At 44.7% G+C, this 142,049-nt stretch overlaps 4 protein-coding genes, 2 long non-coding RNA genes and 2 pseudogenes across 13 annotated transcripts in view; 7 read left to right on the forward strand and 1 right to left on the reverse strand.

Annotated features, from left to right (window-relative positions):
* The window catches only part of LOC125519487 (uncharacterized), a 14,095-nt gene extending 9,584 nt beyond the window's left edge, over positions 1 to 4,511 (forward strand). The window contains exon 3 of the mRNA XM_087537013.1: positions 3,485 to 4,511. Within this exon, the coding sequence (XP_087393139.1) occupies positions 3,485 to 4,511 (1,027 nt within the window). The remainder of the gene's footprint in view (positions 1 to 3,484) is intronic.
* Positions 4,512 to 12,816: 8,305 nt separating this feature from the next.
* On the forward strand, positions 12,817 to 19,380 carry LOC147962395 (uncharacterized; annotated as a pseudogene).
* Positions 19,381 to 43,672: 24,292 nt separating this feature from the next.
* Positions 43,673 to 44,385, forward strand: LOC147962396 (uncharacterized). Its single transcript, XM_087536427.1, has one exon. The coding sequence runs from the start codon at positions 43,759 to 43,761 to the stop codon at positions 44,365 to 44,367; it is 609 nt and encodes a 202-aa protein (XP_087392553.1). The 5' UTR covers positions 43,673 to 43,758; the 3' UTR covers positions 44,368 to 44,385.
* A 1,179-nt stretch (positions 44,386 to 45,564) lies between these two features.
* LOC147962397 (thiosulfate sulfurtransferase 16, chloroplastic-like) lies at positions 45,565 to 47,512 on the forward strand. Of its 7 annotated transcripts, none has more exons than XM_087535066.1 (7): positions 45,565 to 45,907; positions 45,998 to 46,099; positions 46,197 to 46,319; positions 46,501 to 46,689; positions 46,928 to 46,998; positions 47,103 to 47,156; positions 47,280 to 47,512. In XM_087535066.1, the coding sequence occupies exons 1-7, from the start codon at positions 45,580 to 45,582 to the stop codon at positions 47,355 to 47,357; spliced, it is 945 nt and encodes a 314-aa protein (XP_087391192.1). In that variant the 5' UTR covers positions 45,565 to 45,579; the 3' UTR covers positions 47,358 to 47,512. The 7 variants fall into 7 exon arrangements, with proteins under 7 accessions (XP_087391192.1, XP_087391194.1, XP_087391193.1 ...); XM_087535068.1 differs by having other exon boundaries at positions 46,501 to 46,644; XM_087535067.1 differs by having other exon boundaries at positions 46,531 to 46,689.
* A 10,242-nt stretch (positions 47,513 to 57,754) lies between these two features.
* Positions 57,755 to 75,372, reverse strand: LOC125519503 (uncharacterized). The gene is made up of 3 exons (XR_015611593.1): positions 75,096 to 75,372; positions 74,722 to 75,004; positions 57,755 to 57,828 (listed from the first exon to the last, which is right to left on the reverse strand). It is a non-coding gene; the product is annotated as an uncharacterized LOC125519503 (long non-coding RNA).
* Positions 75,373 to 77,467: 2,095 nt separating this feature from the next.
* Positions 77,468 to 84,389, forward strand: LOC125524435 (uncharacterized). 2 transcript variants are annotated; one of them, XM_087536117.1, is made up of 4 exons: positions 77,468 to 77,559; positions 77,671 to 77,789; positions 83,220 to 83,444; positions 83,534 to 84,389. In XM_087536117.1, the coding sequence occupies exon 4, from the start codon at positions 83,536 to 83,538 to the stop codon at positions 84,028 to 84,030; it is 495 nt and encodes a 164-aa protein (XP_087392243.1). In that variant the 5' UTR covers positions 77,468 to 77,559; positions 77,671 to 77,789; positions 83,220 to 83,444; positions 83,534 to 83,535; the 3' UTR covers positions 84,031 to 84,389. The 2 variants fall into 2 exon arrangements, with proteins under 2 accessions (XP_087392243.1, XP_048545447.1); XM_048689490.2 differs by lacking the exon at positions 83,220 to 83,444.
* Positions 84,390 to 89,546: 5,157 nt separating this feature from the next.
* Positions 89,547 to 95,270, forward strand: LOC125519504 (cytochrome P450 90A4-like; annotated as a pseudogene).
* An 18,736-nt stretch (positions 95,271 to 114,006) lies between these two features.
* Positions 114,007 to 117,190, forward strand: LOC147962398 (uncharacterized). The gene is made up of 3 exons (XR_015612190.1): positions 114,007 to 114,064; positions 114,180 to 114,298; positions 116,182 to 117,190. It is a non-coding gene; the product is annotated as an uncharacterized LOC147962398 (long non-coding RNA).
* The last annotated feature ends 24,859 nt before the right edge of the window (positions 117,191 to 142,049 follow it).

Here is a 142,049-nt window from a genome sequence, read left to right on the forward strand (position 1 = left end):
CTTCCTCCTAAAAAATAAAGCATTTGACTTGGTTAGATACTAGAACAAGTAGCAAAATCAAACACTTGCAAAAACAGTAACATGAACATACTTTGGCCTCTGAGGAGTGTAGATGCACTTGGATGAACCAATTCTGTGCCCAAGTACCTCACACAACTTGCACCTATTTTTGTTACCTTTTTGAGCCCTTTTGGGCTTATCATTCTTTTCCTTTTCCTTTTCCCCCTTCTTACTACAACCACCTTTCTCAAACCAAGCTTTGAATCTGCTCTGTTTAGGCCTCCCAGCCTTTCTTCTAGTGACAGGGGGACACAAGGTAAATTCTATTTCCACCTCAGGCCACTGAGATTGGTCAGTCAGTGCAGGAATTGGACTTGCATATGCAGCTTTGAATTTTTGTACTGAATAATACTCATGCAAATATGGGTGCATATTTAACCTGGGTTTAGATGCCAAAAAAAGTATGGCATGCTCACATGGTTTTTCAGTGTGTTGCCACTCTTGGCAAGTGCACTCATGCAACTTGGTATTTACCACATGCCTCTTGCCACTCTTTGTATCTCTAACTTCAGCACCCCACAAGGAAGATTTCTCAACAGATAGATGTGAAAGATTTCTACTCCTGTTGACCACCTATTGTACCACTGCTGGAAGCTTGTCCCCTTCCAAAATATTAGCAATTTTTCCTCTCAACTCCCACAAACGCATGATCATGATCCTTATTTGGTCCACCATGTCATGCACAGGCAAGTCTTTCAAATCCTTCACTTTGTTGTTAAAACTTTCTGCCAAGTTGTTATTGATATGATCACATTTTATGGCAGTATTAAAACCTGATCTATACCACAACAGAGAATGGTGGGTGTTCAACCATGAAGCAAATTCATTATCACTACATGATGCCAATTCCTTACCAAGGTGTTAGGAATGTGTCTGTCTGGTGTAGGATCTTGCTGCTGGCTACATGCGCCCAAATTCATCTCCTCTGAATTTTTTTATCAGATTCATCCACATATGTCCAAAGCACTCCCTCTGCTCAGCATGGGGGAAAATATTTTTTACTGTATTTTCCAACCCTTTACATGCATCTGTGTGGATGGCCAAAGGAGAAACTGGCCCTATGCATCTTTTCAGTTGCATCATGAACCATATCCATGATGCCTCTGTCTCTGATTGAAACATTCCTATTGCAATTGGGAACATCCAGTTGTGTCCATCTAGAGCATTGCATGCAGCCAACTGACCATTCCACTTTCCAGTCAAAAAAGATGAATCTATGCTCACATATGGACGACAACCTGCTTTGAATCCATCTATGCAAGGCTTCAAACACATAAAAAACTTGCTGAATAAAACCTTGCCATCCTCTGTTACCTCTGTATCTATCTCCACCACACTCCCAGGTGACCTCTTCTCCACCTCTGCTTTAAAACTATACAACATCCTAAATGTATTTGCCCAGTCACCATACAATGATTTCATGGCCCTTTGTTTTGCTTTCCACACTGTGGTATATTGCAGCTGGATGGGGTACAGCTTCTCCAAGTCAACTTTAAGCCTCTTTGCAGTAGTGTTTGGAGTCTTGGCTAAAATAGGAGTAATCTTCTCTGTAACCCAAAGCTGTGATGTCATCTTTGAAACTCTCTGTGAAGTGGTCATACATGTATGCTGGTGTGGGATTTGATTTACCCTTACTGTACTTCCATCAGGTTGTAGTCTGGCAGACAAGTACCATTTGCAAGGATTGCCACCACCATCATAACCTTTGCACTGAGCATAAAATTTCTTTCGATAAGTCCACATAGTCTTGGCATCAAACTCTTTTTTCACTGCATAGGTCCTGAAAGACATCCTAAACTCCTTCATGCTTGGCCACAACTTTCCCACCTCAATAACTGGGTTCTCTTTGTCATACAAACAAACCAGCTCATTATCATCTGCATCATCCACATCATCTGCAGCCTCTCTCATCAGCTGGTCTTCATCCTCATTTGCATTTCTAGGGCCTGTGTTACCTTCAGCAGGCAAAGAACTGTCATCCTTCTCCTTATCTTTGTCATCAACTTGAATAACAAACATTTCGGCCATATCAATGTCAGATATTGGTGTAATGACCAAATCTGTTTTTTCATTCAACTCTACTACATTCCAGTCAACAAAAATCTTCCTAGCACCATGGGTTCCCTCCTCTCCATCTGCATCAATCCCTGTATCTTCAGCTACTACAGTCGGTTCAGTCAACAATGCCAACATCTTCTTTTGTGAAATCCACTCATCATCTTCCATCTGTGCAGCCCTCTTTGATGGCACATAACCAACTCTGGAATGAGTTTGCAGATCAATTAGCTCTGCATAAAATGTTACTTGTTTGCTTGCCCACCCTTCTTGCTAATCAATTTCAGCAACCATGGATTCTCCATCTTCAATTCTCACATATTCACCATTATAGTTATCGAAACGTTGCAGAGATACCTCTTGTTCTGGACCCCAAACAATACTCTCCCCAATTCTCTCCACCAAATTTCCCACGGCCTTCTCCTTCATACTCTCCAATTCCTGGGGATCAACATCTGCAAATTCGACATCCAACCTCACGGTGGTATCTCTATCAATGTCTTGGACACTGCCATCACTGAGCTTGGCTTTACAGGGAAAAAATTCCACTATAATTGCGAATGTGGTGGCAGAACCTGAACCTCCCCTGTTTTGTCAATGGCAGGCAGCGGCGGCAGTCACTACCAAATCGAGTTGGATTCTAAATCGCCAAGAAAAGAGGGTGGCATTACCGATTTGAAGCACTGTCTCCTCGCTCCATCTCATCCAGCCGTCGCTCCATCTCCTATCCAATCGAGATTCTAAAACGCCAAGAAACAGGGGCAACATGAGGCCACAAATTTATCCAAAATTCAGTGGAATGGGAGTAGTGTTTGGAAAATACTCACTCGCAATAGCCGCTGCAGAGATAGGCGCTCCACCACCGGGCCGCGGAGAAGAAACAACCCCCGGATCCAATGGAGCCCGATTCAAAATCGCCAAGAAACAGGGGGCAGCATGAGGCCACAGATCCCCCAAAATTCTGGGGAGTGGGACTAGGGTTTCGGGCTCACCTGGCAATAGCTCTGCCGCTGCGAGAAATGCGCTCCACCACCGCGGAGAAGAAACCGCTGCCGGAGAAGATGCTTACGGCGGCGCTGCTCGCCCAGTCCAGCACGGGCGAGTCGAGCACGGTCACACAGTCATCGGTCGAGTCGTGGACGGTTGACTCTTGACTACGTGGCCATAGGTGGACCCCACCAGTCAGAGCACATAACCCCCAGTGTCCTAACCAAACCTCAGCCTAACTAACAGCCAACTAGCCGCGTAAATGGTGTGTCGCATGGGAGCTATTTTTTCCAACGCGGATGTCGCATGAGAGCTATTACAGCCAACGACGTCGCATGAGAGACAGTTCACACCAACGACGTCGCATGGGAGCTACTTGCCCGTCATTTTTCCTGCTAGATGGCGCCATCAACTACAACGGCCGCCACCACCCGCTCCTCGCCGTGCAGGTCACCGACCTCACCGACGGCGTCTTCGTTGGCTTCTCCTACAACCACGCGCTCTCTGACGGCACCGCCTTCTGGGGCTTCATCAATGCCTGGGCCGAGATCGCGCGCGCCAGGCTCCTCGGGTCTCTGCGGGAGCTGCCCTTCCGGCGGCCATTGCTCGACCGCTGGTCACCCGATGGCGGCGCCGCGGTGCCGGTCGTGCTGCCGTGTGCGGAAGTGTCCGACCTCATCGAGCGTACCCCACAGACTCCGCTGCGCGAGCGGATGCTCCACTTCTCGTCGGAGTCGCTGGCGGCGCTCAAGGAGCGTGCACGCCAGGAGCTCCTGGCCTCCGGTGATGCGCAGGGCGCCGCATCGCTTACCAGGTTTCAGGCGCTGACCTCCCTCCTGTGGCGTTGCATCACGCGCGCACGGCGTCTGTCGCCGGAAAAGGAGACCACGTGCCGCGCGGCGATCAACAACCGCGGGCGGCTCCGGCCACAGCTGCTGGCTGCGTACTTCGGCAACGCCATCAGCACCATCGGCACGGAGGTGGTGCTCGCACCGGAGCTGCTGGAGCGCGGGCACGGCTGGGCAGCGGCGGCAGTCGGGCGCGCGGTGGCGGCGCACACAGACGCGGCCATCAGGGAGCGGGTGGCGGCCTTGACGGCGAAACTGCCGGCGAGAAACCCGCCGGTCTACATGATGAGCTGGCACGATCCATGTGGGACGCTAATGGGGAGCTCGCCGCGGTTCGACATGTTCGGGTGCGACTTCGGGTGGGGGAACTCGGTGGCGGCGCGGAGCGGCAAGGCGAACAAGGTCGACGGGGGCACGTCGTTGTACCCATGTCCTGATGGGGGAGGCGGCATGGACGCGGAGCTCACGCTCACGCCGGAGCACATGGCCGCGCTCGAGGAGGACGAGGAGTTCTGGGCCGCCGTCTCGCCGGACGCGCCGGTGCCGGAGGGGAAAGTTTGAACGGGGGTGGGGGTGGAGATGACGACGCTCTGTTCCGCAGCGATGCCGGCGCCATGCTGTTGGCCGCCGTCTATTACGCGCCGGCATCGGTCTGTAGTACTCAGTGTGTACTCATGATCTATTCCGACGTTTTTCTTCTATTTCTATTATCTGCCCTCTCGCTAAACCCAAATAATAAGTGCCATATGCCACACGTGCACATACTTTTTACAACTAAAGTTGTCATCTAAAAATAAAAACAAAACAAAAGGAAACTGAAACTCGCCATCGGAACACAACTAAAATTGCCATCCTCGCGTCACTAAACTTGCCATAAAAAACGTTCGAAGTTATCATGTGTTTATACCACACGTGTGATACTTATCAGGGTTGCTAAAATGTCAATGAATGATGGAGTGAACGATTGTGTTATTTTCCCTCGTTCGCTACAGCCCATGTTCCAGCGAACCATCATCTGTTTCGTCCTCCAGCCAAAGAAGCACATTTGAAAACATGATAGGCCTAATTAGATCAAATTTTGGAGAACAAATTGTCATTAACTGAAAAAATGTACATGAAACACGGAAAAACATGAACAGAAACAAAAATTATCATGCCGTAATTCGTAAAACAAACAGAATTGGTCCGATGGCAACTTCAAACAGAAAAAATGTTTTATGTACATAAGTTCAATTAATTTGCCATGGTCTAAACATGTTTTTTTATTTTAGAAAAATACCATTATCATGATAATAAAAATATCATGTTATTAATAATAAAATATATTATCCTCTTAGTAATAAAAATGCTAGATTATTAAAAATGAAACAGCCATAAACAAAAACAAACTTTATCCACAAATAAAAACTTGACTTGTGAACATTAGATTAAAAATGTCATCCTCTTATATAATAATAAAAGTGACATGTTATTAATAATAAAAAATATTTTTTGAATTGCGAACATTAGAAAAAAGTTTAAATTTGCCATGTGACAAACTTCAACAAATTATAAAACTGCCTTGTTATTTCTTTAGAAAAAATTTCATGTACCTAGGAAAAAAAACATATTTTTCCATCTAGTAAAAAAAGGATGGACCAGGATTCGATACCACATGGGGGCTTACGTCGCTAGTCAATGCGGTGTATGGGTAGTACAGGCAACCACGGGAGCTCAGGGGAGCTCTATTCTGAGTAGTAAAGGCCCTTTTTGCGAAATCACTAATTGAGGAGTACTCATTACAAAGATCACTTCCGCCTTTTCAGGTTGCGACAAGTCGCGTGCTGCGTGTGCGCCACTTGTCATAACCTAGGAGTTTTTCCTATTTTCGTAGATCCGTTTATTCAAAATGTTTTATCTCTTAAACATGCGTCCAAATCTCGAACTATTTTTATCGTTGGATTCCTCGCGTCGAGATCTTCAAAACTAGATCCCATGTTGATAGATTTTGACGGATTTTTTTCACGAAAAAACCCGGAGAAAAAACCGAACTAGGAGCACGGGTTTTTTTTCTTTCCGAAAGAGGCACACATGTGCCTCTCACGAAATCACAACCGTGCCTCTCGCGAAAAAAGAAGAGAAAACGCGTTTTTTTCATTTCCGAGGAGGCACGACCTCGCCTCTCGTGAAAGCACAATCAGCCTCTCGCGGAAGCAAAACCGTGCCTCTTGTGAAAGAAAAAAAATAACCGAAAAGGCGTTTTTCTTCCATTTCCGAGAGTCACGGCCGTGGCTCTCTCGCGAAAGCACAACCGTGCCTCTCGCGGAAGCAAAACCATGCCTCTCTCGGAAGGAAAAAAACAGAAAACACGTTTTTCTTTCATTTCCGAAAGGCACGGCCGTGACTCGCGAAAGCACAACCGTGCCTCTCACAGAAGCAAAACCATGCCTCTCGCAGAAGGAAAAAACAGAAAACGCGTTATTTTTCTCTTTCGAGAGGCACGGCCATGACTAGGGCTGGACCAAAAGCTCGTAGCTCATGAGCTTAATGAGCGCTCGATAGTTCGGCTCGTTAAGCTCATAGCTCGCTTCTTAATGAACAGAGCCAATCATTGATTATAGCTCGTTAGGCTTAACGAGCTTAACGAGTGAGCTAACGAGTTTCACGAGTAGCTCGTTAAGCTCGTTAGCAACAACACAACACATATTTTTATCTTATGTGACAAACTTTTTGTAGCATCTCAGCCCATCTATTTAATCTAATCGACATATAAGGCAACAAACTACTTCATTTCTTTTTGTAGTCACCATATTTCATCTTGAAAACCATACCTACACATTCATCATGTATATCATAACATATTATAATCTGTTAACGAGCGCTCACGAGCTTAACGAGCTTCAAACGAGTCGAGCCGAGCAGGGTTTTCTGCTCGTTAATCTTAACGAGCTTAACGAGCCGAGCCTTAACGAGCACGAGCTTAACGAGTACGAGCTTAACGAGCCGAGCTGCTCATTAGTCCACCCCTAGCCATGACTCTCGCGAAAGCAAAACCGTGACTCTCGCGAAAGGAAAAAAAAGAAAACATGCTTTTTGTGCAAAAAAGTGCTTTTTCAAAAAAAAGTTGATCCAAAAGCTAAGGAAGTCCGGTGGAAAAACGAAACGTCGAAAAAACCTGGAGAAAACCGTTTAAAAAGTCAAAAATGCGTGCGAAAAAAATAAAAATAAATAAAATCCGGAAGGAGCGCCCAGAGCGCAACACGTGGCGGGTGGTTGAGAGCGTGCCAAGTGGCGCTGATCGTTGTGAGGCTCCCGAAGGAGCGCTCGTTAACTAGTTGTTCCCCCCCCTTTTGACATTAGCCTTCATTGAGTTTCAATTCATGTGCAAGCCTCGTAAGTTTTCCTCAAAAAAAAAAAAGAGTCTCGTAAGTGTAACAAGTCGGCACATGTTTTGGCAGGTTTAGGTGCATCTATTTCATATTTGGGTGGATGAGATCCCAAATATTTGGGTGAACTTGTAAACTCTGCCGAGCAAATATTTCATCAAATGAATCAACCCCTTCAGTGTATGCTGAGTGTGCCTGTGCATGAAATCATAGCCATTGGAGCTTGGTACTTATGGTGGCTCCGCAGACAATCTGCGCACAATGAATCAGTTCCACCCATGATCAGATGGCCTTTGTCAGTTTTGGGGATTGCTGGCCATGCGATTGCCGTCAGTGCCCATACGATGACTCGAAATGCTCAAGTGAAATGGTCTAAGCCTAACCCGGGTTTCATTAAATTAAATATATATAGATGCTTCTTTTATGCAGACGAAGGTGCAGGAGCTACAGTGGGAGTCATCTAAGACTTCTCTAGCAAATTCTTAGCAGGTAGATGCTACTTCCACCCACATGCGGCAGATGTAGTATCGATGGAGGCGATGGCTATGAAAGAGGGGCTGATCCTTGCAAACAACTTGGTGTTTCAAAGAGTAATGGCCGAATCAGATTCCATGGAAGTTGTGAACTTTTGCACCGTGCAAACTAATGGTGGAATCCTCACTAGTGCAGAACAGGGCAATAGCACCGGTTCGTAAGGCCCTTTAGTACCGGTTCGGTAACCGGCACTAAAGTGTGGGCACTAAAGCCCTTCCCCCCCTTTAGTAGCGGTTCAGTACGAACCGGTGCTAAAGGGCAACCACGTGGCACGAGCCAGCTCCGGGGCAGGGAGCCCTTTAGTACCGGTTAGTGACACCAACCGGTATTAAAAGGTTTGTGGGTTTTGATTTTATTTTTTATTTTTCCTTTAAATTTGTGTTATCAATTTAATTTAGGATTGTTTTACGTTATAATGAGTTGTTATACTTGATATGGATATGGATATGGCATATCGCGTAAGATACATACTGGGAGTAACCCAGCCTCCTTGGAGTTTAGCGCTTCCTGGCCGTCGGATCCCGTCCTTGATGCATTTTTGTCCGTTCAATCGCGAGATGGAGAGGTACGAGCCGTCGGATCGAGTCGAGCTACTGTGGATCGAAACAGTGTCGCTCGAGCGGTAAATATCTTCTGCCACCGCGTGTTATTCCTGTGCCCCGCCGAGGGCATTTTTGGTATTTCGCCTTGTTGGAAAAGGGTCCACTAGCGCTAGCGCTAGGGCGTGAGATGTGAGAGCGAGGAAGTGAGCGCTGGAACTCTCGTCCCCCTCCTGCCCGCTCCTCTCTTCCCCGCCCGCTCCTCTCTTCCCACGAAACCCTAGCCGCCCCGCTCGCGCCGCGGTCCCCATCCGCTTCTTCTGCTCGCGCCGGGGTCGCCATCGAGGGCCTGCCACTCGCACCGCCGCTTCCCGTCCTGCTCGCGCATCACGCCTCGGGAGGAGACGAAGCCCACGCTGCTGTTCCCGACAGAGCGCGCGCCGTCGCGCAGGAGGAGGCCAGGCGGAGCGCGCCGTCGTTGGATCTTCCTCGGCGGCGATCCAGTGCCGAGGAAGGTCACGGGGGAAGCGGCTCATCCTCAGGGGCGCTACGTCGGCCGGTCGGAGGCCGAGTTCGCCTCGGCCACTAAGTTGCTGTCGGGGAGGACAAAGTGCCTCCTTTGAGCACCCGTTGCAGAGACGAGGAGGACCTCAAGGTGAGCCCCGTCAAATTTTGCTTGCTTGCTGTTCACTTTTTTTTATTGTAAACTGACGTATTGCAGTTACTCGATACAGTTCCTTTGAGATCAACTGATTGATAGTTCATAGTTCTAACATACCTGGGCTAGGATCGAGGTTAATGCATGTCTTCTGATGGCGTCCCTCTTACAAACAGCATACAGTTATCTAGCCCAGTCTACAGATCCATAGTTGATGTGCCTCTTGTGTCCTGTAACTTCTGAAACAGCAGAAACATATTAATTTTGAATAAAAGCCTCTAAGGAATACAAGTTAGGAATAAGAGATTGTTGCATCAAAGAGCAGTAGCACCTCCTTGTGATTGTCAATACCTGTTCATATTGTGTAGTCTATCATGATCAACTACACTGCAAACATTTGCAAATATTACTCTTGGGTTAATCACTGTATAATTTACTCTAATTAGTCATACATCTTCCATTTATTTGTTTACACATGTTTGACAATTATCAATCTCCATGATATCAAGATCTGCACCTCTTCCTGATTTAGATTCAGTTTAGCTATTTACCATGGTTCAACATATTCATCTTATGGATCAAAAAATTCTATTTTGTGGTGAGAGGTAGAGGTTCAAGATGAAGGATGAGATTTCTGTTTGATGTCTGGATATGGCAGGACAATCCATTGCATAGTTATTTGCTTACAACAATTTTTCTTTTGGAAGAACAATGTGCTTATTGACGCTGTTTAGTCTGTACTAATTTTTTCTGCATGGTATTATGAAGGAGTAGTATATTGAACCATAATTAGCACCACCGGATAATTCTCATGAGTCCTTACCAGTTAACATTTCTATGTTATACTCATCCTGCTGCTTGTTTATATATGTGACGATTTAACTCGGTCTTTTTGCTTCTGTATTCTTATCATACTTTCCATTTCACATTTTTAATTGTTTACTGTTTCCAAAGTTTCCGGAAATGGCAGCTACTAATTACTAAGTGACTGTATATGATGTGCTCTTTAGTGTGTGTCATCAGAACAGTTAAATTTTCATCTGTGAACTATTTTCTTTATTATTATTTTCTACTTGCTCTAAACAATGCATTGACGTCCAGTTTCTTTCCCAGTTCTATCCATTCGTCGCTGATACGTGGATTATTTTGTGCGTTGTATACTCTGTAAAAGTTTGGTATTTGCAGCACCATATGGTGGATCATAGCAGGTAAAGGCTGTGTAGTTTTACACTCTACATTAGTTTATCTAGCTATTTACAGCTCACTCTGATCTAAGTAGGTAAATCTTGAACATAAGCCATCTACTGTTGATGTCCTGTTGGACAAGGCATGATCTAATCAGATAAATCTTGAACATAAGCCTCCTACTGTTGATGTCCTATTGGACAAGGCAGATATCTCCTCCTTCCATCTTATATTTATTTGCAAATGCCCCCCACCCCTTGGTAATGGACATCAGTTCGCTCAACCGCTGAACCTTTAACCTGACATCAAAGTCAAACGTCTTTGCTTCGCCCTCTAGCTGAAGGCAGATGGGTCTTTTTCTTTCTTTTGCGTGCGGGAAACTACACACCTTAGTATATTCCTTGCACAAGACCTACTCATAAATTCACAGATCCAGATCAATGGATGGTTCAAAGAAAATAGTCCATATACTTCTAATAGGTCGTGCAATTTTTTAGATGAGCAATCAGCGCTGCGCCGCAATGCAATGTAAAAGTCGGTCTTGAAATTTCATTGCAAAATCCACCACAAATAATATTTCTCTATAAATTATCTATCCAGGTCAGGCACATCTTATAACTAGGTCACTTCCACTGGATCTTTCTGTTAACAAGCAGCTAGACCCAAGGTACTAATGTCCAATCGCTCGATCATTTTGATATTTAGTCTCTCAAGAGTTCTTTTCATAGTTTATTATTCTTCAAGTTCCACTTTCATTTTACTCAGTCATGTCCAAATGCTTTTTCTATAAATCATTCTAAAACAAGGTGTGTCGCTGCTATGCTCTGATGTATACTTACGTGGTTCTTGCTTCTTATTTGTCCAGCGTGTGTGTATGATGCTGTTGGGTTGTTGACATGGCGCGTTGTCCGGTTGCGGCTCATGCTCAAGCCACAGTTGAGCCTAGTGGTCGTGGCCGTGGCCGTGGGCGGTCTGCTGGTCGTCGTGGACGAGCCACTGGCCGTGGAGGTTCTAATAGAGGGCGTGCCCCTGTTTCTGATCATGTTGCTGCTTGCCGGGTTCCTGCCGCTGGAGGTGAGCCTCTTGACAGGCGTAGGGGTGTGAGTCGGCGGGTGCCTGCTGCTGGAGCTGAGCCCATACCCAGGCGTGGGCGTGGCGCTCGGCAGATGCCTGCTGCTGGGCGTGGCGCCATACCTCGGTCAAGTGGTAGGGGTGTTCGTGGCCGTGTCCCTGGTCGTGGTGCTGATTCTGGGCATGCAGCCGCTGCTATACATGTGTCTGCCCCTGGTCGTTCAGCTGGTCCTGGGTACGCCACCGCTCCTAGGCGTGTGTTGGTCCCTGGGATTGCTAGACGTTACGTGCCACGCCAGCCTGTTGGGGGTCCTCCTCAAAGCCGTACAAGTACGTGTGTATCCATTGTTCTTTTGTATTTTGTCTCCTAGGGTATTCTCTTGGGGTTGATGATAATTATTTCTTATTTTGTTGTTTGCGACGTGGTTGGGTGATGGCTGGTTTCCTTTTCTGAGCTCGACCGTGGCTGCGGTAAATCGCAGAAAACGGAAAATGTGCGTTGAGTTTCGGCGCGCTAGATACGAAGGTGGGTGAAAGTTCTTAGTTTGTTGTTGGTTGTTGTTGTTGGCTGTGTGTTGTCTTACTTGGTTCTGCATGTCTTGTTAAGAACATGTTGTTGATCGGCCTTTGCCGAAGGATTGGCATGGTTTCTCGGTTTATGTCAGTGCGGAGGTGATCGGGGTAGACCGCAACAGACGGAAAAAACGGAAAGTGTCCATTAAATTGCGGCGTCCTGGATGCGAAGGTGTGAGATTTCTTGGTTTGTTGTTAGTTGTTGCTTTTTGCTGTATGGTCTCTTAGTTGGTTTTACGTGCATTTTCAGAGATTGTTGTTCAAGGGCCTTTGCCAAAGGATTGGCAAGGTTTCTCAGTCAAGTTTGCCGAGTCCCTTAAAGGTACTTATTAACCAGGCCTTTGTTGTTTTAGCTATGTGATTATTGTCTTCCTTTTATCCTTGGTTTGTGGCTGATAGTTTTCTATTTTTTGTGCCCGTTTAGCTTGCTATGTAGATAGGTCATACTACGGCCCTCCGGATTTCTTGTGCCAATACTGTGGTGCCTCCTTTTGGTTTGCTGAGTGTTCAAAGTCCAGGTCATCCTGGACACAGCGTAAGATGGTTTATAATCGCTGTTGTAAAGGCGCTAAGGTATATATCCCTCCCTTTAAGGATCCCCCGGCCTATCTCCGGGAGCTCCTTCGATTCGATGGTACTTCTCGTGCTAAAAAATTCATCCGGACTATACGTGAGTACAACTGTATGTTCGCTTTCACTTCGATGGGTGCTACCATTGAACGCTCGTTTGGTGGCAGCCGTGGACCTAAGATTTTTAAGATCAGTTGTCAAGTGTCTCATCGTATTGGTTCGTTGGTGCCTAGCGGTGATGATACCCCTAAGTTTGCTGAGTTGTATATACATGACCCAGCTAATGAGATTAGACATAGGATGAATGCCTTAAATCCAGAGGATAAGCCTACTGGGGTGTGGATGAGAGTATTGTGGTTGGTCTTAGAGACATGCTTAATGAGTTTAACCCATTGGTACAGACCTTTAGGGAGGCAAGTAAGATGATAGAGGATCGTGGTGATGAACCCATCGAGGATATCTCGATTCGTATTATCGGACCTTCGGAGGGCGATAGTCCACAATTTAGTTTGCCTACAACCACTGGGCTTGCTGCTTTAGTTGTCGGTGGTGGCTTCACGTTAGAGGCATCTTCTCGGGATATTGTTGTTTGCAGTTGTTCTGACGGTTTGCAGCAGATATCTTCTCTGAACACTGCATTCATGCCTCTGCAATACCCATTGCTTTTCCCTTATGGAGAGAGAGGGTTCCAGGTGGATGTTCCTCACTTGATTGTTCCTGAAGAAGAAGATGATGATGGACCTATAGATCCTAATCTTGCACCTGGAAGTCCGACCGTTGAGGCGTCCTCTTCATACCCTTCTGGGGGTGGTGATGCTTCCACAAATAGTCGGAATAGGACGACCATGCAGGATTACTATCGTTTTATGTGCCATTACAAGGGTGATCAGCCCAATCCATATATATGTTATGGTCTCCTCTCCTCTCAGTCGGTTGTCGATGCACGTGCGTGCATCGATGAAAGTAGACTTTGGTATATCATAAGAAATCAGGACATGCTTAGATCAGAGCACATGCAGGGTATTACTGATGCGGTAGGTGATGGGTGTGTTGATGGTGATGCTCTTGGGAAGAGGACCATTGTACCTTCCAGTCACATAGGCGGTCGTCGTTACTTCCATGAAAATTTCCATGATGGCCTTGCCGTTTGTCGGGTGCACGGTGCCCCTGACATATTTACCACTTTCACTTGCAATCCCAAGTGGCCTGAGATCACCGGTGCATTGGAACCAGGTCAGACACCTTTTGATAGGGCGGATATTGTTGTTAGGGTCTATCACATGAAGCTCACCGAGTACTTGGACGAGATTAAGTCAGGCCTGGCTTTTGGCCCCATTACGGCTGGTATTGTGACTGCTGTGCTGTGTGTGTGGTCGTTGTTTTTAATGATGTTTTACTTCTTCTGTTGGCTGGGCTGTCTAATTGAGCTTTTATGTCCTTTTTCAGTGTTGTATACCGTTGAGTTCCAGAAGCGGGGACTGCCTCACGCGCATATACTTGTCTGGCGGAGAGGGCGTAACGGTGAGATTGGTGTTGAAAATATTAATTCATTAATATCTGCTGAAATACCTGATGCATTGCTTGATCCTCTAGGATATGCTTTAGTTTCTGAGTTTATGATGCACAGTCCGTGTGGTGAAATGAACGATAAATGTGTCTGCATGAAAAAGGATGCTTGTTCTAAATATTTCCCAAAAGATTTTAGAGATACCACTGTCATTGATGATAATGGGTTTGCCTTATATCGACGTCGTGACGACGGTCGGAAGGTCTATAAAAATGGTCATTACCTTGACAATAGGCATGTTGTTCCTTATAATATGGCAATGCTCAAGAAATTTCAGGGACATATAAATGTAGAGTGGTGTAATAAGACACAGGTGATGAAATATCTCTTTAAGTATGTGACCAAAGGTGCTGACCACTCTAAGGTCATGTTAGAAATGCTAAAAAAATTGACTAAATCTGGTTGTCGTACGGTAGATGAGGTTCAGGAGTATCTGATATGTCGGTATATATGTGAGTATGATGCATTGTGGCGCATATTTGGGTTTGAAATACACTTTAAAATGCCGCCGGTTCAAAGGCTGACCGTTCATATGCCTGGCATGAATACTGTCTACTATCGTGCTGGTGCTGACCTCACGAAAATTGTTGATTCTGACTTCTTGCGAAAGACTATGCTTACCGAATGGTTTGTTGCGAATGAGATGTTCAAAGAGGCCCGATCATTAACTTATTGCGATTTTCCAATTGCTTGGACCTGGGACGCTAAAAGTAGGTCATGGCATCCAAGGGGTAGGGGTGAAAAGATTGGCCGCGTATATTATGTACATCCTTTGAGTGGTGAGTTGTATTACTTGCGCATGCTTTTGATGATTGTTAAGGGGGCTAGGTCATTTGAAGATCTCCGAACATATGCTGGTCGTCTTTATCACACCTTTAAAGAAGCTTGTGCCGCACGTGGTTTGTTAGGAGACGATAACAAGTGGTACATAGCGTTTGATGAAGCGGTTGTCTGGGGGTTTGGGCATCGACTTAGACAACTATTTGTGACTATGCTCATGCATTGTTCTATCAAGGATGAGATGGGTTTCTTTGAACGTTACTGCGCTAGCATGTACGATGATATCCAGCATTGGTTGCATCGTGCCCTGGGTAATCCAAACTGTGATGTTCCTCCTGAAAGATTGAGAAATATGCTTCTTGACGAGTTGGCCGACGTTTTCTTGAAACATGGTTCTGATATAAGAAGTTTTAACTTGCCGTCTCGCTCTAGCGAAGGTGAGCAGTCTGATGATAATCGTCTAATTCGTGAGGAACTGTCTTATGATGCATGTGCTCTGTCTAAACAGTCCTTGGTTATGTTTGACAGTTTAAATGAGGACCAATTGGTTGCTTATAAGACAATTGTAGAGTGTGTGCAGGCGGGGAAACCGGGCTTTTTTTTGTCTCTGGGTACGGCGGTACTGGGAAGACTTACCTGTGGAGTGCAATATGTGCTTTCCTTAGGGGCGAGAGGAAGATAGTGCTTACTATTGCGTCGTCGGGCATTGCGTCGCTGTTGTTGCCTGGTGGGAGGACTGCTCATTCTCGCTTTAAGATACCTATCCTTCTTGAAGATAATGCACAGTGTGATATTAAAAGAGGCTCTAAGCTTTGTAAGTTGTTGATGGTATCTTAACTTGTTATTTGGGACGAGGCGCTGATGACACACAGGAAATGCTTTGAGGCTGTAGATAGAACTTTGCGTGATGTCCTCTCTGTGGCTAATCCAGATCTTGCGGATATTCCGTTCGGTGGAGTAGTGATGGTCTTGGGTGGTGACCTTAGACAAATCTTACCAGTTGTTGAGGGAGGTACTAGGCCTCAAATCATTGATGCGGCAATCACGAATTCTCCATTGTGGCATTCTGTTCAAAAATTGTCGCTTTCCATTAACATGCGCTTGGGTGTGCATGGTGCGGATACCCAGGCACAGAAGGATGTTGCCTTATTTAGCAGATGGGTGCTAGATCTTGGGGAAGGGAAGTTGCCTGTCACAAGGCGAGGCGATGAGGTCGAGGCTTCTTGGATACAGATACCGGACGACCTCTTGGTTTGTACGTCTGGTGATCCAATAGCTGCTATTGTTTCTTCTGTCTATGGTGATTTTTTGCATAACTATTTGAACTCTGGTTATTTACAAGAGAGAGCCATTTTAGCCCCTACCAACGACCATGCTGAGGATATTAATGAACATATTCTTGCATTGGTTCCTACTGATAGCAGACACTATTTGAGTGCTGATTCTGTTGACGATTCTACGGATTCTGTTAGAGACAAAGATGTTTACTATCCAATCGAGTACCTGAATGCAACTAAAATTATAAATTTCCCAAATCATAGGCTGACTCTTAAGGTTGGTGTTCCGATTATGCTTCTTAGAAACCTGAGCCAGGCAAATGGTTTGTGTAACGGTACACGACTGATTGTAAAGAATTAGGTGATCGGCTTATCGAAGCTGTCATTATGACTGGCTCACATGTGGGTGATATCGTTTATATCCCCAGGATTGAATTATTGGCAAAGAAGGGAAATGCACCCTTTGTGCTTAGACGTCGCCAGTTTCCTGTTCGTGTGTGCTATGCCATGACAATTAATAAGAGCCAGGGACAGACCCTGTCTGCTGTTGGTATATATCTTAAGGGTCCTGTTTTTACGCACGGGCAGCTATATGTGGCAGTGTCTCGTGTTACGTCGAGGGCTTCTTTGAAAATCCTTATATTAGATGCTGATGGCAAATGCGGCTCTGAGACCAAGAACATTGTTTTCCCTGAGGTCTTCCGAGCCGCGGGGATGACCTAGGTCTATGTATGATGGTAGTCTTCATTTTGGTAGGTTTGGGCATGCTTTTGTGAGTTGGATGACATTTTGGGTGGCGACATATAGTGCTGGCTATATAAATATGTGCTCATGCGATGGGGGTGATATTTTGAATGTCCGTGTGTACTGGGATTTGCTTTATTCCGCGGTTTGGTTTATGTCATAGAGATTTACTGAGTTTAACGGTGGTGCTGTATTTTGGTGCTGGTCCTTTTGTTGTAGATGGTGATGGCTGATCTGCAGGCTCTTGTCGTGGGGAGCAGGAACCTAACCATCTGTGTGTATGTTTCGCGTATCTGGCAGCATTGTGGATCCACTCATAACGGTCCTATGAAAGACACCGACATGGTCCTTTTGGATGCCCAAGGTATATGGCTTCTCTAGCCCCCGTGCCCTATGTTTGTAATTTTCTCCTGCCTTTTCTGCTTGGTAACTGATGCATGTTGTTTCTTGGTAGGGCAACCACGTCTATGTTGAGATTGGTGAGAAGCTTTTTCCTAAGTTTATGGGTGAACTGAGGGAAGGATGTGCATATGAAACTTCTCTGTTCTTTGGTGTTCCTAAACAGACGCTATTTCAAGCCTATCGATGTGATACACATTAGGTTCACTAGGTTGACTACGGCCAGTCCTAATACTGGTCTAGAAGTTCAGTTTCCATTTTGCACTTGCCCACGGTGCCTGGTCCAGCGCATTGGCAGGAGGAGCACGAGTCAAGGCGTGCCGCCCCCGATTCTGCAGTGTGCCCGACGGCTGCCTCTACAGCAGCAGCAGCAGCGGCAAGCCTGGCTCGTGGCACCAGAAGCGGGCGACAAAGGCCATTGCCAGGTGTGTCCCTCTCTCCTCTCTCTCTGTCTCTCTGTGTATGTGTGTGTGGCTGATTTTGTTCGCCACATTGCAGCTGGTCCATGATCTGAGCGCTCCTGCCACGTCCGTAGTTTGTCGTCCACTTGGCCGCAGCCATCCACAAGAAGAGGGGATTGCAAGGCACTTGTGTCCTCATCTGTCTCCACTCCCTAACCACCAGGTTACCTTGGTAAGGGTGGATTGGATTTCAATTCTTTAGCATCCGCTCTTGAGGAAGTTCCACCAACCTCTGCATCTTGTGTGAAATTCATGTTCTTGCTCCTTGCCTGTCAGGAGCTGTCCCTGCTGGTGCTTCTGCTGGGTCAAGTCTTGGTGTTCTTCTGTCGAATTGGCTTCGAGTGAGGGAGGGGATTTTTCTGGAGGTTGTTGTCCTCATGAGGACGGATGTGAGGAGGGGCGTGGCAGCGACGGGGAGGGACCAGTTCCCCGTCGGCATTCGAGTCCTTGCCGTGGACGACGACCCGGTCTGCCTCAAGGTGTGCTCGTGACCCTCCTGCGGCGTTGTCAGTATCACGGTGAGAATTTTGTTGTTGTTGTTTTGCAGTTCTGGTTTGTAATTGTCTAGGAGCCACCTACTGGGTCAGGCATAGTCAATTTTAGTTGCTCTGTTCCGTGTCGAGGACAACCACTATAAAATTGCTGTTGGTAGTTGTCACAGCTCACAAGTAGATTTGGTGTACTGCGCATCATATATAAATGATGCCTGTATGGATAGATTCATTATATTGCATGACCTGAATTTATGATTCCGTTTTTATAACATAGATGCACGCGGCATCGGGTTTTTATCATGGAAAATGCATAGGACCATTTCCCTTTTGTTGCATTGTTACCCAGTTTGGAAGAATAACCTGTTGTGTTTCCAGTGACGGCGACGAATCAGGCTGTTATCTCGCTGAGGATGCCGCGGGAAAACAGGGACATGCTTGATCTGGTTATCAGTGGTGTCCACACGCCAGACATGGATGGCTTTAAGCTTCTTGAGCTTGTAGGGCTTGAAGTGGACCTCCCCGTCATCAGTATGTTGCAAAATTTTATCCATCTCATAGCCGCACGATTTTCTTACTGGTCTTGGTAATAGGAGCCTAGGGGGTATACTTATATAAAGTTGCTGGATGTATATTCTTTTATATGCAAAATGTCAATTCAGCACAGCGAATCTTATGGTTTGTACTTCTGATTGAGGAGGCAAAAATGTGAGTGCTAACCAATTATTTTCCATGTAGTGTTATCTGTGAATGGAGAGACAAAAACTGTAATGAAGGAGATAACTCATCGTGCCTGCAACTATCTCCTAAAACATATTCGCATCGAGGAGCTTAGGAATATCTGGCAGCATGTTGTTTGGTCCACTGAATTATATAGAAAATTCATCTCTGCTGTCAACCATCTTGGAATTGACAGTAAGAACTTACCAGTACCTTCCTTCTTTGTAACTACTTTTTTCTGGAGCAACTTTGTTGCTCACTATTCTTTCATGTTTATGCAGAAGGTGTGCCGAAAAGGATACTTGAGCTCATGAATGTTGAGAAACTCACTAGGGAAAATATTGCAAGTCGTCTACAGGCAAGCCACTTACTTAACTTCCTTGTAGTTATCAGCAGATCAGTACCATGTGCATTCCATACTTGTTGAGCTTTATCTGTACTGCAGCCAACAGCTAGGCATTCAGAGATAATAGTGCTTAGAAAAAGTTGTAACTAAGAGATAAATTTTGCTGTGTGTGGCTCTACGCATTATATATTCTGCAACTTCTATTTTTGATCCAGACAGTGTGATGATTTAAACTCTGTTTTTTATATGACCTTCATATAGTTAGTTGCTTTGTTGTCACTATTGCTGCTGCATGATTTTTTCAGAGAGAGTTGCCAACTGAGCTTATATTTTTGTTAACTTACTGAATGATAACCAGACTCACCTTTGCATCTGTGTTTGTTGAAAGAACTTGAATCGTTTTCTGAACTTGCACTAAATATGTTCATGTTTGTGTTCCAATTGGATGCATTTTTTTTGGTTACTGATATTCGATTCCAGATTATCTGTTTTTTAAGTAGTACATGTTCATGTTTACATATCAGTACGACGCCAAAAATATTTCTGTTAAAGTACTGCAAGATAACCAGACTCACCTTTGCATATACATTTTGTTCAAAAAAAATGAATCATGCACTGGACTTGCACTAATTATGTTCATATTTGTGTTTCCGTGGGAAGCAAAATTCATTCTGTTAAATTAATGCAAGGTAACCAGACTCACCTTTGCATATATATATTTTAGTTGAAAGAGAATTGAACCATATATGCTGGGTACCGATAAAGTTATATTTTGGTTCCTTCTATTGCTTTATTTAGCTTTTATTGGTTGTGTTTCTCACGAAAACTAACTTATGTTGAGTTTCTATTGGTTGTGTCTCTGTCCAGGTTGAGTTCAGCACATGTATACCTACCTCAGTCGGTGAGGTTTCTCTACCTTCGCTCTGTGATTCAGATTGGTTTCTTTTCTATGCTTTTACTGTATCATGTGTCTGTACCATTGTTGCATGTCTCTAATTGTTTATGTTGCTGAAAGGACAACCACTGATACTATGTCGTTGATAGATAGAAGATTTTAGAAGCGCATTGTTTCAGAATTAAGAAATTTATGTCTCTGATATGGAAATATGTATTATGTTGTTGTTGCCAAGATCAAGTATTCTAGTTGTTGATCCTTTTCTAGAAAATAAGATCCCGTGGTTATTTATGTTGTCACTTCGCAAGCGAAAATAATTATGTGTGGTTTCATGGACTCTTACCTTATTGATGGGCACCACGCAGAGTTTGAGGAGATGTAGGCCAGCGTGCCACCTCTCTCACTTTTCAAGTCACCGCTGAGCCGCCTTCTTTGCTTCAGAGGCTTCTTGTGTCACCATAGGTTTGTGATTCTTATCTGTTGCCCATTGTAGGCCATGTAGAATACTAAGATAAAATAATTTTAATTTTATCTTTTATATTCTTTTATGTTAAAGAGGCTACACTGTATCCAGATCATTGTATATTATCCAGAGTGATTCTCCTTCATATAGACCAAATTATTTTCTCCCTGTCCATGAGATGCACTGTTTAAATAGTTTGCCTAACACGATATGTCCTTTAGCAGATCCGTGTGTCACAACATGCAAGCAAATCAAATGAAGGAGTGTCGACAAAGTTATATATCGAGCAAATCGGATGAAGGCGTGTGGACAAAGTTATATGATACCAACCCTTGCTTAGGTATTTCATGTCACATTGCATAACAAATGCGCTCTTTGAGTAATATCAGATATATTTCCATCTTGGGGTATATTGAGTAATATCAGATGTTAATCGAAAAAGAGCTATATCAGGGGTTTGATCATTGAGCTTTTTTTGATTAATTCCTTGATATACTCTCGGCATTTCCATCTTTAATAAACACACACATGTGGGAGTTGGGTTTCGGCAAGTAGCACCTCCTTGATTAAGTTGTCCTGTTACATGTGCTAAACTTGCTATCCTACGAATGCATCATGCGGCTTGATCTCCACTGCTTGGTCATATCGGTTGGACCGGCACCCTCGCGCCAAGGTGCGATACCGATCTAGTATATATATATATATATATATATATATATATATATATATATATATATATATATATATATATATATATATATATATATATACTTAATCACTTAGCTAGCTAGGATCCATCTAGTTCAAACTAATTTGCGGTTTCTTTCATAAATGATATATATAATAACTAATCATCATCATCATCATATATTAATATAGAAATAAACTCTTGCATCATATCATCACCAACAACAGTATATATACTAGCTAGCTAAAAATCATCATAGTCGTCATTACCACTATTTATCATCATAGTCATTACCGCTATATATCTAATCACCACCAACAGTAGCTTAAAGAAGAAACATCCACTTGTAACAGAAGCAAAGATATCATCGAGTTCAACATGGTCATAATATTATAAGCGTTCACAAACAAATCACTATTTGAGATTAATTAAGTGCAGGACGAGAATACGAACATGAGAGGACAAGTACTAAGAGCATGAACTAGCTAAATCACTCCTGCTGCTCCCTCTCAAGTAAAATAGCATAGAACATGTATAGCTTTCCTGATTCATCATACTGGAGCATGCAGATGAATCTGTCTCCTAATCGTGGGTTGCGCTTGTCCTTGCTGCCCCCTAGTACTTCTTTGTGATAGTTAACAATTTTGCTCCAATCTTTCACTATTAAGCATTCATCGTTTTCAGAAATCCTGAATGCACTCATGTGCAATGTAGGATATCTTGGTCGTAAGCTAACCATTGACATGCGACCTTTTGTCTCGATCCACTAAGAATTATATATATTTAGGATTGTTTTATCAATTTAATTTAGGATTGTTTTACGTTATAATGAGTTGTAGTCGTCATCATCATCATCATCATCGCATATTAATAAATAAATAAACTCTAGCTAGCTAAAAATCATCGTAGTCGTCTAATTAATTACCACTATTTAATCATCATAGTCATTCCCGCTATAGCTATCTAATCATCACCAACACTGGCTAGCTTAAAGAGGAAACATTCAGTTTGTAACAGAAGCAAAGATATCATCGAGTTCAACATAATCATCACCAACATTGAAGTTCAGGACACGGACATGAGACAAGTACTAATTAAGAGCGTGAACTAGCTACTCCTGCTGCTCCCTCTCAGGTAGAATAGCATAGAACATGTATAGCTCTCCTGATTCATCATACTGGAGCATGCAGATGAATCTGTCTCCTAATCTTGGGTTGCGCTTCTCCTTGCTGCCCCCTAGTACTTCTCTGCGATCGTTAACAATTTTGCTCCAATCTTTCACTATTAAGCATTCTTCGCTTTCAGAAATCCTGAATGCACTCATGTGCAATGTAGGATATCTTGGCCGTAAGCTAACCATTGACATGTCACCTTTAGTCTTGATCCACTAAGGCACAACTGTCATCGGAAGTCCCTGTTGAAGAACATCGTATAGTAATTAATATACTAATTAGCAATGAAAGTTTAGCTTCAAAAATAATGTATGCAAAAGATGCACTAATTAAGGACAAATAGTTAAAATCTTACCATCTTTCGATTATAGATGTGACCGTAGTTCAATACGATCACCATTGGTCGCACGTTTTGAGTACTAACATTTCTAAGTTCAGGAAAAAAAATTGTCTTGACAGTATTAAGATCCTCAAGCCATGAAACATAATGACTTATCTCCTCACAGTTTAGTTGAGCCCCGGGGCAGTAGTAGGTCCTGTCTACCAAGGCCGGACATATTTGCTTGAACCGAAATAAGCTGACAATACAAATTAGTTGTGAGCTTATTTTGAATAAACTGTATCAAAGACATAAACATATGCATGCATGGTTGAGAAAAACTCACATAATGGTAGAACTGTAGGCGTTTGCACATCGACCCAGATGTCTATATAACCTTCAATAACATCTTCCGGACGAATATCAAAGGTGATAACCATATCAGGCTCAAATGCATAAGCCTTGCATAGTGCTTGCCAAGTTTTGCATTTAAAATGGGTGTATGTGTCTCCATTATATAATTTGACGCTGAAAGTATACCCATGCTCCGTCTTCAAGTAAACTCTCTTTACCTCCATATCATCTATAGCACTAAAACCTATCTTATCCAAGACAAAAATTCTTGCATGGCAGGGGATGCGCTAGTAGAATAGTGAAAATTTAAAATTATAAGTTGAAGCAAATGAAGCATAAGTTTTGCATTCAAATAATAATTGCCAAAGTGACTTACTGTATCAACTTTGAATGTCTCATCCAGCTTGATGCTGAAGCACCTACCATCAACAAGGAAATTTCTGTCGCACAGGCCGCGCTGGTCTTCACAGTGTTCGCACATAATGTAATCTTTTTCGTCGTCAGATGACATTTCCTATGTTCATATAGGTGAAACATTAAACACCTATTACTGTCTAACATTAATTAATATCTAGCCAAATATATATTCATCTAACATTTGACATTAATATATCTAACGATATTCATCTCTAACAATTGACATTACTATATATTTAACTTTTCTATCTAATTCATCTAACATTCGACATTAATCTAACATTTATATAAACTCAAAATATATAAAAAAAATTAAATAATTAAACGGAAAAACGCATTAACAAATAATACTTTACTTAGATCATCAAATCTCAAATACCTAAATTTTCTTACTAAAAATAAACTAGTTATATTAATTATTGAACTAGTTCAAATCTCATATACCTAAATAAACTAGTTCGACAATTTCTTACTAAAAATAAACTAGTTATATTAATTATTCAACTAGTTCAAATCTCTAATTCGACAATTTTCTATCTATATCTAGCTAATTCATCTAACATTCGACATTAATCTAACATTCGATCATCTAATTAACTTTTCTAAAAAATAGAAAATAAGTAAAAAAAATGTGTGTGTGTGTGTGTGTGTACGTATATATATGTGTGTACGTATGTGTGTGTGTATGTGTGTGTGGTATGTGTGTGTGCGGCCCCGTACGCCGCCGCCCCGTACGTACGAGCGGGGGCACCGGCGTACGGGGCGGGGGCGGCGGCGTACGGGGCGGGGGCGCCGGCGTACGGCCCGGCCGGGTGCGACGAGACGATGGACGGCGGCGCGGCTGGTACGCGAGGAGAGCGAGATACGTACGGCCGGGTGCGACGAGACGACGGACGGCGGCGCGCGGCGTTCGGGGCGGCGCCGGGGACGACGATGACGACGACGGGCGACAGGCGGCGACGACGGGAGCGGCGCGCGAGAGGTTGAGACGAATCGAAAGAAGTGGGGAGATCTAACTGAATTTTCCTAAGTGTTGTATATATAGGAGAGGCCTTTAGTACCGGTTGGTGGCTCCAGCCGGTACTAAAGGCTTATTTTCGCCAGGCCAAGTGGCGGGAAACGAAGCCCTTTAGTACCGGTTGGTGGCTCCAACCGGTACTAAAGGGCGGTCTTTAGTACCGGTTGGAGTCACGAACCGGTACTAAAGGCCTCGCGCTGCCACCCCAAAGTTTAGTCCCACCTCACCGGACGAAGGGCAGCCGCACTGGTTTATAAACCCAGCCGCGGCTACCTCTTCGAACTCCTCTACATAGCAGGCTTGTGGGCCTAAATTCTGCGTGCTGCCCTGTGAGTCTGCTGGGCCTTTAAGGCCTGTAACTGCACGCCTGTGGCCTAGCAGGCCCACAGGGCAGCGCCCCAATTTTTTTATAGTTTTTTTCTTTTCTGCTATTTTTTCTTCTATTTATTTCTGCGTAGTTTTTTGTATAGTTTTTTCTTTTCTGTTATATTTATTTTCTTCTATTTATTTGTGAGTAGTTTTTCATCTAGTTTGCCAAAATTCAACATTTTCAGAGTTCATTTTGTAGTGATTTTCAATTTCACGGTCATTTTGTAAACGATTGAAAAATAGCAAATATAATTTTTTTTTTTTTCTGCTTTATTTTTTCTTCTATTTATTTCTGAGCAGTTTTTTCTTTTCTACTATATTTATTTTGTTTTATTTATTTCTGAGTAGTTTTTTATATAGTTTTTCTTTTCAGCTACAGTTTTTTTCTTTTCTGCTATTTTTTCTTTTCTGCAAAACATGATGGTCAAAGTCTGGAGTTATAACCAAAGTTAAAAAAAAGAAATGCCGACGTGCAATTAGTTTTTGCCATAACAGAAGAAGTCTGGAGTTGTAATAAGTTATTAAAAATAAAAAAGAGGTGCAATGCTCGTTAATTTGCTTCAAACCTTTCGGAATAGTGTAAACTGCACTGCGCATAGCTCCGTGCAATCTACCATATTCCTGAAGGCTTGAAGCTAAGCAACGTGAGCATTGAGCCTCTTCTTCATTTTCTCTGCACTCAAGGCTTATAAACCGCTCCTAGTCCCTCTCTCTTGGCGAGGTGGGACTAAAAAACAGCTTCCTAAGAAACTGTAGTACTGGTCACCCTTTAGTACCGGTTGGAGCCACCAACCGGTACTAAAGGTGGTGCGCTTAAAACAGTTATGGCAAAAACAGCTTAAAACAAATCATTAAATGCATGAAAAATATCAAATGAAGGCAAAAATGGTTGAAAGTTGATGGCGTCGCTTTGAATGGTGCATACTGAATGCACAAAAAGTCTGGAGTTTAAAAAAATGAAATGCCTTTGTAACAGATGAGTTTAATTTCGTCAGAAACCTGAATACTTCGAAAGAGATTGTCCAGTTTGTGAACGAAGTGCATCCAGTTTTTGCCGTAACCCTCTCTACTTTTTTGAACAATCTATGTGGGTGAAATGATGATACCATGCCAAGTTTCAACTTTTTCAGAGTTCATTTGTAGTGCTTTTCAATTTCCAGGTCATTTAGTTCTCAAAACAAATCATTGAATGCATGAAAAATAGCAAATGAAGGTAGAAATGGTTGAAAGTTGACGGCGTCGCTTTGAATGGTGCATACTGAATGCAAAAAATATAAGAGCATTTAGATCATGATCTTATATTTCTTTACAGTCTAAATTGTCAATATGATCTGTTGGGGAACGTTGCAGAAAACAAAAAATTTCCTACTCGTTTCACCAAGATCATCTAGGAGTTCATCTAGCAACGAGTCATCTAATGCATCTACATACCTTTGTAGATTGCGCACGGAAGCGTTCAAAAGAACGGTGATGATGTAGTCGTACTCGACGTGATCCAAATCACCGATGACCAGCGCCGAACGGACGGCACCTCCGCGTTCAACACACGTACGGGACGGGAGACGTATCCTCCTTCTTGATCCAGCAAGGGGGAAGGAGAGGTTGATGAAGATCCAGCAGCACGATGGCGTGGTGGTGGATGCAGGGCGTCACAGAAGCAGGGCTTCGCCAAGACTACGAGGGAGAGAGGTAACGGGGAGAGAGGGAGGCGCCAGGGGCTGGTGTGAAATCCCTCCTCTCCCCCCCACTATATATAGGGGTGCCAGGGGGGTTGGTGCGCAGCCTAGGAGATCTTATCTCCTAGGTGCGGCGGCCAGGGGAGGGTTTCCCTCCCCCCCAAGGCACCTCGGGGTGCCTTCCACCACTTGGACTCCTCCTTGGTGGAAACCCTAGGCGCATGGGCCTAGTAGGGCTGGTGCCCTTGGCCCATGTAGGCCAAGACGCACCCCCTACATCCCATGTGGCCCCCCGGGACAGGTGGCCCCACCCGGTGGGCCCACGGGACCCCTCCTGTGGTCCCGGTACAATACCGATAACCCCGAAACTTGTCCCGATGGCCGAAACAGCACTTCCTATATATAATTCTTTACCTCCGGACCATTCCGGAACTCCTCGTGATGTCCGGGATCTCATCCGGGACTCCAGACAACATTCGGGTTACTGCATATACATATCTTCACAACCCTAGCGTCACCGAACCTTAAGTGTGTAGACCCTACGGGTTCGGGAGACAAGCAGACATGACCGAGACGACTCTCCGGTCAATAACCAACAGCGGGATCTGGATACCCATGTTGGCTCCCACATGCTCCACGATGATTTCATCGGATGAACCACGATGTCGAGGATTCAATCAACCCCGTATGCAATTCCCTTTGTCAATCGATATGTTACTTGCCCGAGATTCGATCGTCGGTATCCCAATACCTCGTTCAATCTCGTTACCGGCAAGTCACTTTACTCGTACCGTAATGCATGATCCCGTGACCAGACACTTGGTCACTTTGAGCTCATTATGATGATGCATTACCGAGTGGGCCCAGCGATACCTCTCCGTCATACGGAGTGACAAATCCCAGTCTTGATCCATGTCAACCCAACAGACACTTTCGGAGATACCCGTAGTCTACCTTTATAGTCACCCAGTTACGTTGTGACGTTTGGCATACCCAAAGCACTCCTATGGTATTCGGGAGTTACACGATCTCATGGTCTAAGGAAAAGATACTTTGACATTGGAAAACTCTAGCAAACGAACTATACGATCTTGTGCTATGTTTAGGATTGGGTCTTGTCCATCACATCATTCTCCTAATGATGTGATCTCGTTATCAATGACATCCAATGTCCATAGTCAGGAAACCATGACTATCTGTTGATCAACGAGCTAGTCAACTAGAGGCTTACTAGGGACATGTTGGTGTCTGTTATTCACACATGTATTACGATTTCCGGATAACACCATTATAGCATGAATAAAGACAATTATCATGAACAAGGAAATATAATAATAATGCTTTTATTATTGCCTCTAGGGCATATTTCCAACAGTCTCCCACTTGCACTAGAGTCAATAATCTAGTTACATTGTGATGAATCGAACACCCATGGAATTCTGGTGTTGATCATGTTTTGCTCTAGGGAGAGGTTTAGTCAACGGATCTGCTACATTCAGGTCCGTGTGCACTTTACAAATTTCTATGTCTCCATCTTGAACATTTTCACGAATGGAGTTGAAGCGACGCTTGATGTGCCTTGTCTTCTTGTGAAACCTGGGCTCCTTGGCAAGAGCGATGGCTCCAGTGTTGTCACAGAAGAGTTTGATTGGCCCCGACGCATTGGGTATGACTCCTAGGTCGGTGATGAACTCCTTCACCCATGTTGCTTCATGTGCTGCCTCCGAGGCTGCCATGTACTCCGCTTCACATGTAGATCCCGCCACGACGCTTTTCTTGCAACTGCACCAGCTTACTGCCCCACCATTCAAAATATACACGTATCCGGTTTGTGACTTAGAGTCATCCAGATTTGTGTCGAAGCTAGCGTCGACGTAACCCTTTACGACGAGCTCTTCGTCACCTCCATAAACGAGAAACATTTCCTTAGTCCTTTTCAGGTACTTCAGGATATTCTTGACCGCTGTCCAGTGTTCCTTGCCGGGATTACTTTGGTACCTTCCTACCAAACTTACGGCAAGGTTTACATCAGGTCTGGTACACAGCATGGCATACATAATAGAACCTATGGCTGAGGCATAGGGGATGACACTCATCTCTTCTATTTCTTCTGCCGTGGTTGGACATTGAGCTAAGCTCAATTTCATACCTTGCAACACAGGCAAGAACCCCTTCTTAGACTGATCCATATTGAACTTCTTCAATATCTTATCAAGGTATGTGCTTTGTGAAAGACCTATGAGGCGTCTCGATCTATCTCTATAGATTTTGATGCCTAATATATAAGCAGCTTCTCCAAGGTCCTTCATTGAAAAACTTTTATTCAAGTAGGCCTTGATGCTGTCCAAGAGTCCTATATCATTTCCCATCAAAAGTATGTCATCTACATATAATATAAGAAATGCTACAGAGCTCCCACTCACTTTCTTGTAAACACAGGCTTCTCCATAAGTCTGCGTGAACCCAAACGCTTTGATCATCTCATCAAAGCGAATGTTCCAACTCCGAGATGCTTGCACCAGCCCATAAATCGTGCGTTGGAGCTTGCACACCTTGTCAGCATTCTCAGGATCGACAAAACCTTCCGGCTGCATCATATACAATTCCTCCTTAAGGAAACCATTAAGGAATGCCGTTTTGACGTCCATTTGCCATATCTCATAATCATAGAATGCGGCAATCGCTAACATGATTCGGACGGACTTCAGCTTCACTACCGCTGAGAAAGTCTCATCGTAGTCAACCCCTTGAACTTGTCGATAACCTTTAGCGACAAGCCGAGCTTTATAGACGGTTACATTACCATCTACGTCTGTCTTCTTCTTAAAGATCCATTTATTTTCTATGGCTCGCCGTTCAACGGGCAAGTCAGTCAAAGTCTATACTTCGTTTTCATACATGGATCCTATCTCGGATTTCATGGCTTCTAGCCATTTGTCGGAATCCGGGCCCGCCATCGCTTCTTCGTAGTTCGAAGGTTCACCGTTGTCTAACAACATGATTTCCAAGACAGGGTTGCCGTACCACTCTGGTGCGGAACGTGTCCTTGTGGACCTTCGAATTTCAGTAGGAGCTTGATCAGAAGTATCTTGATCATTATCATTAACTTCCTCTCTAGTCGGTGCTGGCACCTCAGGAACATTTTCTTGAGTTGCGCCATTTTCCGGTTCAAGAGGTAATACTTCATCAAGCTCTACTTTCCTCCCACTTACTTCTTTCGAGAGAAACTCTTTCTCTAGAAAGGACCCATTCTTGGCAACAAAGATCTTGCCTTCGGATCTGAGGTAGAAGGTGTACCCAATAGTTTCTTTTGGGTATCCTATGAAGACGCATTTTTCCGACTTGGGTTCGAGCTTTTCAGGTTGAAGTTTCTTGACATAAGCATCGCATCCCCAAACTTTTAGAAACGACAGCTTAGGTTTCTTCCCAAACCATAATTCATACGGTGTCGTCTCAACGGATTTCGACGGAGCCCTATTTAAAGTGAATGCGGCAGTCTCTAAAGCATAGCCCCAAAAAGATAGCGGTAAATCGGTAAGAGACATCATAGATCGCACGATATCTAATAGAGTGCGATTACGACGTTCAGACACACCGTTACGCTGAGGTGTTCTAGGTGGCGTGAGTTGTGAAACTATTCCACATTTTCTTAAGTGCGTGCTAAATTCGTGACTCAAGTATTCTCCTCCACGATCTGAACGTAGAAACTTGATTTTCCTGTCACGTTGATTTTCAACCTCACTCTGAAATTCCTAGAACTTTTCAAAGGTTTCAGACTTGTGTTTCATTAAGTAGATATACCCATACCTACTTAAATCATCAGTTAGGGTGAGAACATAACGATAGCCACCGCGAGCCTCAACACTCATTGGACCGCACACATCAGTATGTATGATTTCCAATAAGTCGGTTGCTCGCTCCATTGTTCCTGAGAACGGAGTCTTGGTCATTTTACCCATAAGGCATGGTTCGCACGTGTCAAATGATTCATAATCAAGAGACTCTAAAAGTCCATCAGCATGGAGCTTCTTTATGCGTTTGACACCTATGTGACCAAGGCGGCAGTGCCACAAGTATGTGGGACTATCATTATCAACCTTACTTCTTTTGGTACTCACATTATGAACATGTGTAGCATCACGTTCGAGATTCATAAAGAATAAACCATTCACCATAGGAGCATGACCATAAAACATATCTCTCATAAAAATGGAACAACCATTATTCTCAGATTTAAAAGAGTAGCCATCTCGAATTAAACGAGATCCTGATACAATGTTCATGCTCAAAGCTGGCACTAAATAACAATTATTAAGGTTTAAAACTAATCCCGAAGGGAGATGCAGAGGCAGCGTGCCGACGGCGATCACATTGACCTTGGAACCATTCCCGACGTGCATCGTCACCTCGTCCTTTGCAAGTTTCCGCTTATTCCGTAGCCCCTGCTTTGAGTTACAAATGTGAGCAACTGCACCGGTATCAAATACCCAGGTGCTACTACGGGCACTAGTAAGGTACACATCAATTACATGTATATCACATATACCTTTTGTTTTGCCGGCCTTCTTATCCGCTAAGTACTTAGGGCAGTTCCGCTTCCAGTGACCGCTTCCCTTGCAATAAAAGCACTCAGTCTCGGGCTTGGGTCCATTCTTTGGCTTCTTCCCGGCAGCTTGCTTGCCAGGCGCGGCAACCTCCTTGCCGTCCTTCTTGAAGTTCTTTTTACCCTTGCCTTTCTTGAACTTAGTGGTTTTATTGACCATCAACACTTGATGCTCCTTCTTGACTTCTACCTCCGCTGATTTCAGCATTGAGAACAACTCAGGAATGGTCTTTTGCATCCCCTGCATGTTGAAGTTCATCACAAAGCTCTTGTAGCTTGGTGGAAGCGACTGGAGGATTCTGTCAATGACCGCATCATCCGGGAGATTAACTCCCAGCTGAGACAAGCGGTTATGCAACCCAGACATAGTGAGTATGTGCTCACTGACAGAACTATTTTCCTCCATCTTACAGCTGAAGAACTTATCGGAGACTTCATATCTCTCGATCCGAGCATGAGCTTGAAAAACCATTTTCAGCTCTTCGAACATCTCGTATGCTCCATGTCTCTCAAAACGTTTTTGGAGCCCCGGCTCTAAGCTGTAAAGCATGCCGCACTGAACGAGGGAGTAGTCGTCAACACATGTCTGCCAAGCGTTCATAACGTCTTGGTTCTGTGGGACGGGAGCTTCACCTAGCGGTGCTTGTAGGACATAATCTTTCTTGGCAGCTATGAGGATGATCCTCAGGTTCCGGACCCAGTCCGTATAGTTGCTGCCATCGTCTTTCAGCTTGGTTTTCTCTAGGAACGCGTTGAAGTTGAGGACTACGTTGGCCATTTGATCTACAAGACATATTGCAAAGATTTTAGACTAAGTTCATGATAATTAAGTTCATCTAATCAAATTATTAATGAACTCCCACTTAGATTAGACATCCCTCTAGTCATCTAAGTATTACATGATCCGAGTTAACTAGACCGTGTCCGATCATCACGTGAGACGGACTAGTCAACGTCGGTGAACATCTTCATGTTGATCGTATCTTCTATACGACTCATGCTCGACCTTTCGGTCTTCTGTGTTCCGAGGCCATGTCTGTACATGCTAGGCTCGTCAAGTCAACCTAAGTGTTTGCATGTGTAAATCTGTCTTACACCCGTTGTATGCGAACGTCTGAATAAAACACCCGATCATCACGTGGTGTTTTGAAACAGCGAACTGTCGCAACGGTGCACAGTTAGGGGGAACACTTCTTGAAATTATTATGAGGGATCATCTTATTTACTACCGTCGTTCTAAGTAAACAAGATGCAAAACATGATAAACATCTCATGCAATCAATTAATAAACGTGACATGATATGGCCAATATCACATAGCTCCTTTGATCTCCATCTTGGGGCTCCATGATCATCTTGTCACCGGCTTGACACCATGATCTCCATCATCATGATCTCCATCATCGTGTCTCCATGAAGTTGCTCGCCAACTATTACTTCTACTACTATGGCTAACGCGTTTAGCAATAAAGTAAAGTAATTTACATGGCGTTCCTCGATGACACGCAGGTCATATAAAAGAATAAAGACAACTCCTATGGCTCCTGCCGGTTGTCATACTCATCAACATGCAAGTCGTGATTCCTATTACAATAGCATGAACATCTCATACATCACATATAGATCATTCATCATTCATCACAACTTTGGCCATATCATATCACAACCCACTTGCTGCAAAAACAAGTTAGACGTCCTCTAATTGTTGTTGCATGTTTTACGTGGCTGAATTAGGGTTCTAGCAAGAACGTCTTCTTACCTACGTTAAAGCCACAACGTGATTTGTCAACTTCTATTTACCCTACATAAGGACCCTGTTCATCGAATCCGCTCCAACTAAAGTAGGAGAGACAGACACCCGCCAGCCACCTTATGCAACTAGTGCATGTTAGTCGGTGGAACCGGTCTCACGTAAGCGTACGTGTAAGGTTGGTCCGGGCCGCTTCATCCCACAATACCGCTGAAGCAAGAAAAGACTAGTAACGGCAAGAAAGTTGACAAATCTACGCCCACAACTAATTGTGTTCTACTCGTGCAAGAAGAACAACGCATAGACCTAGCTCATGATGCCACTGTTGGGGAACGTTGCAAAAAACAAAAATTTTCCTACTCGTTTCACCAAGATCATATAGGAGTTCATCTAGCAACGAGTCATCTAATGCATCTACATACCTTTGTAGATTGCGCACGGAAGCGTTCAAAAGAACGGTGATGATGTAGTCGTACTCGACGTGATCCAAATCACCGATGACCAGCGCCGAACGGACGGCACCTCCGCGTTCAACACACGTACGGGACGGGAGACGTCTCCTCCTTCTTGATCCAGCAAGGGGGAAGGAGAGGTTGATGAAGATCCAGCAGCACGACGGCGTGGTGGTGGATGCAGGGCGTCACAGAAGCAGGGCTTCGCCAAGACTACGAGGGAGAGACGTAACGGGGAGAGAGGGAGGCGCCAGGGGCTGGTGCGAAATCCCTCCTCTCCCCCCCACTATATATAGGGGTGCCAGGGGGGGTTGGTGCGCAGCCTAGGAGATCTGATCTCCTAGGTGCGGCGGCCAGGGGAGGGTTTCCCTCCCCCCCAAGGCACCTCGGGGTGCCTTCCACCACTTGGACTCCTCCTTGGTGGAAACCCTAGGCGCATGGGCCTAGTAGGGCTGGTGCCCTTGGCCCATGTAGGCCAAGACGCACCCCCTACAGCCCATGTGGCCCCCCGGGACAGGTGGCCCCAGCCGGTGGGCCCACGGGACCCCTCCGGTGGTCCCGGTACAATACCGATAACCCCAAAACTTGTCCCGATGGCCGAAACAGCACTTCCTATATATAATTCTTTACCTACGGACCATTCCGGAACTCCTCGTGACGTCCGGGATCTCATCCGGGACTCCGAACAACATTCGGGTTACTGCATATACATATCTTCACAACCCTAGCGTCACCAAACCTTAAGTGTGTAGACCCTACGGGTTCGGGAGACAAGCAGACATGACCGAGACGACTCTCCGGTCAATAACCAACAGCGGGATCTGGATACCCATGTTGGCTCCCACATGCTCCACGATGATTTCATCGGATGAACCACGATGTCGAGGATTCAATCAACCCCGTATGCAATTCCCTTTGTCAATCGATATGTTACTTGCCCGAGATTCGATCGTCGGTATCCCAATACCTCGTTCAATCTCGTTACCGGCAAGTCACTTTACTCGTACCGTAATGCATGATCCCGTGACCAGACACTTGGTCACTTTGAGCTCATTATGATGATGCATTACCGAGTGGGCCCAGCGATACCTCTCCGTCATACGGAGTGACAAATCCCAGTCTTGATCCATGTCAACCCAACAGACACTTTCGGAGATACCCGTAGTCTACCTTTATAGTCACCCAGTTACGTTGTGACGTTTGGCATACCCAAAGCACTCCTACGGTATCCGGGAGTTACACGATCTCATGGTCTAAGGAAAAGATACTTTGACATTGGAAAACTCTAGCAAACGAACTATACGATCTTGTGCTATGTTTAGGATTGGGTCTTGTCCATCACATCATTCTCCTAATGATGTGATCTCGTTATCAATGACATCCAATGTCCATAGTCAGGAAACCATGACTATCTGTTGATCAACGAGCTAGTCAACTAGAGGCTTACTAGGGACATGTTGGTGTCTGTTATTCACACATGTATTACGATTTCCGGATAACACAATTATAGCATGAATAAAGACAATTATCATGAACAAGGAAATATAATAATAATGCTTTTATTATTGCCTCTAGGGCATATTTCCAACATGATCTTATAACATCAAAAAAATACTTTGATCATCAATGATCTTTGTGTGTACAATCTGAATTGTCAATATGAGTCATCAACAATTTTTAAACCGATGAAGACTCATATTGCGGCCACAAATTCTACACATAGAGTTCAATGAAGACCAAGTGCTTATGATAGTTTGAGAAATAACATATTTAAGGTGGTAAAAGGATTGTTAGGGGAGCGAGGTGGGACTAAAAATAGCCTGCCATAACCTCATTAGTACCGCTTCGTGGTACGAACCGGCACTAAATGGTGATGGTGGGGCCATAGCCTGACCGTAGGCTGACACAGCCTCTTTAGTGCCGGTTCGTGGCACGAACCGGTACTAAAGGTTCGCCACGAACCGGTGCTATTGATCGCCGCCACGAACCGGCACTAGTGTACACATTAGTGCCGGCTGAAATTCAAACCGGCACTATTGTGCTTCACAAAAGACCCTTTTTCTACTAGCGTAAGTCTTCACTAGTGCAGAACCGGGCAATAACACCGGTTCGTAAGGCCCTTTATTGCCGGTTCCGTAACCGGCACTAAAGTGTGGGCACTAAAGCCCCCCCCCCTTTAGTACCGGTTCAGCATGAACCGGTGCTAAAGGGCAACCACGTGGCACGAGCCAGCTCCGGGGGCCGGGAGCCCTTTAGTACCGGTTGGTAACACCAACCGGTACTAAATGTTTGTGGGTTTTTGTTTTATTTTTTATTTTTCATTTAAATTTGTGTTATCAATTTAATTTAGGATTGTTTTACGTTATAATGAGTTGTTATACTTGATATGGATATGGATATGGCATATATATATATACTTGATCACTTAGTTAGGATCCATCCAGTTCAAACTAATTTGCGGTTTCTTTCATAAATGATATATATAATAACTCATCATCATCATCACATATTAATAAATAAATAAACTCTTTCATCATATCATCACCAACAACAGTATATATATATAATAGCTAGCTAAAAATCATCGTAGTCGTCATTAATTACCACTATTTAATCATCATAGTCATTACCGCTATCTAATCATCACCAACACTAGCTAGCTTAAAGAAGAAACATTCACTTGTAAGAGAACCAAAGATATCATCGAGTTCAACATGGTCATGATATTATAAGCGTTCACAAGCAAATCACTATTTGAGATTAATTAAGTTCAGGACAATACGGACATGAGAGAGGACAAGTACTAAGAGCATGAACTAGCTAAATCACTCCTGCTGCTCCCTCTCAGGTAGAATAGCATAGAACATGTATAGCTCTCCTGATTCATCATACTGAAGCATGCAGATGAATCTGTCTCCTAATCTTGGGTTGCGCTTCTCCTTGCTGCCCCTAGTACTTCTCTGCGATCGTTAACGATTTTGCTCCATTCTTTCACTATTAAGCATTCTTTGCTTTTAGAAATCCTGAATGCACTCATGTGCAATGTAGGAAATCTTGGTCGTAAGCTAACCATTGACATGCGACCTTTTGTCTCGATCCACTGAGGCACAACTATCATCGGGAGTCCCTGTTGAAGAACATCATATAGTAATTAATATACTTAGCAATGAAAGTTTAGCTTCAAAAATAATGTATGCAAAAGATGCACCAAGGACAAATAGTAAAAATCTTACCATCTTTCGATTATAGATGTGACCGTAGTTCAATACGATCACTATTAGTCGCACGTTTTGAGTACTAACATTTCTAAGTTCAGGAAGAAAATTTGTCTTGACAGTATGAAGATCCTCAAGCCATGAAACATAATGACTTATCTCCTCGTAGTTTAGTTCAGCCCTAGGGCAGTAGTAGGTCCCGTATACCAAGCGCCGGACATGTTTGCTTGAACCGAAATAAGCTGACAATACAAATTAGTTGTCAACTATTTTTGAATAAACTGTATCAAAGACATAAACATATGCATGCATGGTTGAGAAAAACTCACATAATGGTAGAACTGGAGGCGTTTGACATCGACCCAGATGTCTATATTACCTTCAATATCATCTTCCAGACGAATATCAAAGGTGATAACCATATCAGGCTCAAATGCATAAACCTTGCATAGTGCTTGCCAAGTTTTGCATTCAAAATGGGTGTATGTGTCTCCATTATATAATTTGACGTTGAAAGTATACCCATGCTCGGTCTTCAAGTAAACTCTCTTTACCTCCATATCATCTATAGCACTAAAACCTATCTTATCCAAGACAAAAATTCTTGCATGGCAGGGGATGCGCTAGTAGAATAGTGAAAATTTAAAATTATAAGTTGAAGCAAATGAAGCATAAGTCATGCTTTAAAATTATAAGTTGAAACAAATGAAGCATAAGTTTTGCATTCAAATAATAATTGCCATTGTGACTTACTGTATCCAGTTCGAATGTCTCATCCAGCTTGATGCTGAAGCGCCTACCATCAACAAGGACATTTCTGTCACACAGGCCGCGCTGGTCTTCACAGTGTTCGCACATAATGAAATCTTTTTCGTCGTCAGATGACATTTCCTATGTTCATATAGGTGAAACATTAAACACTTAACTATCTAACATTAATTAATATTTAGCTAATTCAAATATATATTCATCTAACATTTGACATTAATATATCTAACTATATTCATCTCTAACAATTGAAATTACTATATATTTAAATTTTCTATCTAATTCATCTAACATTCGACATTAATCTAACATTTATATAAACTAAGAATATATAAAAAATTAAATAAACAGAAAAACTCATTAACAAATAATATTTTAATTAGATCATCAAATCTCAGATACCTAAATTTTCTTACTAAAAATAAACTAGTTATATTAATTATTCAACTAGTTCAAATCTCATATACCTAAATAAACTAGTTCGATTATTTTCTTACTAAAAATAAACTAGTTGTATTAATTATTCAACTAGTTCAAATCTCATATATATACCTAAATAAAGTAGTTCGATTATTTTCTTACTAAAAATAAACTAGTTCTATTAATTATTCAACTAGAAAAAAAAATTGTATGTGTATTTGTGTGTGTGTATGTGTTTGTGTACTGCGTGTATACGTATACGTGTGTGTACGTATGTGCATGCACAGTACGCCGCAGGGGCGCTGGCGCGTACGGCGCGGGGGCAGCGCGCGGCGTACGGGGCGGGGGCGGCGGCGTACGGGGCGGGGGCGGGGGCGCCGGCGTATGGGGCGGGGGCGCCGGCGTATGGGGCGGCCGGGAGAGACGTACCGGGCGCGGCGCCGCGGCGACGATGACAGACGGCGGCGGGCGACGGGTGACGACGACAGACGGCGGGCGACAGGCGACGGGCGGCGACACGACGACGACGGGATCGAGCGGCGCGCGCGGTTGGAGACGAAGTGGGGGATGAAAACTGAAATTTTTGTAAGTGCTATATATATAGGATGGGCCTTTAGTACCGGTTTGTGGCTCCAACCGGTACTAAAGGCCTATTTTCGCCAGGCTCAAGCGGCGGGAAACGAAGCCTTTAGTACCGGTTGGAGCCACCAACTGGTACTAAAGGCCGGAGCGCTGCCACCCCGCGGTGCACAAAGTTTAGTCCCACCTCGCCGGGCGAAGGGCAGCCGCACTGGTTTATAAACTCAGCCGCGGCTGCCTCTTCGAACTCCTCTATATAGCAGGCTTGTGGGCCTAACTTCTGCGCGCTGCCCTGTGAGTCTCCTGGGCTTTTAGGGCATGTAATTGCACGCCCGTGGCCTAGCAGGCCCATAGGGCAGCGCCCCATTTTTTTTATAGTTTTTTTCTTTTCTGCTTTATTTTCTTCTATTTATTTCTGCGTAGTTTTTTGTATAGTTTTTCTTTTCTGTTATATTTATTTTCTTCGATTTATTTCTTCTATGAAAAATAGCAATATTTTTTCTTTTCTGCTTTATTTTTTCTTATATTTATTTCTGAGTAGTTTTTTTCTTTTATGCTATATTTATTTTCTTCTATTTATTTCTGAGTAGTTTTTTATATAGTTTTTTTCTTTTCTGCTATAGTTTTTTTTTCTGCTATTTTTTCTTTTCTGCTTTATTTATTTTTTCTATTCATTTATTTTTATATACCATGCCAAGTTGATGGTTAAAACTTGATGGTCAAAGTCTGGAGTTATAACCAAAGTTTAAAAAAATGAAATGCCGAAGTGCAACTAGTTTTTGCCATAACAGAAGAAGTGCGGAGTTGTAATAAGTTATTAAAAATAAAAAAGAGGTGCAATACTCGTTAATTAGCTTCAAGCCTTTCGGAATAGTGTCGCTTTGAATGGTGCATACTGAACGCAAAAATATAAGAGCATTTAGATCATGATCTTATATTTTTTTTACAGTCTGAATTGTCAATATGATCTTATACATCAAAAATACTTTGATCATCAATGATCTTTGTGTGTACAATCTGAATTGTCAATATGAGTCCTCAACGATTTATAAACCGATGAAGACTCATATTGCGGCCACAAATTCTACACATAGAGTTCAATGAAGACCAAGTGCTTGTGATAGTTTGAGAAGTAACATATTTAAGGTGGTAAAAGGCTTGTTAGGGGAGCGAGGTGGGACTAAAAACAGTTTGCCATAACCTCATTAGTACCGGTTCGTGGTACGAACCGGCACTAAATGGTGATGGTGGGGCCATAGCCTGACCGCAGACTGACACATCCTCTTTAGTAACGGTTCGTGGTATGAACCGGTACTAAAGGTTCGCCACGAACCGGTACTATTGATCGCCGCCACGAACCGGCACTAATGTGCACATTAGTGCCGACTCAAATTCAAACCGGCACTATTGTGCTTCACATTTGACCCCTTTTCTACTAGTGCTTGCATAGTGCTTGCCAAGTTTTGCATTCAAAATGGGTGTATGTGTCTGCATTGTATAATTTGACGTTGGAAGTATAACCATGCTCGGTCTTCAGGTAAACTCTCTTTACCTCCATAGTTCCATAGCACTGAAACCTATCTTATCAAAGACAAAAATTCTTGCATGGCAGGGGATGCGCTAGTAGAACAATGAAAATTTAAAATTGCAAGTTGAAGCAAATGAAGCATAAGTATAATGCTTATATTACGAAAAAATAATTCCCGTCGTGACTTACTGTATCCATTTTGAATGTCTCATCCAGCTTGATGCTGAAGCGCCTATTATCAATAAGGAAATTTCTGTCGCACAGGCCGCGTTGGTCTTCACAGTATTCGCACATAATGAAATATTTTTCATCGTCAGACGACATTTCCTATGTTCATATAGGTGAAACATTAAACACTTACTATCTAACATTAATTAATATCTAACTAATTCTAATATTCATCTAACATTTGACATTAATATCTAACATATATTTCTATCTAATTCATCTAACATTTGACATTACTAGTTTTATTATTTCAACTAATTCAACTAGTTCTATTAATTCAACAAGTTCTATTAATTAATTCAACTAAGCATTACTAAAAATAAACTAACATTCAACATTAATCTAACATTTATATAAACTAAAAATATATAAAAAAATAAATAAACAAATAATATTTTAATTAGATCATCAAATCTCAGATACCTAAATTTTCTTACTAAAAATAAACTAGTTCGATTATTTTCTTACTAAAAATAAACTAGTTATATTAATTATTCAACTAGTTCAAATCTCATATACCTAATTAATATCTAGCTATATTCATCTCTAACAATTGACATTAATCTAACATTCGATCATCTAATTAACTTTTCTAAAAAACAGATAACAGAAAATATAAGTAAAAAATGTGTATGTGTGTGTATGTGTGTGTGTACTGCGTGTATACGTACGTGTGTGTATGTGCAGTACGCCGCGCCCCGTACGCCGCCGCCCCGTACGTACGAGCGGGGTCGCCGGGGAACGGGGCGGGGCGGCGGCGTACGTACGGGCCGGCCGGGGCGCGCGGGTGCGAGAGGAGAGAGACGTACGGGCGGCGCCGCGGCGACGACGACAGACGGCGGCGTCGTTTGGGGCAGCGGCGCGAGACGACGACGACGACGGGCGGCGGCGGGGGACAGCGACGACGACGACGGACGACGGGCGACGGGCGGCGACACGACGGGATCGAGCGGCGCGGTTGGAGACGAAGTGAGGGATGAAACTGAAATTTTCGTAAGTGCTATATATATATATAGGATGGGCCTTTAGTGCCGGTTGGTGGCCCCAACCGGTACTAAAGGCCTATTTTCGCCAGGCGAAGCGGCGGGAAACGAAGGCCTTTAGTACCGGTTGGAGCCACCAACCGGTACTAAAGACCACCCTTTAGTACCGGTTGGAGCCACCAACCGGTACTAATGGTGATGCGCTGCCTACACAAAGTTTAGTCCCACCTCGCCGGGCGAAGGGCAGCCGCACTGGTTTATAAACCCAGCCGCGGCTGCCCTTTCGAACTCCTCTATAAGCAGGCTTCTGGGCCTAACTACGGCGCGCTGCCCTGTGAGTCTGCTGGACTTTGTGGGCCTGAAATTGCACGCCCGTGGTCTAGCAGGCCCACAGGGCAGCGCCCCAAATTTTTTGATATAGTATTTTTCTTTTCTGCTTTATTTTTTCTTCTATTTATTTCTCAGTAGTTTTTTCTTTTCTACTATATTTATTTTCTTCTATTTATTTCTGAGTAGTTTTTTATATAGTTTTTTCTTTTTTACTATAGTTTTTTTCTTTTCTACTATTTCTTTCTTTTCTGCTTTATTTATTTTCTTCTATTCATTTATTTTTATATACCATGCCTTTCGGTGTAACAGATGAGTTTTCGTCTGAAACCGACCTTGATACTTTGAAAGAGATTGTTCAGTTTGTACACGAATTGCATCTAGTTTTTGCCATAACAGAAGAAGTCCGGAGTTGTAATAAGTTATTAAAAATAAAAAAGAGGTGCAATGCTCGTTAATTAGCTTCAAGCCTTTTGGAATAGTGTAAACTGCACTGCACATAGCTCCGTGCAGTCTACCATATTCCTCAAGGCTTGAAGCTAAGCAACGTGAGCATTGAGCCTCTTCTTCATCGTCTCTGCACTCAGGGCTTATAAACCGCTCCTAGTCCCTCTCTCTTGGCGAGGTGGGACTAAAAAACAGCTTACTAAGAAACTGTAGTACTGGTCACCCTTTAGTACCGGTTGGAGCCACCAACCGGTACTAAAGGTGGTGCGCTGCCTGCACAAAGTTTAGTGTCATTTAGCTCAAAACAAATCATTAAATGCATGAAAAATATCAAATGAAGGCAGAAATGGTTGAAAGATGATGACGTCGCTTTGAATGGTGCATACTGAATCACAAAAAGTCTGGAGTTGTAATAAGTTTAAAAAAATGAAATGCCTTTGTAACAGATGAGTTTAATTTCGTCAGAAACCCGAATACTTCGAAAGAGATTGTCTAGTTTGTAAACGAAGTGTATCCAGTTTTTGCCGTAACCCTCTCTACTTTTTTGAACAATCTATGTGGGTGAAATGATGATACCATGCCAAGTTTCAACTTTTTCAGAGTTCATTTGTAGTGCTTTTCAATTTCCAGGTCATTTAGTTCTCAAAACAAATCATTAAATGCATGAAAAAAAGCAAATGAAGGCATAAATGGTTGAAAGTTGATGGTGCATACTGAACGCAAAAAATATAAGAGCATTTAGATCATGATCTTATATTTTTTATAGTCTGAATTGTCAATATGATCATATACATCAAAAATACTTTGATCATCAATGATCTTTTTGTGTACAATCTGAATTGTCAATATAAGTCCTCAACGATTTATAAACCGGTGAAGACCCATATTGCGGCCACAAATTCTGCACATAGAGTTCAATGAAGACCAAGTGCTTGTGATAGTTTGAAAATAAACATATTTAAGGTGGTAAAAGCCTTGTTAGGGGAGCGAGGCGGGATTAAAAACAGCTTGCCATAACCTCATTAGTACCGGTTCGTGGTACGAACCGGCACTAAATGGTGATGGTGGGGCCACAGCCTGACTGCAGGCTGCCACAGCCTCTTTAGTACCGGTTTGTGGCATGAACCGGTACTAAAGGTTCGCCAGGAATCGGTACTATTGATCGCCGCCACGAACCGGTACTATTGATCACATTAGTGCCGGTTTTTTTACAAACCGGCACTAATGTGCTTCACGTTTGACCTTTTTTTACTAGTGCCTGCAGCAGTAATCTATGCACAATGTGTGGATGCGGTTACTATGATCGGGAAGGTCGACTTTCTACATTGTTCCGGAGAAGCTAATGGCGCGGCTCATGAGATAGCTAAATATAGTTTTTTGAATAAATTTTCCTGCACTCGGGATGATGATCCCCCTAATTAGCTATATTCAAAACTTACCGATGATGTAATGTTGCTTAACAATCAATAAAGCTAGTCATGAAGGCCTTTTAAAAAAAAAGAAATATCAGTGTTCCATGTAAAAAAATATTATTATTGGCACTAACCCAAAGTTCATTATATACTCCTTATAGACGGTAGAGCCAAGTGGGGTGCTCCCGTGGTTGTTATGGCCGAGATCGATTCCAATAAAAAGATCGTGATCGATTTGTCTTGGGCCTGCACAAATCCATCCATCGTGGGTGGTTCGGACACTGCATGAGATTCGTGTAGGTCTCGTCTCTTGTAGCTACGTACGTCCCTTCGCGAGCCTTTAAATATACAGCACACAATCCAAACTTAGATTAATCACCGCGCGTGAGCGTTTCGACTAGAGTTCGATCAACCGAGACCGTCCCCCACCCAAATTTCCCGTCGTGATGAAGACCATGGCGGCGGCGGCGCTGCTGCTGCTGGTATCGCTGCTGGTGGCGGCGGCAGCCACGAGCAACCCATCTGACAGCATGCACAAGGAGAGGAGCGAGGAGGAGACGCGGCGGATCTTCGTGGAGTGGAAGGCTGAGCTCGGCAAGACCTATAGCTCCGTCACCGAGGAGGAGCGCGCGTACGACATGTTCAAGCACCGCCTCCGCGACATCGACCAGTGGTGGCACAAGAGCGGCTACTCCGCCTGGTCCTGGGACAGGGAGAGGAGCGAGGAGGAGACCCGGCGGATCTTCGCGGAGTGGAAGGCCATGAACGACAAGACCTACAGCTCCATCGACCACGAGGAGCACCGGTACACCATATTCAAGGACACCCTCCGTCAAGTCGATCGGAACAATGCCGGCTACGCCATAGGGGTCGACACTAACCACCAGGGCATCAACGGGTTCACCGACCTCACCGATGAGGAGTTTAGCGTCGTTTGCTGTGGGTTCATCCCGAAGGGCTTTGAGCCATCGCCGGCCGAGTTAAGGAGGGTGGCTGAGATCCAGGAGCGGTTGCGGCTTGTATATGCCCCTCCATCCCTTTGGGCGGCTTATTGACATCACATATTTCATTTATCAGTTTTGCTAAGTCTTAGTCAACTAAGACTTCATGTCTTAGTCGATACTATATCTCTTAGATCTTGCATGGAGATTCATACAATTTTTTTCTTCAGTTTTTTCTTTTTCCTTCTTATATGTATATCACTTGACTGAGACTTGATTAAAGTCTCAGAGACCTAGCCACACCCATCATTTATAGTCTATCTGTTTCTATATATCGAAGATCAATATGTTGGTTTTTTTATATAGCTTACCACATATGCCATGTGGTTATAGATCGAACGTCAATAAATTTTCATGGAAACAACATGAAATTTTTGCATACAGAAAACTCTATAGAAATAAATAAGACCCGTGACAAGATTTTTTTTACTTGATGTAATCTTGGTTGATGGAAATTTACTAGATTGGTTTCTTGTTGGTCCCGTGCAATGTTTTCACTAAATACAACAGAGAGTAGAAAATTAACATAAATCATGCTTGTTATCATAAATAAAAATTTAGAAACATGCATAAAGAAATCACTAGCGACATTTACCTTATCACGTTTAATAGGATATGTGTTGCCTGATTGTAAAATATTTAACTACAGTTAAAAGCAACATCGGGAATATATGATTAGATTTTCCTTTGTCTGTGTGCACTGGCGCCCAGGTGCCATGGATGACAATGAAGCAAGGCAGTGCCCCGCAAAACAAATAAAAAATTAACCAAGGCAGTGGAAGGGGCTCACATGGATATCAATGTAATTCAACGCTCCCTTTCGGCATAGAAGGTACTCGCATTTTCTAGATCTATTTCAACCCTTTCGGCGATATGCATTTAATGGGGGGCGACGTTTTTATTAACGACGAAGGCGTCTGTAATGACTTCGTCAATCTTAGCATGATGTGTCAGCTCAGTCTTTCGAAGATGCTTACAGTAATATGATGTACGTTAGCGTTTATAAGGATGAGTGTATGCATACCCTTAGCTCGCGACCGAGAAACAGCGAGACAACACGCGCGTCACCTTCGAGTGCATGAAAGAGCTCAAACAAACTAGTACGTGATGGTGGCCCCATACGTGTGATGAGATGAGGAGTGAGACGTGGCGAGAAAATCTTCACCTTATCCGAAACCAATCGTAGCAGACAACCAATCCTGTAATGGATATGTCTAAGTGGATGGTGTCGGTCATAGTCATCCGTACGTGGGATCCTACCCTACGATGCGGAGGAGGCGAGGACAGGTGCGGCGTCCCAGCTGCCAACCGTCGTCACGAACCAAGCATAAATATGCCTCCCCATGCCATGTGTTTGTGCAAGGTTACCACGATTTCAACAAGAAATCAGCTCTCAATCTGCACCGCAGCTATATATTAGCTCCAACTCAGCGTCCGGCCGGGCTCCGGAGTCCCCGAGAACGAACAGGAGCGAGGAGGACCGGATCGGAGATCCAAACCAACGTCCACCGCGAGCCATGGCATCGGAGTGCTCCTTCGCCCACGGCGTCTCCCTCCCCACGCACCGCCCTCCCCTCGCCATCACCTCCTGCAGGTAAGTGACCAATCCGGCCTGCTTTTCCATTACGGTATCTTTCTCCTTCAGTCTCGATAGTGTGCTCTGCGCGCTCTGTTTTGGCTGCAGGCTGCGGCACAGTGCCGTGCGCACGAGGGCGAATCGGCGGGTCGTGGTGGCGGCGAGGCCGGTCTCGGTGGGCGCCTCCAGGAGGATGCTCGGCTCACCCAGGTACGGTCCAAGAACGTGCACAGCACGAGTGATCGATCCTGTCCGATCATCGAGTGTCCACAGACAAAATCTTACACGCTTGTTCCTTCTTTTCCAGATACGGCAGCGCCGGGGCGGCGGCGTTGCGGGCGGATGAGGCGGAGGTGGCCGTGCCGCCGTCAGTGCCGGTGCGCGTCGCCTATGAACTGCAGCTGGCCGGCCACCGCTACCTCGACGTCAGGTAGCGTACATAACCAACACACAAACCACATAATGATCAGCACCTCACCTGTATGCTCTACCACAACTGTGTAGTACTCTGTTCTTCTGTCAACTTAACTGACGGAAAGACTGTACACATATAAACTTTACTGACGGAAAAATTCCCTCCACAAAACATAAAAACTAACGTATAAATTCAGCTCACAGTGAACTGCACATCGTAATTCCAGAACTGTTCTCTGCATCGGAGTTTTGCTGCTGCTTGTGTAGAACGGAGGGTGAGTTCGCCGGCGGGCATCCGGCAGGAGCGGTGAACGTCCCCTACATGTACAGCACCGGCTCTGGTACTTCATCAAGCCCACTTCACCCGTTAACTGCTCTTCACCTTCGTCAGTATTTTCTAGCACTCCCTTCATCCTAAAATAAGTATCTCAACTTTGTATTAACGTTTGTATTAAGCTTGAGGCACTTATTTGGAGACGGAGGGAGTAATATATAATGTCGCTTGCATTTCTAAAATGGCGAAGAACTGTGCACTTTGTCGAGCAACTGTTACTTCTCCGCTTCCCTGACACACTTCTCATATACTGTATGTAAATTTTAATTTGTTTTTCTTTCAATCGGCAGGAATGGCGAAGAACCCGCACTTTGTCGAGCAAGTGTCGACGATCTTCGGCAGGGACGACGAGATCATCATCGTACGTCTGACACTTACCCAACACTTACCCTGAACGTTCTCGTATCTTTCTTCCTTCAGTTAAGTGTTTCTTATGAAGATGAGAACTCCACTTGTCGATTTCAGGGATGCCAAAGTGGCAAGAGATCTCTCCTGGCAGCAGCCCAACTCTGTTCCGCTGTAAGCATAAATCCTAGCACCACTATCTCTATCTACTCCTATGTATCTATCTGTCTCATCATCGGTAGTTATGGTTTCACCTTCCGGCTTGTGGCACGTGATGGTAAATCTATCTTCTTTCAGGGCTTCACTGCCGTGACCGACATCGCCGGAGGGTCCTCAACCTGGAGGGAGAACGGACTGCCGGTCATTGGACGGTGACATCGCAGGCTCTTGACTTGAATGTTGTTGAAACATCATAATCTGTCTTATTATGCTCCAAGACAGCACGTCAGTGCACTGAATAAGCAAATAGAGCTTGATATATGATGTGTAGTATATATGTGCAATATTAATGTTAGAATTTCCGTTCTTCACCTGACCTCTTGTAAAGTGGCCCCATTACAGAATAACACGTGTATGGTATGGTGTCTGCAAAACGGAACACTAAAATCGAACAGCTCTGCACAATAACAAAACATGTTTGATCATTCGGGTTATCTCCCAACTGCCTGACGTTAGCGTGTCTCCATTCCTGTCCTGGCAATGTGCAGGGACACACAAGAACAGGGCATGCACTGAATCTGGGCTTCTATAAATGTGGTTGAAACATCATAACTTGTCTTACCATGCTCCGAGACACCACATCAGTGCACTGAATAAGCAAAATGGAGTTTGATATGATCTTGAGTTATATATGATCTACTCTCCACAATACTTGCAGCTGGGGAAACTAATACAAGTTCCTCCAACTACAAGTATTTCACTACAGAGGTAGTATAGGATGTATGTGCTATATTAATGTTAGAATTTCCGTATTTCACCTGACCTCCTGTAAACTGGCCCCATTACAGAATAACACGTGTATGTTACGGTATCTGCAAAACGAAACCCCAAAATTACATAATAACATGTTTATTCATCATTCGGCTTATCTCCAAACTGCCTGACGTTAGCGTGTCTCCATTTCTATCGTGGCAACGTGCTGGGACACACAAGACCAGGGCATACACTGAATCTGAAGAATGTTACTAATAAAGTAGTGTGGAGTTACAGAGAAGGCGGCTAGTTCATGAACGACTCTTACGGAAAGCAAGATCACACTTTTCCATCAGAAATATGGAACGGAATGTGTGCTTAAGCAGAGAGCACTGCTCTATATTAACATTTATTTCATTCAAGTTATTTGTCCATAGTGATGGTTTCATGGCACAACTACAGATTTGTATTGCGATACGAAGGGTTTTCTAATCATGTGTGTTCTACGTAAAATTGCTTTGAACAATTTGTATTGCTCATCAAATACTATTAATCCAAAAGGGACTTCGAGTTTTCACATTTGAACATACAACTACAATGGAATATAACATGGTTACAAATATACGAGATACTTTTGGGATAAGATAGCAAGTAAAGCAAATGACCATTTAATGTTACTTTCGATCTTCCGTGAGCGCCAAACTGATATGTCCACAACAAGTAGTAAGACTATGATTTGAACAATCAGATAAGCTAGGTCAATCCTATGTAAGAATTTTAACAACCAGGACATGAACAAATCCACCAGAGAGCTAGCATTCAACCTCTGTGCTGCATGCAAGCTAGCGATTGAGGTAAGCATACCCTGATGCTCACATTTCAAGCAACCGGGACATGGATGCCGGGGCGGCGGCCTCGGATGGTGGTCGGTATGGTGGCTTTCCGGCAGGCTCCATGGCGGCAGTGGTAGCTACGCTTCTTGGTCGTCTGGATGGTGCGGGTGTGGCGGTGGGTGGTTCGGGCACACTTTCTGTCCTAAGGAGTGGTGTTGCCTAGATCCGGATGTAGAGGCCTGCTCTCGCCACGGCTGGTATGGGTGCCTCAAGGTATCATGGTGAGCTGCCGAGCGAAAACTCCGTGCTTTGCCTCTGGCGGCGAGGACATCTGCAGGTACCGTCATCTTCTTGAAGACGTCATCGTGGTACTCCTCCCCGTGGCGAGTCTCCGGTGAAAACTCTTGCCCTATTTGGGCTCGGCAGCTGCGGTGCTTGCATTCCCTTTCTGAGTACATTGTCATGGAGGCTAGGTGTCATAGGTCGTGTCATACATTGTAATCTGGATGTTCTGTGCTTAGGTGTTTGTTAACGTAGTCGTGTTCGGTTATGTTGCCCAGTTATTTAGGGATTTGCTGTGTGATAGGGCTACCTCATCATATTGTATCGTTATGCCATATAACCTTGTGTTGTTGCTTTATATGTGAAATGGGGCGAGAGCCTGTTTTCAGAATTTCTTAATACGTTCAGCTCTTGCATATTGTTTTCCCGTTATCCATGATCTACTTTTAGATACTCAAAAAATTCTCTTCCATGTGTTGCAGCTACCAAACTTTGCTCTAGAAACTGAAAGATTTGCATATTTTGTTAATAAAAGGAAGACCATTGTCTATCTTATGCATTTCAAAACATGCGAAAGTCTTATGACCACAGGTCAATTAGATGAACAAATTTGCATGCCATTCAAGTGCCTTTGGAAGTGCTCTGCTTACAAAGTAGTTTTCTAGCAACTCTACTCTCGTGAATCGAGATATTTATTTATGTTTAAAAGTTAACTACTCCCTCAGATCCATATTACTTGTCACTCAAACAGATGTATTTAGCACTGAAATTCGTTTAGATACATCAATTTCTGTGAGAAGCAATATAGTTCAGAGGGAATAATAGAAATGCATTTTTAATTAAAGTGGTCCTCGCCCTGTACCATCGGGCCGGGAGCCTTCATGATGGGAGGCTCTAAACAGGGACATCAACTGTACCCCCTGAATCAGTCCACATGCTTGGCTGCACCTCGGGTCCTCCTAACCGCGCATCTTCTTTGGTCGCTAAGCTTGAAGCTATTTCCACAAAGTGTACCCCATACAGTGTCTTCATGCAGCCGGCCTCCATCTGACGAGCTGCCTTCGAGGTGAAGTAGACCACCTCGTTCTTGGAAATGTTGAAGGAGATGGCCGACCTACGCATAGGAAAGCTGTTTGGCGCAAGAACTTCACGCGTTATGACTCAAAAGTCATCTTGGTTGGTTCTCACAAGCCATACCGGTCTTATACACGGGCCCACTAAACCGCGTGTCGTCCTTTGACTTGACTATCTAGGTAACGTGCAAGAGTGAGCAAGGGGCCCACGCAGGTCACGTCCCATCGCAAGTGGACGTGCGCCTCGATTCCCGTATGAGGGATAACCGCGACCCCTCGATCTCCCCACATGATTAACACCATAATGAGAGGGTAGGACCGGAATTGATGCAACACCGCAGCTTTAACCTATCGCCGCTTCACTCTCCTCTTCCCCTATATGAGGGAATAGTAGATACGAAGGAGGTTTTACGCTCCCATTCCCTCTCATTACAGGAAACAACTATTTTGCCTTCAGGGACGTACAAACAACAAAGCAGAATTACCAATGGCAAAGACTTTGCTGTCAGCCAGCAGACGATAAAGATAGACGGCAAAGCCGAAGCGGCAAAGAGGTAATCTGTCGTCAGCTTTTCGTTGGGATGACGACAAAGGTATCGCCGTCAGCAAAAATATGTCTTTTCCGTCAACCAAAAGGTGTAACAGATGGCAAACAAAAGCATACTTTGCCGTCCACGTTTTATATTACAGACATAATAGATTTTTGCCATCAGCCAGAAACATCACTTTGCCGTCATCCTCGTAGTGCACAGACGGCAAAGAGTTTTCAGTTAATTTAAAAAAAATTCACGATCCTTTCATTCACGAGGCAGAGGAGAGAGATGGCCGTCGGCGGTCTGGCGGTGAGCACGTCTAGTGGTAGAGTAGCAAGCTGGCGGCCAGCGGCGTTGGTTGTGGCTGCTCGAAGGTGACGGGGACGGGCCGGCTGCCCCGGGATGGACGGTTGACGGGGCTGGCGGCGCCGAGCGCAATGGTGGACGACGGATGGGGCAGGCGGCGCCGGGCGCGACAGTGAAGGGGGCAGGCGGCTCCAGGCGCGACAGTGGACGGGGTAGGCGGCGCCGGGTGTGGCTGCTCGGAGGACGTGGACGGGTGGCTGCGGCTGCTCGAGGGTGGCAGGAACAGGGCCAACGGCGCCGGGCACGATGGTGGACGGGGCAGATGGCGCCGGCCACGACGGTGGTGGAGGCGTGGAGGGTGGGGGCCGTGGAAGCAGAGGGCGCGGATGGCCGCCCCGACGGGCAGGTGGTGGCGGGAGGACGCGGGAGGCCATGGCCGGCGGGGGGAGGTGGCGGTGAGAGAGATGGTGATGCAGAGGGATTGAGCGAGAGAGATCGGGATGCAGGCGAGGTGGGGATAGGGGCGTGGTGGTGGAAGTGGTGGGTTGCCTCGGGGAGAGAAAGAGAGAGAGTGGGTGGGGCTGGCCGGGGCGTGTGTGATTGGGGCTGCGTGTGTGTGGACCAGATCATGCCATGTCATCGATCCATGGGATTGATCCGCGTGGTGTATTTCTTCTTTGCCGTCTATGAAAAAACCAAATGGCAAAGAGCTTACTTTGCGTCTGTAAAAAAAGAACACACATCATTGCGCCCGTGCAACATGATCATGAAGATCTTTCTGACTGCCGCCTAGAGCCTTTGGAAGGAGCACAACAATAACTATTTAAGACACGTGTCACCCTTCATTGCTTCATGGTTCAACAGGTTCAAAGAAGACTTTGACAACATTAGATATAGATTACCTGATAACAAGAGACATGTTGTCTCTTCTTTCTTACAAAGTCTACCACAGCAAACCTAGGGTTGTTCTTAGGGTCTGACCCCCCCCCCCCCCCTCCCCCCACCTTTGTAAATACCACCATGTAACTGTTACTTTGTTCTAATACATATGTAGTACGAGCTTTCCCTACTGTCTTAATACTAAAAAAACACACACGGTAAAGATTCTTTGCAGTCTTTCAAAATAAGCCCAGACAGCAATTCTTTGCCATATGTGTTTTTATAGTGAGCTCTTTGACGTCTATGTTTTTTTTCAGACGGCAAAGTTTATTTTGCGTCAGTTTTTCTTTGCCGTCTGCTGATGACTGCGAACCATTTCTTTGCTGTCTGCCCGATGATGGCAAAGACGTCCCCTGATGGCGAATTTGTTGTTTCCGGTAGTGTCTCGTTCCTCTTCTTCTTCTTTGCACCCAAACTCTGACATGCCCAAACGCTCCACTATCGCTACCAAGCTCCACCGCAGTGACGCCGCTTCGTCATGCGCAGCCAACGCCACCCGAGGAGGGACGGCCAGCTCTCGCGAACTACGGCAAGGACCCTGGCGCGGAGCAGCCCCAGCAGAACGACGGACGACACCATAACTGCCATGAATCGGATCCCGCACAAGAAACCGTGAAACGAATTCTGCACGAGCTGAGTCGCAAATGGCCACACCACTTCGGTGATCAACTCTCTGGGGACTACGGTGTGATGTCTTTAGCGCTACCAAACATCCTACATGGGTACCGAAAAGTATGAGTTTGTCGCTACTCACCATTCCCAGGCTAAGCTAAACGTGTAGTCATGTCTTCAAAGCCCTTTGTTATTTTATGTAAATGGCACAACCAAATTGATGCTTCTACGAGCAAGTTCAACACGTCGACCTAAACGGATGCCGATTTTGTCCGTTTTTTATTCATTTGCATCGGCCCAGCGGACGCCCATGTCGGCTTTCGCGTTTGGGTCGGCGAATGCGCCCAACGCTGGCCCGACCCATTTTGACGACGCGCGGGAAAAAAAGACCACAAATATTTTGAAAATAGAAACAAACATTAATTAAACATTAAAGCCGGCACGAAGGCCGGCGAGAGTCCACGTGTCCACATTACATTAATTAAACATTTAAAAAATAAACTACGAGGGCGGCAAGCTGCCTTAGGCGTCCTCATCGTCCACGTCGGGGTCGGTGAGGTCGATTAGCGTCGGCGCAGGGCCGGCCCAGGGGAAGTTGTGTTCTAGACGATAGCAACGTCGGCCGCCGCGGGCTGTGCCCCACGGCCTGTGCCTGGCGCGCCTCCTCCTCCGCCTCGTGTTGCTCCTCCTCGGCGCCGCGCTCCAGCTGCTCGAGGTACTCGCACTTGCGGCACTCCTCGGCCTGCGGGCGTCCTTGCCCTTGGCTTTGCCGTTGCCGGAGAAGAAGCCCATCGTGCCGGTGGCTAGGTTTGCTGCCGAAGGGGGAGCAGAGGGTGGCGAGATGGGGACGGGGAGCTTCTGGAAGCGGAAGAGGACGCCCCCCTCTCGCCCCCCCCCCCCCCCCCGCCCCGCACGGTCGGCTTATTCGCTGACACGTGGGTCCGAGGTCACACATTAAGCTGTCAAAAGTGACCGCGGGTAGTTGGACGGCCGTCAAGTGGGGACGCGGTAGACAACAGGAAGGCGCGCGACGCGTAGGCTTCGCGTCCACGCCGATGCATTTGCGGCCCAAATTTGGGCCGTAAATGCGCCTGCGCGGACATGTTTTCGGTTTGGATCGGCGTGTTGGGCCTCCTCTTTTGTCCGTACCGACCCAAGTGGACGCAAATGGACGATTTTGATAGCTGCGTTGGAGTTGCTCTAAGTCTGATGATTGTGATTTATTTGACGAGGGACAACTGAAATCTGGATAAATTCTTGTGTTATGTCATCATGAGTTACTATTTATTTTCTCTGATGAAATCTTGAAAGCTGTTCACAGTAATGATTTTTTCTTGGTAAAATCTCTAAGGAACTTTTACCAGCGAGCATATGATGTTAAGATGTGCACATTACTGAAGGAGTTGCCGCATACGAGCACCACGCCTACATGAAATTATTTATTCTTGGCAGTTGGCACTGCCACAATGAACCAACGCAGTCTGATCGACCTTTTCCCTTCATTTCCGACTACATATCTTTAACAAAATTAACACCAAATATTTACGCGGGCAATGTCAGGGCACGGCGGCGACCGTTTTAATATAACCTCAAGCATGTATGACCATCTCTTCGGGTTATCTCCCAACTGCCTGACGTGCATCAGTGCATGCATGTCACACTCACTGGATCACGGTTTCTTATCATGTCAGCAATGTGTTCGCGCACTCAGGGACAATGTGGGCACCGGATCTGAAATATAGTACTACTGTAATGCAAAATTGCAGATAAAACGGCAAATTCATCAATGGCCCTTAGCAAAAGCAAAGAACACCGCTCCTTCCAAGAAAGAGGATGGAAGTGTAATTACGTAAAGCACAAGCCTCTTTTTGATCTATGCCTTGTTGTTTTTTCTGAAAAGAAGAACTGTAAAGGCATCTGGTCAATCCTCTAAAATCGATTAAAGAAGTAAAAAAATGTGATTTACTCCGGGACCTATCCAAAGTCCTATAACCGTCAGAGGAGTAAAAGAAATTAATTCTTGGCACTTTTTTTCATAAAAGGAGGATATATCCCTTGCCTCTACATCTGGACGGTGTATTCAATTAGTTTATTAATTATTTCCAAAGACCATACGAAGTACTTTCTCTGTCTGAAAAAGTTTATCCCTCAATTAGATGTATCTAACACCAAATTAGTGCTAGATATATCCATTTAAGAGATAAGTTTGGGACAATTTTTTTCGGACAGAGGGAGTAATACATCAGTAAGCCTGAAGTCATCATCTAGGTAACATCTGCGAAAGTGCTGAATTGAGCTCGAGCACATTTGCCCCCGATATCCAATGCGTTGGTTCGCCCCGAGATCGCCAACCACTAGCATACAAGCCCACGTATTTTTATTCCTATTCTGTTGGTATTGGGCGTCTCTGGCCCACATCATGGCACTATTCTCATTCCGACGCCGTTTCCCTCAGTTAGCCCGGCCCAGAGAGATACGTTCACGACGTGAGCCGTCCTCCGTAAGATTCTGTTCCAGCGGCCTCTGTTCAGACGTCACCATTAATTGCAGCTCATGAGATCAGTCAAGATCTGATTCAGATCTTACCTCCTGCGATCAGTAAAAAAACGTTTGAATCGTTGCCGCCAACAAACACTTGTTATCCGATGACACGGAAGCAAGACAACTCAAAACCTACAACTACCATACTCACCCGTAAGTGATCTCATATCGGAACCTCTGCCTACATCCTGATTCAGACGCTACCGCTTCCATGTGTAAACGCCCTTATCTGTGCTCACTCGAGATGATATTGCCTACGCACTCACCTCAGACCGAGCATCATGATCGCTGAATTTGGCCACACCTCTAGTGACTGCAGAGGAGGCACCGGACAATACTGATGGAACCATCAAGCAATTTCTCAAATGGAACTACAGTTGTGTGAATGTCTGAACCTTTCCACTGCTGAACGTGGAACTGTACTTGATGTTTGCCCACGCAGCTCAAAATTTGGATCTATGCAAATGACCAAACCACATATAAACAGACTACGGATGACACATGTACTGAAGCAAGCATTCATGCAGCAAACAATAATTTTCCTAAGTACAGCAAGCAATCTATCATAGGTGTAGCCATTTTTGAACTGAACTCTCAACTTCTTCCATAGGTGGTAACTCAAGAATTTTGAGCTCATTTTCAAATATGTATCAAGCAAGTTCTGTTTCAGACGACAGCACCACACTCTTTTCCAGTACCTCAATGATACACATAATACAGCTCCATCTAAAGCTCACATAGGATAATTATCATACCAGCTGGCAGTACAGCACAGGTAAAAGCAATCACACATAAGAAGGTTTACTGAACAAGTCAGTACATAACCAGTGCACACATCACAGGAAAACAGTTGTCCAACCCTTATCCTCTTACCAGCGACCTCAATCAGACTTCTGGGTGTCTTAATTCGGGAGGTTCAGTGCAGTTGTTTCGACGGTGACACTCGACACCACAGTTCTTGCACCGGTTCCGCACTAGTTGTCAGAAGCAGGGCCACAAGAAAATAAGGCCAATTTGCTCAAACATTGCCGCGTGTATCAGCGGCCGACCCTGCAGTGGCAAGGTTAACCAACCATAAGAACATTCAGCAGTAGCCACAGGTCAACAGAACTATGACATTTTCACCAGGATTCATTGCATGACCATGGAAAGCCTTCTCCAAGGCACTTCTGCGGTTCGGACATGGTGTTCGCCCCGGTGCGGCAGCTCCCACTCTAACCCCTGCACCGAGCACACACAACCTGCTGTCACTACAGTGTCCCACAACTTGATGCACACAAAAGAAAATTCAGATGTTGTTATCCCTTAGACCTCTTCCCGGTCAATTTATCCTTTTTTATCTCCGCAAGTTTACTGCTGAACACCACAGCCTTGCATATTAGCAATTTGCAACCAATACAACAAATTTAGTACTTATTGGTTCCATTTCTCACTCTGCGTTTTGGATTTTCAGTTTCGGAAACATAATATGCCCCCCAGCCACACAAAGTACTCATCTGACAGTCAGCACCATAATTGCCGAAAAACTCGTTTCCTTCTTTTTATTTCCAGTTTTGCAATTGTCTGGGTGAAGTTTGTCTATATTGTAATAAAAAAACATAAGTTGAAATTTTCTGTTTTTCCAGGTTCCTACTTTTCAGCAGAGAAACTTTCAGCCCCGATGATATTCTATCTACTACATTTCTCTTCTAAATGCTCAGGTTGCATTTTTTTTCTAGATTGCAAAACAAAACAAGTTACACCCTCATATTGGATGTAATAAGATCTTATATTATGAGACGGAGGGAGTAGTTTGTATTTTTCAGTTTTCCAGTATTCTACTGTCACCCCCGGCTGCTATTTCTAGCAGCGCTATTTTCCATGCTAACTTAAATCAACGCCATACATACTTCACTCCCTTGATCACAAGGAGCCCTCCTAATTGCTAGGTTGGATATCTTCATTCCCCACCTGTATGACCACCCTAAAGCTGTTGGATCCAGCTTCCCTACCAACTGTGCTTGCCTGCGGCGAACCCTCCCTCTGCTCTGCTATGCTGCTTCCTCCACCCAAATCTGCCCGTTGAAGCTCTCCGGCGGGGCCTGATTCTGCCCCATCCCCGCTGGCGGCACAGACAAAGGATAACGTAGGGGTTGCATAGGATGTCACTAGCATTAACATCCTCGATCAGCGTAGCTCTGCAAGGAAGCGGTTCAAACTTCAGATCGGCATCATGATCATGGAATCTACAAGGAACCAAAAAAGGAGGTGGGTCGGTGGTGGGAGTGGGGTTGTTTGTACCTTCTTATCGGCTGCATCAGAAACTATAGTTATATAAGACCCTAAACTAGGATAATCGCATATTTCCTCTAATAGTTATATGAAAGACCATATCAAAGTCCATAAGCAACTCCAATGGTAGATACCCAAATCAGGCTCTTATTGACTTCTGATACATCAACCCTATCTGTGTTCAATTCTGCAATATTCAGATGTTCACCTGGCGCACTCCTAACATAAAACGTACTTGAACTATTCACCACATGAAATTAACCACTAGTTTATATGATGAAGATATAACATAGTAAATTACTAAATTTTCTTTTAGCTCACCATCAATGTCAACTATATTAAGCATTCATGTATCTATGCACTTCCCACTAGAGTAGCCGTATTTTCTATCTCTGTACCAGGAAATAAACATCGTACATCAATCTAGCATATAAGATAGCTGGGTTCACAAAACAATAAATCTAAAAGGCACACCTCAGGTAACAGGGACTGTGTATGTGATCGGCACGCACGTCGCCACATCGATGAAAAAGATGTCGCACTCCTGAAGATCGCATTACAATTTTGTAAGCAACTCGCTTGAAAGACTGGTGAAATGCATACGATTTGCCAGTGAATTTTACAATGTTGTAAGCAACTCCTGAAGATCGCATTTTATACATCCATCACATACCCATTGTATTATGGAGTACCAAAATTTGGCCAATAAAACTCCTTCTTCAATGGGACTACTTCTACCTCTAGCCATGGATGAATTTTATCCCCTATATACACTAGTAAGCATGTGTAACGCCCTCGATGCGGCTATAGCTCCCACGTGTCGAGGCACGACTTAGAGACATAACCGCATTGAAAGCAATGTCGCAAGTTAGGAAATCATCACAAACATCACATGTAATACATAATAAAGGGGAGATACATAGTTGGCTTACACTCGCCACTTCACATCAAAGTACATAAATAACATCCATCATACAAATCACTCATGGCCCGACTACGGCGCCAAAATAGAAAAGACCCCCAACATGCGACAAGGCCCTGAATCGATAACCCCAACTAAGCACCACTACTGATCGTCGGGAAAGGAAACATAATAACGCTGAGAGTCCTCGTCGAACTCCCACTTGAGCTCGTACTCGTCACCTGGAGCGGAATCACCTGGACCTGCATCTGGAGTTGTAGTATCTGTGAGCCACGGGGACTCAGCAATCTCACACCCACGCTATCAAGACTATTTAAGCTTATAGGACAGGATAAGGCAAGTATATGTGGAGCTGCAGCAAGCGACTAGCATATGTGGTGGCTAACTTATACGCAAACGAGAGCGAGAAGAGGGGGCAAAGCACGAGCAAGAAACTAGAAAGAACAACCTGCGCAAGCATTACTCCAACACCGTGTCCACTTCCCGGACTCCGCCGAGAAGAGGCCATCACGGCAACACACTCAGTTGATTCATTTTAATTAATTAAGATTCAAGTTATCTACAACCGGACATTAACAAATTCCCATCTGCCCATAACCGCGGGCACGGCTTTCGAAAGTTCAATCCCTGCAGGGGAGTCCCAACTTAGCCCATGACAAGCTCTCACGGTCAACGAAGGAAAAGACCTCCTCCCAAGATGTTTCGATCAGACTCGGTATCTCGGTAACTCAAGACACTTCGACAGGTTAAAACAAGACCAGCAACACCGCCCGAATGTGCCGACAAATCCCGATAGGAGCTGCACATATCTCTTTCTCAGGGCACACTCAGATTGTCTAAACTTCCGGTAGGCCAGCCCAGAGTTGCCCCTGGTAGCCACCGGCGGCTGACTTTTTGGACCAACACTCAGAGGAGCACTGGCCCAGGGGGTTTAAAATAAGATGACCCTTGAGTCTGCAGAACCCAAGGGAAAGAAAGGCTAGGTGGCAAATGGTAAAACTAAGGTTGGGCATTGCTGGAAAAGCTTTAATCAAGGCGAAATATCAAGGGGTTCTCATTATCACCCAACCGCGTAAGGAACGCAAAATCCGGGAACATAACACCGAAATGACGGAAACTAGGGCGGCAAGAGTGGAACAAAACACTAGGCGAGAGGCCGAGCCTTCCACCCTTTACCAAGTATATAGATGCATTAAGATAACATAGCAATATAATGATATCCCAACAAGTAAATAAATGATGTTCCAACAAGGAACGGCCTCCAAACTTCACCTGCAACTAGCAACGCTATAAGAGGGGCTGAGCAAAGCGGTAACATAGCCAATCAACGGTTTGCTAGGACAATGGTAGGTTAAAGGTTCAATCATGCAATTGGGAGGCTGACAAGCAAATGGTAGGCATCGTAGCAGTGGCAAAGCAAAAGAGCGAGCAAACTAGCATAACAAAGATAGTAGTGATTTCGAGGGTATGGTCATCTTGCCTGCATCGTTGTCAGAGTTGACTGGATCCTCACAAGCAAACTCAACGGGCTCCTCGGTAGCGAACTTGTCTCCCGGCTCTACCCAACAGGACAAACAAGCAACAAGGATACAATCAACCACGTGCAAGACCAAGCAATATGATGAAATGATGATATGCTATGCGGGATGCAATGCGGGATGCAAAATGCAAGATATGACAGGAAATGCATGAACCTGGCCTCAACTTGGCAAACCAAGTGTGCCACTGGATAGAGGGGATGAAATCGCTTGAAAACGATATAAAGATCATAGGAATCGAAGCTACGGTTTGGAAATGGCGAGCGTTTTAAGATATGACACCGGTCTGCGATTTACAGCAAGTAGGCATCTAAACGCAACGAAATGAATATGCTACAGCCACCAAACATGAAAAAACAATACATGGCAGTGATGTACACAAGATGGTTAACAAAACACTAGCACTGAGCCATAGGCAAATTCATCCATTAAGAGGTTCAAACAAGTATGGAAAAAATGAATATGCAAAACAGATTCCAGACTTAGTGAAATTAACACTAGCCTGAAATTTCAGATCACGAAGCCCTCTTCGGAGCAGCAAAACAACATGATAGATAACCTGAACATGACAAGTAAGAACATGGCATGGAGCTACTCAACAAGCTTAACAAAACACCCAAAGTGACCTGGGGCCAAAAGGGTTCACAAAATACTCTACCGAGCTCACGAACATAGCTCGAACACAATCAGTTTTCAGACTTAGTGAAAACTGAGACATGCTGAAATATAACTCACGAAGGCATGTAAACGAGCTCGATGCACTCACCATGGTGCAAGTCACAGCAAGGAAAGCATATAACCAGCAAGAAGGCACAATATGCTAGCTACACAAGGCAAGAACAAAGGTATAGCATGCATGGAACACTAACGGTAGCATCGGCAAAATCGCAAACAAGTTGACGATCTGCCCAGATTAACAACGAAGCAAAAGTTGAGCTCGATTGAGTCAACCTAGGGCACTCCACATATGCAAACAAAGACATGGATGGATAGAGCATAATATAAATATCAAAACTTCCTTACTGATCATCCTCAAAAGAGGCATGGATCACTAGGAAACAAGCTAGACATATAGCATCACGAACTAAAATATCCCAGACTTAGTGAAAATCACCAAGTCCCTGAAATCAGCAATCTCAGGTACCTCTCTTCGCAAGCTTGCACAAGACAACACACACATCCTAAAAATGCATGGGTGCCACCTCTGGAAAGAAGACAAAATGCTTAACAATTCATCCCAAAGGGGCACAGGCATATCATGCACGAATTAAACATGGCAAAATTGACAAAAGTGCATGATGAACTAACGGATCTGCAATTTAACTCACGAAGCCTCCTTCTAACAGCATTTTGGGCAACAAGATGACCTCAAATGCAAATGATGCAATGGAATGGCATGATGTACATGTCGAGACGAAGATTTTGATATATCATATGTCCAAATCGAAGCTACGGATGAAAAGTTACGGCAGGTCAAAGTAGACATAAAAGATTAGGGTTAGGAGATAAAAGTCAACCGGGATATTTTTGGATCTAGATCCAGATCGCACGGGAACCGAGGCTTCACCGGAGTTACTGTTCACGGCCGGACTTTGAGCTCGCCGGCGAGGGCGTGGTGGCCGGAGATGGAGGGGAGAGGCCGTGGGCCGGTGAGGGCCGGCCGGATCCGGCCCGGACCTTGCCCCGGCCGGGCGGAGGGCGGCGGAGCTCACCGCGGTGAGTTGCGGCGGCGGTGGAGCAGCCGGCCGGCGGCTGGGCGGCGATGGCGAGGCTCGCCGGCGACGGAGGCGTGCGGCGGCGCGGGTCGACGGCGTCGGGGAAGACGGGCGGCGCGAGGCGGCGGGGAAGTGGCCCGCTCGGGCGGCGCGGGGGCCGGGCACGGGCTCCCGCGGGCCGGCGGCGGCGGCGGCGGTTAACGCCACGTGGCGCGCGGCGAGAGGGCGAGGGGCGCGGCGGACGTTGTCCGGTCCGCTCCGGACACGTCCGTCGGCGGCGGTTCTGGAGTTTTTTTTTGAAGCTAGGGTTACGAGGTGGAAGACGGGATCCGAAATGGAGGGGGTATAAATAGACATAAGTGGAGCTAGGAGAGTCCAAATGAGGTGCGGTTTTCGCCCACGCGATCGTGATCGAACGCTCTAGGACATGGAGCAGAGTTTGGTGGGTTTTGGGCCAAATTTGAGGGGTGTTGGGCTGCAACACACACGAGGCCTTTTCGGTCCCTCGGTTAACCGTTGGAGTATCAAACGAAGTCCAAATGGTACGAAACTTGACAGGCGGTCTACCGGTAGTAAACCAAGGCCGCATGACAAGTCTCGGTCCAATCCGGAAACGTTTAATCCCCACACACAAAAGAAAGCTAGAAATGGCCACCGGAGGAGAACAAAGCGCCGGAATGCAAAACGGACAACGGGGAAAATGCTCGAATGCATGAGATGAATATGTATGCAAATGCAATGCACGAGATGACATGATAATAGATGCACGAAAAAGAAAACAACACACGGAGACAAAGACCCGAACCCGAGAAATAAATATAACTTAATGCCGGAAACGGCAAGAGTTGGATACAAATATGGAAAGTCGTATCTGGGGCGTTACAACACTCCACCACTACGAAAAGATCTCGTCCCGAGATCTAGGACTGAAAGAACTCCGGGTACTCAGAACGGAGGTGATCCTCGCATTCCCAGGTAGCTTCACGGTCGGAATGGTGAGACCACTTGACTTTGAGAAATTTGATTGACTTGTTGCGAGTCTTGCGTTCAGTCTCTTCAAGAATAGCAACTGGGTGCTCACGATAGGAGAGATCTTCTTGGAGCTCAATGTCCTCGAAGTTGACGGTGCGGTCAGGCGTCTTGAAGCACTTACGAAGCTGAGAGACATGGAACACATCATGAACATTTGCAAAGTTTGAAGGAAGCTTGAGTTGATAGGCGAGGTCGCCTCTCTTGCTGACAATCTTGAAAGGTCCCACGTATCTAGGGGCAAGCTTCCCTTTGATACCGAAGCGACGAGTACCTTTCATAGGAGAGACACGGAGGTAAACATGATCTCCGATCTCGAAAGCCAAATCACGGTGCTTACTATTATAGTAGCTCTTCTGGCGGGATTGGGCTGCTTTGAGGTTATCACGAATGACTTTGCACATTTCTTCTGCCTCTGTGATCAGGTCATTACCCAGCAGCTGACGTTCACCGGTTTCAGACCAGTTGAGAGGGGTACGGCACTTCCTGCCATACAGAATTTCGAAGGGGGCCTTGCCCGAACTTGCTTGAAAACTGTTGTTATAGGAGAATTCAGCATAAGGAAGACAATCCTCCCACTTCATGCCGAAGGAGATCACACAAGCCCTGAGCATATCTTCGAGAATCTGGTTGACACGCTCGACTTGACCGCTCGTTTGAGGATGGAAAGCTGTGCTGAAGCGGATGTTGGTGCCCATGGCCTTCTGAAAAGAATCCCAAAACTTGGAGGTAAAGATGCTGCCACGGTCTGAAGAGATCACTTGAGGAATACCGTGCAGAGAGACAATGCGAGAGGTATAGAGTTCCGCCAATTGAGCTGCAGTGATCGACTCTTTGATAGGCAGAAAATGAGCCACTTTGGTGAGCATGTCGATGACAACAAATATAGCATCATTGCCACGCTTGGACTTTGGAAATCCAGTCACGAAGTCCATTTCAATGTGGTCAAACTTCCATTCTGGAATGGCAAGCGGTTGGAGGAGACCTGCTGGCCTTTGATGTTCTGCCTTCACTCTTCTGCAGACATCACATTCATTCACGAATTGAGCGATCTCGCGCTTCATTCGAGTCCACCAATAAGCTTGCTTGAGATCCTGATACATCTTCGTACTACCAGGGTGGATGGAGAGGAGAGAGTTGTGAGCCTCGTTCATGATCACTTTACGAAGTTCACCTTTGGGCACAACAATACGATCCTCGAAGAAGAGAGTGTCCTTGTCATCAAGGCGGTAGCACTTGTACATGGACTGACTCTTTGCAATCCCAATCTTCACCTTTTTCACCATAGCATCAAGAAGCTGGGCTTGGCGAATCTGGTCTTCTAAGGTAGGAGAGACTTGAAGGTTGGCGAGGAAACCTTGAGGAACAACTTGCAGATTCAGTTTGCGGAAAGCTTCACAAAGCTCGGGTTGATAAGGCTTGAGAATCAGACTGTTGCAATAGGCCTTTCTGCTCAAAGCGTCAGCAATCACATTGGCCTTGCCTGGAGTATACTCAATACTCGGATTATACTCTTGAATCATTTCGACCCATCGAGTTTGCCTTAGGTTGAGATTAGGCTGAGTGAAGATGTACTTGAGACTCTTGTGATCAGTGAAAATGTCCACTTTTCTTCCCAATAGAAGATGTCTCCAAGTCAAAAGAGCATGCACAACTGCCGCCAACTCGAGATCATGAGTGGGGTAGTTCTTCTCATTAGGCTTCAACTGGCGAGAGGTATAAGCAACAACTTTCTTCTCTTGCATCAATACTGCGCCAAGACCTTGGAGAGAGGCATCACAAAAGACCTCGTACGGCTTGGATTCATCAGGCGGAGTCAGAACTGGAGCAGTGATCAACTTCTCTTTCAAAGTCTTGAAAGCAATATCACACTCCGGAGACCAAACGTACTTGACGTGCTTCTGAAGAAGATTTGAGAGAGGCTTCGCGATCTTGGAAAAGTTTTCAACGAATCTTCTGCAATAGCTTGCGAGACCGAGAAAACTGCGGAGTTGCTTCACGTTCTGAGGAGGTTCCCAATTCACAATTGCAGACACCTTCTCAGCATTCACGGAAATGCCCTTGGCAGAGATGATATGACCAAGATAAAGAACCTCATCGAGCCAAAATTCACACTTGGAGAACTTGGCATAGAACTGATGTTCCCTGAGCTTGTCAAGAACCAAACACAAGTGCTTGGCATGATCTTCCTTGTTCTTCGAGAAAACCAGAATGTCGTCGAGATAGACCAAAACGAAGTCATTGGTGTAGGCGTTGAAGATGAAGTTCATCATGCGAGAGAACGTCGGAGGAGCGTTGGCGAGGCCAAAAGACATGACGGTGTATTCATATGAACCAAAGCTTGTTCTGAATGCTGTCTTGGGAATATCTTCTTCACGAATGCGAATCTGGTGATAACCCATACGGAGATCAAGCTTGGAGAATACTTGGGCACCCTTGAGTTGTTCGAACAGCTCATTCATGTTGGGAAGTGGGTATTTGTTCTTGATGGTCTTCTTGTTCACTGGACGGTAATCAACACAAAGTCGACTCGATCCATCTTTCTTCTTCACAAAAAGAACACCACAACCCCACGGAGAAGTACTAGGCCCGATGAGACCCAATCTTTCTTGCTCATCGAGTTGTTTCTTCAACTCCTTCAACTCTTCGGGGCCGAGCTTGTAGGGACGTTTGCAGACGGGTTCCGTACCGGGCTCAAGTTCAATAACAAATTCAACCGGCCGGTTTGGAGGCATCCCTGGGAGTTCTTCTGGAAAAACGTCTTGATACTCACAAACAACCGGAATCTGCGAAATAGCATCCAATTCACCCTTCTCATTGAGAGAAAACAACCGGATGGTATTATCCCGAGCGGCAAAGACAATGACATCCTCAGCCGAATGAGTCAATTGAATCTGCCTGGCAGCACAATCAAGCTTGGCCTTGTGCTTAGAAAGCCAATCCATTCCGAGAATAAGATCAATATCCGAGTTGCCAAGAATCATTGGAGAAGCCAGAAACTTGAAATCACCCAACATGATGGAAATATCCGGAACTTCGTAGTTAGCAAGCAAGCATCTACCCGGAGAGACGACTGCTAATGGCTTATGCATAACTTGAGAAAACCACCCATGCTTAGATGCAAAAGGTCTGGAAATAAAGCAATGCGATGCACCCGTGTCAAAAAGAACTTTTGCAGGAACATCGTTAACAGGAAGGTTACCCATGATCACATCTGACGAGTCCTCTGCCTGAGCTGCATTCACCATGTTGACCTTGGCGTACTTAGGGTTATGCTTGACCACAGCTGTACTTGCCGATCTCACAGGAGGAGGAGGAGGAAGACGCCTCTGGTTGAAACACTTGTTGGCATAGTGACCCTTCTGTTGGCACTTGTTGCACGTGACCTCTGAAAGCGGACGGTGATACGGAGCACTCGATCTTGGAGCTTGAGACGAAGCCTTGTTCTGAAAGCCTGGGTTGGGTGGGTGGGAAGAACCACTGCCACCTTTGCTCTTCTGCTGATACGGCTGACGGAACGGAGGAGGAGGAAGCCAATACTTCTGCTGCTTGGCCACTTGAGTAGAGGAAGACGGAGTAACATCTCTGACGTGCTTCCTGGAAGCATCACACCTCAACTGAGCAGCCTCTTGCTTCAGTGCCATGTTGTAGAACTCATCGTATCTCAACGGCTCAAAGAGGACAAGAGCGAGCTGAATTTCTTCACGAAGACCACCCCTGAACTGATATATCATGCTCTTCTCATCAGGCACGTCCTGCTTGGCAAAGCGGGCAAGTTTCTGGAACAATTTGTTGTAGTCATAGACAGACAAAGAGCCTTGCTTCAGCTTGCGGAATTCCTCACGCTTGCTTTCAACCACGCTCTACGGAATGTGATGAGCGCAGAAATCTTGACGGAAATCATCCCAAGTGATAACACGTCCACCTCTGGAATCCTTGTACTGCTGGAACCACTCTGCAGCCTGATCTTTCAGTTGGAAGGAAGCGAATTTCACAAAGTCCTCAGGCCTGACGTTACTGCACTCGAAATGCTTACACAGATCCACAAGCCAGTCGTCAGCATCGGTTGCCTCAACACAATTGCTGAAAGTCTTTGGCCCGTTAGCAAGGAACTGGTTGAGTGTAGCAAAGTGACTCTGATTGCTGCCTTGATTCCCTTGACTGCCTTGATTGCGCTCTTGGAGAATTTGCATGATCAGCAGAGTGTTTGCATTAGTAGCGGCCATCACAGCTTGCCATGCTTCTGGAGGAGGCGGAGGTGGAGGCGGATCAGGATTCGGAGTCGTGCGCGTTGGAGGAGCCATCCTAAAGAGGTTGACCACCATTAGCACATGACAGAAAATATTGAAGCTGAATCCAACGGAATGAAAATTGCAACATATAATCTTCACATCCGAACAAAATGAACGAATGCATTTCTCTTGAAGTGGTCACATATTCCTAAATTGCGAAGCCACAAAGAATCAGGTAGAAGGGGTACAACAACGAGGGATGGAATCAACATATGACGTCGAAGCAAGACGAATGCCACAACTCGAAATAAAACCAAGGGTTGGCTTGCGGAATAAGCCGGAACAAATACATGATAGAAATTTCGTCCGAAGTTTTCGTGGTGGGACCTACACGGGCTCGATCGTACAGCACCATCATGTACAAGGCAGTGACATGACATACGGAGCGTCCCCGAGTCAGCATAGCCAAGGAATCTTTAAGACACAACGAGACCACTGTAAAATCGACCGTGAATAGGCGAACCACTAGACGTCGAACCCCAATTTCATATCATACATCTGTCGGAAAGATATCCTAAGGCTACTTGAATTCCCACCTATGAAATTCCCGAAATTTTCCCGGTTATGCAATCAGGTGTTGGGGATACAGGGGAAGCATAATATCTCACCCAAGCTAGCAAATCCTACATCCAGCTGTATCCATCCTTCAACACATAACCAAGAAACCTTCGGAAACCATCTATCTCAACCTTCGAAAAGCATCCGTTATACAAGTTATGGCGATACTCCCGAACTCTCGCCCCAGTACTGGGTGGCGTCGAGGTTATCTCACCAACGAACTGCATAAAGGAGATTTTCGATGTCGCGCACAAATCTCAAGTATACCAGAATTGCAACGATAAAATTGTGACGACAACACCTCGGAGCTCAACTCCCCGGGACACTGCCACAACCCCTAAAGACAGGAGGCACCAAGAACAATGTTCTCGTCACAAAACCATCGGAACAAAACCAAGATACTCGCGTGATCCTAAAAAATTTTTTTTTAGTGAAATTTGAGAAGAGAAGAGTCAAAACTCTACGTCAGGATGCCTTACCAGAGCGATGAGGAGACTGGGAAGTAAAAAGAATTCCTAACTCTCCGATATATAATTCCTAAGTGACTCAAAACATTTTCTAGACACAACTCGGCTGCTAAAAACGATCAAGCAATGGGGGCTCCTAAGGTCGGGGATGGCTCTGATACCAACTTGTAACGCCCTTGATGCGGCTATAGCTCCCACGTGTCGAGACACGACTTAGAGACATAACCGCATTGAAAGCAATGTCGCAAGTTAGGAAATCATCACAAACATCCCATGTAATACATAATAAAGGGGAGATACATAGTTGGCTTACACTCGCCACTTCACATCAAAGTACATAAATAACATCCATCATACAAATCACTCATGGCCCGACTACGGCGCCAAAATAGAAAAGACCCCCAACATGCGACAAGGCCCTGAATCGATAACCCCAACTAAGCACCACTACTGATCGTCGGGAAAGGAAACATAATAACGCTGAGAGTCCTCGTCGAACTCCCACTTGAGCTCGTACTCGTCACTTGGAGCGGAATCACCTGGACCTGCATCTGGAGTTGTAGTATCTGTGAGCCACGGGGACTCAGCAATCTCACACCCACGCTATCAAGACTATTTAAGCTTATAGGACAGGATACGGCAAGTATATGTGGAGCTGCAGCAAGCGACTAGCATATGTGGTGGCTAACTTATACGCAAACGAGAGCGAGAAGAGGGGGCAAAGCACGAGCGAGAAACTAGAAAGAACAACCTGCGCAAGCATTACTCCAACACCGTGTCCACTTCCCGGACTCCGCCAAGAAGAGGCCATCACGGCAACACACTCAGTTGATTCATTTTAATTAATTAAGATTCAAGTTATCTACAACCGGACATTAACAAATTCCCATCTGCCCATAACCGCGGGCACGGCTTTCGAAAGTTCAATCCCTGCAGGGGAGTCCCAACTTAGCCCATGACAAGCTCTCACGGTCAACGAAGGAAAAGACCTCCTCCCAAGATGTTCCGATCAGACTCGGTATCTCGGTAACTCAAGACACTTCGACAGGTTAAAACAAGACCAGCAACACCGCCCGAATGTGCCGACAAATCCCGATAGGAGCTGCACATATCTCTTTCTCAGGGCACACTCAGATTGTCTAAACTTCCGGTAGGCCAGCCCAGAGTTGCCCCTGGTAGCCACCGGCGGCTGACGTTTTGGACCAACACTCAGAGGAGCACTGGCCCGGGGGGTTTAAAATAAGATGACCCTTGAGTCTGCAGAACCCAAGGGAAAGAAAGGCTAGGTGGCAAATGGTAAAACTAAGGTTGGGCATTGCTGGAAAAGCTTTAATCAAGGCGAAATATCAAGGGGTTCTCATTATCACCCAACCGCGTAAGGAACGCAAAATCCGGGAACATAACACCGAAATGACGGAAACTAGGGCGGCAAGAGTGGAACAAAACACTAGGCGAGAGGCCGAGCCTTCCACCCTTTACCAAGTATATAGATGCATTAAGATAACATAGCAATATAATGATATCCCAACAAGTAAATAAATGATGTTCCAACAAGGAACGGCCTCCAAACTTCACCTGCAACTAGCAACGCTATAAGAGGGGCTGAGCAAAGCGGTAACATAGCCAATCAACGGTTTGCTAGGACAATGGTAGGTTAAAGGTTCAATCATGAAATTGGGAGGCTGACAAGCAAATGGTAGGCATCGTAGCAGTGGCAAAGCAAAAGAGCGAGCAAACTAGCATAGCAAAGATAGTAGTGATTTCGAGGGTATGGTCATCTTGCCTGCACCGTTGTCAGACTTGACTGGATCCTCACAAGCAAACTCAACGGGCTCCTCGGTAGCGAACTCGTCTCCCGGCTCTACCCAATAGGACAAACAAGCAACAAGGATACAATCAACCACGTGCAAGACCAAGCAATATGATGAAATGATGATATGCTATGCGGGATGCGATGCGGGATGCAAAATGCAAGATATGACAGGAAATGCATGAACCTGGCCTCAACTTGGCAAACCAAGTGTGCCACTGGATAGAGGGTATGAAATCGCTTGAAAACGATATAAAGATCATAGGAATCGGAGCTACGGTTTGGAAATGGCGAGCGTTTTAAGATATGACACCGGTCTGCGATTTACAGCAAGTAGGCATCTAAACGCAACGAAATGAACATGCTACAGCCACCAAACATGAAAACAAAATACATGGCAGTGATGTACACAAGATGGTTAACAAAACACTAGCACTGAGCCATAGGCAAATTCATCCATTAAGAGGTTCAAACAAGCATGGAAAAAATGAATATGCAAAACAGATTACAGACTTAGTGAAATTAACACTAGCCTAAAATTTCAGATCACGAAGCCCTCTTCGGAGCAGCAAAACAACATGATAGATAACCTGAACATGACAAGTAAGAACATGGCATGGAGCTACTCAACAAGATTAACAAAACACCCAAAGTGACCTGGGGCCAAAAGGGTTCACAAAATACTCTACCGAGCTCACGAACATAGCTCGAACACAATCAGTTTTCAGACTTAGTGAAAACTGAGACATGCTGAAATATAACTCACGAAGGCATGTAAACGAGCTCGATGCACTCACCATGGTGCAAGTCACAGCAAGGAAAGCATATAACCAGCAAGAAGGCACAATATGCTAGCTACACAAGGCAAGAACAAAGGTATAGCATGCATGGAACACTAACGGTAGCATCGGCAAAATCGCAAACAAGTTGACGATCTGTCCAGATTAACAACGAAGCAAAAGTTGAGCTCGATTGAGTCAACCTAGAGCACTCCACATATGCAAACAAAGACATGGATGGATAGAGCATAACATAAATATCAAAACTTCCTTACTGATCATCCTCAAAAGAGGCACGGATCAGTAGGAAACAAGCTGGACATATAGCATCACGAACTAAAATATCCCAGACTTAGTGAAAATCACCAAGTCCCTGAAATCAGCAATCTCAGGCACCTCTCTTCGCAAGCTTGCACAAGACAACACACACATCCTAAAAATGCATGGGTGCCACCTCTGGAAAGAAGACAAAATGCTTAACAATTCATCCCAAAGGGGCACAGGCATATCATGCACGAATTAAACATGGCAAAATTGACAAAAGTGCATGATGAACTAACGGATCTGCAATTTAACTCATGAAGCCTCCTTCTAACAGCATTTTGGGCAACAAGATGACCTCAAATGCAAATGATGCAATGGAGTGGAATGATGTACATATCGAGGCGAAGATTTTGATATATCATATGTACAAACCGGAGCTACGGATGAAAAGTTACGGCAGGTCAAAGTAGGCATAAAAGATTAGGATTAGGAGATAAAAGTCAACCGGGATATTTTTGGATCTAGATCCAGATCGCACGGGAACCGAGGCTTCGCCGGAGTTACTGTTCACGGACGGACTTTGAGCTCGCCGGCGAGGGCGTGGTGGCCGGAGATGGAGGGGAGAGGCCGTGGGCCGGTGAGGGGCGACCGGATCCGGCCCGGACCTTGCCCCGGCCGGGCGGAGGGCGGCGGAGCTCACCGCGGTGAGTTGCGGCGGCGGTGGAGCGGCCGGCCGGCGGTTGGGTGGCGATGGCGAGGCTCGCCGGCGACGAAGGCGTGCGGCGGCGCGGGTCGACGGCGTCGGGGAAGACGGGCGGCGCGAGGCGGCGGGGAAGTGGCCCGCTCGGGCGGCGCGGGGGCCGGGCGCGGGCTCCCGCGGGCCGGCGGCGGCGGCGGCGGTTGACGCCACGTGGCGCGCGGCGAGAGGGCGAGGGGCGCGGCGGACGTTGTCCGGTCCGCTCCGGACACGTCCGTCGGCGGCGGTTCTGAAGTTTTTTTTGAAGCTAGGGTTACGAGGTGGAAGACGGGATCCGAAATGGAGGGGGTATAAATAGACATAAGTGGAGCTAGGAGAGTCCAAATGAGGTGCGGTTTTCGCCCACGCGATCGTGATCGAACGCTCTAGGACATGGAGCAGAGTTTGGTGGGTTTTGGGCCAAATTTGAGGGGTGTTGGGCTGCAACACACACGAGGCCTTTTCGGTCCCTCGGTTAACCGTTGGAGTATCAAACGAAGTCCAAATGGTACGAAACTTGACAGGCGGTTTACCGGTAGTAAACCAGGGCCGCATGACAAGTCTCGGTCCAATCCGGAAACGTTTAATCCCCACACACAAAAGAAAGCTAGAAATGGCCACCGGAGGAGAACAAAGCGCCGGAATGCAAAACGGACAACGGGGAAAATGCTCGAATGCATGAGATGAATATGTATGCAAATGCAATGCACGAGATGACATGATAATAGATGCACGAAAAAGAAAACAACACACGGAGACAAAGACCCGAACCCGAGAAATAAATATAACTTAATGCCGGAAACGGCAAGAGTTGGATACAAATATGGAAAGTCGTATCTGGGGCGTTACAGCATGCACGTGCAACGCACGACTGATTAGTATGTTATTTTATATCCTAATTGAGCTTCTTGATGCCAGCGTTTTCAAGCATGGAGCGACATTTATTTTTCCTAGCTGCATCTGATACCATGCAAGATGGACACCACAAAAATCAAACCAAGAAAAGCAATATAGAAAGAAGTCTTACAAGGATACAAATCCATACTTCACAAGATAGCCAAGGCAGCCGGAGTCGAGGTGTAAGGTGGATGTGCTTCGGCAGCCTTCAATAACCCAGTCGCACTCATTTGCTAGATATGCTTAGCTGCACTGGATGATACAAATACATGGACTAAAGGGGCTAGTCCAATTAATTAGTAGGGACAAACCCAAATAGATATAGCTGAGCTATCCAGACGCTGGGCAGTGATGCTTGTTGTAGATCTTTTATATGATAAAAGCACATGTTTCCTCAAAAAAGAAATGAATGAACATAATTCCATTTATCATAATGATTGTTCAGATTAGCAACCCCAAAGCCTTTACAAATCCTCATAATGCTCAGCTCCACTAAAATAAGTTGATGCATGAAAAACAACATTGCCTAATTCTTTATGGAAACAGCTGACCAACAAAAAAAAGTTTTGAAATAAAAATGTTCACAACTTGATGCTCGTCCCTCTCAGAGCTGACACCAAGAAAGAAAATTAGTTTTTATACACAGCTTGTTAATGCCCCATTAGACGCCAATACTACATCAGGCTTAGAGCTGCTATACCTTTTGTCTTCAACAAGTCAAAAACTTACTGCGTGAGAGAAAAAAATAACTTAGATTTTTCAAAAGTATAGATAATGAATAGGCAAGAGCAGATAGGAAATAATCACCTGGGTGAGTCTGCTCATAGCTTAAGATGGTATGGGCATTAGTTAATGACAATCTAAATATTCGATAGCAGTGAAAGAGGAGGTACAAAATACATTAAGATGCGGTCAATGAGCTGATACCTGCGTTTCAAAAAAGGGTAATATTCTTGGGCTGCTGTACTCTTTATTGATCACAGTAGAGATATACGTTGCTCTCTGCCTAAGCCTGCTAGGGATGATGTATGCAACATATTTCACATAGGGAAGTGGAAAACGGTAGAAAACACCCACGTACATCTTGAACAAAAAGATGTTGCCTATTCCCGCAAATTTTTTTTGCCAAGATAGAATGTTTTGCATGGCAAATCCAATACGTAAACTGCAAGCAAACAATAAACTGAGTTTGGTAATAATATCAAATTTGTATCCAGCCACCAAATGCACAAAGAAAATCAAACGCTTCTGACAATGTTCATCGTTCAACTGAGTCTCATATTGCGTGGCCGCTCGCCTCGGAAAGAAGATTAGCAGCAAGAAAGGACCGAAGGTGCAAATATGTCACTGTGCGAGAGAGAAAAATATTAGAGAGAGACAGAAAAAATGTACCTAGAGGTTGCATTCGTATTCGACTGGTTTTGGGGTGGATTATTGCTACGCGTGTTCCAGAACATCAATGGTTGCGCCGTCCCTTCTCCATTGGATGCATGCAGCTGATCACCAGCACTAACAGACGATTGACGATGGAGGCCGCCCGCCGGCGAGGGGAGGAGCACCTACCCACAAACAGCAGGAACGAAACGGCAGAATCGACAACCAATGACATCGATACATTGGGGAAGAACCATGACCTAGGATAGGAGACGGCGAGCAAGGGCAAAGAAAGGTAGACATGGAGGCCTGGAGGGCCAGAGAGTCGCGCGGGGAGGAGATGCAGCGGGCGGAGCAGCACAAGGGACGGCGGCGGCGGTGAAACCCTATCGCTCGTGCGCTGAGAGGTGTCATTTTCCTCGAATAGTGACGTGAACAGTAGATCCGTGATTTTTTCACAATGTAACGTGAATAGCAGGCCTGTAATTTTAGCACTCCTCCAGTCAGGTTTATTAGTCTTTTTGTGATCCTCAGATGATCCAGAAATGCAAACCGTCCGCGTAATTAATCAGCCCTTAATCACATGCATCCGCCTCGCTCTTTCCTAGTGCGTGCCCCATGCGCTTCATTATATCTTTTCTCCATCCAATCTTTCCTTTTCTTGCGTGGTACGTAATCATCCCTTTTAATTCATCATTAATACCTGAGTAGACCGAACCAATCCATGATAATGCTGCTGCATGCAGGCCATAAATCACGCGAATCAATTTATTCCTTTATTTTCTGGTCGCGTGATATATGGCAGGGTTGCGGACGCGGAGGTTTTCAGCCTGGTGGAGTACGGTCAGCCTAGGTAAATTGCTAAGCGTACACCAGATCGCGATTAGATTAATGATAGCTGTTAGATTGAGTCGTCTGGGCTTAATCCTGTGGTGGTTATGTGTCCACGGACGTTTGCTTGGGTGCGCGTAGAAAAGATAATGTTTGATTGTTTATTAGTAGTAGAGAAGAACAGTGACCTGAATACCGAAATCACAACTGGAAGTACTTTCATACCTACGAGTCCAGCCAGTAACCTGCGGATTCATCTTGCAGGTGGAGACCTCGGACGCTTAGTCAGATCCAATTCGAGGGATTTTCTAGGTTAATTAATCAAGCCTTTTGGGGTGAAATTTCCCTTTCTGCCACCACCACAGTTTGGGTCGCACAGATTTGTCCGTCCATGCTTAGCTCTAGGGCTTGCGCGTGCTGCAGCTCGCCCGACGCAGCGGCGCCGACGAGGTAATGCAGCGGAGCCATCGGGACATCGCTATCATTGACCTCCTCAAGCACCGTGAATCTGCTCCGGCAGATGCGGAAACGGAAACTCAATCACAGGGAAGGAATTCATCACAAAATCTGAACTGTAGGAAAGAGGATCCGTGCGTTACCTTTTAATTGGTTGCATCAGGAATCCCATCTCCTCGTCGGCGACGGTCCCTTCCGACGGTTGCTGAGATCCCAGGAGACCCGACGTGGCTGATGGTATGATGCAGCGGCTACAGGAAGCAGAGCACTCCCACCCCTCCACCTCGTAGTTACTACCACTGCCGGAAAGTGTTTTCCCTGTTCCACGGATCACAACGTCGACGACTGTCCTGAGCCACGGCTCGCCTCCCGCAGGTTGACGGCGGCCGGTTCTCCGTGCTTTCTCGCTGACAGTCAGAGGTCCCCACGACCGTATTTCCCAATTTACATCATTATAACTCGCACCCCGTACCCCATCCACGAATTAACTGCACCGCATCCCAAGACGCCGTTCAACCGTGTCGATAAAGAGCTCATATGTGCTCGTGTGCAGAAACTCCGTGTCCGTAACATCTGCTGCTACTTCTATCCTATTGATAAACATGCGTCAAATATCCGGAACGAATACCAAACAGACATCACACCAAAGCCTAACATTTAAAGCAGGATGCATGCCCCAGTCCAGCCCCCTACAGGGGGTCACACACCGGCCCGGCGCACTCTCAGAGGCTACCTCCGCCATCTTCCACCGGTCCATCTCCAGAGCAGGTACTGACGCATCGACCTTGCTTGACTTGCAGTCGACGCCACCACGGCGCCAAACAGTGCCACCATGCTACATGTATCCGTCCACATGGGGCCGTCCCTGAACCTCCGCATCGCCATTCTGCTTGAATCCGCCATCGGCCTTCCGGTAGATGTAACATCGCTCCTCCTCTTGTCGCCTCTAGGCAGCACTTGCTCCAAAACGATACCCCCAGAAGGGACAACGGCATCGAAGGTGCCATCATCGTCCGATCCGGTAGACCTAGATCTATGGTTTCCCCCGGAGAAGCACGAGTGGGGTACCACGACATGCAACAACGATGCCTCGAGAAAGGAACTACGTCATAGACGCCGCCATTGTCAACCATGACCGCAGTCGACACGATTTTCACCGAAAGTCACGTCTCCTCGACCTCGCAACTAGGTGGAGCCGAACGGAGCCTCGCCGTGGAGACGAGGGCCGCCGTCGACACTCCGGCAAGGAGCCTCCAGCCGCTCCTCACCAGTCCTCCTCACGCCAACGGCCGGCCAAGGCCTTACCGTGACGTATCTGGGTAGTACACCAGATCCGCAGCCATCGATGCCACCCATCGCAAACCGCCCCCCACGCTGAATGGAGCGTCGCCACCGCCACCACCCAACCTCATGTCACCGTCGGCCAAGGAGGCTTCGATCGCCGCCATGCAGCAGGGCGCCGCACTGATTGCCGCCCCCAACCTTCCCGCATGAAACGCCTCCTCCGCCTCACAGGGGATACCGTGGCGACCACCTGCCCTCAATCCTATGGCACAGGGCCCGCCGCCACCGCGGCCTTGCCGGTGGCAGCGGTTAGCGGGGATGGGGAACGGAGGGAGTCTGGCGGCTAGGGTTCACGAGGGGAGGGGGGCTAGCGTTGCCTGAGGGGAGGCGGCGCGAGGAGTTGAGAGAGCGCGAGGAGGGTCCGCACGCGCTGTTTTTCATTCTTGGCACCTTGGACTCCTACTTTATATACTTGGCCCCCCACCCACCCGAGCAAAAGCATCCCTTCTTCGCTCGCCCTCCCCCATCCCACCTCCCGCAGCATCTATTCCGGCGCCTCCTCTGTAGCCGCCACTGGCCACCACATGCCACTGCTAACCCCTGCAGGACCCGCAGGACTCCTCCACCACTCGGATTTGGTCCTCTGTCGCCAGCAACGACATCTAAATCGGCAGATCTATGGTCCTCGCTGGCGGTGCTGGTTTCGACGCATCCCGGCTGCCGGCGACGGCGCATTTTCAATTGATCCAATAGCCCAAAATTAAATTATTTTGACAAAAAAATACCCTGCTAAATTTAGAGGATCGGATAGAAACAACCAAAACTTGAGGGTAACCCTAAAATCCAAGAGATCGACTAGAGATACCCTAACTTCAGTTTTATCGGCTTGTTTCACTGCCGAAATTTTGTTCTGCCGTTACCGTAGCTTCAGGTCCGTAGTCTCCCAGGTCCAGGTACAGGTGCGGTGCAGGTTGGCCACAGGTTGTGCTGTTACCGGGGCTGACAGTATGGGCTGGTTTGTATTCGGTGACCGTGTCTATTTGCGTGGGCGTGGAGCTTTCTGCTGCATGCATGCGCGACTCACTAGACATCGACATACACGTAGGCTCCTGCGTGTCCAAGGATCGAAGCGTGTCGCACACTCGCACTGCATGGCGACACCTGGTGCGCCGCGCCGAGACACGCGACGACACGCGCCGTCGCGTCGGTTCAGTGCCTTCGTACAAGTACTGGCGCTGCTACTACCACATGCATCATCCTCATCCAGTGCTCCGATCGAGTGTATTGTGCAGCCTCTGTGTGCAGGTTCAGTGCGTGCAGGCGGTAAGTCTTCCTCTGTCTTTTCTGGCTGCCTGATTGCTTCGTGTTTATCTGTGTGTCTGTATGGCTTCCATCAGGCATACCGTAAAAATCTGCACTTCTGTGTACTTTCAGCTGCTCAGCGCGCGCCCTGCTCTACGAGAGGGAATGCGGATCGATCACACCCTGGCTACGGCAGGCTACCCGTACAGTGTGTGTTTTCGCCAGATGATCTTCAGTGGCCTTGCAATCAGGTAACATCAATTTAATTCGGACTAATCTTCAATGTACGTCGACTCGCCGGCAAAATCGATATCAAACAATATTCGTATGCCATGATCTATGTGCGTGAAAAATCAAATTCTCTTTACGGATCAACCCAGAGACAAGTATATTTGTGCTGTGCGCCTAGTGTCACATCCCTATCTATGGGTAATGTATTAGAGTTAATTAAGCATGCATACAACATGTTTAAATTTCGTTAATCTTGAACTAACATAACGAAAAATATGGTGAGTACTGAGTGAAATATTACACCATTGCGCGCACTGTCAGACGTACTGATTGACCTCGTCAACCCTTAATAGATCCCACATTAAGAAATAATCATCTTAGTAAAATAGCAGAATGTGCACCTAATAGCAAATATTTAAATATCACTGTGAATAGTAAGGTATTATTGCAATTTGCAAGCGGTGTATTGAATATGGTAACATTATTGTGGATAAGAACTCTATAGTTTGCAAAATTAATATCACAAATCCGGATTATATAATTAAGTAAGGACCAATAGAAGCTACTCCTCAAGATTTTTGATTCAAAATGCATATTGAAGAGTTACTAAAATTAAAAGCAATGACAGAAAGCAGAAGCCCTCATCGGTCTATTGCATTTATAGTTAGAATTCCCGATGAAGAAGTAAGAGGTAAATCCAGAATGGTAATAAATTTTAAATGCCTTAATGATAATACAATAGAAGATGCATACAATATACCTACTAAGTAGGAATGGATCAATAGAATACAATGAAGCAAATATTTATCTAAATTTGATTTAAAAGAATGATTTTGGCAAGTAAAAATGGTCGAAGAATCTATCCATTCGACAACATTTACTTTTCAAGAAAGCTATTATGAATGACTACTCATGCCATTGGGCCAAAAGAATGCTCCTGCACTTTTTTAAAGGAAAATACAAAATATATTTAATCAGAATCAAGCATTTATATTGGTGTATGTAGATGATTTATTAGTATTCTCAAAGTCATACATCGAGCATATATCCCATCTTGAAGTGTTCTTTCTGAAGGTAGAACAAAATGGGCTCATATTAAAAAAAGAACAAGATGGAAATTTGCAAGGAAAGAATAAATTTCCTTGATCATGAAATAGGAGAAGGAAAAATACATTTACAAGAACATATTGCAAAGAAAATATTAGAGTTTCCGGATAATATAGTGATAAAAAAGTTTTACAACAATTCTTAGAAATTGTAAACTATGCAAGCAATTATATAGATAACTTAACAAAGCTAGCTGGACATATGCTAAATTAAGAAAAAAATGCTACTCCCTCCTTCCATATATATAGGCCCTAATGTGTTTTTTGAGATTGCCATTGACTATTGACAAGATGAATAGTATATAAGATGTATAATGTAAAAATTATATCATTGGAAGCTCCTGTATCGTATGAATTTGACGGTATGCTTTGTGTAACTTTCATGTGATATATTATTACTCTAACATCTGGTCAAAGTTAGTCTTGGAAAACGCATTAGGCCCTATATATATGGAAAGAGGGAGTAAAAAGATATTTCAATTCAAAAGATATAAAATTAGTAAAGGCCATCAAATAAAAAGTCAAGGATTTAAAACCCCTAGAACTGCCTTTAGAAGACAACTACTTTATAATTGAAACTAATGCATCTAGGTAGGATGGGGAGTTATAGTAAAACAAAAGCCTAATAAATATTCCCCAAGCAGAAGTAAAAAATGCAGATATGCTTCAGGAAGTTATAAATTAAAGATAGTAAATAATATTGATAGCTTTATAAATGAAAGATATTAAATAATATTGATAGGGTAATCCTTGTAGTAGTAATAAACACAATAAAATGCCTTTAGGTTATATCTAGAATTGAAAGAATTTAAAGTAAGGATAGACTGAGAAGCTATATATTCATATTACAATAAAATTAGTAGTAAGAAAAGCTCGACCAGAAGATGGATCTTATTTAAAGATACTATAGCCAGGAATGGATATAAATTAATATTTAAGCATATTAAGGGAAACGATAATAGTTTACTTGACATATTTTCCCGTTCACCAATTTTACAGAAAAGAAGAGAGGATCACTCGGCGGTGAAAGTGAATGTTTTATATTTGGAAATGATAATAAATTAAAAATATTTCACCAAATACATTCAATTTCAAACCGAAGAGCCATATTTGTATTGATGAGATCCAATGATTCTTGGATGATCATTGGTATCAATAAACAGTAAAGAGAGAAGAGAAAAGATACATGTTATCTAATCTCAATAGTCTTGCATAATATTTTAATACGTTAAACAAAAATATACCAAAGACAGCAAAAATATAAGTAGAAAAAGGAAAAGATTTATATATTATGTTTGATGGAATTGAGCCTGTAATATACATGCCATGGGAATAAATTAAAATAGAGAAAAATGCAGCAAAGTAAAGAAATGAAGAGCTAACATTCAAAAGATATGATAATATCAATAATGCTTTGAAATGGGCAAGGGCCATATTAGGACATAATTATTATATTGACCCAAAGGCTAAAGAATACATCCAGAAGCGAGGAGGTATAGATAAAAATATACCCGCTTCAGCAACTCCTATAAAGTGAGAAGCATCAAGCTTGAAAAATATAAAGAAGGGAGAATCTCAATCATGCATATTATGAATGGAATTGACCCTCTAGATAGTAAATACATACATGAAGAAATGGATAAAAGATTTGAAGAATTGTCAAAAAGAATTGAAACAGGAAATCTTAGAAGAATTAAGACAAGAAATAGTAATTTGAAGAAAAAAGAAAGAATGTGATTAGAAATATGACTTCAATCTGTCTAAAAACGATCACATGGACATAGCTGCGCATGGGCACTAGTAGAACCGGGACTAAAGGGTCGTTACTAAAGCCTCCCCCTTTAGTCCCGGTTCTTATACGAACCGGGACTAAAGGCCCTCCACGTGGCCGCTGCCTGGAGGTCCACCTTTAGTCCCGGTTGGTAACACCAACCGGTACTGAAGGAAATTTTATGATTTTTTTTGAAATATTTTTTTTGATTTTTTTATTTTCAAATTTCTGAACTATTTTAACCTCTAATCACCCCTCATAACTGCTCAATTTAACATCTAATCTCTAATCACCCCTCATCATTCCAAATCATCTAACTTCCCGGACGGTCACCCATCCTCTCACTACTCCAGCCTGAGCACGCTTAACTTCCAGATTCTATTCTCCCTCGTTTCCAAGTCTGCACTTGTTGTTTTCCTGACAATGGTAAGATGTCAATCCTATTAACCCTCAGGAATTTAGTTTGAGCATGAAGTCACACATTTCACTGTTTGAGTTTGAAACTATTTTTCTAAAAAACAATAATTATTTAGTAACACTAATATTTCTTGAATAAGTAGGTTGACCATAGTTTGACCAATGTTTGACCAGATTTGACCAAAATTCAAAAAAACTGAAATAATTATTTAGTAACACCAATATTCTTGAATAATTATTTAGTAACACTAATACTTCTTGAATAAGTAGTTTGACCAGATTTAACAAAAAATAAAAAAACTGAAATTTGAGTATAACTTTTTTTCCTTTTAGAATTTGAGGATTCTAAAAATTTGCAAACAGGTCGTAGGCAGTCAAAATCGGATGCGGATTTTCATGCTGAACATTTTGATATATTATACGTTTTTTTTTCTGACATCGTATGCAAAAGTTATAGCCGTTTTACATTTTCCCTGCACTTTTTGCAAAACATGTCCAAATTTAAGTTTTTAAATTTTCCTAACTAGTAGATGTAGTAACATAACTACGTCTTGAAGGATTTTAACTTTTGAAGTTTTTATCATTTTCTTTTGCTTTTTACGAAACTGAAAAGGCGATACACAGGGGGGGTGTAGGATTTGAAAATTGCACCATTAGTACCGGTTCGTGGTGCGAACCGGTACTAAAGGTCTCAACCCCATTAGTACCGGTTCGTGCCACGAACCGATACTAATGGGCATCGCACCCTTTAGTACCGGTTCGTGGCACCAACCGGGACTAAAGGTCCCATTTGAACCGGGAGTAATGCCTGTACGGTGCCCTCGACGCTCGAACCGGAATTAATGCTCACATTAGTCCCGGTTCGTAATGCAACCGAGATTAATGCTCTTTTCTGGCCGAACGAAAGCCCTGTTTTCTACTAGTGGGGCAGCCTATTGAACAGAAGTCCATATACCTGAATTGATATTGCTATAAATTATTCGGGTGGGGAAGACCTCTCCAAATATTGACAATATCCCAATAGGAGCACATCTGAATATTGATAATTATCAAACACATTTGCAGGGAAGACCCTATATATAAAAAATAAAAATAAATGAATAGATAAGATGAGCAAGCTTAAGAATGCTCACATGCATCGAAGAAGAATGCATAATTTCGAGTCAGGCCAACGGTGTGAATAGATAAAAAGAGCAAGCTTAAGCATGGCTACATGCACCGAAGAAGAAGGCATAATTTTGAGTCAAACCAACGGTGTGAATCAAATAAGAAGACAGCAATGTGAGTAACAATCATCTGTGTGTGATATTACTCATATGCTAGATAGCACCGGATGCTACCAATTTATTCGTCAACAGACAAAGCAACCACAAGAAAGATTGCCCGAAAGACGAGAAGTGTCAGCTTGTCAGCCATTCTCATGAAGGCATCCTTACCCACGCTCTAGGTGGACATGTAAGAAGGCTATGCCATTTGAATAAATAGGAGAAGGCTCCCAAACGTCTCTCTTGCGGGTATAAAAGGAGAAGTTGGCCTCAGAGAGAACAGAACACACACAGAAGGGACGGAGTCCAAAGCTTCGAGCAAGAAGGGTTGTCTCCAGAAGCACTCTCAGTTTCCTTCGTAATAGTAGGACCACCACTTTGTAGAATAGCTACCATATCGAAGGTGTTGTAATCGCCAAGAATATTAAGGTATCCTTCTAAGTTCTTGTGTTATCCCTTCGGGGCCTCCCGAAAGATAAAACAATGTGTAAATTATGTTGGGGGAAACGATGTAATAACTAAAAATAAATATGTGATAATAATCAGTTTAATTGGATCATTGTATTGTGATTATTTGTTAAACTATCTAAAAAGATAAACATAATAATAATATATATATATACACAAAATGTCCAGCAAATTATTTATGCGAGAAGAATATCTGCGATGTGGTTCTTAAAATATCTAGGTAACAACCTGGAAGCAGCTAGTAGATAAGTATCACAATAACCAGGGTGAGCGAGCCGTGGGGTAGTCGGTACCTGAGTTAAATCAGTCTCATCTACGTAGCCTCTCGTGTACAGATGTCATGCTCGCGACCCTCTTCTGTTGCACTATAAATAGCTCTTCGTTCGCGTGATACTAATCGCCCACCCAAAATTCCCACTGTAGTTGGAAGCGGCAGAAGGAGAGCGACTGATCGGAGAGGCTCGAGAGACATTGAGGACAAGAAGTTATGGCTTCTAGCATTAGCCAACTAGCATTAGCATGTCTAATACGGTGAAGCTCGGGAGAGATTGAGGACAAGGAGGTATGGCTTCTAGCATTAGCCATCTAGCTAGAAGCCAACTAGCACTAGCTCGGGAGAAGTTGGAAGTTGGCTAATGCATGTCTAAGGTGGAGATGTTCGCTGGTGTAGGGGTCGTAGCTATGCTTGCGTCTCTTTATCTTGTTTTCTAATGTGATAGATGTGTTGTCAAATCCAGGCATGGAGTTTGTTGACATCCCAACCAAGCATTTCCTGGAGCAGTTTGTGGCACTCGTTGGTCTCCCTTCACCAGTTCTTTGCTGGAGGCCTGCTCCTGATGGACTGTACATCGTGGGAGTTCAGGTCGATCTTGGTCTAGCAGACAGGGTTCCTCATGTGTACTATGAGGCTGCTAGAGCAACTATTCCTGAGGCTGAGCAGGCTGCCTGCCTGATGGTGATTCACGCCGTAGCTGCTGAACGTAATGTGGAAATTAGGGATATTAACTACTATCAGCTGGGGTACCTTTGCCATCAGGTGGATGATCTACGCAAGAAGTTAATGGAGGCTGAGCATCTTTGTGCTGAGCTGATGAACATCGTTCGCTCCAACAAGAGTGAGGTCTCCTTCCTGGAGCGCCACACTCACAGGTTATACTGTTGCATTCGCTGCCTGAGGAACACTGTGGCTGCACTGCAGCATGGTGGCCCCGGAAGTTCCAGCGGCGGTGTGTGAGGAGTTGATGTGCATCAACACTGTAGCAGTACTTTTGGGTCATTTCTGTAGTATCTAGCATCCTTAGAATATGATCTGGTTGATGTGCATCAACACTGTAGCAGTACTTTTGGGGTCATTTCTGTAGTATCTAGCATCCTTAGAATATAATCTTGCAGGGTATGAGTGTGGGTAGTTGTGGTGTTGAGGCTGCAAGACATACATGGCGTGAGGTGGAGGATGACACTAGTTGTCCTTTGGGTTTGAGGGAGCCTATAGTTGTGGTGTTATCCTATGCTTGTAATGTAAGTTCTCTGTGTTGGGATGGTCTGAGCGTGCTGCTACGCTTGCTGTTTAGCTTATGTGATTTTTCTCATTTAGGACTGAAGTTTGATCTTGGTGAAGTTAAGGAAGAAGTGCCTTTCTGTTGATGTTTGTTTTGCAGACTACAATATTTTGAAAGGCACATCTGGTGACTAATTTGTGCTTCTTAACAGTAGTAGTATGTGTGTATAATTTTGTTTTAAGTGTCTTGATGAGTGCTGAGAATATGAGCTTTCTGGAAAAAAAGAAAAAAATGTTGATGAAATGGTGTGCCCAGTATAAAAATGAACAAATCAGTGAAGTGGTAATACAACATGTACTATTGGGAGCAGTGCGTACTATGCATGCATGTCTGTGAGCTATGAGCGCATCCATCGGATGTGACCTACATGCACTGGACCTATACTATTTGTCTTATATTAATGTTTGTCACTATGGCCCGAGTGCCATGATTTCATATCTAAACCTATTATGCTTTTATTAATATATTTGAGTTCTTGATCCTATCTGCAAATTATATGCATTTGTTATTGTTCTGATCTATAGTCCCCAAGATGACAATAACTGGGATACTCTTCGGGGATGCCCGAAATTTGAGGAGCTCATGTATTCATTATGTGTTAAACCTTTATTCTGGTTCTCTATTAAAAGGAATGCTCTAATTCCCCTTAGGTTCCATTAAGACTCCCCTGCCACGGGATGTTAGGACAACAGTTGTTATGCAAGTTCTTATTAAAACACATATGGCTATATATGGAACACATGCCTACATCTGATCGATGACTTGGAGTTATTGTGTATCACTCTAAGTTGTGACTGTTGTCACATAATGAGTGTCATCCAAATATCCATTGCTAGTCCATCCCTACGCTTTACTCGTATCGTCCTTGCTAAGTTACTACTGTTGCTATTATTTCAATTGCTACAAAATTGCTAGTGTTACCGTTAGTATTATTATTGCTACTGTTACCACTGCTATCAAAACTATCATATTACCGTGCTACAAATATTTTGCTGCAAACAAACAACTACTTAGGTGTGGTTGAATAGACAACTCAACTGCTTCTTTGGCTCCCTTTATGTCGAATGAAATACTATTCTCGAAGACTGTTGCGATCCGACATATTTATGGGTAATCACAGTTAAACAAACATTTCCTAAAGTTTAAATCTTTTTACCGCGGCAAACATTCGCATCAAGGTGGGCTTGCCTGATACATGATATATTAGGCCAACTCCATCGCACGACACGAAATGGATGTCCATTTTTGTTCGTATTATATTCATTTGGGTCGTGAAAACAGACGTTTGTGTCCGGTTATAGCTCAGAGGGAGTTTGTGCTCCCAAGGCAGCCTACCCATTTGAAGCGGCCATATCTGTTTTTGTAAATAATAAATAGATAAAATAGCAGAGATGCATCGGAGCTGCCCGCGCGCCCGCCTACAGCTGCGCCCACATAGGTCACCCGATGGCGAGGCCTCCGCGTGCCCGCGCTCCACTCCGACTCCGGGCGCACCTGCTCCCGCGCCTTGCCATGCCCTCGCTGAGCATCACTGCCATGCCACAGCACCATTCACCGTGCCCACAAGGGCGCGCATGCCCCGTGCGCTCACTCGCCCCGCGCCGCCACGCCCCTCGCGCTCCGCCTCGTCGTAGCTCCATGCGCTGTGCCAACACCTCGCAGCCGCCTCCACGCAGGCAAGGGTGAGCATCTGACCTGCTCCCGAGCAGCATCGGGTGAGCAACTACGTCACAGCTCACCAGCATGGAAGGCCGAGAGTCAGTGGCGACTACCAGCCACACCGTCCAGCTCCGGCGCGTGCTCTAGCATGAGTTGCTGCGGTACTCATGGTGGGCTAGGGGAGAGAAAAGAGGAGAGATGGTGACAGGTGAGCCAGGCACGAACACAGCTGGACGAAGAGGACGCGTAGAAAATCAGGTTTGTGTCCATTCCGACCCAAATTGTGAGCAAATTTGACATAAAGATAGGGCCGAGTAGACACAAAACAGACAAAAAAATGAGATGAGTCTGCGTTGGATCGCATGAGCCCAATGGAAGACCGAGAGTCAGTGGTGACCACCTGCCATGCCGTCCAGCTCCGGCGCGTGCTCTAGCATGAGTTGCTGCGCGGTACTCCTGCTCCCTCGTGAGGTGATGAGATGAAGGGATGGTGGGCCAGGGAGAGAAAAGAGGAGAGAGGGTGACAGGTGAGCCAGGCACGGACACAGCTGGACGAAGAGGACGCCTCGAACATTAGGTTTGTGTCCGTTTCGACCAAAATGGTGAGCAAATTTGACATAAACATAGGGTCAAATAGACACAAAACAGACAAAAAATGAGATGAGTCTGTGCGTTGAGTCGCACTTTTGGTTGACATGAGCCGAAACAGACAAATGCAGACGAAATGCGTCCACGGATGGCGTTGGCCTTATCTCTACTTCTCTACTCCTATAAAAACCTGAGTTGGTGGTGATGGTGTGTCTGCCATCCAACCATTTCGACCGTCCGATCTACATCTAACGCATATGAATCAGCTGCGAAACTTTTTACAAAAAGGCCCCTGCCACTCCAGTCACTCCCAATCTGGAACCCCATCGTGGCTTCTGTCTCTCCCGATCTGGAACCCTCTCGTGGCTTCATCTCTCCCCATCCCCTCTGGCCAGCCATGGAACCCCGGTCTGCCGCAGTGGCCGGCGCCGGCGTAGTCTGCCCCAGTGACTCGCATGTCTCCTCTCTGCCTCTGCAGCCCCTCGCTCACCCCCCCCCCCCCCCCCCAATCCGGGTCATCCCGTCTCCTTTCAGCATTGTAAAAGGAGCACGAGGTCAAGGGGGGGCAAGCGCTGAGCGGCTGGAGGCTGATGCCTGACAGGACACCATGCACTAGGGACAATCTTTGCTCGTTTTCGACCAGGTGCTACCTCAAACTAACGCCTACTCTGAGCCCACATTCGCTAGCTACAGCCATGGCCAACCATTGCCCACAATGGCTTAGGCTGATGCCTGATGGGACACCATGCTTAGACGAGGAGTGCACGCCGTGGAAGTAATCTGTTCTACGGTTCCACCCTGAACGGCAGCGGGCTTCCGAGATATTCGCCTATCGAGGTAAATATTGTTCTACTTCTTCGATGTTACTTGATGCATGCTAGGTGCTTGACAAAATGACAGAGTGTGTATATCGTCATACATGTATTTAGTATTAGCCATTCAGTTGATAGATGCAGCTTCTTGGAACTGTTGAAAATTGGCCTCCGGTGAAGAATAACAGTGCGCTGAATATCTCAACTATGTATCAGGTACCACACATGTTTTGTCTGTCCATTTCTATGCCATTATGTTTCTTCTGGCTTTGGTTGCTTTGTTAGTGAATGGGCGGTGAGGGGTTTACTCTTAGAACTTCTAAATTTTAGTTCAAATCATGACCTGAAGTTTGGACATTTCACAAACTTGTTTTTAGCTTGCATCCAATGATTCCGAATATGAAGTTTCTGAGCCTAATTAAGTGTTTGCATCTTAAAATACACCCACCTTAGTTTTTAAATTGCAGCAAAAAAATTATAAAATACATGTTGCACATTGAGTGTTGGAAATTAAAGTGAAGGTATTGACTTACATGTTAAATACTTGACATACTTTTCGTGAACTTGCATTGACTTTATAGATTCTAATTTTTGTTATTAACTTGGAAAGTCTTATTACTTCAGGTCTTGAATCCCTACATGGTATTCCTATCCTGGTAAACAAGTACTTAAGAACAATTTTTGGCCAATGTTAACTTTTTTTGGCTCATGGTTCAACATGTTTCCAAATCAGATATGGAAGACAAGTACTCCAACCGCTGATGAAAGTGGCCCAGAAGCACACATAATGACGGATGTGGTTTTGATTTATAGAGCACTTGAGTATCAAATGAGATGAAGATTCAGTTCTCTAATTTCTGTTTTGGTTCAGTTTTTTCATCATTTCTACTCAAGGTGGCGAAGGGTTTCCTTGTGATCGGCGCGGCACCAATCTTCTGGGTGTTATGGAAGACCAAGAATAAATCCTGCTTTAGATGTGTTCGTCCTGGAGATCCAACCACTGTAGTTTTTTATGTTTGTCAGTTCTTAACATCTTGGGCAACCTTTGCAGAAAGCGGCTCTTTAAGGACTGCTGCGACAGCGATCCGGTAAGCTGGCGATGGTGGTGTAGGAAGTGTATGGGCGTCGACATAGCTGGAACCAATAAATTGTCGTCCTCCTTTTTGTGCCCTCCTGTGTTAGCCTATTTGGGATTCTATGTCCAATTTCTTTTTTGTCTGTATGAGAGTTGGCTGTAGTTAGTCAATTACTGGTCGACGATGATGATGCTCATATTACAAGGATATGATGTAAGGAGTAGTTGTTTATGCTTTTGTGTTCTGTTTGGGTGGCTTATACCTGGCCCGTACGCTGGTGTGTGTGCATGTGTATACTGGAATGATTTCAGCAACGATATTGGGCATGTAAGCTACTTTTCTTGGAAAGAAAGTGCAACTACATGGCAAACATGACAGATGTGAAGATTTTACTGAAGAGAAAGTTGTGCAAATTCTTATTTTGGGAGAAATTTCACTCAAATGCATGTAAGCTTGGGAACAAAATTGAATATCCGAAGAAAGATATCGATATTTATTACACAAAAGGATGACCCGACACAGGTCAATTTAAGCACACTACATAGTAAAATAAACTATTTTTGATGTTCCGTGCAACGCACGGGCATCTTACTAGCACTGTATGATTCACGAGCGCAACTACCGACCCGACACAAACAGACTGGCCAGCAAACACAGTCCTTGAGATGGCATGTAGCTATATATAAACTAAGTTTGTGTCATCAGCATATTCAGCAGAGATGATGCCCTTTTAGCGTCACGAGGCCCCTTTGGAACTTAGCAGAGGAGTCTATATATATACGGCATCCACTCGCTGGAATAATGGACCACCAAACACTACTAAATCAGTCACTTGTGTAAGCATCACCATATGCAACCATATATTATGCTGATGGCCAATTACCAAAACGGGAGTAACTAATTTCTCTGTCTAGCTAGCTAGCATGCTTGTTTTTGTTCCCATCTGCCTCCGCACACCAACGGATCGGCCACTCGGAATCCACACTCGTCTATATATACATCGCCTTCGACTGTTCGTTTATTCATCTCCAATTCCTTGAGAAGTAAGATCGATCGAGTAGAAGAGAAGTAGAACTGGTAGCTAAGCTAGGAGAGATGGTGGCAATGGAATGGAAGGAGCTGTGGGTGCGTGGGCATGGTGGCTGGGCCTCCTGTTCGGCGCCGTCCCGCTGCTCTGCCTTGCCCTGTGGCACTCCACCGACACATGGCACTGCGCTGTCTTTGCTCTCAGATACCGCGCCCGTGGGAGCAATGGCATCCGGCAGCGCCTCCCGCCGGGCCACATGGGGGTCCCCTTTCTCGGCGAGACGCTCTCGCTGCTCTGGTACTTCAAGCTGGCCCGCCGCCCGGACGACTTCATCGGTGCAAAGAAGAGCGCGTACGGCAGCGGGGCGGGCATGTACAGGACGCACCTGTTCGGCTCCCCCAGCAACATCGCCTGCTCGCCGGCGGCCAACAAGTTCGTGCTCCAGTCCGCCGAATGCTTCGGCATCAAATACCCGGTGCCGGAGCTCATCGGCACCACGTCTGTGGCGAACATGAACGGCGCCAGCCACGCCAGGCTCCGCGGGTTCATCCTCGCCGCCATCAACCGGCCCAGCTCGCTCTAGACCATCGCCACCGTCGTGCAGCCTCGCGTCGTGGCCGCGCTGCGAGACTGGGCGGATAAGGGTACCATTGTGGCCGCCAAGGAGATAAAAAAGGTAATCAACTGATAAATTGAATCATGCATGTGTGTTGTTTCAAATCACAATACTTTATTAAGAGTTGGCAAAACATAGTTGGCTGCTTTTTTTTCTCTACTGTATCAAGGGTTATGAAATGTCGGTCAAATCACTTTTTTCTCAAAAGTTTCACACGTGTGGCCAAAGTTGTCATCCGAAAAGAAAAATATATTAAAATTAGCTATCCAAAAGAAGGTTGTCACACTTGACAATTAAAGTTGCCATCCTCGCATCATTATACTTGCCATGAAAACATTTGGTGCTGCCATGTGTTCACATCACGGCTGTGACACTTATGATAGTGTCTTTTTTCGATTTCGTATCTATTGCAGTTGTATTGCTTTTATGCAGTTGTACGTTTTTTTATGCAATCGCACATTGTTATTTTTGCTGCAGTTGCACTTCCTCTTTCATTTTGAGAAAGGTGTGGCAGCTCCCGGGTGTAGGTGCACCCGCATGAACAGTACACTTAAAAAAAAGATGAAACAAAGTCGAAAAAATCTGAATTCTTTTGACATCAAACTAAATCAAAAGTTTTAGCTTTCTGCAAAATTTCGTGATCAAATAACATTCGAGAAGCCCTCAGCAAAAACAAAAACAAAATCACTCCTGAAAAGTAAACAAAACTTTGAGCACAGATTTTGTTACTTTTGCTGAGGACTCCTCAAATGTTATTTGGTCACGAAATTTTGCAAGAAGCGAAAACTTTTGATCTAGTTTGATGTCCCAAAATTTCAGATTTTTTCAATTTTGTTTTGTATTTTTTTCAAGTGTGCTGTTCATGCGGGTGTAGGTGCACCGGGGAGTAGAAAATCCAGTCTCTTTAATTTTCTTGTTGTTGTTGAAATTGCACTTTTTTGTGCAATTCTACTCCATTTTCTAGTTTAAATTGAACGTTTGTCTGTGCCATAACTTTTTTGTTTGTGTAATTGTACTTCCAAGAGGAGTGCAAAAACTGGCTGGAAATCACCATGGGCTACAAATATGTTCTATTGTGTTCAAATTTTTAATTCATTGTCGAAAACTAGTGCTAACTAGAAGAACACCCGTGCGTTGTAACGGGGCCACATTAACTTTAAGAGTTCAATATTAATATTCTCATATATATCAAGTGACATTGGCGACCTTTTTTACTATCAAATCCTCACACACACACTCTCCCTCCCTCTTCCTCACTCTCTCTCCCCCTCTCCCTCTCTAACACACATCAAGATGGCAATGGGGCCCCGAAACCCGCTTCCCCGCGGGTTTTTACCCTATTAGGGGACGGGGATGAGCGTCTTTTCATCCCCGCGGGGCCGTTGTTGGGCACATTATACAACCCGACATGTTTCGTGGGTTTGCACCCATTTCGGTAGTCCCCGAACCCGAAACCCGGCAAACCCGACAAAATACATTTTTTTACCAAGCACTGATCCTACGCGGCCCAACCCAAAGCTACCGAGCCTGAGCGACCGAGCCCCCCCCCCCCCCCCCCCCCCAGTGTCGAAGGCCAAACCAACCCCTCGCTGGGTGGCCAGTATCGCTTGCGCCGTCTCGTTTGTGCTCGTGATTTGTGAACCAAGAATTCTATTTTAGAACTTGTGTAATTGCACATGTTGTTGAACCATGTATGGCTGAAATATGATCATCCTTGTTGCTGTAATCTGATCATCGTTGTTGCTGAAATGTGGTATAATGTTGTTGAAATACATTCCATATAGCTGTTGAACCATCTACTATTGTTTTTTGTTGAAATTTCCTCAAGTTATGCTGTTGAAATGTGCTTGTTTTGCTGCTGAAATGTTATTCTTTGTTGCCACTATGTTTGTCTAAATATTTTGATTTTCTCGTGGGTTCCCCGTGGATTCCCCGAAACCCGATGGGTTTAGGGGACGGGCGGAAAACTATCCCCGCGCACGGTGATGGGGACGGGGACGGGTTTACGATTTTCTTGTGGGGATGGGTTTGGGAAGGCAAAACCCGATGGGTTTCGTCCCCGTTGCCATCTTGAAACACACACACATATCCATCTTATTGGGTAAGGGACCATAATCCACCTATTTCGCACACACACACACGCTAGTGCATAACAATATGGATTATGTGTATTATATTTGCCACCACAACTGAGAGAATTAATTTCATATAAATCGGCCAGCCACAGCTCCAAGAATACGCGGAGGAGGTGGCCCGGGTCGGCGTCGGCGCCGTCCGGCGCAGGCCACCGGCCCGTTTCCAAGTGCGTCTGCGCGCCGACCACCCACGCCGGATCCTTCAAGTGCCGCTTCCACCGCACCAACTCCTAAGGTCACGGCCACGGCCAGAGCCAGGGAAGCCGCCCTTCTTCGCCCCCTTCACCGGCCGCGGCCAACACGGTGCCGCGGCACCCGGCCTCGCCGTCCTCGTCCTCTGGCACCGTCGCGACCCAGTGACGCAGCCCAAGCATCGGCCTCGAGAATCAAGAACGCTCGACAACGGAAAGGAAAGGGAAGATCATATACATGTCATAAAAAAGGGAGTTTATTTACTGCTCCCTCGATGTATTGTTTCCTTTGTTTGGAGATTGATTACCATCCGTAAGTTAAGGTAAGGTTAATGTGATTGAGCGATTTTTCTGAAAATCAAATGTTTGTTTTCTAATTAATATGATTGAGTGATTTAAGGTAAGGTTAATTAATTTAGATTTGATCTTTGGAGATTGTTCGTGATTTATTCTACATTACTAAATAACTTGCGCCAATATGAAAAATTATGATATGTTCAGATTTCTTTCGTTGTGTGAGAGGGTGACGGGAAAATAAACCGATGAAGTGGGGGGAGGGGACGAAAAAAAAATCTACGAAAAAACCTGCGAAGTTGGGAGGAGGTACCAAAAAACCATGGAAGGTGGGACGAAAAAAACCTGGAAACAAGACTACCAACTGCTCCATTAGGAGTAGAGATATTCTCATACATATCAAGTGACATTGGTGACCTTTTTACCATCAAATCCTCACACACACACACTCTCCCTCCCTCTTCCTCACTCTCTCTCCCCCTCTCCCTCCCTAACACACACACGCACACATATCCATTTTATTGGGTATGGGACCATAATTCATCTATTTCACACACACACACACACACACACACTAGTGCATAACAATATGGATTATGTGTATTATATTTGCCACCACAACTGAGGGAATTAATTTCATGTAAATCGGCCAGCCACAACTCCAAGAATACATCGAGGAGGTGGCCCGGGTCAGCGTTGGCGCCATCCGGCGCGGGCCACGGGCCCAGTTCCAAGTGCGTATGTGCGCCGGCCACACACGTCGGGTCCTTCAAGTGCCGCTTCCACCGCACCAACTCCCAGGGCTAGGGAAGCCGCCCTTCTTCGCCTCCTTCACCGGCCGCGGCCAACGCGGTGCCGCAGCACCCGGCCTCGCCGTCCTCGTCCTCCGGCACCGTCGCGACCCAGTGACGCAGCCCAAGCATCGGCCTCGAGAATTAGGAACGCTCGACAACGGAGAGGGAAGGGAAGATCATATACATGTCATAAAAAAGGGAGTTTATTTACTGCTCCCTCCATGTATTGTTTCATTTGTTTGGAGATTGATTACCATCCGTGAGTTAAGGTAAGGTTAATGTGATTGAGCGATTTTTCTGAAAATCAAATATTTGTTTTCTAATTAATGTGATTGAGTGATTTAAGGTAAGGTTAATTAATTTAGTGTTGATCTTTAGAGATTGTTCGTGATTGATTCTGCATTACTAAATAACTTGTGCCAGTATGAAAAGTTCCGATCTGTTCAGATTTCTTTCGTTGTGTGAGAGGGTGACGTGAAAATAAACCGATGAAGTGGGGGGAGGGGACGAAAAATAATCTACGAAAAAAACCAGCGAAGGTGGGAGGAGGTACCAAAAAAATCCATAGGAGGTGGGACGAAAAAAAACCTAAAACTGAGACTACCAACTGCTCTATTAGGAGTAGAGATAAAGAGACGAAACCTAGCTGAACATTTTTGCAGAAGAACTGGTTGGGCAAACAATATTATCATAATTAATCCAGTGCAATAATACTAAACTCAAGATTGATTAATCAATGGTTGCAGGTGACTTTTGCCAACATCTGCAAGATGTTCATAAGCATGGAGCCGTCGCCTTTGACAGACAAGATTGATATGTGGTTCGGCAAATTGCTTGATGGTCTACGGGCATTCCCCTTTGATATTCCAGGGGCAGCATCTCACACTGCACGAAAGGTATTTTGTTTGCTCAATTTTTGCCCATATTTCTAAATGTATATGTCTAATTCCACCAAAACAAATACTCCTTCCGTCCCATAATATAAGAGCGTTCTTCACAATACTGGTGTCAACAATGCTCTTATATTATGGGACGGAGGAAGTACTTGTTTGTAAACTAACGATCCTGACCACCCATTCTTTCTCCAAGTTATAGTATGGCTAAAAAATTCTAAACAAAATAAAAAATAAAACCATATATACAAGCAGGTTATAGTATGAATTATGTGCATGTGCATTGTGGTTACAAAATATGACCATGTACTATTTCAGTAAAAATAAAACAAATAACTATATTACCATTTTTATACAGTTCCCATAAATGGCCCTATTTCCAAACAAAAGGTTTGTGTGCATAAAATTCACACACCGTATCCTACATAGGTTATATTATTTGCATTTTAAAGTGAAAATAGACGTGATTTTTTGAATTATAGAACCTATATTCTTTGCGTGATAATCTAAGAGGGCATATGAATGCAGGAACCGGCAAAGCCAGGAACATACCAGGTGTACGGAGGTTGCCCTCGGATCTGCGCAGGCAACATGCTCGCTAGGCTGCAGGTCACCATCATCCTGCATCATCTCTGTGTTGGCTACGAGTGAGTAGAACACTAGCTCTGTTTAGCTTAACTAATTAACTAAGTTAGGATATAAAGAAGATATTGATTTATATTTAATGTATCAGATGGGAGTTGATCAATCCCGATGCACAGATCAATTACCTTCCGCACCCAAGGCCAGTGGATGGCGCAGCCATGACCTTTCGTAAGCTTAGCACCTGATCACACGATCAATTGAATTGTCGTGAAATAAACCAGTCTATTGTACTCATGTGTGTATGTTTGTATTGAGAATGATGTATTATCATATCAGATCTGCAGTTAGCCTGTCTTTTCTTTGAACATGAGGTTGTTGTTCATTATATATGTTTCTTTTCTAAAGGAAATTTGTGCTTATATCTAAATTTTCCAACGGAATGGAGGTTTCCTCAACCATTCTGATTGCAACATATCAAACCATAGCAGTGTTAAAGTACAATAGCAGGATCTATGAGAGATCTAACGTAAGCACACAATGGAAACAAGTTTACACTACCATCACCACCATAGCAACGCATGTACGCAACGTCTCTGATTGCTCGCATTGGTTGTGCTCATACTAATGCACATTGTTTGATTGCATACACTGGACATGATTAAGATAACAACTACACATAACACACTCCATTACACTAGAGAGCCTCGGCGACAGTGGTGGTCGCGGCGCCGCGTACGACACGACGAGCACGGAGGCGCAGGCGAGCGATCTCATCGGTGGTGCGATGAACTATATGCTAGTGTCATCGCCACAGAGAAAGTCCGTGTGGAGTAACGAATATGAGGGTGCTGAGGCAGAGGATGATGGAGTAAAAATGCAGTGTGCCCGCCATGGCGGCATCAATGTAGCAGGACGCGGAGGAGGAGGCCGAAGAGAACGACTACGACGACGGCGCCAGTGTAGTAGGACGCGAAGGAGGAGGCCGAAAAGAACGAGGATGACGACGGCGCCAGTGTAGTAGGACGTGGAGGAGTAGGTCGAGAAGAATGACGATGACAACAGCGCCATTATAGTAGGACTTGGGATAGGAGGTTGAGAGGAACGACGTCGACGTTGGCTTCAGTGTAGCATGTATGGGAGCGAGACGGAGAGGAACGACGACAACGCACGTGTAGTAGGACATGGGAGGGGAGGTTGAGAGGAACGATGTCGGCGGTGGCGCTAATGCAACAACATGCGGGAGAGAATGACGATGGCGACAATGCCAGTGTAGTAGGACACAAGCGAGAAGGCCGAGAGGAACGACGCCAGCGATGGCTTAAATGTGGTAGGACATGGGAGAGAATGCAGAGAGGGACGACGACCGCGCGAGTATAGTAGGACATGGGAGAGGAGGTTGAGAAGAACGACGTGGACGGTGGTGCCAGTGCAAAAACACGCGAATCGGGACCAATGCCCCCATTGGTCCCGGTTCTGGACTGAACCGGGACTAATGGGGTTACCCGGCCTGGACCAAAGCCCCCTTTTTTACTACTGGCGGATGTCTTTTTAAGTGGCACTAAAAAATTTAGAACTTTTTCACGTCCAGTCTTTTTGTGAATACTAATTGGATTTGGAGTGAAACTGACCAAGAGGTATGCACGGCCAAGCTTCATAAATTAGCGGACTCACCAACAACATAATAGAAGGTATCACACCCGCATATATTTATCATCTCTTTGTAGTATAATTATGAGCGTACATGCCCTCATGACTACCCGGTTCTTCTTTTAACTAGTAAAACGCCCGTGCGTTGCTACGGGCTATACTATACATAAATGAATCAGACAAATTATTGATATTGAAGCTTATTTCTCTCTCATACACCAACCTCAAGGTCGACGGCAGGTTCCGGCGATCTAGTGTAGCAACATAAAAACTCCACCCCATGACACACCCTTATGTTTTTCTGTCAGACCCTCCCCTTCCGCTCGGTTTTCGCCGTAGTGAGATATTTCTCGCTGGAGCCCTCTCCTTTAAAATGGGATGACGCCCACCTCACCTTCGCCATCGTGGCCTCTCTCCTTCACACCATACTTCCCCACGGAGGGATTGCATTTAGACGTCGAAAAAAATCGATGACGAGGGAGTCATGGAGGAGGGGTAGAGAACGAACCGGTGAAAGCCAAAAAAACCTGCGTACAATGTTCGCTCCGCCTGGGTTATAGAGGAGTCCCCCTGGTAGAGGAGTTTGGGGAGAAGAGGACGGCGACGCGAGGACACGTCAGGAGGATCGCAAGGAAGGCACGCTGGTAGAGGAGATTAGGGAGAAGAGGACGGCAGCGCGAGGACGTCAGGATTATCGTGAGGAGGGCATGCGATGGGAGGATTGCATTCACATACACGTTAATGGGCCAGCCCAATGCTGTGATGTGATGATGTCAAAGGTGGGCGAAAGATAGGAGTGGTGGGATGAGGTGGAGTGAGGCGAGACTACCAACTAAGACATTAGTAGTAGAGATTACTGAGAGTTGGTATAACATACATAATCCTTATGGAAAATGTTAGGCTGAATCTTTGAGTAAGTGAATCTATCTTGTAAATTCCATTGTAGACCATGCATACACATTATTCTCCAGAAGAACTGGTGCAGATTATTTGAAGGAGCTTGATATCCCATAGACCATATCCTCGTGTAGTCTTGCATTGAAAGATATAGGTATGTAAGACAGTTATCTTAGAATGAAATAGATAATTAAATGGAAAAGAGAAGAACTGAAATGAGGTAGAACTTCCAGTAGGGTCACATTTCATTACTCAGACTAACTAAAAGTTTCAGAACCGAGTTCTTGGAGCTCTTTGTCTTTGAGGTCATCATTCTTTATAATCTAAAACGTGAACATTTGGTTGGTAAAGAACATTACGTGTTAAATATGACAATGTTATAGCAAGCCTAATATCAGGACCACCTCTCATGGGCACAATCAACTCCCTAAAACCTCTTTTTTTATCAGATGCATAATGCACATCACTTACCGAGGAAGATTTAAGCCTCTTCAACATAACAATCGGCATCCCTTGTCAAAGCTCACGCCAAAATAACTGCACGTCTAATCATTCTACCCTTTGATTGATAGACTGAAAATAAGTACACAAAAGATAGGAGCTACTCACATTCAAACTTCTGCCACAAGCTCGTTGATGGTCATGCCCCTTCAACATGTTCACACATAGTGCGTCAAAAAATAATATTCCTCCAACCAGCCCGTACAGAATGCCTCAAATTGGCATGATAAAACAAATCCAGATTGCATTGAAATGATAAAAAATGAAAACATCTCAAACCAATATGTATGTAGAACCATGAAATTATATCTTCTGTATCAAAGCGACTATACAACCTTCTAAAAAGCGAAGGAGGACCATACATAATACAATACTCCTTTCCAGCGCTTTATGTCACCCGCCTCCCAATGCATCCCTGGTCATCTCCATGGCCTATAGGAGGTGCTTCACCTAAAGCAGAATTTCGAGATAGGAATCCTTTCTTCACCTACAGCAAAATTTCGAGATCCCAACACTATCAGGCTAATACAAAGATCCATGAGAAGTGTGAACGCACCAACGTCTCCGGGTATTCATGGACCGTACGGGTAATTGATTTGGGAAACGTAGACGGCGATGCTGGCATGGCCGACGGCACATGATGCATCTATAGTGAGACCGGCGGCGGCCAGCAGCACCGTGGTGGCCCAATTCGATAAGCCCGGCGGTCGAGTACATGGAAGGCCAGTAGCCCACGCCCACGATGTTGGCAAAGTAGCTCGGGATGGCAGCGGCGAATCGCTGGGTCACCCGTGTCAGTAACCTCGAGGTGCCGTTGGCGCGAAGGGGAGCATGTTTCCACTGTCGCAGATCTCCCATGCGACATCAATGGTCGACAGCATCGGTCTCTCTCGATGGACCGGATCTTCCCTGTCGCGGTATTCAGGGAGAGGGGGTAGGCAGTGCCAAACAACGGAGGGAGAGGCTTGACCTGGCAGGTTCTTGAGCGGTTTGACAGTTCTTTTTTTTCAACGATAGCTGAATGCCCTTGCGTTGCTATGGGACATCCAAGATATATATATTGATCAATAACCAGAAGGTTATTAATTCTACTTCACAAACTTCAACAATGCATGCACATTTTAATTTTCGATCAAAAAACAAAGGTAACAAACTCCTATAACAGTGGATAAAATACAAGAAATCGGTCTAACTGAAAATACCACGTATATCTTAGAACGTCTATAATATCAATTAAGAAGTCTGCTACAAAACTTACTAACAGGTGGAAAAGGGGCAGCTAGTATCTCTCCAACAAACAAAATCATACCATACAAAATAGATTGCCTGCAGTCAATAAAAAAGTAGTAGGGCATCTGAACAAAAAAATACATAGGGAAAATGGAACATGTCGTTTCGAAGATTACATTAATCTTGTCAATGTTAACCACAATACTGAAGATAGGCCATAATGGCCACATGACCATCTGCACTGTACTGATAACGGAACCGCGTGTCTTCATTGCTATCATTATAGATTAACATATTTAATTATTTCAGCACAAAGGTTCCATAATGTCAGGGTAAATTCAAGAATCTTCACACGCACTTAATAGACCATGTAATAGCATGTTGAAAACTACGCAGGAAAAGCATGGTTCCGAGATACTTAAGTCTTGAGGTCAGTCCAGTCTTACCACGAAAATGAAAAGACCATATGATGTCTGGTGCAACTCCCTATTCATCAGTAGAGAATCCTTCGATTTATTTACATGAAGATTCTTATTGGGCATGGCTGCATCAATCCGAGTATATATATCTGGATGATTGATTCCACACATGTGGAGCAGATATTGGAGATTAGTAAGAGTCTAGCTTATTCCAAACTTTATTTTTTTCCCAGTTCTAGAATTCTAATGTCTGTGAAAGAAGAACACCTTGACCGGAACACAAAATGGCAACAATAAGAAAAAGTTATCACCAGAGCAATGCAGTTAAGAGTTCCGGATACCTTTCAGAAAGAAGTGACATATATTAGCATATTTTATCAGAACAATTCAATCTGCAAATTAGAAAACATGGACATTCCAGTGCATAGTAGTACGAAAAAGGTGGAAAACAAGTGAACTGTGACACAATGTAACAACTGAATCAACAAGGACATGTTAGAATGCGAACATATTGGAGATGAGAATTCCATTGACCTCTTGTTGGATTCTTCAAATCATATCACTGATGGCGCTTCCAGCAGCGAGGCTTCCCCATGGCAAGGCATCTTTCTGGCTATTGTAGCTCTGGAGGATTATGCCATCAGTGGATAATCTACCAGGACCTAAGGCTTCTCCATCCGGCTACGGCTGCAGCCGCGTCCACATCGCCGTGGATGCTCCGCCATATCCGCCTGGACGAGCGCAGGCTCTTCATCACCAACCTCTTGTTTAGCCACAATGCCACGGTGGCCACCAGGCAGCTTGAAGCCACAAACGACATGCTTGAGCACACATCGCAATGTTGGGGGCCACACCCGACAGCGACACCATGCAATGCGTCATGGCGGCGTTCATGGAGGCGTTGGCGCGATGCTAGCTCCCGGCATGGGCTGGCCTGTTCAGGGCACTGCTCCTTGTTGGAAATATGCCCTAGAGGCAATAATAGATTAGTTATTATTATATTTCCTTGTTCATGATAATCGTTTATTATCCATGCTAGAATTGTATTGATAGGAAACTCAGATACATGTGTGGATACATAGACAACACCATGTCCCTAGTAAGCCTCTAGTTGACTAGCTCGTTGATCAATAGATGGTTATGGTTTCCTGACCATGGACATTGGATGTCATTGATAACGGGATCACATCATTAGGAGAATGATGTGATGGACAAGACCCAATCCTAAGCCTAGCACAAGATCGTGTAGTTCGTATGCTAAAGCTTTTCTAATGTCAAGTACCATTTCCTTAGACCATGAGATTGTGCAACTCCCGGATACCGTAGGCATACTTTGGGTGTGCCAAACGTCACAACGTTACTGGGTGGATATAAAGGTGCACTACGGATATCTCCGAAAGTGTCTGTTGGGTTGGCATGAATCGAGACTGGGATTTGTCACTCCGTATGACGGAGAGGTATCTCTGGGCCCACTCGGTAGGACATCATCATAATGTGCACAATGTGATAAAGGAGTTGATCACGGGATGATGTGTTACGGAAGGAGTAAAGAGACTTGCCGGTAACGAGATTGAACAAGGTATCGAGATACCGACGATCGAATCTCGGGCAAGTACTATACCGGTAGACAAAGGGAATTGAATACGGGATTGATTGAATCCTTGACATCGTGGTTCATCCGATGAGATCATCGTGGAACATGTGGGAGCCAATATGGGTATCCAGATCCCGCTATTGGTTATTGGCCGGAGAGGTGTCTCGGTCATGTCTGCATGGTTTTCGAACCCGTAGGGTCTACACACTTAAGGTTCGGTGACGCTAGAGTTGTTATGGGAAATAGTATGTGGTTACCGAAGGTAGTTCCGAGTCCCGGATGAGATCCCGGACGTCACGAGGAGTTTCGGAATGGTCCGGCGGTGAAGATCGATATATTGGACGAAGGGTATTGGAGTCCGGAAGTGTTCCGGAGGTACCAGGCTATGGCCAGCATGACCGAAAGGTGTTTCGGGAGCCCCGGCAAGTGTTGGAGGGCCTCGTGGGCCAAAGGGGAAGGGGCAAACCAGCCCACTAAGGGTTGGTGCGCCCCCCACACCCTTTCCCATGTTACTTGGAGAGGTTGGGGCGCCTCCACCTGGCTTGGGAGGCAAGCCTCCACCTGCTTGGCTTGGGGGGCAAGTCTCCCTAGGATTTTCCCTAGGGAGATCCAATCTGCCTAGCCGCCGCCCCCTAGGGGAAACCCTAGGGAGCCTCCCCCTCTCCCCTTGCCCCTATATATAGTGGAGGGGTGGGAGGGCAGCCGTGACCTCTTCCCTGGCGCAGCCCTCCCTCCTCCTACCTTCTCCTCCTCCTCCATGGTGCTTGGCGAAGCCCTGCCGGAGAACCACGAGCTCCACCACCACCACGCCGTCGTGCTGATGAAGCTCTTCCTCAACCTCTCCCTCTCTCCTTGCTGGATCAAGGCATGGGAGACGTCACCGGGCTGTACGTGTGTTGAACGCGGAGGTGCCGTCCGTTCAGCACTAGGATCTCCGGTGATTTGGATCACGACGAGTACGACTCCTTCAACCCCGTTCTCTTGAACGCTTCCGCTTAGCGATCTACAAGGGTATGTAGATGCACTCTCCTTCCCCTTGTTGCTGGTCTGTCCATAGATACATCTTGGCGACACGTAGGAAAATTTTGAATTTCTGCTACATTCACCAACAGTGGCATCATGAGCTAGGTCTATTGCGTAGATTCTATGGACGAGTAGAACACAAAGTAGTTGTGGGCGTTGATTTTGTTCAATATACTTACCGTTACTAGTCCAATCTTGATTCGGCGGCATTGTGGGATGAAGCGGCCCGGACCAACCTTACACGTACGCTTACGTGAGACCGGTTCCACCGACTAACATGCACTAGTTGCATAAGGTGGCTGGCGGGTGTCTGTCTCTCCCACTTTAGTCGGATCGGATTCGATGAAAAGGGTCCTTATGAAGGGTAAATAGCAATTGGCATATCACGTTGTGGTCTTTGCGTAGGTAAGAAACGTTCTTGCTAGAAATCCATAGCAACCACGTAAAACATGCAAACAACAATTAGAGGACGTCTAACTTGTTTTTGCAGGGTATGCTATGTGATGTGATATGGCCAAAGGATGTGATGAATGATATATGTGATGTATGAGATGATCATGTTCTTGTAATAGGAATCACGACTTGCATGTCGATGAGTATGACAACCGGCAGGAGCCATAGGAGTTGTCTTAATTTATTTATGACCTGGGTGTCAACATAAACGTCATGTAATTACTTTACTTTATTGCTAATCGTTAGCTGTAGTAGTAGAAGTAATAGTTGGCGAGACAACTTCATGAAGACACGATGATGGAGATCATGATGATGGAGATCATGGTGTCATGCCGATGACGATGATGATCATGGAGCCCCGAAGATGGAGATCAAAAGGAGCAATATGATATTGGCCATATCATGTCACTTTTTGATTGCATGTGATGTTTATCATGTTTATACATCTTATTTGCTTAGAACGATGGTAGTAAATAAGATGATCCCTCATTAAAATTTCAAGAAGGTGTTCCCCCCTAACTGTGCACCGTTGCGAAAGTTCGTCGTTTCGAAGCACCACGTGATGATCGGGTGTGATAGATTCTTACATTCGAATACAACGGGTGTTGACGAGCCTAGCATGTACAGACATGGCATCGGAACACATGCAAAACACTTAGGTTGACTTGACGAGCCTAGCATGTACAGACATGGCCTCGGAACACAAGAGACCGAAAGGTCGAGCATGAGTCGTATGGTAGATACGATCAACATGAAGATGTTCACCGAGGTTGACTAGTCCGTCTCACGTGATGATCGGACATGGCCTAGTTGACTCGGATCATGTAATCACTTAGATGACTAGAGGGATGTCTATCTGAGTGGGAGTTCATAAGATGAACTTAATTATCCTGAACATAGTCAAAAGGTCTTCGCAAATTATGTCATAGCTCGCGCTTCAGTTCTACTGTTTAGATATGTTCCTAGAGAAAATTTAGTTGAAAGTTGATAGTAGCAATTATGCGGACTAGGTCCGTAAACTGAGGATTGTCCTCATTGCTTCTTAGAAGGCTTATGTCCTTAATGCACCGCTCAGTGTGCTGAACCTCGAACGTCGTCTGTGGATGTTGCGAACATCTGACATACACATTTTGATAACTACGTGATAGTTCAGTTAAACGGTTTAGAGTTGAGGCACCGAAGACGTTTTGAAACATCGCGAAACATATGAGATGTTTCGAGGGCTGAAATTGGGATTTCAGGCTTGTGCCCACGTCAAGAGGTATAAGGCCTCCGACGATTTTCTTAACCTGCAAACTAAGGGAGAAAAGCTCAATTGCTGAGCTTGTGCTCAGATTGTCTGAGTACAACAATCGCTTGAATCGAGTGGGAGTTGATCTTCCAGATGAGATAGTGATGTTTCTCCGAAGTCATTACCACCAAGCTGCTAGAGCTTCGTGATGAACTATAATATATCAGGGACATATATGATGATCCTTGAGATATTCGCGATGTTTGACACCACAAAAGTAGAAATCAAGAAGGAGCATCAATTGTTGATGGTTGGTAAAACCACTAGTTTCAAGAAGGGCAAGGGTAAGAAGGGATACTTCATGAAACGGCAAATCAGCTGCTGCTCTAGTGAAGAAACCCAAGGTTGAACCCAAACCCGAGACTAAGTGCTTCTGTAATAAAGGGAACAGTCACTGAAGCAGAACCACCCTAGATACTTGGTAGATGAGAAGGCTGGCATGGTCGACAGAAGTATATTGGATATGCATTATAATGTGTACTTTACTAGTACTCCTAGTAGCACCAGGTTATTAGATACCGATTCGGTTGCTAAGTGTTAGTAACTCGAAACAAAAGGTTACGGAATAAACGGAGACTAGCTAAAAGGTGAGATGACGATATGTGTTGGAAGTATTTCCAAGGTTGATCAAATATCGTACGCTCCCTCTACCATCGAGATTGGTATTAAAACCTAAATAATTGTTATTTGGTGTTTGCGTTGAACATAGACATGATTGGATTATGTCTATCGCGATACGGTTATTCATTTAAGGAGAATAATGGTTACTCTGTTTATTTGAATAATACCTTCAATGGTCTTGCACCTAAAATGAATGGTTTATTGAATCTCGATCGTAGTGATACACATGTTCATGCCAAAAGATATAAGATAGGAATGATAGTACCACCTACTTGTGGCACTGCCACTTAAGTCATATCGGTATAAAACGCATGAAGAAGCTCCATGTTGATGGATCTTTGGGCTCACTCGTTTTTGAAAAGTTTGAGACATGCGAACCATGTCTATTGGTGTATATGCATGAAGAAACTCCATTCAAATGGACCATTTGGACTCACTTGATTTTGAATCACTTGAGACATGCAAATCATACCACATGGGCAAGATGACTGAAAGCCTCGGTTTCAGTAAAATGGAACTAGAAAGCAACTTGTTGGAAGTAATACATTTTGATGTGTGCAGTCCAATGAGTGCTAAGGCGTGTAGTGGATATCGTTATGTTCTTACTTCACAGATGATTTGAGTAGATGTTGAGTATATTTACTTGATGAGTCACGAGTCTGAATTATTGAAAGGTTCAAGTAATTTCAGGGTGAAGTTGAAAGATCGTCGTGACAAGAGGATAAAAGATCTATGATATGATCATAGAGATGAATATCTTAATTACGAGTTTGGCACAGAATTAAGACATTGTGGAAATTGTTTCACAACTAATACAGCCTGGAACACCATAGTGTGATGGTGTGTCCGAACATCATAACTGCACCCTATTGGATATGATGCATACCATGATGTCTCTTATCGAATTACCACGATAGTTTATGGGTTAGGCATTAGAGACAACCACATTCACTTTAAATAGGGCACCACGTGATTCCGATGAGATGACACCGTATGAACTATGGTTTAGAGAAACCTAAGCTGTCATTTGTTAAAAGGTTTGGGGCTACGACGCTTATGTGAAAAAGTTTCAGGCTGATAAGCTCGAACCCAAAGCGGATGAATGCATCTTCATAGAATACCTAAAACAGTTGGGTATACCTCCTGTCTCAGATCGGAAAGCAATAGGGATTGTTTCTAGAATAGGGTCCTTTCTCGAGAAAAAGTTTCTCTCGAAAGAATTGAGTGGGAGGATGGTGGAGACTTGATGAGGTTATTGAACCGTCACTTCAACTAGTGTATAGCAGGGCACAAAGAGTTGTTCCTATGGCACCTACACCAATTGAAGTGGAAGCTTATGATAGTGATCATGAGACTTCAGATCAAGTCACTCCCAAACCTCGTAGGACGACAAGGATGCATACTACTTCAGAATGGTACGTAATCCTGTCTTGGAAGTCATGTTGCTAGACAACAATGAACCTACGAGCTATGCAGAAGCGATGGTGGGCCCGGATTCCGATGAATGGCTCGAGGCCATAAAATCCGAGAGAGGATCCATGTATGAAAACAAAGTGTAGACTTTGGTAGAACGGCTCGATGGTCGTGAGGCTGTTGAGTACAGATGGATTTTAAAAGGAAGACGGACAATGATGGTAAGTATCACCATTAAGAAAGCTCGACTTGTCGTTAAGATGTTTTCCGACAAGTTCAAGGAGTTGACTACGATGAGACTTTCTCACTCGTAGCGATGCTAAGAGTCTGTTGGAATTATATTAGCTATTACTGCATTATTTATGAAATCTTGCAGATAGGATGTCAAAACATTGTTTCCTCGACGTTTTTTTGAGGAAAGGTTGTACAACCGGAAGGTTTTGTCAATCCTGAAAGATGCTAATAAGTATGCAAAGCTCTAGCAATCCTTCTAAGGACTGGAGTAAGCATCTCGGAGTTGGAATATACGCTTTGATGATGATCAAAGGTTTTGGGTTTATACAAAGTTTATGAGAAACTTGTATTTCCAAAGAAGTGAGTGGGAGCACTATAGAATTTCCGATGAGTATATGTTGTTAACATATTGTTGATCGGAAATGATGTAGAATTTCTGGAAAGCATGCAGAGTTATTTGAAAAGTGTTTTTCAATGGAAAACCTGGATTAAGCTACTTGAGTATTGAGCATTAAGATCTATAAGCATAGATCAAAACGCTCAATAGTACTTTCAAATGAGCACATACCTTGACATGATCTTGAAGGTGTTCAAGATGGATCAGTCAAAGAAGGAGTTCTTGCCTGAGTTGTAAGGTATGAAGTTAAAGCTCGACCACGGCAGAAGAAAGAGGAAGGACGAAGGTCATCCCCTGTGCTTTTGTCATAGGCTCTATACGGTATGCCATGCTGAGTATCGCACCTGATGTGTGCCTTGCCACATGTCTGGCAAGAGGGTACAAAGGTGATCTAGAAGTAGATCACAAGATAGCGGTCAAAATTATCCTTAGAGGAATAAGGATATGTTTCTCGGTTATGGAGGTGATAAAGAGTTCGATGTAAAGAGTTACGTCGATGCAAGCTTAACATCTATCCGGATAGCTCTGAGTAGAGATACCGGATACGTATAATGGAGCAACAATTTGGAATAACTCCAAGTAGAAAAGTTATTTGAAATGGCTCCAAATATAGCGTAGAGATTTGCGAAGTACATACGGATCTGAATGTTGCAGACCCGTTGACTAAAACCTCTCTCACAAGCAACATGATCAAACCCAGAACTCATTGAGTGTTAATCACATAGTGATGTGAACTAGATTATTGACTCTAGTAAACTCTTTGGATGTTCGTCACATGGCGATGTGACCTGTGAGTGTTAATCACATGGCGATGTGAACTAGATTATTGACTCTAGTGCAAGTGGGAGACTGTTGGAAATACGCCCTAGAGGCAATAATAAATTAGTTATTATTATATTTCCTTGTTCATGATAATCGTTTTTTATCCATGCTAGAATTGTATTGATAGGAAACTCAGATACATGTGTGGATACATAGACAACACCATGTCCCTAGTAAGCCTCTAGTTGACTAGCTCGTTGATCAATAGATGGTTATGGTTTCCTGACCATGGACATTGGATGTCAATGATAACGGGATCACATCATTAGGAGAATGATGTGATGGACAAGACCCAATCCTAAGCCTAGCACAAGATCGTGTAGTTCGTATGCTAAAGCTTTTCTAATGTCAAGTATCATTTCCTTAGACCATGAGATTGTGAAACTCCCGGATACCGTAGGCATACTTTGGGTGTGCCAAACGTCACAACGTTACTGGGTGGCTATAAAGGTGCACTACGGGTATCTCCGAAAGTGTCTGTTGGGTTGGCATGAATCGAGACTGGGATTTGTCACTCCGTGTGACGGAGAGGTATCTCTGGGCCCACTCGGTAGGACATCATCATAATGTGCACAATGTGATAAAGGAGTTGATCACGGGATGATGTGTTACGGAACGAGTAAAGAGACTTGCCGGTAACGAGATTGAACAAGGTATCGAGATACCGACGATCGAATCTCGGGCAAGTACTATACCGGTAGACAAAGGGAATTGAATACGGGATTGATTGAATCCTTGACATCGTGGTTCATCCGATGAGATCATCGTGGAACATGTGGGAGCCACTATGGGTATCCAGATCCCGCTATTGGTTATTGGCCGGAGAGGTGTCTCGGTCATGTCTGCATGGTTTTCGAACCCGTAGGGTCTGCACACTTAAGGTTCGGTGACGCTAGAGTTGTTATGGGAAATAGTATGTGGTTACTGAAGGTAGTTCCGAGTCCCGGATGAGATCCTGGACGTCACGAGGAGTTCCGGAATGGTCCGGCGGTGAAGATCGATATATTGGACGAAGGGTATTGGAGTCCGGAAGTGTTCCGGAGGTACCAGGCTATGGCCAGCATGACCGAAAGGTGTTTCGGGAGCCTCGGCAAGTGTTGGAGGGCCTCGTGGGCCAAAGGGGAAGGGGCAAACCAGCTCACTAAGGGTTGGTGCGCCCCCCACACCCTTTCCCACGTTACTTGGAGAGGTTGGGGCGCCTCCACCTGGCTTGGGAGGCAAGCCTCCACCTGCTTGGCTTGGGGGGCAAGTCTCCCTAGGATTTTCCCTAGGGAGATCCAATCTGCCTAGCCGCCGCCCCCTAGGGGAAACCCTAGGGCTCCTCCCCCTCTCCCCTTGCCCCTATATATACTGGAGGGGTGGGAGGGCAGCCGTGACCTCTTCCCTGGCGCAGCCCTCCCTCCTCCTACCTTCTCCTCCTCCTTCATGGTGCTTGGCGAAGCCCTGTCGGAGAACCACGAGCTCCACCACCACCACGCCGTCATGCTGATGGAGCTCTTCCTCAACCTCTCCCTCTCTCCTTGCTGGATCAAGGCATGGGAGACGTCACCGGGCTGTACGTGTGTTGAACGCAGAGGTGCCGTCCGTTTGGCACTAGGATCTCTGGTGATTTGGATCACGACGAGTACGACTCCTTCAACCCCGTTCTCTTGAACGCTTCCGCTTAGCGATCTACAAGGGTATGTAGATGCACTCTTCTTCCCCTCGTTGCTGGTCTCTCCATAGATAGATCTTGGCGACACGTAGGAAAATTTTGAATTTCTGCTACGTTCCCCAACACTCCTACCCCGTGCGGCGCCCACGCCACCATCGCACCCTATACCATGCAATCAAATTGGCAGATAGAGTGCAAAATAATGGAACAAAATTGACAGAAAGATGAACAGTGTGCAAGTAGCAACCTCAAAATACGAGGACTACTCGTTTTGAAGTTTCAGAAGAGTTGATCTCAGAAAAATTCAATTGAACGCAAGGCCGAGTAGCAATGTACTCGGATCAGCAGGCTGATTTTTAGATGGTGTAGCTGGCAAATCTTCAAATCTAGTCCCCAAGAAGGAAATCAAGAGCAGATCATGAAGTTAATATACAGAGCTTCCAGAAATCACACTTTCACCAACATCCAAAATGAAGCCTCCACCTGCCAAATGTCCCAAAGGCAGTATGTAAGGCAGCGGAATGGATGATCAAATCATAAAACACAATCTAGTATGCACGTCGGACTGGATCTCAGAGAGCCTCTGCTTCATCTTGTCTGCTTAGATCTCACCATGTAAGACGAAACTAACAACAACGAATAGAAATAGGCACGAGAAGAGAGGGTGGCGATCTTGGCGAAGGCCTCGCAGACGTAGAGTCGCAGTACTGGCGCTCGTAGCTCTGGGACACCTCCATGCTTATGATTGCTCCTCTTGATCGCCTTTCATGGCATGTATTAAAGATAAATGGTAGCTAACCAGACCTGGCCGCTGCCACCGCCGAGAGGAGGTTGAGTAGTCAGCCATTTGCGTAGGTGAAAGCTGCTATGTACGTCCTTGATCCATCGCCCGCCATCCAGGATCGACCCATGCGCATGAGACAATACTGGGCACGCATCGAAGCAGACTTCATGGCTATGTCCCGGATCCACCGCCCTCTGTCCTGCTTGACCCATCCACAGGAATCAACACCGGACGCACCGGCTCGTCGTCGATGCCAACGAGCTGTTTCATTGCGAGATCAAGGGGCACCGCGGAAGGGCCGCACTGGTGCCTGTGCTATGCGCTACTCGCTAGCGGCGTCAACTGGGAAGGGGCGGCTAGGGTTTGAACAGGTAGGAGGAGACACGACTTGTGTGGATTTTTCGTTGCTTGCGTGCGTGGGTATGACGGTTTTGCTGGTTCTTTCGCCGGATCGCATGGCGGTGGGATCATGTAATTAAGAAGAACGAATCACATTTGGGGTGGAACATACGCAGGGAAAACCAACAGCGCACGGGAGGGAGGCTCGACGAAGGGTTTGACGACGTAAGACGGGAAACAGAACGCTGCGTTTCTTTTAGGTATTACTCCCACCGTTCCTAAATATAGGGTGTATAGTTTTTGGCACGGAAATTAAAGAACGCATATGGAGGGAAAATTTCACAAGTTTTGGGCGAGATTTCACCTGACTAATTGACATGAGAAAATAGAGGAGGTTGCTTGATATAAGGAAATGTAATCAAATCCCTAAAAATAATATCCAAACGAGTGGTGCAACGCAATACACCTTATATTTTGGTTTTTTTCTCAAAAAACTATACACCTTGTATCAAGGAACGGAGGGAGTATTAATTAATAATAATAATAATAATAATAATTAGAGAATTAGATATTAGAGATAGAGATTAGAGATTATTTGTTTCCTGAAAATCTATTATTTGTTTCCTAAAGCAAATTGCATTAATGAGAGAGATCCGTTGATTTGGCTAAGGTAGGAAAGAATCTATTATTTGTTTGCTAAATAAATTGCATTAATGGGAGAGATCCTTTGATTTGGCTAAGGTAGGAAAGAATCTATTATTTGTTTCCTAAAGCAAATTGCATTAATGAGAGAGATTCGTTGATTTGGCTAAGGTAGGAAAGAATCTATTATTTGTTTGGTAAAGCAAATTGCAGAGATCCGTTGATTTGGCTAAGGAGGAAAAAAATCTATTATTTGTTTCCTAAAGCAAATTGCATTAATGAGAGAGATTCGTTGATTTGGCTAAGGTAGCAAAGTTAGATCCGTGATCTTTTGTCATTAGGAAAGTGTTGAAAATAAACTGTACCGGACTACCAACTCCTCCAACAGGTTTTTTTTTCGCTGGTTAATTTTCGTAGGTTTTTTCGCTGGATTGTCTTGGGTGCGATCGGAGGTCAGGCCCTGGAATGCGTGAGGGCGGGTGGGGATTCGGTACGCGGTTTTTTTGGTTCGTGACGGCTCAGTGTGAGATGGGACGAGGTACCAAAGAAAACCATGAGAGATGGGACAAAAAAAATCTGGAAGCGAGACTACCAACTGCTCCATTAGGAGTAGAGATTCCTTTTCTTTCCGAGGCAAGTTCTTTTAATTCCACTTTTAATTCCTTTCCTTCCAAAGGCAAGGCGAACTTTATTCCTTCTTTTGATTCTTTTCCTTCTCCTGAGAGGCAAAAGGCTGAATTTACTCCTTTTATTTTCTTTCCTTCCCGAGGCAAGGCCGGATTTCCTTCTTGTATTCCTTCCTAGGGGCTTTTGCTATGATTGTTGAGGTGTCTTATTAATTTTGGATCACAAAACATACTTCCTCCGTCTAGGTGAGTAAGTCACCTTACAAAATCCAAATTTTCCCAAAACCATAAGGCGTGTAACATTGAATTCTTCTCGATCCCCTCCTAGGCTCATTCACGAGCGCTCTCTTTCCTGCTCGTTTCCCTCCCCTGTCTCGTTCTCCTCCCTGTGGAAACCACTGCATGCATTACGGCTATGCGTTGATTAGGGAAGAGATTGCAGACGGTTTTGCATGCATGCATTGATTAGGGAGTACGTGGGCCTGCATGGAGAGCTGAAAAGGAATGGGATTAAATGCTGATTTTGCTTCCCATTGTCCCCGTGCTGTGATTGGAAGTTTAGCTCGTCCCGGTGCTCCTCATCGCCCAATCTAAATTTACCTAGGTCGCGCTGCTACTCCCAAGGTGACTTACTCACCTAAACGGAGGGAGTATATAAATTGGTGGAATGATATGCAAGGAGGTGAGTTGGGACTATCTAATAGAAGAACAAATATTTTCCACTCAAAAAAAAGAACAACAAATCTTTTATTTTACATAAAATCATGTTGTAGTTTGGTGGATCGTAGCTTTTGAAACACCCGTAGGCTCTGCCCCAGTTTTCGTGGATTTACTTGGGCCATAGAGCAGCGGGCTCAGGCCCAAGCGGGTAGAACATTTGATATAAAGTATGTATCTTGCAATTTTACGTCAACAAGTGCTAGTAGAGCTGGTTGTGCATAGCGATTGTTTAGGCTATGGCCTGGGTTAGAATCTTGACTCCCACTTTTTTTTTTGATGACGTGTGTAAATTGGATAGGCGGGATGACGGACGATTTGGACGTACAAAACGTACGAAAAAATACCTGATGACAAAAAAGGTGGATAAACAGTTCTTCCTTTAATATTAGGTAGAGATAGAGAGTAGAGATGCAGGTCGTTTTTTAATGCGACCTAGGCAACCAAACAGTTAAAACATATTTCGGGCAGACCTGGCTCCGCCTAAGGCCCAGTTCTTTTGCTAGAATCTGAGGATTCTCCCAGAATCCGACCCTTACCCAACTTTTCCCAGAATCTTTGAGCCCCATTTATTTTACAATCTCATCTAATTAGACCCTAACTGGATAGCATTATAAAACAAATGGAGCTCAAAAATTCTTATATGTTGGCAAAAGAACTGAGCCTAATACAGGCTACCAAACTCATCCTTATATGTTGTAAGCGTCAACTCGACGTGGTATTACTCCATGACCTCGGCCAGGCATGAGCAATTAGTTTGCTGAGTATAGCTGTGGGCGGCGTAAGCACGCGTGCGATTCTGAGGGCAAGGTGGCGTGGTGCCCGTGCACGTACTGCAGTAGCCGTGCATAGGAGTGCTGGAAAGTGCTGAGTCATGTAGCTGTGCCGGCATGCGGCGTTCGTCTGGTCGGGCACGATGCCTCTCAGCCCGCTCCTGTTGGCCGCGCGGCACATGCCGGACACGGTCATCAACAGCTACGACTGGTGCGGCACGACCTACGACCGGACAAGCAGGCTGCTCTTGCGCCGCTGGAGAGTCGGTGACCATGGCGCAGTAAAAACCGCAGGAGGAGCTCGAGAAGGAGCATGGCGGGGAAAGACAGAGGAGGAGCACGACGTCAACGACCACGACAAGGGGAGGGCTGAATCTGTCATAGGAGAGAGAGACAGGGTGAATGAGAAAGATGAATATGTCACAGGAGAGTAAGACAAAGTGCCTGTATACTCAGTGAAAGCATTGTGGGATCCCGTCCAGGATTATGTTACTTCAGGTGCGCTAAAGGAGCACTTAGCAGAAATGAACCGGAATTAGACTGAGATTTGAGAGTACATGGTTTCAATTTCAGGGGTTTCGAGGTCAGGGTTTGGTTCAGATTGAGAGCACGAATTTAGGGCTTATTTCAGACTTTTATCTCCCGCTGCAGGTTCAGGTGCGGTGAGTCTGGCCACAGATTGTGCTGTTACCGGGGCTGACAGTGTGGGCAGGTTTGGATGCGGTTATAGCGTGTCTGTTTGCATGGGCGTGGAGCTTTCTGCTGCACGTGAGTCACTGGACATCAACATACACGCAGTCTCCTGCGTGTCCAAGGACCCAAACGTGTGGCACTGCATGCCGAGACACGCGCCGTCGCGTTGGTCCAGTGCCTTCCTACAAGTAGCATTATCCTCTACTGCAATGTTCCGAGTGTATTGTCCAGCTACGGTATACATGTTCGATGCGTGCGGACGCCGGACGGTAGGTCTTCTTCTTTCTTCTTGAGCTGCATGATTGCTTCGTCTTTGTGTGTGCTTGTGCGTGCCTTGCTTCGAGCATACCGTGAAAAACAGCACTTCGACGTATGGTTTTTCAGGCAGCTCCACACGCACCCAGAGGAGATGCGGATCGATCATCTTGAGGATGCGGCAGGCTTCCGTACAGTGTATCTTCTCGTTAGAAGATCTGGACTGACAGCGACTTCGTGACTTGACGGTAAAAAAAATCCATCTCAGTACAATATTCATGTGTTATTACCTATGTGCGTGAACATCAACTTTTCTTTATGGACTGGCTCAGAAACATGTGTGTCTATGACTCTGTGTGCGCCTAGTGTCACATCGTTATCTACTTGTAATGTATTAGAGTTGGTTATGCATGCGTGCATCATGCTTAAATATCTTTAATCTTCAATTGCGAGAATTTCCAAAGCCTTAAAATTTCTTTAAAACGGACCCCCAAAAAATTGGAGCTTTAAGAGGATTTATTTTGGGCCTTGGATTAAATCAATTATCTATTTGGTTTGAATTTATATTCTCTACAAAATAAATCAAAATCTGGAAATTCTGAAATATGGTGTGTAACTTTGGACACGTCCATATTAACTACTGCATATATCAGAATTTCTAGACTTGTCCATATGGAGTATACATATTATTTTAGAAGGTTAAAAGATGATTTGAGGTTCAAATCACATCAAACTGATTGAAACAAATTAGAAAATAAAAACAAAAGGAGAAAGGCTAAGAGAGAGAAGACTGCCCAGCAGGCCTAGCACTATGCGGCCCAGCTGCCAGTCGTCTTCATAAAAAGAGCAAATGTCATGTTCAATTTTGCATTTGAGAACAACTACTAAGTTTTCACTAAGTTTGGATGAAGTTCTAAATTTGCCCCAGTTTTTAGATGCATGAATGCAATGAGACAATCGGAAAAAAAAATCACTCGCTCTCTAGATAAGGGCGCGCACGGACCAGTTGTCACAACCCTAGTTTAGCATTGCACTTGGGTTAGCCTTGCATGTCATCTTGTTTAAATATGAAATGGGGATCCAACAAACCCTAGCACCACTTTGAAATACTAGGATCAACTACATATTTTTAATGAACCCAAAATGCCTTTTAGAAAAGTTTATCATTTCTGAAAAGGGTGAAAAGCTCTGCCAAAAATGGTGCACATTTTTCTAGGGCATTTCAGGATTTTTGAATTAAATCATAAAGTATTTGAATTAGGGAATTTAATTACTATAAATATTTTAAATGCTCTAATAATTCTGAAACTAGTTGAGGGCTTTTGGAATAATCCAAATAGTGCCCACAAATATTTTTGGGAGTTTTGAAAATGATTTAGTATTTTTACTAAATCAAAAATGGAAAAAGAAAATTAGAAAACATAAAGAAATAAAGGAGAGAGAGATAGAGAGGAAGTTTGTTGGGCCACTTACCTGAGCCGGCCCGGCACAGCTCGCCATGCCAGTCGTTGTCTCCATCGCGCCAGAAGGACGCGGGCGCGTGCCCAACGCGCGCGCATGCTCGGCGCACCACGCCACCAACCTGCCTGCGCCCCCAGTCCAGCACGACGACGCGAAGGATATCCCCGTGGTTATCCTGATCAAGCCGACTGCCCATTTGCCCCTTGCTCTCTCCTGAGTCTAACTGCCAGTAGGATTACCAAGCAAAACTGGTTGATATTGACTCTAGAAATGCAGTAGTTATATATAAAGGAATTGAATAGGGAAGGAGTGGTGAGGCTCTTTTTACTTCTCTTCTCGTGGCATTCTATTTTGAGTCACCTTCTTCCTTTCTACCGGCATTAAAAACTAGGCTTCTCATCTTTCTATTAAAATCACGTGTTACTAATCTATAGACTTATAGAAATGGTTGGTTCGGGTCTCGGTTCAGTTTCAAGTACTTTTGGTGTGTTAAACAGTTGGTCTTGAAATCTTAATATTATAATATTGAGTAGTTATGCTACCATTTTTGTAGGATGTTTCAAGTTCTTTTTTGAACATTTTCAGCCGTCATGCTGCCCGATTTGTTCTAGAAATTCTAATGCCTTTGCATTATTCCCTGCTTGAGATGGCTTCTCGCTCTCTTCATCAGGTTGTCCACTTGACCAGGTGCATTAATGTATCAGGTCATACGGCTATGCTGGTTCGTGTTATGCTTGAGACCAGTTATTGCTGGTACCCTAAGTACACAGTGGAGGAGCAATGTTGGGACTTTAACCAGAGTCAGTATCTTTGTACTGTCGGGATTTATCTTTCATACCCTGGAGTCACAGAGCCTATTCATTGGTCTTATGGACTGGGGGTTACTATTGATATGGCTATTCAGGATGCAGCCTACTCTACGATGACCATACTTCGAGCTAACCATGCACTGCTCCAGAAAACTGAGTTTAGCTATGTTCCAGCCTCACTTTCAGGCGAAGAAGATTTTAACAGTGGTGTCTATACAGATTCCGCTCATGAGGAGCGAAGGTCCAGACCACTGCACCGTTCTTGGAGGATAGGGATCGTGAGGTCCGTGCCCTTCGTATGGAGCTCTATGCTACACGGGCACGTCATTGGGCAACTTTGACACAGCTTGCACCCACAGTCCAGACGGGTTACTGCGATATGGATCTACTGTACCCAATGCGGACTCATCTGCCAGCCCATGTAGATTGGCCTGATGTTGGAGGCAACCCACCTCTATGTGGACCTCTTCTATCAGCTATGGGACCTAGGCCACATCCATGTCCTTACGGACCCCAGGTCTCCCGGGCTACTGTGTTTTCGCTTTCTCACGTTCAGCTTCTAGGCCACGGTGATTATCTCTACGGGGATTACTACGGAGGTTTCTGAGATCGTCTGTGGTTGTAGTGGTATTATAGCAAAGGTGTCTACCGAATTCCGGAGGCGTAGATAAATAATGTATAGGAGTATCGGACGCCTCTAATGAGTTGTTTCATCTTTCGCCGCAGTTTGTACTCTAGTTTGGGCTTGTACTAAACTATGTTATCGTGTGTACGACCGTTGGTATATATGTATGGCAGTTTGCTTGTTATTTGTTGGAAATATACCCTAGAGGCAATAATAAAAGGATTATTATTATATTTCCTTGTTCATGATAATTGTCTTTTATTCATGCTATAATCGTGTTATCCGGAAATCGTAATACATGTGTGAATACATAGACACCAACATGTCCCCAGTAAGCCTCTAGTTGACTAGCTCGTTGATCAACAGATAGTCATGGTTTCCTGACTATGGACATTGGATGTCATTGATAACGAGATCACATCATTAGGAGAATGATGTGATGGACAAGACCCAATCCTAAACATAGCACAAGAACGTATAGTTCGTTTGCTAGAGTTTTTCCAATGTCAAGTATCTTTTCCTTAGACCATGAGATCGTGTAACTCCCGGATACCGTAGGAGTGATTTGGGTGTACCAAACGTCACAACGTAACTGGGTGACTATAAAGGTATACTACGGGTATCTCCGAAAGTGTCTGTTGGGTTGACACGGATCAAGAGTAGGATTTGTCACTCCGTATAACGGAGAGGTATCTCTGGGCCCACTCGGTAATGCATCATCACAATGAGCTCAAAGTGACCAAGTGTCTGGTCACGGGATCATGCATTACGGTACGAGTAAAGTGACTTGCCGGTAACGAGATTGAACGAGGTATTGGGATACCGACGATCGAGTCTCGGGCAAGTAACGTACCGATTGACAAAGGGAATTGTATACGGGGTTGCTTGAATCCTCGACATCGTGGTTCATCCGATAAGATCATCGAGGAGCATGTGGGAGCCAACATGGGTATCCAGATCCCGCTGTTGGTTATTGACCGGAGAGCCATCCCGGTCATGTCTACATGTCTCGTGAACCCGTAGGGTCTACACACTTAAGGTTCGGTGACGCTAGGGTTGTAGAGATATGAATATGCAGTAATCCGAAAGTTGTTCGGAGTCCCGGATGAGATCCCGGACATCACGAGGAGTTCCGGAATGGTCCGGAGGTGAAGAATTATATATATGAAGTGCAGTTTCGGGAGAGTTTCGGGGGTCACCGGTATTGTACCGGGACCACCAGATGGGTGCCGGGGGTCCACCGGGTGGGACCACCCGTCCCAGAGGGCCCCATGGGCTAAAGTGGGGAGGGGAACCAGCCCATAGTGGGCTGGTGTGCCCCCCTTGGCCCACCCCCTGCGCCTAGGGTTGGAAACCCTAGGGTGGGGGGGCGCCTCACTTGCCTTGGGGGCCACTCCACCCTTGGCCGCCGCCCCCCTACGAGATCCCATCTCCTAGGGCCGGCGCCCCCCTTGGGGAGCCTATATAAAGGGGGGGAGGGAGGGGCGGCCGCACCCTTGACTCTTGGCGCCTCCCTCTCCCCTGCTACACCTCTCCCTCTCGCAGAAGAACGGCGAAGCCCTGCTGCGGTGACTACTGCATCCACCACCACACCGTCGTGCTGCTGGATCTTCATCAACCTCTCCTCCCCCCTTGCTGGATCAAGAAGGAGGAGACATCACTCTGACTGTACGTGTGTTGAACACGGAGGTGCCGTCCGTTCGGCGCTAGGATCTCCGGTGATTTGGATCACGTCGAGTACGACTTCCTCATCCCCGTTCTTTGAACGCTTCCGCGCGTGATCTACAAAGGTATGTAGATGCAATCCGATCACTCGTTGCTAGATGAACTCATAGATGGATCTTGGTGAAACCGTAGGAAATTTTTTGTTTTCTGCAACGTTACCCAATAGTGGCATCATGAGCTAGGTCTATGCGTAGTTCTCTTTGCACGAGTAGAACACAATTTGTTATGGGCGTAGATGTTGTCAACTTTCTTGCCGCTACTAGTATTATTTTGCTTCAGCAGTATTGTGGGATGAAGCGGCCCGGACCAACCTTACACGTATGCTTACGTGAGACCGGTTCCACCAACTCACATGCACTAGTTGCATAAGGTGGCTGGCGGGTGTCTGTCTCTCCCACTTTAGTTGGAGCAGATTTGATGAAAAGGGTCCTTATGAAGGGTAAATAGAAGTTGACAAATCACGTTGTGGCTTTCACGTAGGTAAGAAAACGTTCTTGCTAGAACCCTATTGCAGCCACGTAAAACTTGCAACAACAATTAGAGGACGTCTAACTTATTTTTGCAGCAAGTGTTTTGTGATGTGATATGGCCAAAGTTGTGATGAATGATGAATGATATATATGTGATGTATGAGATGTTCATGCTATTGTAATCGGAATCACGACTTTCATGTCGATGAGTATGATAACCGGCAGGAGCCATGGGAGTTGTCTTTATTTTTTGTATGACCTGTGTGTCATTGAGAAACGCCATGTAAATTACTTTACTTTATTGCTAAACGTGTTAGCCATAGTAGTAGAAGTAATAGTTGGCGAGCAACTTCATGGAGACACGATGATGGAGATCATGATGATGGAGATCATGGTGTCATGCCGGTGACAAGATGATCATGGAGCCCCAAGATGGAGATCAAAGGAGCTATGTGATATTGGCCATATCATGTCACTATTATTATTTGATTGCATGTGATGTTTATCATGTTTTTGCATCTTGTTTACTTAGAACGACGGTAGTAAATAAGATGATCCCTCATAATAATTTCAAGAAAGTGAAGGAAATATGCCCTAGAGGCAATAATAAAGTTATTATTTATTTCCTTATAATCATGATAAATGTTTATTATTCATGCTAGAATTGTATTAACCAGAAACATAATACATGTGTGAATACATAGACAAACAAGGTGTCACTAGTATGCCTCTACTTGACTAGCTCGTTAATCAAAGATGGTTATGTTTCCTGACCATGAACAATGAGTTGTTATTTGATTAACGAGGTCACATCATTAGTTGAATGATCTGATTGACATGACCCATTCCATTAGCTTAGCACCCGATCGTTTAGTATGTTGCTATTGCTTTCTTCATGACTTATACATGTTCCTATGACTATGAGATTATGCAACTCCCGTTTGCCGGAGGTACACTTTGGGTGCTACCAAACGTCACAACGTAACTGGGTGATTATAAAGGAGCATTACAGGTGTCTCCAAAGGTAGATGTTGGGTTGGCGTATTTCGAGATTAGGATTTGTCACTCCGATTGTCGGAGAGGTATCTCTGGGCCCTCTCGGTAATGCACATCACATAAGCCTTGCAAGCACTGCAACTAATATGTTAGTTGTGAGATGATGTATTACGGAACGAGTAAAGAGACTTGCCAGTAACGAGATTGAACTAGGTATTGGATACCGACGATCAAATCTCAGGCAAGTAACATACCGATGACAAAGGGAACAACGTATGTTGTTATGCGGTCTGACCGATAAAGATCTTCGTAGAATATGTAGGAGCCAATATGGGCATCCAGGTCCCGCTATTGGTTATTGACCGGAGACATGTCTCGGTCATGACTACATTGTTCTCGAACCCGTAGGGTCCGCACGCTTAAGGTTACGATGATAGTTATATTATGAGTTTATGCATTTTGATGTACCGAAGGTTGTTCGGAGTCCCGGATGTGATCAAGGACATGACGAGGAGTCTCGAAATGGTCGAGACGTAAAGATTGATATATTGGAAGCCTATGTTTGGACATCGGAAGTGTTCCGGGTGAAATCGGGATTTTACCGGAGTACCGGGAGGGTTACCGGAACCCCCCGGGAGCTATATGGGCCATAATGGGCCTTAGTGGAAAAGAGAAGGGGCTGCCCTAGATGGGCTGCGCGCCTCCCCCTTCCCCTAGTCCTATTAGGACTAGGAGAGGTGGCCGGCCCCCTCCTCCTCTTTTCCCCTACGAGGAATCCTAGTTGGACTAGGATTGGAGGGGGAATCCTACTCCCAGAGGGAGTAGGACTCTCCTGCGCCCTCCTCCTTGGCCGGCCAGCCCTCCCCCTTGGCTCCTTTATATACGGAGGCAGGGGACACCTCTAGACACACAAGTTGATCCACGTGATCTATTCCTTAGCCGTGTGCGGTGCCCCCTGCCACCATAATCCTCGATAATACTGTAGCGGAGTTTAGGCGAAGCCCTGCTGCTGTAGTTCATCAAGATCGTCACCACGCCATCGTGCTGACGGAACTCTTCCCCGACACTTTGCTGGATCGGAGTCCGGGGATCGTCATCGAGCTGAACGTGTGCTCGAACTCGGAGGTGCCGTAGTTTCGGTGCTTGATCGGTTGGATCGTGAAGACGTACGACTACTTCCTCTACGTCATGTCATCGCTTCCGCAGTCGGTCTGCGTTGGGTACGTAGACAACACTCTCCCGTCTCGTTGCTATGCATCACATGATCTTGCGTGTGCGTAGGAAATTTTTTGAAATTACTACGTTCCCCAACAGTGGTATCAGAGCCAGGTTATTTATGTTGATGTTATATGCACGAGTAGAACACAAGTGAGTTGTGGACGATACAAGTCATACTGCCTACCAGCATGTCATACTTTGGTTCGGCGGTATTGTTGGACGAGACGACCCGGACCAACATTACGCGTACGCTTACGCGAGACCGGTTCCCTCGACGTGCTTTGCACATAGATGGCTTGCGGGCGACTGTCTCTCCAACTTTAGTTGAACCAAGTATGGCTACGCCCGGTCCTTGCGAAGGTTAAAACGGAGTCTATTTGACAAACTATCGTTGTGGTTTTGATGCGTAGGTGAGATTGGTTCTTACTTAAGCCCGTAGCAGCCACGTAAAACTTGCAACAACAAAGTAGAGGACGTCTAACTTGTTTTTGCAGGGCATGTTGTGATGTGATATAGTCAAGGCATGATGCTGAATTTTATTGTATGAGATGATCATGTTTTGTAACCAAGTTATCGGCAACTGGCAGGAGCCATATGGTTGTCGCTTTATTGTATGCAATGCAATCGCGATGTAATGCTTTACTTTATTACTAAACGGTAGTGATAGTCGTGGAAGCATAAGATTGGCGAGACGACAACGATGCTACGATGAAGATCAAGGTGTCGCGCCGGTGATGATGGTGATCATGAAGGTGCTTCGGAGATGGAGATCACACGCACAAGATGATGATGGCCATATCATATCACTTATATTGATTGCATGTGATGTTTATCCTGTTTTATGCATCTTATCTTGCTTTGATTGACGGTAGCATTATAAGATGATCTCTCACTAAATTATCAAGAAGTGTTCTCCCTGAGTATGCACCGTTGCCAAAGTTCGTCGTGCCCAGACACCACGTGATGATCGGGTGTGATAAGCTCTACGTCCATCTACAACGGGTGCAAGCCAGTTTTGCACACACAGAATACTCAGGTTAAACTTGACGAGCCTAGCATATGCAGATATGGCCTCGGAACACGGAGACCGAAAGGTCGAGCGTGAATCATATAGTAGATATGATCAACATAATGATGTTCACCGATGAAACTACTCCATCTCACGTGATGATCGGACATGGTTTAGTTGATTTGGATCACGTGATCACTTAGAGGATTAGAGGGATGTCTATCTAAGTGGGAGTTCTTAAGTAATATGATTAATTGAACTTAAATTTATCATGAACTTAGTCCCCGATAGTATCTTGCTTGTTTATGTTGATTGTAGATAGATGGCTCGTGCTGTTGTTCCGTTGAATTTTAATGCGTTCCTTGAGAAAGCAAAGTTGAAAGATGATGGTAGCTATTATACGGACTAGGTCCGTAACTTGAGGATTATCCTCATTGCTGCTCAGAAGAATTACGTCCTGGAAGCACCGCTGGGTGCCAGGCCTGCTGCTGGAGCAACACCAGATGTTATGAACGTCTGGCAGAGCAAAGCTGATGACTACTCGATAGTTCAGTGTGCCATGCTTTACGGCTTAGAATCGGGACTTCAACGACGTTTTGAACGTCATGGAGCATATGAGATGTTCCAGGAGTTGAAGTTAATATTTCAAGCAAATGCCCGGATTGAGAGATATGAAGTCTCCAATAAGTTCTATAGCTGCAAGATGGAGGAGAACAGTTCTGTCAGTGAACATATACTCAAAATGTCTGGGTATAATAATCACTTGATTCAATTGGGAGTTAATCTTCTGGACGATTGCGTCATTGACAGAATTCTCCAATCACTGCCACCAAGCTACAAGAGCTTCGTGATGAACTATAATATGCAAGGGATGAACAAGACTATTCCCGAGCTCTTCGCAATGCTGAAAGCTGCGGAGGTAGAAATCAAGAAGGAGCATCAAGTGTTGATGGTTAACAAGACCACTAGTTTCAAGAAAAAGGGCAAAGGGAAGAAGAAAGAGAACTTCAAGAAGAACGGCAAGCAAGTTGCTGCTCAAGAGAAGAAACCCAAGTCTGGACCTAAGCCTGAAACTGAGTGCTTCTACTGCAAGCAGGCTGATCATTGGAAGCGGAACTGCCCCAAGTATTTGGCGGATAAGAAGGATGGCAAGGTGAACAAAGGTATATGTGATATACATGTTATTGATGTGTACCTTACTAGAGCTCGCAGTAGCACCTGGGTATTTGATACTGGTTCTGTTGCTAATATTTGCAACTCGAAACAGGGACTACGGAATAAGCGGGCACTGGCAAAGGACGAGGTGACAATGCGCATGGGAAATGGTTCCAAAGTCGATGTGATCGCGGTCGGCACGCTACCTCTACATCTACCTTCGGGATTAATATTAGACCTAAATAATTGTTATTTGGTGCCAGCGTTGAGCATGAACATTATATCTGGATCTTGTTTAATGCAAGACGGTTATTCATTTAAATCAGAGAATAATGGTTGTTCTATTTATATGAGTAATATCTTTTATGGTCATGCACCCTTGAAAAGTGGTCTATTCTTATTGAATCTCGATAGTAGTAATACACATATTCATAATGTTGAAGCCAAAAGATGCAGAGTTGATAATGAAAGTGCAACTTATTTGTGGCACTGTTGTTTAGGTCATATCGGTGTAAAGCGCATGAAGAAACTCCATACTGATGGACTTTTGGAACCACTTGATTATGAATCACTTGGTACTTGCGAACCGTGCCTCATGGGCAAGATGACTAAAACACCGTTCTCCGGTACTATGGAGAGAGCAACAAATTTGTTGGAAATCATACATACCGATGTATGTGGTCCGATGAATATTGAGGCTCGTGGCGGATATCGTTATTTTCTCACCTTCACAGATGATTTAAGCAGATATGGATATATCTACTTAATGAAACATAAGTCTGAAACATTTGAAAAGCTCAAAGAATTTCAGAGTGAAGTTGAAAATCATCGTAACAAGAAAATAAAGTTTCTGCGATGTGATCGTGGAGGAGAATATTTGAGTTACGAGTTTGGTGTACATTTGAAAAATTGTGGAATAGTTTCGCAACTCACGCCACCTGGAACACCACAGCGTAATGTTGTGTCCGAACGTCGTAATCGTACTTTACTAGATATGGTGCGATCTATGATGTCTCTTACTAATTTACCGCTATCGTTTTGGGATTATGCTCTAGAGACGGCCGCATTCACGTTAAATAGGGCACCATGAAAATCCGTTGAGACGACGCCTTATGAACTGTGGTTTGGCAAGAAACCAAAGTTGTCGTTTCTTAAAGTTTGGGGCTGCGATGCTTATGTGAAAAAGCTTCAACCTGATAAGCTCGAACCCAAATCGGAGAAATGTGTCTTCATAGGATACCCAAAGGAAACTGTTGGGTACACCTTCTATCACAGATCCGAAGGCAAGACATTCGTTGCCAAGAATGGATCCTTTCTAGAGAAGGAGTTTCTCTCGAAAGAAGTGAGTGGGAGGAAAGTAGAACTTGATGAGGTAACTGTACCTGCTCCCTTACTGGAAAGTAGTACGTCACAGAAAACTGTTTCAGTGACACCTACACCAGTTAGTGAGGAAGCCAATGATAATGATCATGAAACTTCAGATCAAGATGCTACTGAACCTCGTAGATCAACCAGAGTAAGATCCGCACCAGAGTGGTACGGTATTCCTTTTCTGGAAGTCATGCTACTAGATCATGATGAACCTACGAACTATGAAGAAGTGATGGTGAGCCCAGATTCCGCAAAGTGGCTTGAAGCCATGAAATCTGAGATGGGATACATGTATGAGAACAAAGTATGGACTTTGGTTGACTTGCCCGATGATCGGCAAGCAATTGAGAATAAATGGATCTTTAAGAAGAAGACTGACGCTGATGGTAATGTTACTGTCTACAAAGCTCGACTTGTCGCAAAAGGTTTTCGGCAAGTTCAAGGGATTGACTACGATGAGACCTTCTCACCCGTAGCGATGCTTAAGTCCGTCCGAATCATGTTAGCGATTGCCGCATTTTATGATTATGAAATTTGGCATATGGATGTCAAAACTGCTTTCCTGAATGGATTTCTGGAAGAAGAGTTGTATATGATGCAACCGGAAGGTTTTGTTGATCCAAAGGGAGCTAACAAAGTGTGCAAGCTCCAGCGATCCATTTATGGACTGGTGCAAGCCTCTCGGAGTTGGAATAAATGTTTTGATAGTGTGATCAAAGCATTTGGTTTTATACAGACTTTCGGAGAAGCCTGTATTTACAAGAAAGTGAGTGGGAGCTCTGTAGCATTTCTGATATTATATGTGGATGACATATTGCTGATTGGAAATGATATAGAATTTCTGGATAGCATAAAGGGATACTTGAATAAAAGTTTTTCAATGAAAGACCTCGGTGAAGCTGCTTACATATTAGGCATTAAGATCTATAGAGATAGATCAAGACACTTAATTGGACTTTCACAAAGCACATACCTTGACAAGATTTTGAAGAAGTTCAAAATGGATCAAGCAAACAAAGGATTCTTGCCTGTGTTACAAGGTGTGAAGTTGAGTAAGACTCAATGCCCGACCACTGCAGAAGGTAGAGAGAATATGAAAGATGTTCCCTATGCATCAGCCATAGGATCTATCATGTATGCAATGCTGTGTACCAGACCTGATGTGTGCCTTGCTATAAGTTTAGCAGGGAGGTACCAAAGTAATCCAGGAGTGGATCACTGGACAGCGGTCAAGAACATCCTGAAATACCTGAAAAGGACTAAGGATATGTTTCTCGTATATGGAGGTGACAAAGAGCTCACCGTAAAAGGTTACGTTGATGCAAGCTTTGACACTGATCCGGACGATTCTAAATCGCAAACCGGATACGTGTTTACATTAAACGGTGGAGCTGTCAGTTGGTGCAGTTCTAAACAAAGCGTCGTAGCGGGATCTACATGTGAAGCGGAGTACATAGCTGCTTCGGAAGCAGCGAACGAAGGAGTCTGGATGAAGGAGTTCATATCCGATCTAGGTGTTATACCTAATGCATCGGGTCCAACGAAAATCTTTTGTGACAATACTGGTGCAATTGCTTTGGCAAAGGAATCCAGATTTCACAAAAGGACCAAACACATCAAGAGACGCTTCAACTCCATCCGGGATCTAGTCCAGGTGGGAGACATAGAGATTTGCAAGATACATACGGATCTGAATGTTGCAGACCCGTTGACTAAGCCTCTTCCACGAGCAAAACATGATCAGCACCAAGGCTCCATGGGTGTTAGAATCATTACAGTGTAATCTAGATTATTGACTCTAGTGCAAGTGGGAGACTGAAGGAAATATGCCCTAGAGGCAATAATAAAGTTATTATTTATTTCCTTATAATCATGATAAATGTTTATTATTCATGCTAGAATTGTATTAACCGGAAACATAATACATGTGTGAATACATAGACAAACAAAGTGTCACTAGTATGCCTCTACTTGACTAGCTCGTTAATCAAAGATGGTTATGTTTCCTGACCATGAACAATGAGTTGTTATTTGATTAACGAGGTCACATCATTAGTTGAATGATCTGATTGACATGACCCATTCCATTAGCTTAGCACCCGATCGTTTAGTATGTTGCTATTGCTTTCTTCATGACTTATACATGTTCCTATGACTATGAGATTATGCAACTCCCGTTTGCCGGAGGTACACTTTGGGTGCTACCAAACGTCACAACGTAACTGGGTGATTATAAAGGAGCATTACAGGTGTCTCCAAAGGTAGATGTTGGGTTGGCGTATTTCGAGATTAGGATTTGTCACTCCGATTGTCGGAGAGGTATCTCTGGGCCCTCTCGGTAATGCACATCACATAAGCCTTGCAAGCACTGCAACTAATATGTTAGTTGTGAGATGATGTATTACGGAACGAGTAAAGAGACTTGCCAGTAACGAGATTGAACTAGGTATTGGATACCGACGATCAAATCTCGGGAAAGTAACATACCGATGACAAAGGGAACAACGTATGTTGTTATGCGGTCTGACCGATAAAGATCTTCGTAGAATATGTAGGAGCCAATATGGGCATCCAGGTCCCGCTATTGGTTATTGACCGGAGACATGTCTCGGTCATGACTACATTGTTCTCGAACCCGTAGGGTCCGCACGCTTAAGGTTACGATGATAGTTATATTATGAGTTTATGCATTTTGATGTACCGAAGGTTGTTCGGAGTCCCGGATGTGATCAAGGACATGACGAGGAGTCTCGAAATGGTCGAGACGTAAAGATTGATATATTGGAAGCCTATGTTTGGACATCGGAAATGTTCCGGGTGAAATCGGGATTTTACCGGAGTACCGAGAGGGTTACCGGAACCCCCCGGGAGCTATATGGGCCATAATGGGCCTTAGTGGAAAAGAGAAGGGGCTGCCCTAGATGGGCTGCGCGCCTCCCCCTTCCCCTAGTCCTATTAGGACTAGGAGAGGTGGCCGGCCCCCTCCTCCTCTTTTCCCCTCCGAGGAATCCTAGTTGGACTAGGATTGGAGGGGGAATCCTACTCCCAGAGGGAGTAGGACTCTCCTGCGCCCTCCTCCTTGGCCGGCCAGCCCTCCCCCTTGGCTCCTTTATATACGGAGGCAGGGGACACCTCTAGACACACAAGTTGATCCACGTGATCTATTCCTTAGCTGTGTGCGGTGCCCCCTGCCACCATAATCCTCGATAATACTGTAGCGGAGTTTAGGCGAAGCCTTGCTGCTGTAGTTCATCAAGATCGTCACCACGCCGTCGTGCTGACGGAACTCTTCCCCGAAACTTTGCTAGATCGGAGTCCGGGGATCGTCATCGAGCTGAACGTGTGCTCGAACTCGGAGGTGCCATAGTTTCGGTGCTTGATCGGTTGGATCGTGAAGACGTACCACTACTTCCTCTACGTCGTGTCATCGCTTCCGCAGTCGGTCTGCGTTGGGTACGTAGACAACACTCTCCCGTCTCGTTGCTATGCATCACATGATCTTGCGTGTGCGTAGGAATTTTTTTGAAATTACTACGTTCCCCAACAGAAAGTGTTCCCCCTAACTATGCACCGTTTGCGACAGTTCGTTGTTTCGAAGCACCACGTGATGATCGGGTGTGATAGATTCCAACGTTCACATACAACGGGTGTAAGACAGATTTACACATGCAAACACTTAGGTTGACTTGACGAGCCTAGCATGTACAGACATGGCCTCGGAACACAGAAGACGGAAAGGTCGAGCATGAGTCGTATAGAAGATACGATCAACATGAAGATGTTCATCGTTGTTGGCTAGTCCGTCTCACGTGATGATCGGACATGGCCTAGTTAACTCGGATCATGTTATACTTAGATGACTGGAGGGATGTCTATCTGAGTGGGAGTTCATTGAATAATTTGATTTAGATGAACTTAATTATCATGAACTTAGTCTAAAATCTTTACAACATGTATTGTAGATCAAATGGCCAACGTTGTCCTCAACTTCAACGCGTTCCTAGAGAAAACTAAGCTGAAAGATGATGGCAGCAACTATACGGACTGGGTCCGGAACCTGAGGATCATCCTCATAGCTGCCAAGAAAGATTATGTCCTACAAGCACCGCTAGGTGAAGCACCTGTTCTCCCTGCAGAACGAGACGTTATGAACGCTTGGCAGACAAGTACCGATGATTACTCCCTCGTTCAGTGCGGCATGCTTTACAGCTTAGAGCCGGGGCTCCAAAAGTGTTTTGAGAGACACGGAGCATATGAGATGTTCGAAGAGCTGAAAATGGTTTTTCAAGCTCATGCCCGGGTCGAGAGACATGAAGTCTCCGACAAGTTCTTCAGCTGTAAGATGGAGGAAAATAGTTCTGTCAGTGAGCACATACTCACTATGTCTGGGTTACATAACCGCTTGACTCAGCTGGGAGTTAATCTCTTGGATGACGCGGTCATTGACAGAATCCTTCAGTCGCTTCCACCGAGATACAAGAGCTTTGTGATGAACTTCAATATGCAGGGGATGGAAAAGACCATTCCTGAAGACTTTGCAATGCTGAAATCAGCAGAGGTAGAAGTCAAAAAGGAACATCAAGTGTTGATGGTGAATAAAACCACTAAGTTCAAGAAAGGCAAGGGTAAGAAGAACTTCAAGAAGGACGACAAGGGAGTTGCCGCGCCCGGCAAGCAAGCTGCCGGGAAGAAGCCAAAGAATGGACCCAAGCCCAAGACTGAGTGCTTTTATTGCAAGGAAAGTGGTCACTAGAAGCGGAACTGCCCCAAATACTTAGCGGACAAGAAGGCCGGCATCACAAAAGGTATATGTGATATACATGTAATTGATGTGTACCTTACCAGTATTCGTAGTAGCTCCTGGGTATTTGATACCGGTGCGGTTGCTCACATTTGTAACTCAAAGCAGGAGCTGCGGAATAAGCGGAGACTGGCGAAGGACGAGGTGACGATGCGCGTCGAGAATGGTTCCAAGGTTGATGTGATCGCCGTCGGCACGCTACCTCTACATTTACCTACGGGATTAGTTTTGAACCTCAATAATTGTTATTTAGTGCCAAGTTTGAGCATGAACATTGTATCAGGATCTCGTTTAATACGAGATGGCTACTCATTTAAATCCGAGAATAATGGTTGTTCTATTTATATGAGAGATATGTTTTATGGTCATGCTCCGATGGTGAATGGTTTATTCTTAATGAATCTCGAGCGTAATGCTACACATATTCATAATGTGAGTACCAAAAGATGTAAGGTTGATAATGATAGTCCCACATACTTGTGGCACTGCCGCCTTGGTCACATAGGTGTCAAACGCATGAAGAAGCTCCATGCAAATGGACTTTTAGAGTCTCTTGATTACGAATCATTTGACACGTGCGAACCATGCCTCATGGGTAAAATGACCAAGACTCCGTTCTCAGGAACAATGGAGCGAGGAACCAACTTATTGGAAATCATACATACTGATGTGTGCGGTCCAATGAGTGTTGAGGCTCGCGGTGGTTATCGTTATGTTCTCACCCTCACTGATGACTTGAGTAGATATGGGTATGCCTACTTAATGAAACACAAGTCTGAGACCTTTGAAAGGTTCAAGGAATTTCAGAGTGAGGTTGAGAATCAACGTGACAGGAAAATCAAATTCCTGCAATCAGATCGTGGAGGAGAATACCTGAGTCACGAATTTGGCACACACTTAAGAAAATGTGGAATAGTTTCACAACTCATGCCGCCTGGAACACCTCAGCGTAATGGTGTGTCCGAACGTCGTAATCACACTCTATTAGATATGGTGCGATCTATGATGTCTCTTACCGATTTACCGCTATCATTTTGGGGCTATGCTTTAGAGACTACCGCATTCACTTTAAATAGGGCTCCGTCGAAATCCGTTAAGACGACACCGTATGAATTATGGTTTGGAAAGAAACCTAAGCTATCGTTTCTAAAAGTTTGGGGATGCGATGCTTATGTCAAGAAACTTCAACCTGAAAATCTCGAACCCAAGTCGGAAAAATGCGTCTTCATAGGATACCCTAAAGAAACTATTGGGTATACCTTCTACCTCAGATCCGAAGGCAAGATCTTTGTTGCCAAGAATGGATCCTTTCTAGAGAAGGATTTTCTCTCGAAAGAAGTAAGTGGGAGGAAAGTAGAACTTGATGAAGTATTACCTCTTGAACCGGAAAGTGGCGCAACTCAGGAAAATGTTCCTGTGGTGCCTGCACCAATTAGAGAGGAAGTTAATGATGATGATCAAGATACTTCTGATCAAGCTCCTACTGAAATTCGAAGGTCCACAAGGATACGTTCCGCACCAGAATGGTACGGCAACCCTGTCTTGGAAATCATGTTGTTAGACAACGGTGAACCTTCGAACTATGAAGAAGCGATGGCGGGCCCGGATTCCGACAAATGGCTGGAAGCCATGAAATCCGAGATAGGATCCATGTATGAAAACGAAGTATGTACTTTGATTGACTTGCCCGTTGAGCGGCGAGCCATAGAAAATAAGTGGATCTTTAAGAAGAAGACAGACGCGGATGGTAATGTGACCATCTATAATGCTCGGCTTGTCGCTAAGGGTTATCGACAAGTTCAAGGGGTTAACTACGATGAGACTTTCTCATCGGTAGCGAAGCTGAAGTCCGTCCGAATCATGTTAGCAATTGCCGCATTCTATGATTATGAGATATGGCAAATGGACGTCAAAACGGCATTCCTTAATGGTTTCCTTAAGGAAGAATTGTATATGATGCAGCTGGAAGGTTTTGTCGATCCTAAGAATGCTGACAAGGTGTGCAAGCTCCAACGCTCGATTTATGGGCTGGTGCAAGCATCTCGGAGTTGGAACATTCGCTTTGATGAGATGATCAAAGCGTTTGGGTTTATGCAGACTTATGGAGAAGCCTGCGTTTACAAGAAAGTGAGTGGGAGCTCTGTAGCATTTCTCATATTATATGTAGATGACATACTTTTGATGGGAAATGATATAGAGCTTTTGGACAGCATTAAGGCCTACTTGAATAAGAGTTTTTCAATGAAGGACCTTGGAGAAGCTGCTTATATATTAGGCATCAAGATCTATAGAGATAGATCAAGACGCCTCATAGGTCTTTCACAAAGCACATACCTTGATAAGATATTGAAGAAGTTCAATATGGATCAGTCTAAGAAGGGGTTCTTGCCTGTGTTGCAAGGTGTGAAATTGAGCTCAGCTCAGTGTCCGACCACGGCAGAAGATATAGAAGAGATGAGTGTCATCCCCTATGCCTTAGCCATAGGTTCTATTATGTATGCCATGCTGTGTACCAGACCTGATGTAAACCTTGCCGTAAGTTTGGTAGGTAGGTACCAAAGTAATCCCGGCAAGGAACACTGGACAGCGGTCAAGAATATCCTGAAGTACCTGAAAAGGACTAAGGAAATGTTTCTCGTTTATGGAGGTGACGAAGAGCTCGTCGTAAAGGGTTACGTCGACGCTAACTTCGACACAGATCTGGATGACTCTAAGTCACAAACCGGATATGTGTATATTTTGAATGGTGGGGCAGTAAGCTGGTGCAGTTGCAAGCAGAGCGTCGTGGCGGGATCTACATGTGAAGCGGAGTACATGGCAGCCTCGGAGGCAGCGCATGAAGCAATTTTGGTGAAGGAGTTCATCACCGACCTAGGAGTCATACCCAATGCGTCGGGGCCGATCAAACTCTTCTGTGACAACACTGGAGCTATTGCACTTGCCAAGGAGCCCAGGTTTCACAAGAAGACCAGGCACATCAAGCGTCGCTTCAACTCCATTCGTGAAAATGTTCAAGATGGAGACATAGATATTTGTAAAGTACATACGGACCTGAATGTAGCAGATCCGTTGACTAAACCTCTCCCTAGAGCAAAACATGATCAACACCAGAATTCCATGGGTGTTCGATTCATCACAATGTAACTAGATTATTGACTCTAGTGCAAGTGGGAGACTGTTGGAAATATGCCCTAGAGGCAATAATAAAAGGATTATTATTATATTTCCTTGTTCATGATAATTGTCTTTTATTCATGCTATAATTGTGTTATCCGGAAATCGTAATACATGTGTGAATACATAGACACCAACATGTCCCTAGTAAGCCTCTAGTTGACTAGCTCGTTGATCAACAGATAGTCATGGTTTCCTGACTATGGACATTGGATGTCATTGATAACGAGATCACATCATTAGGAGAATGATGTGATGGACAAGACCCAATCCTAAACATAGCACAAGATCGTATAGTTCGTTTGCTAGAGTTTTTCCAATGTCAAGTATCTTTTCCTTAGACCATGAGATCGTGTAACTCCCGGATACCGTAGGAGTGCTTTGGGTGTACCAAACGTCACAACGTAACTGGGTGACTATAAAGGTATACTACGGGTATCTCCGAAAGTGTCTGTTGGGTTGACACGGATCAAGACTGGGATTTGTCACTCCGTATAACGGAGAGGTATCTCTGGACCCACTCGGTAATGCATCATCACAATGAGCTCAAAGTGACCAAGTGTCTGGTCACGGGATCATGCATTACGGTACGAGTAAAGTGACTTGCCGGTAATGAGATTGAACGAGGTATTGGGATACCGACGATCGAGTCTCGGGCAAGTAACGTACCGATTGACAAAGGGAATTGTATATGGGGTTGCTTGAATCCTCGACATCGTGGTTCATCCGATGAGATCATCGAGGAGCATGTGGGAGCCAACATGGGTATCCAGATCCCGCTATTGGTTAATGACCGGAGAGCCATCTCGGCATGTCTACATGTCTCCCGAACCCGTAGGGTCTACACACTTAAGGTTCAGTAACACTAGGGTTGTAGAGATATGAATATGCAGTAACCCGAAAGTTGTTCGGAGTCCCGGATGAGATCCCGGACGTCACGAGGAGTTTCGGAATGGTCCGGAGGTGAAGAATTATATATAGGAAGTGCAGTTTCGGGAGAGTTTCGGGGGTCACCGGTATTGTATCGGGACCACCGGATGGGTCCCAGGGATCCACCGGGTGGGACCACCCATCCCGGAGGGCCCCATGGGCTGAAGTGGGGAGGGGAACCAGCCCATAGTGGGCTGGTGCGCCCCCCTTGGCCCACCCCCTGCGCCTAGGGATGGAAACCCTAGGGTGGGGGGGCGCCCCACTTGCCTTGGGGGCCACTCCACCCTTGGCCGCCGCCCCCCTAGGAGATCCCATCTCCTAGGGCCGGCGCCCCCCTTGGGGAGCCTATATAAAGGGGGGGAGGGGCAGCCGCACCCTTGACTCTTGGCGCCTCCCTCTCCCCTGCTACACCTCTCCTCCTCGCAGAAGAATGGCGAAGCCCTGCTGCGGTGACTGCTGCATCCACCACCACGCCGTCGTGCTGCTGGATCTTCATCAACCTCTCCTCCCCCCTTGCTGGATCAAGAAGGAGGAGACGTCACGCTGACCGTACGTGTGTTGAACACGGAGGTGCCGTCCGTTCGGCGCTAGGATCTCCGGTGATTTGAATCACGTCGAGTACGACTTCCTCATCCCTGTTCTTTGAACGCTTCCGCGCGTGATCTACAAAGGTATGTAGATACAATCCGATCACTCGTTGCTAGATGAACTCATAGATGGATCTTGGTGAAACCGTAGGAATTTTTTTGTTTTCTGCAACGTTACCCAACATTATTATGTTGTGCAGATGTTCCTCTCTGCATTTCGTGTTTGTCCATTACATTCCACACCCTTATATAAGAGTTGATGTCATCCTTGTCTAAATTGTGATTTTTTTTCCCAGGATGGTCAATACCCAAATTAACACCGCTGCCTATGAGAAAAGGTGACGAAAGCAGAACTAGGAATGAGAACCTTCCTCATCCACCCTCTCTGGCTGAGGTTATGCTAGAGGCTGAGAGGAACAAGCATGAAACCAATCATCTGGTAGGACGCATTGAGCAGAATATAGCCCACCAACAGCGTAATGATATTGTGTCTCTCCATCACTTCATCAAGCTGTACCCACCCACCTTTCATCATTCCGTTGAACCACTCGACGACGACGATTGGCTCAGTAGCATTACTCATGAGCTGCGCTCTGCTAATGTGGCTGAAGGTGACAAGGTCACTTTTGTTACATACCATCTCGAAGGTCCCGCTAGTCTATGGTGGGAGAACTATGAGGCCATGCGTCTAGCTGGTCAGGTCACTACTTGCAGGGACTTTGGTGAAGCTTTCCACAAGCACCATATTCCAGAGGGTCCGATGGACCGTAAGAGGGAGGAGTTTTGCAGCTTCACCTAGGGCAAGAAGACTGTAGATGTTTACTGTCAGGAGATTGGGAACCTTGCACACTATGACCCAGAAGAAGTGTCCACCGATGCTAAGAAACAGCCTAGGTTCCAAAAGGGACTTAACTCTGAGCTCCGTCGTGATCTTCATCTGCATGAGTGTCTCACTTTCCAGAAATTTTGTAAACAAGACCATCAACGCAGAAACTGGACAAACTGTTTATGAGGCCCCTGTGTAGTTAAGATGCAGAAAGCAACCACCGTCATACATAAAACTTGTCAACAACTAGAAAAGTCATGTAAGATCAAAACAATGTGTAGGCAAGGAAAAATAAACCATAACGTGTTCAGACTCGCGGGAGAGATTAGTATATAATCTCACATTAAATGAGATCAATGGGATCAACCATATAAATGTATATTTAGACATTCCGAAAAATTATGACATTATTTGACAACATTTCTGTGGGGTGTGTCTACAACTCGAAACTAGATGTACAATTAAAGATTCAAAAATGACAAATTCGAAGTCTTCGGGTGAATAGTACTTTGACACTGTTTGTATCAAATTTGTCTTTTTTGTTTCTATTAGTGTAGGTTCAATTAGGAGCTGAAACTTTATGAGCTTGTAGATTAGACATTTTTGTATGTCTACAATCTTTTCAGAATGTTTGAACATGTATTATAATTTTTTTTTAAACTGAACTCATTGATATCACTTAATATGAGATATTATACTAGTCTCCCCTCGGATTCACGATGGGAAAACTATAGCAATGATCATATCTGCACCAACAATTTCATGACACCACACAGACGATGAAGTTCTTCAACAACAACTACTTCTGGAAGGGAGCAATGCTCACGCACCGCTACAACCGGATTAAACTTTGGTAGGGAATTTTACTTTTCCCAGCCTGTGCACCACCAATCAAGGATGCACACAACCATTTTATAATGAATACCATGATTTTTATTTTCAAGTGTAGTCTCACCAAACATCAAGCATGGTCCTCAATTTTTTAATGAGGACTAATATTTTATCTTGATGCATGGATCACCTAACACTGAACTTGATCATAAATAAATAAGGAAAAACCATTGTACATCACCTGCCAATTCTAGGAATTGCACCCGAGTGATTAGGCTGCACAACCTCATGCCTAACCACTGAGCCAAAGCTCTTTTGCCTTACCCGGGTGGCTTATGGTTGCTTCATCTTCTAATCCCCATCTGTTGTATAACAGTGTTATTAGAACCTTCATTTTTAAATTTCTTGTCATTCCTATAAATCCTATAATCTAGATATTTTGGTGAATATATTTATATTTACTATATTTGAGTTCATTTTAAACATTTTGGCTCATAATTCTTACTTCCATTTTATCAGTTAACACACTTAACGGCAAAAACAAAGTTTCCCCTTATTATAACTCTATGTATATTCTACATAAGCACTCTATTTCAAACATTCTGATGTGATATAACTAATGTCGTTCTATTTTTTTTCTTAATGTACATTTCTAGTTTATTTGTAGCCTCTTTCTAGGATAACAATTTCTTCCGAATTACTGATATTATCACCTTGGCATGTTCTTTTATTCATCCATGTTGAATATTTTAATCTTGCCTTAGTAATTTGATTGTTTTGTCCTTTCTAATGAGGCTTTTAGATATGTCTCTTTGTCTGTACCCATTTTCTTTGTGGGTGCTACTATTCCAGTTAAATCTAGCACTATTTCCTTATTATTTGGTTCACATTTAATTTCTCCAAAATCTGAACGAGTAGTCAGAGCATAGTGTTGTTTTTTCTTAGTATAGAAGTTTTGCCTTGGCGAATTCTGGTTAGAGCCCAAAAAAGGGGTATTATATTTGCTACTTCTTTTAATTTCTGGTTATATTCGGGCATATAATTTATGAACGGATTTAAGGTTTTACCTCTTGTGCTAACCTTTTAAGTTCATGCACACCGTGTCTTGTCTCAGTAACTCACAATGGTTCTTTACTGATTGATATTTTATTTAGAAACAGTCTAAATATGTCTTCTTCTTTAAATAACCATTGTTCTCAAAATATATTATCTCTTCATTGGGCTTTTTTCTAGTTTATGTAGGGTTAAATCGATCCTATTATTATCTAGAAGATTCTTGTATTATCTAAATAAACTTTCAAATTTGGTCTAAGTTGTCATATCTTTCGCCCCAATATATAAAGAAGCTATATATGATATCAACAACTCTAACTAGCTGGCAATGCGAATTATTCCAAATATACTCGTCAAATGGATTTATGATGCACCTTATGTCAACAGTTTATTTAGTATTTATTACTCTACCTGTGCGGATCTTTAAATTCAGATACTTTGACCTTTCAATGGTTAGACATTGAATCAATGTATATTTGCATTTTTGCACGGTAAAAACTATGGAAATTTGACATAAATCTGGAAAAAATATTTATTTAAAACTTAATTGACTTAGAACAATTAGCATATATTGTAAAATAGAACATAACCTTTGCTTATTCTGAAACTTTTGGGTCACAATTGAGATAACAATAAATGTGTGGACCAGATTGCGTAATTAACTTCCGAGACATATTTGAGTCTGAATTCAGACATTACCTTTAAACTAGAATACAAATTACAAGTCAATTTTGAATTCAAAATAATACAAATGATTGTAATGCACTTGTGAATGCATTGACAAACTCATAATTTTTTTCCTTCCGAACACTACATTGAGAGCAAGGTTTTTATTTATGGTTGAAATATCTGGCAACTGGCCAATTACCAGATATTAGCAAATTAGAATTTAAAAGTATGGATAGTCTAAAATTGAACATGGATGCCAATTTTAGCAGAATACACACCCCTCACCTAGGTGGAAGTACCTGTTCCCTGTTACTCGTAATCACTCGAACACGGACTAGCACGTCTTTATGGTGGTTTAACTACTATATATTTTGACACTGAAAACTACTATATATTTTGACTGAAATTTTGCAATTCAAAATTCATTTGAAATCTTTTAGAAGCAAAATTTGGATTACTTACATATGCGTTGAAGGTTGAAGGTTGCCTGCATGAATTTGGATTATTTACATATATATGCATTCTTGATTTTCGAATTTGCATCACTTTGCAAAATTGTGAACTCCAAGTGGCATGAACACAAATGTTTATTATATTCTATAATCTTACTTGTTTCCTTATACTGGTAAGCAAATATTAATTAAATATTTGTCTTCTCTGCTCCTAACCTTGCTCTCTAGACCTACTAGGCTCTAATTATCATCATTTAGTGTTATGTCTGGTCTTAATTGTCATTGTGAAACAACTTTACCTCGAGCCCCAAGTCACCTGCTACACTTTCGGTGCTTCAAATTTTGTCTCCTTTAGACACTGCATCAAACATGTGTTCTTAAGCGCGTATTGTCAAAAGGAAAATCATGAAATTAGGGGAGACACGTGACATTGCATGTTCTGTCGTGGAGCTATGCATGCGCGAGTGGATATAGACTGGCAGACACGTAGACCACTGCTTGTGGAACCGACTAAGACTTGTCAGGCTGCATGCTGAAAGTTTGCAACGTGTTGCGCCGCGCTGAGGAACGTGGCCTTGGTGTGGCGTGGCGTCGGCACCATCCCGGACTATTAGTACCGGTGATTAAAGCCTCTCCGCTCGGCCCTGAGCGCTGGGTACTACCGTACTAGTAGTAGCTAGTCTGTTCAAGCACATGAGAGGCCTGGAATCAACAATTGATTCGCCGTAGGATCATCTGGCGAGGGACATACACTGTACAAGCGAATCGCGCCGCGCCGTGCGGCCTGTACAGTTTATGTCCCCGGCAGACGATCTACGACGGCTCTGCGACTTCGTGCGAATCGGTCGGCGCCTCGATCTGTGTAATTGAGAACAAATCCAGACCAGGCCGAGATCGAGCACAGCAACACAACCCACGCCGCCTCCGCCTAGTATTCCACTCCGGACCGCACTCGCCGTCGGAGCTCCCCACCTCGACCCAGACGTGGTCGTCCCTGACGCCGGTTTCCCTCCGGTAAGCACCGGCTCCTCCCCTATTTGTTCGATGTGATGTGCGTCACTGGCTGCGGCTATGTGAGGTTGGGTGCTTCAGCTAGTCTATTAGCCGCACATCATTCGACTGTCGAGGGCAAAAGTGTAGTGATCCAATTCTGGACATGGATGCATCGATTGAGTCATTCTACTTCTGTTTTTCAGCTTGGGTGCTTCGCGGTTTTTGTTTGATATTACTACTGATTCAATTTTCAGTCTCGCTTTTCTTGCGTACTGCTCTTTTAATATCTTTAATAATACTGTTATTGTTGTACTGTAGCTGCATAAAGCAGTGCTCCTGAATCCTTGCTAATGCTATTGTGCAAGTGTAGTGTTAGGGTTATAGTAGGTTAACTTAGCAAGTAACGCAGCGCACTTGAAGACAAGTTTACTTATATGCATGTATTTAATGAAAAGAGATGTGTTTAGAGTAGCATAATATGTTATTTTAACATTGCGTTTTTGAAGAAAAGATGAGTCTACAAACTAATAAATGAAGTCATCTATGACATTACTACTGTGTTACTTTGCATTATGAAGATAATAATTTAGGGGTGCTTGGATACGTTTTAATCTCATGACTAAAAGTAGTGAGACTAAAACTTGCTATCCTCATCCATGCTTGAATTCAAATACTAAAGAGGCTAAAATCAAGTTAACGAGAATTTATTATCCTCCAAATCCTCCAATCCAAAACTCGCATGTGTTAAAGGAGAGGAGTTAAATGAGGACATGTATTAAAGGAGAGGAGTTAAATGAGGAGAGAGAGAACTAATTCACATTTTAGTAGGGGTACTCCTGACTAAAAAATTTTAGTCTCAAAACTAGTTTTAGCCCTTCTTTAGTCAGGGGTGCTTGAAACTTTAGCCTCTTAAAAAGACTATTTTTAGTCAGACTAAAATAAGTCCCTTGGATCCAAGCACCCTCTTAGACTAAGTGTCATATGCATGACACTAGTATAAGTTACTTTCCACTATGACCAGCCTTACATAAGTGTTACAGTAACTTAAATGGCCGAAGCCGAAGCTTTGTTTGGAGCTTTGTATGATTGATAAGTATCAACTATGATACTTTCTTCCTTCCGATTTATAGGTCTTATCTTAAAAAAATGTCTTTTCGTTCTATATGTCTCAATTTTATTGCTTCCAATCATAATTTTAAATTTTATGGTTCATTAAATCACTACATGCAAATATTAAAAAAAAACTAATCAGTGCATGTAAATTTTTTAGTCAATTATTGATCACGCATGCATGCATTACAATTAATGCATTAGTAAACACACTTTTTTAAGGAAAAACGAACACATTAATTGAGTTTCTTTTTGTAAACTATAAAATGCATTATATCACCCATCATCTATCTTGGTGGATGAAACTTTTGAATTGATGCTTGTAAACCGAAGAGGGAATAGTATTGTTTATTGATTATTCTTAACTGCCTCACTTGTTTTGGATGGTACCTGTCAATGTCATGTTCAAACGAGAGTCCTAAGGACGGTAACTCATTTTCCCCACAATCTACTTACTAGTTTAAAATATGTTCCCAGGCATACAACAAATACAAAAGTTCTGCAAGACAGGCAAGAGCGATTTGGGCGACCGAAACGCCGGCAGCTAGCCAGGCAAGAGCGATTTGGGCGACAGAAAAAAGAAAACAAGTAAATTACGTTTGTGGTACATGTGCTCGTCGGCACGTTAGGAAACTGTCCTCAAACTCAGAAAGTGCTCCGACACGTTCCTGGTCATGAAAATATATAACACATATGATCCTGTCCTCAAACTCAGAAAGTGCTCCGACACGTTCCTGGTCATGAAAATATATAACACATATGATCCTGAATACTGCTACAGGCATGTCTAGCGCTCCCTGGCAATGTGTTAGTCTGAAAATTTTGCATGTTGGCCCTCCTTTTCTTTTTCTTCCTCCTCCTCCTCATTTTCCCTTTACTAACCATCTCATCAAACGGCTGGCGAGCACCTCACCAATGGTCATTTCCCGTATCAGGTGGCCAGCCTCCTGAGCAAGCAACGACCCGGACTTGACCTTCACATGAGTGGCCCATTATGAACACTGCACTCGCCGCATCAGCTATGAATACACCCACGCCAGTGCAGTGTTGGTGGAGATACGCGCCAACATCCCTACGAGCTGCCCACAACCTCCAATTACATGAGTGTCGGCAGGGACGGACCCAGAGAGAAAATGATCCGGTTTTCACTCACAATTTTCATCCAAGAATGGGGTGTCCTATACTATAGTTGCATGAAACCTACATAGAAAAATTCTTGTACCCAGTGTCCTGTGCATCAGGGTGGCTCAACATGGGTACGCCGTACGCCCCTGAGTGTCCGCGTGCTGCCCATTCGGAAGAATGGAGTCCACAACATCTAGCAACTGAAGTCAGTCAGCCTCACGTTACTTTCGTGTCGGAATATGCAGGTGTTCGATCATGCCAACTTCTCATCGTCATCCCCGCCCCGCCCCGATGGCTCCTCGGCATGTTACTCGTTGCCGAAGATGACCGTGCCGAGCCTATCAAAGGTGACACCATACTTCAAGGAGCACAACCAAAACTAGGCTAGTTTATGCATGTGTCCAAAGGTAGGGGCATCAAAGTCTACCCTTGCATGCATGTTGTTGGAGTTAGGGCATCTCCAAGGGAGCTCCTCAAAATCTATTAATATGTTCAGGTGGATAAACAAGACATGTCGGGCCACAAGACGTGCATCCTACGGGCAACACTAAATATTTCTGATATGTCCAGACACTCCCCAAACCCGGTTCATATGTATACGTGGGGGCA

This window comes from Triticum urartu, chromosome 7A, assembly GCF_056163025.1.
Source record: "Triticum urartu cultivar PI428250 chromosome 7A, HENAU_Tu73, whole genome shotgun sequence".
NCBI lineage: Eukaryota > Viridiplantae > Streptophyta > Magnoliopsida > Poales > Poaceae > Triticum > Triticum urartu.

Coding starts and splice junctions, on each gene's coding strand:
- LOC147962396 (XM_087536427.1), top strand. CDS start 43,759: ATGAAGACCATGGCGGCGGCGGCGCTGCTGCTGCTGGTATCGCTGCTG.
- LOC147962397 (XM_087535066.1), top strand. CDS start 45,580: ATGCGGAGGAGGCGAGGACAGGTGCGGCGTCCCAGCTGCCAACCGTCG. Junction 46,690..46,927: donor GTTAACTGCTCTTCACCTTC/GTCAGTATTTTC, acceptor TTCAATCGGCAG/GAATGGCGAAGAACCCGCAC. Junction 46,999..47,102: donor GGGACGACGAGATCATCATC/GTACGTCTGACA, acceptor TGTCGATTTCAG/GGATGCCAAAGTGGCAAGAG.
- LOC125524435 (XM_087536117.1), top strand. CDS start 83,536: ATGGAGTTTGTTGACATCCCAACCAAGCATTTCCTGGAGCAGTTTGTG.